Source organism: Chrysemys picta, chromosome 12 (genome assembly GCF_011386835.1).
Source record: "Chrysemys picta bellii isolate R12L10 chromosome 12, ASM1138683v2, whole genome shotgun sequence".
Classification (NCBI taxonomy): Eukaryota; Metazoa; Chordata; order Testudines; family Emydidae; genus Chrysemys; species Chrysemys picta.
Genome location: NC_088802.1, coordinates 25897988 through 26042166, shown reverse-complemented (window position 1 = coordinate 26042166; position 144179 = coordinate 25897988). Strand labels below are relative to the sequence as shown.

General features: G+C 48.9%; 2 protein-coding genes across 5 annotated transcripts; both read right to left on the bottom strand.

Moving 5' to 3' along the window:
• Positions 1-34503: 34503 nt before the first annotated feature.
• On the bottom strand, positions 34504-48843 carry LOC135974461 (erythroid membrane-associated protein-like). Its single transcript, XM_065562653.1, has 3 exons — positions 48270-48843; positions 48139-48165; positions 34504-36205 (listed from the first exon to the last, which is right to left on the bottom strand). Exons 1-3 carry the CDS (start codon positions 48322-48324, stop codon positions 35652-35654), a joined length of 636 nt encoding a protein of 211 aa, XP_065418725.1. The 5' UTR covers positions 48325-48843; the 3' UTR covers positions 34504-35651.
• Positions 48844-50134: 1291 nt separating this feature from the next.
• On the bottom strand, positions 50135-112255 carry LOC101935723 (butyrophilin subfamily 2 member A1-like). Of its 4 annotated transcripts, none has more exons than XM_065562570.1 (9): positions 111707-111844; positions 96350-96466; positions 83678-84025; positions 72850-73131; positions 63230-63346; positions 57921-57953; positions 57584-57616; positions 57463-57495; positions 50143-50513 (listed from the first exon to the last, which is right to left on the bottom strand). In XM_065562570.1, the coding sequence occupies exons 2-9, from the start codon at positions 96453-96455 to the stop codon at positions 50407-50409; spliced, it is 1059 nt and encodes a 352-aa protein (XP_065418642.1). In that variant the 5' UTR covers positions 96456-96466; positions 111707-111844; the 3' UTR covers positions 50143-50406. The 4 variants fall into 4 exon arrangements, with proteins under 4 accessions (XP_065418643.1, XP_065418642.1, XP_042702599.2 ...); XM_065562569.1 differs by lacking the exon at positions 111707-111844 and adding an exon at positions 111911-112253 and having other exon boundaries at positions 50148-50513; XM_065562571.1 differs by lacking the exons at positions 96350-96466; positions 111707-111844 and adding an exon at positions 111911-112255 and having other exon boundaries at positions 50135-50513.
• Between the last annotated feature and the right edge of the window lie 31924 nt (positions 112256-144179).

The following is a 144179-nucleotide window of genomic DNA, read 5'->3' as shown; positions in this document are numbered from 1 at the left end:
ATATGTTCCTCCATATTTCTGGCAAATGTTAGCTCTGTTAGTGTCAAATCCTTGGGGCTCAATTCCTCCATAGAAATAGTCTGTGCATTTACTGAAAGTGGGGCCCACTTCAGCCAGCACCAGCCCAGCCCAGAGCGAGGCAAAGCCCAGCAGTACGAGGGGCCCCATGGCTCACAGAGTGTCAGAGCCAGCCCCTTTGCAGCTGCTACTTATACCATTCCTCCGAGAGCCACCTCCACTACCCATCTTGGGCTGAGGAATCTGTGGGCTTCCTGTGAGGGCCTTCCCAAGGGCTGGGCTGGGCCATGCAGCCACGGCCCTGATCCGGGGCAGTGCAGGGCTCGACAAGGGCTGTGCAAATATTTGGTTCAGTTGAAGGTCCAGCAAACTGGGGAAAATGTTGCAAAATGTTTTTTATTTCATATTGAACAAAATAGTTCATTTCAATGTCATGTTTTTTAAAATATATTTCACTGGTTGTTTAAAAAAGAACATTGACGGGAAATCCAAAACAAAATGTCTTTCCAAAAGAAAAAGTGGAAACAATTAGTTGCGTAAAAATTCCAAAAGAAACTGTTCGGACATTTCCCCACAATTGTTTTCTTTTTTCCTTTTTTTTTTTTTTTTTACTGAAACAATTAGACAAAAGCAGTTCAGAGTCACACATTGTTTTGGTTGACTTGGATCTGCATTTTTCGAGGAAAAGAGGTTTTGCATCACAATCTTCCCACCACAAACCTTCCAGGAGCTGAAGGCCGTGCAAGGAGCAAGCAGCTCATTCCCTCTCTGCAGGTGCAGGTTCTCTGCAATGGCTGACTCCTTTGGTTGGACGTGTGTTCAGTGGAGCCCAGGTCCCCCCATGTATAATGCCCTCACCCACCCCTGGGCCAAATGCTACAGTGTCTGTGCAAAACCACTAAACTGCAACAAACCAGAGTCCTGTGCCCAGTCAGTTCCCCACAGCCATTTAAGGAGTAATCATTCGCTACCCTCACCACTGACCTACACCGATCACCCAGCAGGGAGTGCTATATTCATCCACACAGACATACTCGACCCAGCCAGCCAAACACCCTGGGGGTACATCAGCACAGCAATAAAACCCCTGTGGTCCTGAGGGCTTGTCTACACTGGCAAGTCACAGCGCAGTAACTTGCTTGCTCAGGGGTGTGAAAAATCACACACACGCCCCCGAGCACAGCAAGTTTGAATGCTGTAAACCACCAGTGAAGACAGGCTCAGAGCGCTGGGAGCTGTGCTCGGAGCTAATCCCCTTGAGGAGGTGGAATACATAGAGTGCTGGGAGAGCTCTCTCCCAAGTGTTCGCTGATGACCACACAGGCAGATCAAAGTGCTGCTGCTGGAGTGCTCCTGCGGCAGCGCTTTGCGGTTTGTAGTATAGACTTAGCCTGAGTTTTAGAGTCTTGGTCAACTGACTCTGGCTGTGGGCTTCGGCCGCAAGGCTAGAAACAGCCATGTAGATGTTGGGGCTTTGGCTGGAGCCCAGCCTCTGAGACCTCCCCCCTCACCAGGTTTCAGAGCCTGGGTTCCAACCTGATCCTAAATGTCTACACTGCTATTTTTAGTCCCGGGAGCCCGAGTCAGTTGACCCAGGCTCGGAGACTCAAAGCCACGGGTTTTTTGCTTTTTGCTGTGTAGACGTACCCTGAGAATACAGACAAAGAATGAACACATGGTCACCTGAACAACAGACTCCCAAACTGTCCTAAGCTACTCACCATGAGAACCATGCACCCCATCAACAGAGATCATCACACACAGGCAACTCCCTTCCTACGCCACGGTTCCCAGTGGGCAGCACCGTCGCAGCCAGCCCAGTTCTATGCTCGTGGCGTGAAAATGATGTTCTGGGAACACGGCCTTTTAGAGAGACCACCACCCACATAGCTCATGGCCCCAGGAGGTCCTGGTGTCCTGGAACCCAGTTACTCAGAAATTGTCCAGTCAGACCAGACCAGTGCTCCCCCAGCCCCATCTCTTGTCTCTGATTGTAGCCAGCACCAGCTGCTCCAGAGGAAGGTGCAGTGGGGCTATAGGGGATCACCTGACTTCTGTTTTAACACTTTCAGGGACAACATGGCAGGACAGCAAGGCACACAGGCTGTGCCAAGGAATTTCTTAGGCCTGGGCTACACTAGGATTTTACTTTGGTGTAGCTATGTCTCTCAGGGGTGTGAAAAATCCACCCCCCTGAGCGAAGTAGTTAAACCGACCTGCCCCATGGTCTAGACTGTGCTAGGTCAACAGGAGACTTGTCCTGTCAACCTAGCTACCCCCTCTTGGGGAGCTGAAGCTCCTATGCTGACGGGAGAAGCTCTTCCGTCGGTGTAGGTAGTGTCTATACCGAAGCGCTACAGCTGCAGCAGTGCAGGTGTGCCACTGTACCAGGTAATGGGCAGGTCTACACTGCACAGCATCAGCACAGAAGCACTACTGTAGGGCTTTAGTGAAGATGCTACTATGCCAACAGGAAACCTTCTCCCATCAGTGCAGTTAATCCACCCTCACAAGAGGTGGTAGCTATGTTGACAGGAGAAGCCTTCCCGTCGATATAGTGCTGCCTACACAGGAAGTTAGTTTGATATAATGGCATTGCTCGGGGTGTTGTGTGGATTTTTCATACCTCTGAGTGACGTAGTTATACCAAAATTAATCTGTAGAGTAGACCTGGCCTATGTGTAGACGTAGCCTAAGAAATATTGTAAGGCTTGGCTGGGAGCAAGACTCCCATGATGCTTTGCAGTTAAGAAAACGATTGCTTTAGGAATGGAATTTTACCAAGCAATCACCTTCAGCGTATTTTTTAAAAGTGTTGTTATAGAGAGATTGGAAATCTTCACTGCAAACTGTGTTAGGAAATAACCTAAAATAAGGAGAAGTGTGAAAGGGGAGGAAAAGATTAAAAAAAATAATAAACAAAGGCAATGAAGAGTATAATTACCCTAAGACATTATGAGGAATTAAAACTATCCACAGACTGGCCACAGACTATCAGACAACTACAGGGCAAGTCTTCCAGAGCTGTGGGTAACTGCATGCCTCTCTGTGGAAGTGCTGTCTTTACTAACTGTTGATCAATAATCCAAACAAAACTGACATCTGAGAATTGTTATTATTAAACTAAATAGGCTCGAGAGAACCCTTCTCACTAAACAATAACCACAATAAATGTTTAATCTACCAGTTATTGGTGCTAAGTTAATTATTGACAAATTATTATTTATCAATTATTAGTTATCAGCCACTGTTAAAGCCCTCAAGAGTTACAGATCTTTGGGAACAATGAAATTCCTGAGACACGCACTCCCCTGGCCAATCTCAGCCAGCCAGTGAGCCTGAGGCTTGTCAGCATCTCAGAGCCCTGCCCACCATGTCTCTCCAGCGAGTCCTTCTTACATCATTCCATGTCATCGCAGCATTACACCCCCCCCCCCGCCTCCTGCACAAAGCAGAACCCCACACATAACTAGGCTCTGTGTCTCTGAGCCACATGCTCACATGAGAAACTCCAGCCCCCCGACTTGTACCATGTGAGGAACAGTATTTCCTTTGATCAGTTTGGAATTTGCCTCCTTTCCCATTAATCAAATGCCCCCAGTTCTTGCGTTGTGGGACAGGGAGCTGACCTCCTGCCTCTGTCCCATTCATTGTTTCATGTGCTTTTAGCAAGGCCCCTCTTATTTGCTTCCTGTAAGGGAAACAATCCCAGTCTTTTCTTCCTCTTTCATGTGTCATTCTCCTGGTCCATCTGCAAACCTCTTCTCTTCCTGCTAGATCTGCCTGCCCCTTTGTACACTGTCCCCAAGCACAGCTATTCAGCCAACCCTATATTCCCATTGAGTACTCAAACCTGTGTGAGTGAATGATCCTGGATGATATGGCCCTGGGGAGCTGGTGGCGTAACCTTAATGTCTGCTTCCAAAGTCCTGCATAGTTGGGTTTTATTAAAGTTGCAGAATCATTATAAAGACAGTATCACATGGGCTGAGTCTGCCAGTCGGTCACAAAACTGGGTGACTGGTCAACAAAATAGAAGATGAAATTCAATGCTGATAAGTGCAAAATAATGCACATGGGCAAAAATAATCCCAAGTACACATATACAATGATCGGGTCTAAATTAGCTGTTATCACCCAAGAGTCACCATGGATAGTTCTCTGAAAACTTCTTCTCAATGCCCAGCAGTGGTCAAAAAGGTTAACAGTATGTTAGGAACTGTTAGGAAAGGGATAGAAAATAAAACAGAAAATATCAGACTGCCTCTATAAAATCCATACTCCTACCAGGCTTGAATACAATGTCCAGTTCTGGTCGCTCCATCTCAAAAAGGATATAGTGGAACTGAAAAAAGTTCAGACAAGGGCAACAAAGATGATCCAAAGTATGGAACAGCCAGGGCCGGTGCTACCATTAAGGCGACCTAGGCGGTTGCCTAGGGCACCAAGATTTGGGGGCACCAAAAAGTGGTGCCCCCAATTTCCCCCCTGCGGCAGCTCCCCATCTCCCTGGCCTGGGGAGCTGTGCGGCAGCTCCCCACCCCAGCTCACCTCTGCTCCGCCTCCTCCCCGAGCACGCCGCCCCCACTCTAATTCTCCTCCCCTCCCAGGCTTGCAGTGTCAGACAGCTGATTGGCGCTGCAAGCCTGGGAGGCGGGAGAAGCAGACCGGGGCGGCGTGCTCGGGGAGGAGGCGGAGCAGAGGTGAGCTGGGGTGGGGAGCTGCCGCACGGCTCCCCGGGCGGTGGCGGGGAGCTGCAGCAGGGGGGCGGGTGCTTCATGGCGGGGGGGAAGCTGCCGTGGGGGGGGCCCTCAGGGCTAGGGCGCGAAACTTCCTTGCACTGGCCCTGGGAACAGCTGCCATACGAGGAAAGACTAAAAAGATCAGGGCTGTTCAGTTTAGAAAAGAGACCACTATAGGGTTGCCAACTCTCCTGATGAAACTAACAGGCTGCAGAATTACTATAAGCAAGAGGAAGTACTTTTTCCACACAATGGACAATTAGCCTCTGGAACTCATTGCCACTAGATATTCTTATGGCCAAAAGAATAACTGGTTTTAAAAAGAATTGCAGAAGTTCCTGGAAGATAGGTCCATCAGTGGATATTAGCCAAGATGGTCAGGGATGCAAACCCCTTCTCGGGGTAACCCTAAACCTCTGACGGCCAGAAGCCAGGACTGGAAGACAGGGTGGATCACTCCATAATTGCCCTGTTCTGATCATTCCCCCAGAAGCTCTGGTATGGGCTGCTATGAAAGAAAGGACACAGGGCTAGATGGACCATTGGTCTGACCCAGTATGACCATTCTTATGTTCTCACCATTAGCCCAACCCACGCTGTCGCCACAACAGGCCAGGGACTATTTCACACTCTGCTGCTGCCAGTGGTGTTGATGGAAGCCCTTTCCCCACCGTACTCTGCACCGTGTCCCCTGGCCCTTAGCTGTGATGACTTCCCTCTTGTATGACAGATGCTGCTGTTGGGATACAGTAGCCTGCTCCAGAGGCAAGCACCCAGCTGCCTCCTGGGCTCTGTCTGACCAGGGGAGCCTGGCCCTTGTCCCCCTTCCAGGGGCATTCTCACTTGCAGTGCTGTGGGCTGCCACCTGCCCGGCGCCCAGGTACCGGCATCTCACCGTTCTTCTCTCTCTCAGTTTCCCCAAGGCCGATTGGACAGTGCACTCTGCCTCCCCTCCCCACTGAACTTGCCAGCTCTTTCCATCTCCAGATCAGGTGTCTGTGCTCCATAACCCAGTCCTGTCTCTCCTATGAACTGAGACTTCCTCCTCTGTCTCACTCATCTCTCCTCTGGGGCCCAGGCCTTCCCACTGGCTGCTGTCTCATGCTCCTGGTGGCCCACTCACTGGACTGCAGGCTCCCTTCTGGTCTCTTGCCTCCCACAGTGCAAGAACTGTCTTCAATTTTGCTTCCTTCACTCTCCCCAGGAGATCAGAGCCTCCTCCTCCTGTCCCTAGGGCATCCACTATCACAAGGGCTGCCAGTAGCACCTGGGCTCTGCATGCTCATGGCTGCACCTGGGGATCACTTTTAGCACCCATGGACCATGGCCAGCTTATCCTCTGAGCCTGCATTCCAGGGAGGGGACACCCTGGTAGCTGTTGGCCCCCCTGTCCCCATCCTCATGTGGCCTTGCACCCCCACTGCCATTCAGCCCCTCACTCAGCGCTGTCACCCCACTAATTCCCAAGCCTGTGCCCCAGTCAGTGCCCCCCACTAGCCATTCTGAACCCCAGTCTGTGACCCACCCAGCAGCCCTGTGTGCCATGGCCAGCTTGTCCTCTGAGCCTGCATTCCAGAGAGGGGACACCCTGGTAGCTGTTGGCCTAACCTGGCTGTCCTAACCTGGCTCTGAGGGCAGGGTGCTGTGATGAACTTCTACTCCTGGGGGGATTCTGTGACACTGTGCATGCCCAGAAATTTTTTTTCCTGCAGAAAATACATTCTGTCTGAGAAGTTCTGCAGTTCCACCTTTTTCCCACCAGAAGCTGCTGTGGTCATAGAAAGCCAGCTATTATAGCCTTGCTGCCGGACCACGGTGGCCTCTGGTGGGCAAAAGGCAGAACTGCAGCACTTCTCTGGCAGAATATATTTTCTCTGGGGAGAAAGAAATCTGCACCAGACATGAATTCTGCACATGGGCCGTGAACATTTCAGAACTGCTCCTTATTGTGTAGAGAGCAAAAGACACAACACCTCACTTCCCTTCCAAGAAATTCCTCGAGCTAGGGATGCAGTAACTTGACTTGCCAAGCAGGTCTCCATGAAGGAAAATGGCCACCTTGATCCACTGGAGCAGAGGATTATGAGATTTATCTAAGAACTCCCAGAATTGCAGGTGGTAGGGGCAGGGCTTCATGAAAATTATCCAGGATGCTGTGCATTCTAATGGGATTCACTTTCTTTCTCTCCTTAGGAATCCACTACCTCTCTTTACCATAAGACAGTAAAAAGAAGAACAGGAGTACTTGTGGCACCTTAGAGACTAACAAATTTATTAGAGCATAAGCTTTCGTGGACTACAGCCCACTTCTTTGGATGCATCCGAAGAAGTGGGCTGTAGTCCACGAAAGCTTATGCTCTAATAAATTTGTTAGTCTCTAAGGTGCCACAAGTACTCCTGTTCTTCTTTTTGCGGATACAGACTAACACGGCTGCTACTCTGAAATAAGACAGTAACACACACACTTAATAATTTCAAATGCCTTTTTTATGAATAACACTCCAAAAATAAATTGTTATATCACTGCAGTTACAATGCACCCTAACTAGAGCAACATCCCTAGCAAGTGATTTATTATTTCCCTTTAAAAGGAAGACTATAACACAAGACCTAGACCCAAAATATATATATAATACCTTACAAAATAGATACAAGGATTGGGGCTTTCGACTATCAGATCTTCCGCTTCCACACAGGCTCACCCTGGATATTATATTGACAATTGAATAAAACATTTAGATATATAGTATAACCAGGTGTTTCAGCACCCGTACTACTGAGCACAAACACAGCTTAAAATATATCAAATTTGACAATTGCAGTAGCTGTTAAGCTCATACACTGTGTTGGGTTCAGTGATGAGCCCTTCCCCTGACATCTAGCACTGAGCTGGGCGGAAAGACTTCAGGAACAGACTGCATTTGTATAAACACACCTACTCTGCGTAGGTGCGCACCAGAGGGAACTGCTTCAACAAAGTGATCAATTTTGGCTGGTTTTGGGTTCCAAATCACTTTATTACTGAATGCAGGGGTAGTGAAATGTTATCCTTATTGTTTGAGTAATGGGCAGTGGAACTGTGCTTAGCCTGCCTGAATGAGGGTGTCACTCTCAGCTACCTCACTTGCTAAGCAGGAGTAGGGAGGCCAACTGCTAGTGTAACAGAAAAAAATGGATATAGGTAGGGTCTGTCTGAAGAATTCTTCTAGACATTATTTAACTCTTCCATTTAAAGACAAAGCTGATTGGACTCAGTTGGGAGTCTTTCTTGTGTGAAATGATCACTAGAATTAAAATGACTAATAACTAGGGGTTGAGCCTTAGATAGTTGCAGTGAAAGAGATGGTCCTTTCTATGCTAGTAGTGAGATTCTACACTACTTATAGGGAGCTGCATTAAACGGTAGAAACTCAGGCTTTGTCTACACTGGCAATTGAATGACAAGTGCTTAAAAAAAATCCCCTGAAAGTCAAAAGTTTTGCTGCAGCAAGTGGCAGTGTGAACGGCTCATTGTGGGCAGGAGCACTCTCCTGTCGACAATGGGAACCCCGCTCATAGGTGATGTGTAACAAGGGGTGCTCTGGTGGGACACTACTGAGAGTATCAATTCGGGACAAACTGCTTAGAGCAGGGTAGTCACAGCCCGAGGCTGGGGGTCCTTCACTACTAAGGCACACCAAACCAGTCAAACAGAGCGGACTTCAGTTTCACCCCACTGGCTAACCAGAAGTCCTACCAGCAATTCCCTCAGATACCCCAGTTCCCTTGTATCACCACTAGTAGCAGGGCCAGCTCTAGGCACCAGCAAACCAAGCACGTACTTGGGGTGGCACAATTTCAGGGGCGGCAGTTGTGCTCTTGGGTTTTTGTTTGTTTTGTTTTGGTTTTGCTTGGGGTGGCAAAAAACCTAGAGCCGGCTCTTATTAGTAGTCGTACTCCTTATAGGAACAAATGGTTATGAAAACCAGTGTCCCAATTAAAGGTTCTCCTGATCCCAAAGGACCAAGCCTCAGACCCAGGTCAATATATAACTCAGATTTCACCCACAAATCATGCTGTTGCCAATCCTTTAGAATCTAAAATCTAAAGGTTTATTCATAAAAAGACCTTCTGCATGAAGTTATGCAGCAGGCTGCTGATGAAAATAAAAAAATGTCGGAGTGCCGGGACATGGAGAGGTGGTAAAAGAAGGAGAACGTGGAGCACCACAAAGCAACCACGGAACAGCAAGTGGACTCATTCCAGGAGCTCCTAGCACTGCAGATGGAGCAACTCGACACCCACCCTCCCCTGCAGCCGGTGTCCCATAACTCTTGCCCTTGCACCCCCATATCACTGACAACACAATGTGGCCACCATCCAGTTCCCTGTCACCACCCGCTGCCTCCCATACCTACCCCTGTCCAGCCCAGCCCACTCCCAGCAGTACCCACTGCACTCAACCCCATTCCACTGCAGTTTACCCTTGATGAAGTGCAGCACCCTCTGCACGTCACTACAGATAGCAAGTCTGCATATGATACCTGGACATACTCCAATCTGTTAATGCCCAGGGTGCCTCCCATTCCTCCCCCTCCTCCTTTGCCCCATTGTCCTGCGTGTCTCTCCAGCTGTTGTATTTTTCTAATAAATGATTTTTTCTGGTTTGGAAGAAATCGTTATTATATAACATGTAAGCAAGCATAGCGCAGGAAAGCTACATGTACTGCTAGTCAGTACACCATACGGAGCAAAGTCAAGTCTCCTAATAGCATTACAGCCACTGTATTCTCCCATGCATGGCACCACACATTACTGGTTCTCAGCACTGAATTTCTGCCACAAGGCATCCCGGATCCTCATGGCCCCATGCTGTGCCCCTCTAATAGCCCTGATCTCCGGCTGTTCAAATTCAGCCTCCAGGCACTGAGCCTCTGTGGCCCAGCCCTAAGTGAAGCTTTCACCCTTCCCTTCACAAATATTATGGAGGGCACAGTGTGTGGCTATAAGCATAGGGATGTTGTCATCACCCAGGTCCAGCTTCCCATACAGACATCTCCAGCAGGCCTTTAAATGGCCAAATGCACATTCAACAGTCATTCTGCACCTATTCAACCTGTTGTTGAACCGCTCCTTGCTGCTATCAAGGCTCCCCTTGTATGGCTTCATAAGCCATGGCAACAAGGGGTAGGCGGGGTCTCCTAGGATCACTATGGCCATTTCCACTTCTCCTACAGAGATCTTTTGGACTGGGAAAAAAGTCTCGGCTTGAAGCTTCCTGAACAGGCCTGTGTTCCGAAAGATGCATGCATCATGCACCTTTCCAGACCAGCCTGTGTTCATGTCTGTGAAACACCCACAGTGATCCACAAGCGCTTGAAGAACCATTGAGAAATACCCCTTGCGATTAATGTACTCGGTGGCTAGGTGGTCTTGTGCCAGAATTGGAATTTGCATGCCATCTAACGCCACGCCGCAGTTAGGGAAGCCCATTTGTGCAAAGCCATCCACAATGTCATGCACGTTGCCCAGAGCCACAGTTTTTCTGAGCAGGATGCAATTAATGGCCTTGCACAATTCCATCAACATGAGTCCAATGGTTGATTTGCCCACTCCAAACTGGTTAGCGATAGATCGATAGCTGTTTGGAGTATCCAGCTTCCAGAGTGCAATCACCACATGCTTCTTCATCAGCAGGTCAGCTTTCATTCTCGTGTCCCTGCGCCGCAGGGTGAGGGAGAGTTCAGCACACAGTCCCATGAAAGTGGCTTTTCTCATCCGAAAGTTCTGCAGCCACTGCTCGTCATCCCAGACTTTCATGATGATGTGATCCCACCACTCAGTGCTTGTTTCCCGAGCCCAAAAGCAGCGTTCCACTGTGGTCAGCACGTCCGTGAATGCCACAAATAATCTTGTGTCGTATCTACTACGTGTGTCGACATCATTGTCGGACTCCTCATCCTCACTCTCTTCACTTTGTAGTTTAAGGAGTAACTGGACTGCCATTCGTGATGTGTTAGTGAGACCCATCATCATATTCTTCAACAGTTCAGGATCCATTCCTGCAAACTGAAGAGGCAGAGCACGCAGAACAAAACCTGTTGAAAGATGGTGCCAAATGCAGATGGAAGACAGGGGCTGCCGGCATGTAAAGCGATGCATGAGGAGCAATGTGCCAGGACCTAGGATGCCCTGTGACCCTCCTCCGCCTTCTCACAAGCCTCAGCAGCAGAATAGGAAGAGATGCTCTGTGGGATAGCTGCCCACAGTGCACCGCTCCGAATGCTGCTGCAAGTGCTGCAAGTGTGTTCACGCCATTGTGCTGGCAGTGACAGTGTGAACACACAGCAGCATTTCCCTGCGGCGCTCTCTGAGGGGCGCTGTAATTCCTGATGCTTTACATCTGCAAGTGTAGACATAGCCTTAAATTGGTTTCTAAACCAATTTATTTAAACCTATGTTAAATGCTGTGTAAACACTTATTTCAGTTTGAACCAGGCTTATTTCAGTTCAGCCCAAGTCAATTAGGAATCAGGTTAAACTAAACTGAAGTAAGCTGCTTTTAAAATGAGGCCGTGTCTACACTTGCAAGTTACAGTGCAGTAATTTACTTGCTCAGGGGTGTGAAAAAACACCCTCCCGAGTGCAGCAAGTTTGAGCATTGTAAAGTGCCAGTGAAGACAGGCTCCAAGTGCTGAGAGCCGCGCTCCCAGCACTCTGAGCTATTCCCCTCGTGGAGGCGGATTACATAGAGCACTGAGACACCACTCTCCCAAGCACTCATGAGCAACCACACAGTCATATCAAAGCAGTGCTTTGACATTCAGTGTAGCCATAGCCTGAAATGGAGGAGCATCCACATGGGTGTGACGTTGCACTCCATATACTTTATGGAAATATGCTTCTGAATGTGAATATGATGTAACTGGAATATGCTTTATGCAAAAAGTCTCTTGTATGATATCATTAGAAAGCTTGTAATCTACTGAGTGTGTTCATCCTATTTGTTTGCATGTATTATTTCTATGTCTGGAGTTAGGGAAACAAGATATAAACCACACCAGGTGAGGGCTATCAATGGGGCATTAGCAGGGGTGAAAGTAACTTAAAGGACTTGCCGGTACTCTGGAGTCCTGAGGAGGGGCGTGGCCTCCACCAGAAAAGGAGTGGCCTACACCGGAAGAGGCGGGGCCTTTAAATCCCCAGGCCCTTTAAATCAGGATTTAAAGGGCCTGGGGCTAGGGCTGTGGTAGCAGCAGCTGGGAGCCCCAAGCCCTTTAAATCACCCCCTGAGCTCCCAGCTGCAGAGCCCTGGGGTTTGGGGGCAATTTAAAGGGCCTGGGGTTCTAGCTGCTGCTACTGCAGCAGAGCCCTGGGCCCTTTAAATTGCCGACAGAGCCCCGGGGCTCCAGCAGCAGGGCCCGGGGTTCTGGCTGCCGCTACCCTACAGAGCCCTTTAAATCATCTCCGGAGCCCTGCTGCTGGAGCCCTGGGGTAGCGGCGGCAGATCTCCGGCAGCTATTTAAAGGGCCCAGAGTGGTAGAGGCAGCGGGAGCCCCAAACCCTTTCAATAGCCACCAGAGTCCTGCCACCGCTACCCAAGGCCTCCGGCAGGCTCCGGGGGCTATTTAAAGGGCCCGGGCCCTTTAAATTGTCCCCGAAGCCCTGGGGTAGTGGCAGTGGGGCTCCAGCGGTGATTTAAAGGGCCTGGGGTGGCTCAGGAAGCCTGTCCACCCCGGTATGGCACACCAGCTCTTGCCGGCAGGGGTGGCAGGTTTGTAGAAATTTTGGTGGTGCCCAGAACCTGCCCCTCCCAAACTCTGCCCCCCCCCCACCTGCCCAAGGCTCTGGGAGGGAGTTTGGGTGCAGGAGGAGGTCTGGGGTGAAGGCCCTGGGCTGGGGCAGGGGACTGGGGTGCAGGAGGGGTGCAGGCTCTGGGAGGGAGTTTGGGGATAAGAGGGAGTACGGAGGGAGGGGATGCAGGGGTGAGGGCTGTGGGATGAGGCTGGGGGTGGATTTGGAGTGTGGCTGGGGATAAGGGGTTTGGGGTGTGGGAGGGGACTCAGAGCTGAGACAGAGAGTCAGGGTGCATAGGGATGAGGGCTCTGGCTGGGACTGGAGATGAGGGGTTTGGGGTGTTGGAGAGGTTCAGGGCTAGGACAGAGGGTTGGGTGCGAGGGGATGAGGGCTCTGGCTGGGGGTGTGGGCTCTGGGGTGGGGCAGGGCTGGGGATGAGTTTGGGGTGCAGGCAGGCTGCCCTGGGACTGGAGCCAGAGGGGAGGACTCCCCCTAGCCCTCTCGCTGCCGGCAGCAGCGAGCTCTGGGGTAGTGACCTCCTTCTCCCCCCCGGCAGCACACTCACCCCCCACTGTCACTGAACGTGCTCCTAGGGTCCCTCTCAGGTCCAGGAATCCCCCTTGCCTCCCCTGTGGTGGGTGCCATGCCGGGGGGGCTGCTATCACATGTGCGCCTCCTCCCCTGCTGCTGCCCCTCACTGTAGCCTCACTGGGGGTGGGGGATGGGGCTGCCCCTTGCCCAGCGTGGGGCTAGAGCGGTGACTGTGAGCGTGGGGGGGGTGGCTGTACTGGTGGAGGGTCCGACCGGAAAATGAAAGGGTCTGAGGGGGAAGGGCAGCCTGCTCTGGCAGTAGTGAAGGGTGGGCACTAGGACCCTGCGGCAGCAGTTAATGCAGGCAGGCAGCATGGAGCTTCAGGGGAGAGACAGGAACACTGTGCTCCGGGACTCTCAATATTGCTGGAGCCAGGAGGAGGAGTCAGAGAAGGAGAGAATGCTCCATTTTCTTACCGGTCCTCTGTACCGGCTTACTTTCACCTCTGGGAATTACAAACTTGATGGATCCCATTGACTAGGACAATTGGTTGTAAATGGTTTATTTACCTGCAAGCCTTCCTATGTACGTGTGGGCCAATCCTGGAAGAACGGAGACTAGGGGTTTTATGGTCACATGATACTGGAATTCATCTTAATCCTTGTACTTTTCCCAGGATGAGGGAATGATTAGGGGGCTGGGGCACATGACTTACGAGGACAGGCTGAGGGAACTGGGGTTATTTAGTCTGCAGAAGAGAAGAGTGTGGGGGCGGGAGAGGATTTGATAGCAGCCTCCAACTAACTGAAGGGGGGTTCCAAAGAGGATGGAGCTAGGCCTTTCTCAGTGGTGGTAGATGACAGAACAAGAAGCAAAGGTCTCAAGTTGCAGTGGGGGAGGTCTAGGTTGGACATTAGAAAAAAAAATTTCACTAGGAGGGTGTTGAAGCAGTGGAATGGGTTACCTAAGGAGGTGGTGGAATCGCCATCCTTAGAGGTTTTTAAGGCCCGGCTTGACAAAGCCTTGGCTGGGATGATTTAGTCGGTGTTGGCCCTGCTTTGAACAGGGGATTGGATTATATGACCTCCTGAGGTCTCTTCCAACCCTAATCTTCTATGATTTTAGGGGTGGGGGCAACACAGACAAAAGGTTCCCACCATGTGCCAAAGATATTAAAGGGGGTGAAGCAGGACAAAGGGGGCTGCCAGTCACGAAAAAAACCTGCTTATCACCTGAGATGTTTGCTGGATCTAACAAAGACTGTACGAGGGGAAAGGATTGGACCCAGACTAGGAAGGAGGTTGGTCTGTGATAGAAATTTATTGGAACATCTTTGAGGGTGAGATATTTCCTGTAATCAGTTTCTTAATGTATTAGGCATAGACTTGTGTGTTTTGTTTCATTTGCTCTGTGACTTACTTTGTTCTGTCTGTTATTACTTGAAACCACTTAAATCCTACTTTTTATACTTAATAAATAAACCCAGAGTAAGTAATTGGTAACTGGGGAGCAAACAGTTATGCATCTCTCTCTATCAGTATTATAGAGGGCGAACAATTTATGAATTTACCCTATATAAGCTTTATACAGAGTAAAATTGATTTATTTGGGGTTCAGGCTCCCAGAAAGGCTGAACACTGGGCACTGGGAAAGTCCCTATTAATTGAGAAGCCCCTGGGCTGAGTGAATCTCAGTTTAAGTGAACTGCAGCGGGGCGTGGCCCAACCTCTGGGTCTGTGCTGGAGCTGAACTGGAGTGTCTGGCTCAGCAAGACAAGAGTGGAGGGGCATCTGTTCTGGCAGGATGGTTGTTCTCAGTGGTATCCCAGCACATTGAGTGACAGTCTCAAGGGGTGTCTCTGTGACCAAACCCGTCACAACAGATTCATAGACTTTAAGGTCAGAAGGGACCATTATGATCATCTGGTCTGACCCCCTGCATGCTGCAGGCCATAAAACCGTCCCCGCCCCTTCCCTGGACTCTGCTGCTGAAGTCCCCAATCCTGTTATTAGTGACCTCAATCGGCAGAGACCCTCCTGCTAGAGATCCCTGCCCCATGCTGCGGAGGAAGGCGAAAAACCTCCAGAGGCTCAGCCAATCTGCCCTGGAGGAAAATTCCTTCCCGACCCCAAATATGGCGATCAGTAAGACCCCGAGCATATAGGCAAGAGTCTCCATCCTGACCCCTTTTAACCATTATGCTATTTACTTACCATTGCTTGGTTTTCCTTGACAACTATGTTTTTACCATTAAACCATTCCCTCCATAAACTTATCTAACTTAATCTTAAAGCCAGACAAATCCCTCGCCCCCACCGTTTCCCTCGGAAGGCCGTTCCAATATTTCACCCCTCTAACGGTCAGAAACCTTCGTCTAATTTCAAGCCTGAACTTCCCCACGGCCAGTTTATATCCATTCGTTCTCGTATCCACGTTAGTACTAAGCTGGAATAATTCATCTCCCTCCCTTGTATTAATCCCTCTAATATATTTAAAGATAGCAATCATATCCCCCCTCAGCCTTCGCTTTGTCAGACTAAACAACCCAAGCTCCTCTAGTCTCCTTTCATACGTCAGGTTTTCCATTCCTCTGATCATCCTAGTGGCCCTTCTCTGCACCCGTTCCAGTTTAAGTTCATCTTTTTTAAACATGGGAGACCAGAACTGCACACAGTACTCCAAATGAGGTCTCACCAGCGCCTTGTACAACGGAAGCAGGACCTCCTTATCCCTACTAGATATACCTCGCCTAATGCATCCCAAGACAGCATTGGCTTTTTTCACCGCCACGTCACACTGTCGACTCATAGTCATCCTGCGGTCTACAAGTACCCCTAGATCCTTCTCCTCTTCCGTTACTTCTAACCAATGCGTCCCCATCTTGTAACTAAAATTGTTATTGGTCATCCCCAAATGCATCACCTTACACTTTTCACTATTAAATTTCATCCTATTTCTGACACTCCAATTCACAAGCTCATTCAAGTCTCCCTGCAGGATATCCCTATCCTCTTCCGAATTTACAACGCCTCCCACCTTCGTATCATCCGCAAACTTTACCAGCCTACTCCTGCAATCGGTTCCGAGGTCGGTTATAAATAGATTAAATAAAATGGGTCCCAAAACCGAACCTTGGGGAACTCCACTGGTAACCTCCCTCCAACCTGACAGTTCACCCTTCAATACGACCCGCTGCATTCTCCCCATTAACCAATTCCTTATCCATCTCTGGATTTTCATATCGATCCCCATGTTTTTCAGTTTAACCAATAATTCCTCATGGGGTACAGTATCAAACGCTTTACTGAAATCCAGGTATATTAGGTCCACCGCATTTCCCTTATCTAATAAATCCGTTACTATCTCAAAGAAGGAGATCAGATTCGTTTGGCACGATCTGCCCTTCGTAAAACCATGTTGTAAATTATCGCAATTGCCACTACCCTCCAGGTCCTCAACTAGTTTCTCCTTCAAAATTTTCTCTAACACCTTGCACACTACAGATGTTAAACTAACAGGCCTGTAGTTACCCGGATCACTTTTTTTCCCTTTCTTGAAAATAGGAACCACATTAGCTATTCTCCAGTCTAATGGGACCACCCCCGAGTTTACAGATTCATTAAATATTATCGCTAACGGGCCTGCTATTTCCCGCGCCAATTCCTTCAATATTCTCGGATGAAGATCGTCCGGTCCTCCCGACTTAGCCCCATTAAGGCGTTCAAGTTTTGTTTCTACCTCGGATACGGTAATCCCCCATCCCGAACGCCCCTCTGTAATGGTGCTAGTATCCCTAATCCCTTCATTGGCCTCATTAAACACCGACGCAAAATATTCATTGAGATATTGCGCCATGCCTAGATTGTCTTTAATCTCCTCTCCGGCAATAGTCTTCAGCGGTCCCACTTCTTCTTTCTTTGCTTTCTTCCTGTTTATGTGGCTGTAAAACCTCTTACTATTGCTTTTAATTCCCCTCGCTAGGTCCAATTCTACACGGCCTTTGGCCTTTCTCACTCTATCTCTACATTCTCTGACTTCACTTTGGTACATTTCTTTACTGATCCCTCCCCTCTTCCACTCTTTGTACGCTTTCTGTTTTTTCCTAATCGCCCCTTTGAGTCGGTCGCTCATCCAGCTCGGTCTAAATCTCTTGCTTGGTAATCTTTTTCCCTTTTTGGGAATACAGGCCTCCGACAGCTCATGCATCTTTAACTTAAAGTAATCCCAGGCTTCTTCTGCCTTTAAATCCATTAATACGTTTGCCCAATCCACTTCCCTTACCAGTCCCCTTAATTTGTTAAAATTGGCCTTTTTAAAATTATAAACCCTAGTTTTTGACTTGATTCTGTTACTCCTTCCCTGTATTTTAAACCGAATTAGCTCATGATCACTGGAGCCCAAATTGTCCCCTACTACCACTTCCTCAACGAGGTCCTCACTACTTACCAGAATCAAATCTAAAATGGCCTCCACCCTCGTCGGTTCAGGTTTGCTTTGGTTTAACTAAATTGGTTTAAAAAATAATTTCAGTGAAACTGGTGCAACATTCTGATGTGGACAAGGCCTGAGGCCTTGCCTAGATTCCAAGTTGCACCAGTTTAATTAAACCAGTGTAAACCCCAATGAGGACACACTTATGTTCATCCATAGTGGCTTATTTTGGTTTAGCTTAAGCCAGTGAGAAATCTACTTAAGCTAAATCTATAGAAGCCCCTCTTAGGCCTGGGCTGCACACACTGTTTGTCCCAGTGTAACCATTTTTTTGGTCAAAGGTGTGACTTTCTAACTAAACAGTTCTATCCCCACAGTCCATAGTGCAGTTGCATCGATACCAGTATAAAAGCTACTCCTTCTGGTAGAGCTTATTTATCTCCACATAAGGGAACAGCTGTACTGATATAAACACCTTTGTACAGGTATAACTGCCTCGGTGCTAGTGGGTGGTTAATCAAATTGGTTTAAAAAGACACTTTAGTTAAACAGGTGCTAACACTATGTGGCCAAGCCCCAGCATTTACAGTTGTGGCGATTAATGTATTGATTCACAGTTACTGAACTTGAGTTAAAACAGGCCCCAAAACTCTTCTGGACAAACCAAATGGCAAATCCTTTCCTGTCTCACCATCCAGGGGACTCCAGGTGCAGACTCTGCCCCACTGACTGGCTGTCACAAAGGGGAAACAGCTACTGGGTTTGTGAAGACTACACAGAGAGGACTGGGAGCCATGCGATGGGTTGGCAAAGAGAGCTCAAGCCCTAGGGATCCAGGACATGTATGAAATGGTGATGTGAAATGGGGGTGGGGGGGGTAAGAACTTCAGCTGCAGAGAGACCTGGTCTTTCCTGGATGGCAGAGCAGAGGAATAGAAGGGGTTGGGGAACCTCAATACCTTCCCTGACTGCAGGAAGCCCCCATTGCTGCTGGGGAGCAGGGAGACAGCCACCAGGCAGCTTCAGAGCAGTTATTTGTCTGCCCAGGTCCTCTCCACTTCCCATGCAATGATCCTGCAGCTATGAATACAGGGCATGCCAGGAGTCAGGTACCTGTCTGCCTAGGGACGTAGCAATGGCAATGATAGCCTCTTTGGCCAAGAACACTATCACATATGATAAGTACGCAGCGACATGAAGACAGGAGATAGTAGTGTGGAAAGGGTTCTGAATTGAATAATGAGGTAACAGTTTACATTTGGTGTTATTTTCTCCAGATAGTCAATTACACAATCATGGCCATGTGACAAGGTGCTGTTAGCAGCTACAAACAGAGCCCTTTGGAAGCGAGCAACCTGTTCACTGAGCACACCCAGGAAACCAGGTGCAGTTAGAGGAGAAGGCACTGAGTAGTTTGGGTTTGGAAGGTGTGACGTTATCTAAATGAACTATGACCGTATACATCATTATTGCAACCACTGTCATATAGTTGCAACAAATCTTGTACAAAGATGGTTAAGTAAGATATCTATGAAAAGGTTGTAGTTTGCTGATTGTGATTAAACTACTGGTATGTGTGTAGACTTTATGTATTTGAAGTTATGAGTATTGGCTATGTATCTGTATTTCAATGTGTTTGATTTTAAGTAGCACCAGTAAAGCATTTGCCCAGCTCATTGAGAAGGGAATATTGAGATTAAGTGCCCCATCAAGAAACACTTAACTGACAATGGACCCTCTGAGACTCCAATCCAAATCTGATGAGCCTTCCTGGGAATGTTCAAAGTAGCACGTGAGCAATGGCTGCCACCTGCAAAGAACTGAATCATGCATGGACATGTGACTTGCCCGTGTGACTCCAAACTCCATCTTCTGATGTGATTTTCCACAGTAAGAACAATGGGGATCTTCCACATGGTAGAGGATATAAAAAGGCCCTGGAAGCCCCTCCATTTTGTCTTCAACCCTGCTTCTGATCTCTGGAGGAACTTTGCTACAAACTGAAGCTCCAAACAAAGGACTGAGGGACCCATCCAAATCTGTGGATGTACTCCAGAGACTTGATTTGAGGTAGCAGTTTATTCCATCGCTGCTATAAGCCTGAACCAGGATCATTTCAATTGTTGTATGTATTTGATTCCTTTAACCAATTTTAACTCTTATCTATATTTTTTCTTTTTATGAATAAACTAGTAGTATAAGGGCCCCACCGTCAATCAAACCATAACCCCGCCCATTGACCCCTTAAGCCCCGTCCCTTGACCCCTCCCACCTGTCACCGGAAGTCCCACCCCGTGTGGTATTACTTCCGGGGTCAAGGTGCCACCTGACCGGAAGCAAGGTGTGCCATGTGACCCCTCTAAGAACTCCACCCACCACCCTCTACCAATCAGGAGGGGTTTCGTCCCGACACGACCGCTCCGAGAGGAGATTTTGACCAATCAGGGTGACTTCCGGGGCGGGGGGGTGACCCGTCCGGAAGTGGGTCGTGTGACCCCTCTAAGAACTCCCCCCACCATCCTCTACCAATCAGGAGGGATTTCATCCCAACAGGACCTCCCCGAGAGGAGATTTTGACCAATCAGGGTGATTTCTGGGTTGGGGTGACCCCTCTGGAAGTGAGTCGTGTGACCCCACTAAGAACTCCTCCCAAGGCCCTCCGCCAATCAGAGTGCAGCACCATTACCCCATAAATCCCAGCGCCAGACAGAGGAGGCGGCCATCTCTTACCAAGGACACATGTTTTCGAAATCGCGGAAAGGCTGCTGAGAGGAAACATGGACTCCTTCACCACACCTGTGAGAACTTCGGACTTTGTTTTAGGCCCGAGGGTCTTTGACCATCCGCGGAGAAAACTCTACATTAGCGACAGTTCCGAGGGGAGCCCTTTGGCCCAGCCATTGCTGGATACGCTGGAACCTGACCCCGAAACCCTCGTGAGGCAGCCCGATGAGCATGACGGCCTCTCTTTGTCCACCCCCTCAGAGGTGGAAGGCGATTGTGGCTCGGGGGAGTCACCGGCAGACAAGGCTAACGGAAAAGACGGCGCTCAGGTAAAATGAATGATTAAGAAGCGATGGTCGAGGAGGGGTGGGTAATGGGGTAGGAACCGGGGGTTGCGTGAATTAAAAAACAAGCAGTGAGGGGTGCTTACACATTTTCTTTTCTGAAAATTTCTCAACAGCTTGACGATGCCTTTCTAGAGGACCCGGACAGCGATGCATCAAACAGCGGAGATGAACTGGCCCCACCATGTTTTTGCTCAACGCCAATACAAGTTGTTGAAGAGGACTCTGAGGATGATGGCTATGAGGAGTTTAGGAGGCGGCTTGGCATAGAACTAACCGAGCCAGTGCCATGTCGTGAGCGTAAAAAAGTCATGCGGACTATTGTACGCGTTGCTGTTTATGCTATCCTTAAACACTGCCTTAGGGAAAAGCTTTTTGAAGATTGTGAGGGCTGTGTCATAGATGCACCAGGCCAAAGGCACCATGACTGTGTGACTTGGACTTCAGTGGATATAAACTGCAAGCTCCGGGGCCTGTGTGCTGAGCTGTGTTTGGAAAGCTTATTAAACACTGTTGTTGCCATAGGTTATGGTATGCAATGTCTGTGCCTAACCCAAGAACATTTAGCGCAAGGGGTGACCTTGATAAATGCTGTGCAATTCAGTGCAGATCCTGACCGTGTTCTAAAGAAAATAACCAAACCGGAAGATGCCTGCTTAGAGCGTTCTATTGACCATCTAGTCCGCACAAAGAGTTACAGAACCCTGCTTAAGAAAAAAACTATTTGTAAGAAATCTAAAAGGATTAAGTTAGAGAATGGTGAGGGGACAAACATGCCATATAAAACTTGGTAGCTGTAAATGTTTTTAAAAGGTGGGGTTTGTGACTATCTGTGTTTTGTTAGAAGGCCTTTGGCCCTTAAGTGAGCTAAAAAGTTTTAATGAAGCATCTTGGTTTGTTTTCAAGGAGCTGTATGTTTTTTAAAATAAAAAAATTAATTGTTTGTGAGAATTAGCTCTTGTGGGGTTTTTTTGTGTGTGTATAGCAAAAAGCTGAAATGTCTGTTGTGGGAGGGGGGAAAATCCTAAAAATGTGCTTACAATAAAACAAACAAGGCTAGTTCAGACATGTGTCTGAGTACAATAGAGTTATTACTTATCTCATAGAACTGCCTTTACTAGCAGGGCCAAATATTGATTTTGCCCCAGAGCTCCAAGTAGCCCCCTCAAGGCTTGAACTCATAACCCTGGGCTTAACAGACCAATGCTTAAACCACTGAGCCATCCTTAGTTTGTTAAACTGAATGGGGTTTTAACCACACACACTGAGACAAAATGGTTTCACTACCCCAGATCACAAAAGGGAATGCTTTTGTGGGAGGGATGATTAAATTAACCTGTTAGCAACTATGTTTAAGTTTTGTTTGAAACAATGGGCTAAGAGGGTATAAAAACCTCAGGTATGCTGCAGTTTGTCCTTTTCAACAGAAAACTTTCTTGGATAGCTGCTGGACTGCAAAAAGAGGTAAGACTTGCTGTCTTTAACTCTGAAACTATATATTATATAAGGCCACTCTTTGCCCATGCTGTCTTAGTAAATAATGATGCCTATGTTTTTTGCAGTGTGATCTGTTTAGCATGGAACCAGTAACTTTAAACTGCATTTCACCACCAGGCCAAGGTAAAAACCATTTTAACTATAGTTGTGCTTAATACTGTTGAATTAAAAAAAAAAAAAGGTATTACACAGGCTGTATAGGGATTTGGTGGTAATACTAACTAACATTTTTGCTTGTTCTTGAACCTGAAGGCCCAAGCACACATGAGGGGGAACAGAACAACCATGTGCCTGCAACACTTTATCCCAGAGTGAAAGGTAACTTTATTTTTTATTTATTTATTTATTTTTGCAACAAACTTTTAAATGCATGTGGGTTTTTGAAAAGTATATGGCTGCAAACTTGGTTTGGTGTGTTTTATAAAGCTGCTGTTGTGTGTGTGTGTGTGTGTGTTAGGGGCCTGTGCAAGGCATAGTTTTTTTTGTTTTTTGTTTTTAACTGTGCATAATGTGATGGGTTTTTAAAATGGGGTGGATGCTACTAACTAAACCAAAGGCACATGGCTGGGGGTCAGAACAACCATGCGGCTTTTAAAATACATGTGGGGTTTTTGAAAAGTATATGGCTGCAAACTGTGGGTTTTACACTGGTGGTATGTGTATTTTAAACTAACAAGGGTTTCTCTGCAAAATGGATTTTAAAAGCAGTTTTGGTTTTTATTCTGCAAAAATGAGATGTATTTAAAAACCTGTTTGTTGTACAGCCTGAAATGGATTATTCTGTTGTAAAGCTATGACTCTTTAAATAGAAAAACACCCTAATGAGGGGTGTGTGTGTGTGTGTGAGATATGTATGTTTACAAGACGGTTTCATGTGTTTTATTATAATGTTGTTGTTTGCTCCACAGTACAGTCAAAACATGAGATCCTTAGACCAGAGGGAAAACAAGCTGAAAAGGAAAAGGAAAGAGACCGCTGAAAAGGAAAAGTCACCAGCATCAGTGACTGATGGATGGATGAAGCCCTGTAAATATATTTTGTTTATTGGTTTGGTTGTTCTATGAAGTTTTGTATTTTAAGTAAATACATAGGTGTGGGTGAGAGAGGTGGTAAAGTTCAGTTTTTGTAAAATGTTGTTTTTCCCCGTCACAGGCCTGGGCAACTTTTCTGACAATGCTGTAGTCAGAGATACAAGGACATCTCCTCCAGAACTGCCAACGAACCAGGAATCTGCTTTGAGACCTTTAACAATGCAAAACAGCACAAGAGTGCAGCTGAAACATCCGGGCGGTCCAAACCTCATATACATCAAACCTAAGGACAAAACAAAAGACTCTGGTAAAAAACAACCATGCCACCACAACTCCAGTTCCTCAGTGGCCACCACCACACCAAGCCCTGAGGAAACTGTGAGCAAAAACACCCACATTCACAAACCCAGAGCACGCACTCTAGGGGTTCTGAATGTGTGCAAACCCGGAGCATGTGCTCTAGGGGCTGCGTTTAAAAAACCAAGGACTAAAAGCTTCTGCGATGCTGAGGTATTGCAATCACACAACCAGCACTCTAGTTCCTCAGCGGCCACCACCACACCAAGCCCTGAGGAAACTGTGAGTGAAAATGCCCACATTCACAAACCCGGAGCATGCGCTCTAGGGGTTGTGAATAAAAAACCAAGAACTGACAAACCATTCTCCCAAAACCATAAGCTTGTCCCAGCTCCCCCATATTCTAGTAGTTGGGAAGGGCTTGAGGCTTCCCTCAGAAAAGTGGTAGAGGATGTATCCTCAGGTAGTCTAAAAGAACGGGATTCTAGAAAGAAATGGGAAAAATATGATGCTTGGTTCAGAGCCATGCTGAAAAACATAAGGGCTGGAAAGGGTGGCTCTGAGCAGGCATGACTAGTCGTGAAAAGGGGCCTGGGTAAAAGGGGCACCCTCCAGGGTACACATCAGCTCATGTGTAAACAAAAGGGGGGACAGCGCTTGGGGGATAAACAGATGGCTGCCAAAAAGTTCCAGGCCCAGGTTGTTGTAAAAAATTTAAAAAGGGCTAAAGAGGTAATGAGGAAAAAAACAAAGAGATGCCCCCTACTGGAGGCTCTCAAACTGGCTTGTCTGAAAATGGGGAGGAGGAATCAGACTCTGGTTTAGCAAATTCACCAGAGGGCTCTCTAGACTGGTCCCATTCTACTCCCAGTGACCCTCATGGAGGCGCCTCAGAGTCTGACTCTCAAATAGCATCTGATGTAGAAGATGCTGCTAATGATTCCGTAGAGGAACCCCCAAGTAACCCCGAAAATGCTGAGGTGTATATGGAGAGAGTGAGAAGTTGGCAACATGAAGTATCCAGATTTGGGGGTTCGGTGTATTGTGAGGAATTTCGTTTTGTTAATCTTGAGCAAATAAATTCAGCTCAGCAGGTTGTTGAAGCCATACACCGGGAATAGTTAGTGCTCGATGACATTAATGGTAGGGTAGGCCCTGATGATTACGTTTAGAGAGCCGTAATTTAACTAACTCTTTGTTTTCGGTCAAAAGAACTAGGGATGAGCTGTCTGCTGAGGATTTCTTAAATCAGACCTCAAAACTGCTACAGAGCAATAGAGTTGCATCTCGATGGGACGTTGCGCCTTGTTGTGACAGTTGTAAAAAACAGGGGTGGGGGCGCTCGTAGAGTTTTAAAAACTATCCTTAATAGTCAAGTTAGTCATAAAAAGAGACAGTGTTTAGTAGACCTGACTTACACCGGTACCAATTTGTGTTTTGCGGGTTGGGCTCTTGGCCGTCATGTCCGATCGTAAACCTACGGACGCGAAATTGTTAGCGGAGGCGAGAAAGTTACATGAGAAACTGGGGTGGTCAGATCAAAAAAAGGTTATGCTCAGCAACGTAGCAAAGTTTGAACAGCATTTAGGAGTTAACATACAGGTGGTGCTGTATACGGCGAAAGGCGGCTGGGGCTTTTTTAAAACGGGGGGCACAGTGTACACCAAGACTTATTTTATCCTGTTGCACGATGAGCATTACTATGGGGTTCTGGATGTAAAAAAGTTGTTCAGAGCGAAAAATTTTTGTGAGTTTGCAACATGGTGTACAGCCACGACCACTCTTGCAGGTATCGTTGCCGCCTCTGCTTGAGCAGAACGTGCTCAGAAAGTGTGGGCGTGCAGCAACGGTGTCCTAGCTGTAGACTGTATTGTCGGTCCAAAGAGTGTTTAGACAGACATATCGACTGTGCATCAAAAAACCAAGTTGAATGCCTGTCTAAAACTTTGTGTGAGAAGTGTCAGTCTTACGTGGACAAGTGGCATAGGTGTAAAGGGAGACGGTGTAAGCAGTGTCAGGGTTTGATCGTTGGTGATGTAGACTGTCACCTCTGTTTTATGGACCGCCTTAGAAAGCCTGAATCTTCAGAAAAATATATTTTTTTATGATTTCGAATGCACGCAGGAAACTGGGGTAAACACTCCCAATTATATTTTTGCTATGTCCCTAAAGCCAGAAAAATCCTGGGAATTTAAGGGCGATGAGTGTCTTTCTGTGTTTGTGAAGACCTTTATTGGCAAAGAGTTTCAGGACTACACGTTCCTAACACCTAATTCTAAAGGTTATGATGCATACTTATTGTTAGACAGTTACTCAAGGAAAAGATGGGCCTAGAACTGATCACTCAGGGTAGTAAACTAATGTGTGTGGAAGTCAAGGCCCTGGGCATTCGTTTTATAGACTCTTTAAACTTCTTGCCCATGAAGCTTAGCAAGCTACCGCAGGCGATGGGGTTTGAAGGGTGCAAAGGGTATTTTCCACACTTTTTTTAACACGTTAGAAAATCTTAATTACGTGGGGCCTATGCCCGGTATGGAGCACTATGGTGTAGAAAGCATGATGCCCGGAGAAAAAGCAGAATGTCTCGACTGGTATCGGGACCACAGCTCTGAGGCGTTTGACTTGCAGAAAAAGCTCGTGTATTACTGTCAGCAGCATGTAAAAATTTTGAGACAGGCCTGTATCCTATACAGAAAAGAGATTATGAAAATGACGGAGAAGGGAGATGTAGTAGACAAAGAACCTGGTAAATTCACTGAGATAAAACTGTGTATAGATCCATTCCAGTACATAACACTGGCATCTGTCTGCATGGCTATGTACAGGTTTGTGTTTTTGGAGCCTAACACGGTAGCTCTTCTCCCTCCAGACAACTATCACAGGCAGAAAAAGATATTCGACCCCATCTATTCAGTGGCTGTTGTATACCACTCACAAAAAAAATATACAAATACAGCACTCTTTACTGGGTGGGGAACTACAGGTAGGCCCCTACTTTTTAGACTGTTACACCGATGTTGATGGGGTACGCACAGCCTTTGAGTTTAACGGGTGTTTTTTCCACGGCTGTGTCACCTGTTACTGTGGAAAAAGCACAAAATCCTATGACTGGGACATCTTTTGGGTTTCTTTATTACAAGACGCAGCTCAAGACCGACTATCTGAAACGACTTGGTTTTGTAGTGAGGACTCTTTGGGAGCACCAGTGGGAGGTGATGAAAGAAACAGACAGGGAGCTTGCAGACTTTTTAAACCGAGCCCAGTTACCCCAGCCTCTCGTGCCTAGGGATGCTCTTTTTGGGGGGAGGACAAATGCTATCCGCCTATATTACAAGCCTAACCCCAGGGAAGAAATCCACTATTATGATTTTACCAGCCTGTACCCTTTCGTAAACAAAACCAAAGAATACCCTATGGGACAACCCCGATATAGTCTATGACAAATTTGGGCCCCTTGCAAATTATTTTGGAATTGCAAAAGTTAGTGTACCCCCCATGAGGCCTCTTTTTCCCATTGTTACCTATCAGAGTGGGTGGCAAGCTTATGTTCCCACTATGCCGAACCTATGCAGAAACCGAGCAGCGGGAGACATGCACCCATACTGACGAGGAGTGGGCCATCCTGGGGACTTGGTGCACGGTGGAATTGAACGCGGCCATAGTGAAGGGGTACGTGGTGGCTAAGATCTATGAAATCTGGCATTTTAATGAAAAATCTGAAACTCTTTTCAGAGTACATAAAATTACACCTCCGTCAGAAACAAGAGGCTTCAGGGTATCCCAGTTGGTGCACAGATGAGGAAAAGCAAAATAGGTACATTAGCGATTTCTACCAGAAAGAAGGCGTGCATTTATGCCAACACGAGATTAGATCAAACCCTACTAAACGCCAAATCGCTAACCTGTTGTTTAAATTCTCTGTGGGGTAAATTCGGCCAAAGATCCAACCTACCCAACACCAGCAGCGTGAGAGACCCTGACGAACTCTTGCAGTACCTGTTCTCCCCCAATTATGAGGTTTCATCGTGTGAGTTTATCGATGATGAAACAGCGTGCGTGTCGTGGAAGCATGCAAAAGAACGGTACTGTCTCTGCCAATACCAATGTTTTCATAGCCTGTTTCACCACCACTTATCCCCGCTTAGAATTATACAGCCTCCTAGACGGTTTGCAAGAGCGGTGCCTGTACCATGACACTGACTCGCTGATATTTGTGAAAAGGGAGGGTGACTGGAATCCCCCTCTGGGGGATTATTTAGGGGACCTCACGAGCGAGATCCAGCCAGATCAACACATCACCGAGTTTGGGTCGGCAGGCCCAAAAACCTATGGGTATAAGCTGTTGGGTGGAAAGGCCTGTATGAAAGTCAAAGGTATTACCCTAAACGTAGCAAACTGCGAAAAGATCAACTTCGACAGTTTGAAAGATCTAGTCTTGGACTATTGCATGGGTCTGCAAGAAAACACCTCAAAAAAGATAGAGGTGCAGCAGCCCTCTATCATAAGAAACAAAAACCAGTGGCAAATAGAGACAAAAACCCTTAAAAAGACACAAAGTGGTTTACAACAAGAGGGTCCTAGGAGAAGGTTTTAAAACCCTGCCCTACGGCTTTTGGAAAAAAAAATGGATACGAGGTGGAAACACCCATTTTTCTGCAATTCTCGCGGGGCCTAGCAACTGCGGGAAAAGTTAATTTATAAAAAATGTGTTGGATAATGCCAAACACACACTGTCTGTTATGCCTGAGAATATCGTGTGGTGTTACAGTTGTTGGCAACCTCTGTATAAAGAACTGCTTTGTAAATATCCCTTTATCAATTTTGTGGAGGGTAAGCCTGATGCTTTAGACTATGACAGTTTTTCCTCCTAATAAAGTAAATATGATTATCATAGACAATCTGATGAACTCAGCTTGTGAAAGCGATGAAATCGAGAAAGCCTTTACCAAGTACGTGCATCACAGAAACCTGAGCATTATCTATATAGTTCAAAACGTATTTTGTCAGGGGGAAAAAGTCACACGATTAACCTAAACACAAAGTACATGGTTCTGTTCAAAAACCCCAGGGATAAATTACAAATTGCTACGCTTGCTCGGCAAAGCTCAATTCTTTCTAGAAGCTTTTGAGGATGCTACCAAAAGACCTTATGACCCCCTGGTGGTGGATTTAAATGCTTCCACACCAGAAGCTTATAGACTAAGAACTGGTCTTTTCCCTCCAGACTGGCCGACGGTTTATACTTTGAAAAGAACAACAGCCGGGTATAGAAAGAGATGACTTATCGGCAGGCCCCTTTTTAACAGCCGGGGCTGCTGACCAAAAACATGTCTAGCTGCGTGAAGAGAAACCTGGGCCTTTTAAAATTACTTAGCAAATCGTCCCCACAGCAAAGGAGGGCTATACTGTGTTCGGCCTCTGACGATCTAGTAGCGGCCATCTCAGAAATGGCACTCAATACCTTAAAAGGAAACGTACCTTAACACAGAATCAAGTGCGTGTGCTGAAAAAGAAACGCACGTTTATAAAAACTTTGTGTAATAAAAGGGTTTCACTTAAAAGAAAAAAGCAACTAGTAAAGCAGTCTGGGGGGTTTATCGGACCTCTATTAAGTTTTGCTATCCCTCTGATAACGGGGCTTTTAACTAATCGATAATGGAGTATGCAGAAAAAATGTTCCTGGTGCCCAGCCATCAGTTGGAGCAATTAAGGGTTCCCCCTCCGGCAGAGGAAAATATCAGAACAACCGCAACTCGCTTACTGGATGCTGAAATGAAGTCTGTTCTTCAAGGAACTGACTTGGCTGAATATGAAAAGGCTAAACTTTACAGTGCCGTGCTTCAAAGGTACCTAATGTACGTGAAGCAGAGCGATGCGGATAAAGGGAAAATAAGTCTGTTTCTACTGGAACAGGAACAGAGTATGACTGCCAAACCCCCAGAAACACCAAAGAACTCAGACTCTGTTGCTCAGGAGGTGTTGGATAACATAAATAAGCGTTATAAGAAAAATGCAATAGTATTGCTAAATAAGCTGGGCCAGGATAAAAATCTCTCTTCATGGAACGATACAGGGTCTTTTGTGTACAAAGGCTCTGTGGTTAATGGTTCTAACATGCTCGACTTAGTCAGGGCCGTCACCCAGACTCGCTCTGTTCCTAGCAGACATGTACCTAAAGGTTGGGATGTGTTTATGAATGCCATGGCGGAACTGAACGTACCATCTTCCGTCATGGGCAATGCGGCCAACAGAGATCTTTTGGAACACCTCAAGGCCTCGACTGCTGACACCGGGGTGGATCGAGAAACCGTGACCCTTTTTTGCCATCTAAAAAACGAAAATTGGCTAAAAGAGCCGAATGGCTCAGTGTGTAACATTTTTCACATTCTAATTTTTTTTTAAACTGGTAATGTTTTGCTTTAACTAAAACATTTCTATAATTTAAAAAAAAATCTGTGTACTTTTTCCTCAATTGGTTTTAAAAAAACAAAATAAAAAACCAAAACACACCAAACGTCATATGTCTTTAAACCCCCTCACCTGGGGTGCTTTATTGGGTAACATGGCTATGAAAATCATTGCAAGATACACATGTCTGGGCTTGTTGAAACATGGTTTGAGCAAGGCTAGGCATGCCCAAGAATTTAAATTTACTTTTTACAAAATTCATCACCATCCAGTCATTTTGCACTAAGTCGTTAGAATACAAATTTAAAATCCGATCAAAAGATAAACCCTTGCTATGATGATGTAAGAAAAACACGCAGTGATAGCCGCAGGCGACGGAGCGGGGGTCTTGTAATTGTCTATTGTGAAACACCATGTCTGTAGCATTTTTGTTTAAAAATTTCATAATGCTTTTAGGAAACAACACACTGTTCGGGGGGTGCCCATATGAGTCAAAAAAACTCTCCACGGTTACACTCCACCAGATACAAGGCGAGCCAGTGTTCACCCGGTTGGTTGTGTGGATGCGTGTTCACCACCAAGCCTAGGGGCCTCTGAGACAGCTTGCCTCCTGGGAGCCAATCGCAAGGGAACACATCTAAGAAATTCTTTTTCGTGTAAGGGTCCGTTGATAAGACACGTGAGAGCTGCACGGTGTCCATGTTCACATGTAGTCAAACAGAACGTTTCTCCTCTGATTTATTTCTATGACATTGTCGAAAACCCCATACACAATCATATTGATGGTAACCGTTAAAGCCTTCCCAAAACGTATTTCTGCTCTCAGGTTCCCGGTTTTAATCAGGGAATAGTGATCAGCGCATTCCTGGTCGGGAGACAGGTCAAAGGCAAACAAGATGTAACCCTGTGCAAACTCCTCATGGTCGATTAACAGAGAACGATCTTTCATGTGTTTACCAGCTACTTGTACCAAATTCATGTATTCTCTCACGCAGCGTCCTGCCTCGAAGTCCGGTTGCAGAGGCTTGGTCGGTATCTGTTCACCATCCACATACAAGGCCACAAAATTAATATCATAATGTTTAAAATGAAAGGGATTTTTAGCGTAACTTCCGCTAAAGGCATCGTTATCCACAAACCCTAGGACAAGCATTTTGGGTAACTGTCCCAAGAACAGGTTCTCCTGGTTACTGACCCTGCTGCCCGCGGGGATGCTAAATACTTTCATTCCAACACGGTCCACGGAGTATTTAGCATTAGCGGTAAGCAGGGCCTCCGCGTGCCCCAGACGGACTCCCGGGGCCACCCGTACTTTCTTCACAAAAAGGGACACTGATACAATGCGCAGTTTAAAGCCTTCAGCCACACTGCCCATTAAACAGAAAGCGTCTTTACTGCGCGTCAGTTTAATTTTCACATCCACGCCGTTTAACAAAAGTTTTTCTTGAAAAAACAGGTAAATGACCCAGCAGTTCTACCGTTCTGCTCTCGGCCGTCAGCTTTGCACACCTCACAAACCCTAGGTTCCCTCCATCCAACTCTGTTTCTTCATGTTGTCCAGCAGTGTCTTTGTAAAACAGGCCAGTGGAAAATTGCGTGGCGAGGGTGTCGTCGCTGTAATTGAGCACCGATTCTATAAAGGCCCTGTAAGGGTAGCAGTTGTTGCTTTGGCTTATGAGGCGGTCTCCCAGCATGACATCCAACTGACTGAAAATAGAGGCCATGGGGTAATTCACCAGACCCACTTCAGCATCCACGGCGAGTTCAGTTCCGTCTCCTTTTACAACCTTGCAACACAGGTACAGCAGCATGTTATTTAAATCCATATAATCTATGCTATTCCATGCTATAAAAAAGTCAATGGGAGTAGACTCTGTAATGGCCGATAGAGGCGGCACCTCGAAGTAGATGCTTTTCTCAATGCTGGACTGCGTAGGAGCTATTTGAAACAAGTCTAGTTCGGATTTGGTGCACTCTTCAGACCCGCAGTGAACAAAAGCCATGTTGATTAAAATATGTCTCTTTTACCAGGCAGAGCGCGTCTCCTCTTTCGCCCAGGCTTCCTCTTGGACTTTCGCTTATGGCCAGCCCTGCGTGTCAAAGCCCTTCTTTTAAAGGGTTTCAGGGGACCTGTGCGTTGCGGGTATGACGTATTTCTCTTTCTCTTCCTCCTTTTAATGTATATAAACCCCGATCCTTCCTGTGAAGCTGTATTCCCCACCTTCTCCAGAACAGCACAGGAGACATGACCTACCACATCTTTAGCTATGTTTTGAGCGGCTGTTTTTACGTGGGGTTTAATAGTCTCTAGCCCCCTCCTCAAAAGCGGTATGGCTTTTCGAAAGAGGCTACGAAATATTCCACCCACACCCGCCCCGTACATCACGGGGGTCCCATGATATCCAAGAAGGGAGTATCCAGCCTGGGCTTTGTAATAGTTCCTGTAGATGGTGGGGTCGCCATAATTTTTTGGGATCGCCATAATAGGGTTTTGCTTTTTTAGAAACCTCGCTCTCTCCGCGGCCGCAGATGCAGCTTGACGATCACCTTGCCAAAGCGAAATGAGACATGTCTGTTCTGATCTGTCTTTATTTCAATGGTGATGGTGTCGATGTGGTGTTTACGGACAGGGACGTAATGAGGTTTGTCATAGGTGATGGTAACAAACTTGTTGTTCCTTCCTCGGACAGGGACGCAGCGTAACGGGGAACAGAAAAGTCCCCCACAAACTGGTGTTCTATGATATCCGTGTATACATACAAGGAGTTAAAACCTCCTGTGATGTCTGCCGAGAAGGGGAATTTTTGGACGTTGCATTTGTGGCCCAAACCCAGAATGTTAGCTAGCTCCCCGCCAGTAGAAAACACGTACATAAAATTGGTAGATTTAAGTCTCACTTTTCTACCCACAGGGTCGTAGTTCATGACCACCTCAGGCGGTCTGGGATGACGAGCCACTTTGCTGTTCATATGCTCCAGTAATTCGGGTATGGTCGAGTAATAACCTCGTCGTAGGATGAAATTCCACGTTGTAGCTCCAAAGGTGATTTTGAAAGGGGTGTCTTCGTTGATACAATACCCGCACAGCTGGAATACTATTTCCACTAACCCCACCTCCCAGGCACCCGGGAGATTCAAGGGCTTAATTAGCCGTATTGTAAAGTTCGAGATGGTGTTTTGGGGAAAAACTGCAGAGCTGGCATTGCTGGGCAAAGTAATGTAAAACCCGCCGTCACTCATTTTTCTTTCTCTCTCTCTCTCTCTCTCTGTCCTTGCAGAAGGAATCTTTTTTTGTTTTGTTTTGTTTGTTCGAGTCTAGATGTCACAGAGTTGAGAAGCTTCCACCCAGCTGTTAAACTTATCAGGCCACCCCAACCATTTCACCAGTAGCTGCTTTTTTCTCCCTTTTCCTTTCTCTGCTAGAACTTTTTCAATCCTGTAAATCCTGTCTCGTTTGGGGTTTACTTTTTGTAATTCTTCAGGGTAAAAAGATCCAGTACCTGCCTCACCCTCGTAATCTTTTAAGCGGTATACAGGTCTCTGTCCCCTGGTTAAGGCTTCATCCACTATGAATATCTCATCGGTAAACGTCTGTTCATAACCTTTTTCAAAAGCGCCTTTGGTTTTAGATAGTCTCACGTGGTCACCTTTTCTAAAAGGGGCAACAACTGGTTTTATTTTAAAACCATCTCCGTAAACCGTTTTCCATACCTTCCATACCTCTCAGCAAATTGCCCTTAATTGGTACTCTCAGTGGTATCCCATGAGAGCACGCATTGTTACAGAAGTGTAAAGGGGATCACTTGCACCTGTAGGGAGCCTGGTGAGGTCACTAGCTCAGCACTGAGAAGAAAGCAACAGTATAAAAGGCTGAACCAGGGAGCAGGAAGTGGGCTCCTAGTAACTGCTGCTATGCTGTGATGCACCAGAAAAGATAATAAAGACACATGGTGGAGGGTCCCTGGCAGACTGCAGGCTGCTTAATTCATACAGAGGTCTGCCAGCCAGGGGCTGCTGGAACTGATGGGGGAGCCCATTCATACTTAGACATTTAAAAATGAAAATTGCATGCAATCTCTTCATGACATTTCATGCTGTAAATTGTGAGTGACAACACATTTTTATGTCTTGTCAGATAGGTTAATATACAACATAGTTTTACTATTTGCCAACATATTTTCCCATGTAATAACAAAATGAGATTGGATAAGAAGCCACAGAAATTACACATAATTCAGTGAGAAATAGTGAAAGGAACGCAGATATTTCTGAAGGAAATTTTAAGGAAAAATTATCTATTTTTAGATTAACATTTCCCTGTATTAAAAACTAGGAAAAACACATAGCTTCAGCAGCCCTAGACAGCAGCAGACTGGATAAAAACACAAATGAATCCATCAAAAGATAACTTTAGGGGAGGGGTAGGCAACCGAAGGCGGCACGCATGCTGCTTTTCAGTGGCACTCACACTGCTCGGGTCCTGGCCACCGGTCTGGAGGGCTCTGCATTTTAATTTAATTTTAAATGAAGCTTCTTAAACATTTTAAAAACCTTATTTACTTTACATACAACAATAGTTTAATTATATATTATAGACTTACAGAAAGAGACCTTCTAAAATCGTTAAAATGTATTACTGGCACGCGAAACCTTAAATTAGAGTGAATAAATGAAGACTCAGCACACCACTTCTGAAAGGTTGCCGACCCCTGCTTTAGCGTATTTATTTTCAAATAATCAAGGTAAGTTTAGGGCACACTGACATGAATGGCATATTGTAAATACATTTTCAAAACTAAATTATTACATTGAAAATGTTCATAACGCATCATGTTTAAAACAGAAAGTAGTCCCAGCAATGCCATGTGAGATTGAATCATCAAACTGGAGCATGGGTACATGATTGAGTAAATGGGGTTTGTTTGTCTTGTTTTAACGGTAAATTGATTCTTTTTTATCTGTGCAAGGGAGATGATATGAGAAATCAGACTGTCACCCCTTGTTTGGTTCCCTCATACACTGCTCAGCTAGCTCTTCAAAAAATTAGGTTCAATGGCTAATTTGAAGGAATTAGACCAATCAGTCACTATTTTTACAGAGCATTCCTGAAAGTGGTGGACAGAACCCAGAGGAACTGAGATTAATTTCCTGGAGCAACTTTATTTTCTTTGTACTCTAACCTCACATGACAACAAAATATCACCCTTTCGACTGATTTATGGCCAAGAAGAAAGGTTTCCTAATAAAGCATCACCAAATTTCATGTTATGTATCATCAAATGCCAGCATCTTTAATACAATGAACTTAATTTATGATGATTCAGTAAAGGTATACAATCCCGTCTGTTTCTTTACCAAACTTCATTTGTTGCGTCCTTAGAACCAAGAACATAAAGAGCCCAGCAGTACATTGAAATCAACAGTGGACACTGACACTATTATTTGCAGGCAATGTACTTCTAAAGAAAAATAAACTAAGAAAAGGATATTGTAGAGATTTCTATGTATAGGAAGATAGCATTTGAGGTTCCGGACCATGTTTTCTTAATTGATGTGAGAACAAGAAAGGAAGGATCATATTTCTTACCAGCATCACCCTGTGCCAGGGATGGAGCAAACACAGCGGGAGGGGGGAAAATCTGTCTGGCTCTGTCCAGCAAGTGGGACCCATTCTGGGGTTGCCAGGTCTCCGGTTCTCGATTGGAACCTCCAGTTGAAAAGGGAAACTGGCAGCGTCCAGTCAGCACAAAAAGTCCAGTTACCTGCAGTAACTGGCCCCCACCACTGGGGGCGGGAACAGCAACAGCAGCAGCAGCACTGGGTGGGGCCAGTCTGTGCCATGGGGGTCACTGTCAGGGACAGAGATTCCCTCCGGCCTGAGCTGGGACGGGGCAGATTTTCAGGGGAGCTGCGTTTTTACCCCAAACATAGTAACCAGGACTGAAATAAGGATGGAGCGTCCCAGCGAAGGTGTCAGTGAAAGTGAAGATACGGGACCTGTCAGTCACATTGTAAAACGAGACCTCGCCCGCCTCATAGTCCAGGAAAATCCCCACCCGGCTGGGCCTGATGCTCACGGGGAGGGAGGTCGAGGGGGAGGTGAGGGCCTGGTATACCCTGGCCCTCAGGCACACGACCCAGTACCCATTCACAGGTGTGAGAGTGACCTTCCCCTTCCTGCTCACAGATTCCCTACAAACCCCCAGGTACCAGCCTGTCTTGCCTCCCACCTCCACCTCCCAGTAACGCCTCCCGCCCGTGAACCCCTCAGTGCCCAGGACCCAGATATCATGCTCAAATCCCTCAGACTTGTTGGGCGGATCCCAGGCTGCATGTCGTACATGTTTCTGATCCTCAGACAGGACGAGGTTGGGATGAGCTGTGTCTGGATCCAGAGTCACGCCCACTGGGGAGAGAGTCACAGAGTCAGTGCTGGGGGCAGGGGGTGGTCACTGGCATCAAAGGGAAATTAACCTGCATTCTCATCGCTCCCCGTGGTGCCTGCCCCCTCCCCCTGGCACCGTCCCCTGAGTTCTCCCTCCTGCCCCTCCCGTCACTCTCTGCCCCCTTGACACCAGCACCCCTCACCCCCCCTAGTGTCCTCGTGCCAGCCCCTCCCTTCACTCCTCCTCTGCCCCCCTGAGTTGCATCTCTACCATTGCCCCCATCTGCCTCCATGATGCCTGCCCTTACCTTCCCCCCTTTGAACCCCTGGTGTAAGCCCTTTCCCTCACCCCATCTCTGCCCCACTGGTGCCCACCCCTCCCTTCCCCCTCTCTCTGCCCCCCTGGTGCCCACATCTCCACACCCCTCTCTCTGCCCCCCTGTGCTCACCTGTTTCCTTGCCCCCACTCTGCCCCCTGGTGCCCATCCCCTTTCCTCTCCTTGCACCTGCCCCTCTGGTCAGTCCCCACATTCCTCCTGGTGCCTGCCCCTTTGCTCGCCCTCCTCTGTCTTCCTGGCACCCACCCCTCATGGTTTTCTCCACTTTTATGACTGCCCCTTTCCTTTGCTCCGTTGCCCCTTGGGGTCTGCCCCACCCCTCACCCCCCCATGACCCTCTGGCACCCGCCCTACTCCTCACCCCTCATTCTCCCATTGTCACCTGCACCTTTCCCTGCCCCCTCCTTTTCCCCTGGTGACAGCCCCTCCTTCTACCCCCCCTCTGCCTTCCCAGTGCCTTTCCCTCTGTTCACCCCTTATATCCCCTGGTGCGAGCCCTGTCCCTCTCCCCCCCCTCTGAACCCCAGTGCCCACATCTTCTCCTGCCCCCCTTTGGACCCTCGTGCCCACCCCTCCCCTCATCTCCAGTCCTGCCCCTCACGCATACTCTATGGCCCTGATGCCTGCCCCTCCTTTTCCCCCTTAACTGCCCCCCCCCGTGCCCACCCCTCCCATCACCCCATTATTCCCCTGGCACCTGCCCCTCCTCTCGCTTTCCTCCACCCACTGGTGACTGCCCCTGCCCCAGCCAGCTCCTCTGCCCCCAGGCTTCTGCGTCACTCTGTGCCACAGAATCATAGAAGATTAGGGTTGGAAGAGACATCAGGAGGTCATCTAGTCCAACCCCCTGCTCAAAGCAGGACCAAAACCAACTAAATCATCCCAGCCAGGGCTTTGTCAAGCTGGGCCTTAAAAACCTTTAAGAATGGATATTCCACCACCTCCCTAGGTAACCCGTTCCAGTGCTTCACCACCCTCCTAGTGAAATAGTGTTTCCCAATATCCAGCCTAGATTTCCCCCACTGCAACTTGAGACCATTACTCCTTGTTCTGTCATCTGCTACCACTGAGAACAGCCGAGCTCCATCCTCTTTGGATCCCGCCTTCAGGTTGTTGAAGGCTGCTATCAAATCCCCCCTCACTCTTCTCTTCTGCAAACTAAATAACCCCAGTTCCCTCAGCCTCTTCTTGTAAGTCATGTGCCCCAGCCCCCTAATCATTTTTGTCGCCTTCCGCTGGACTCTCTCCAATTTGTTCACATCCCTGCTGTACTGGGGGGACCAAAACTGGATGCAGTACTCCAGGTGTGGCCTCACCAGTGCTGAATAGAGGGGAATAATCACTTCCCTCCATCTGCTGGCAATGCTCCTACTAATGCAGCCCAATATGCCATTAGCCTTCTTGGCAACGAGGGCACACTGCTGACTCATATCCAGCTTCTCGTCCACTGTAATCCCCAGGTCCTTGTCCCGGGTGCCTGCCCATTCGCTCCCCCACCCCATGGTCCCGGCACTTGCCCCACCCCTCATCCCTTCCACCTCCTGGTGCCCACTCCTTTTGTACCCCATTGCCCTTGTGCCTGCCCCTCCTTTATTCCCCTCCCCCTTCTGCTCCTGTCACTGGCCCCTCTCCTTTCTTCTCCCAGCATCAGCCTGTCCCCTTCCCTGCCACCCCCACTGACACCTTCCCACCCCCACCCCAACTCTCCCTGCCCTTTCCTGGCTCATTGTCTCCTCACAGGCAGATGGGCCCTAACTCCCCTCAGGGGGAGGGTGACCAGACGTCCCTTTTTGAAAGGGACAGTCCCTCCTTCCGGTGTCCCAGCTTTTTCTTAAAAATGGGCAAATTGTCCCGTATTTTCTGTCTCCGCCCCATAAGTACTGACAGACAGGTCCTGCTGCTGTCTGGATCCCTGCTCACCAGATGCCCACCCACCAGCGGTGAGGAGGAGGTGGACAGTGGCTGAAGATGGGGGTAGGTTTGCAAGGCTGGTGGTGGGGCAAAGATGCAGAACGCAGGGCCGGACTCTCCCCCTGCTGGTCCATCAGTGCAGCCCCCACTGTGTGCCAGCTCTCAACCAGCAGGACCCTGCCCCCTGTCCCATTTCCAGCCAGTGCGGGCTGCGCGCTGCGAGCTGTGGTAGCTGGTGCCAGGCAGCAGCTGGTAACACATCACCTCTACTTCCCACCCCTTGGCCCTTTACGTGTTCCCCCTCACGCTGTCCTCTCCCTGCTTTGCCCCTTCCCCCACCCCCAGCCCCACTGCTCCTCCATATCTGCTGCCCCCCAGCGGGGCACATCCTGCTCTCAGCACTGTGTGATGAAGCAGCCCCTGATCCGAGTGCTCAGCAGCTCACCAGAGGCCTGGCCGGCAGGTTCTTTCCTTCCCTCACTACCTCTGGCTGGGCCAGCACTCTGGGAAAGCCCAAGACCCTCTGGCCCAGGGCACTAGCCAGGAGGAGCCGAGCCCTGCATGTGCCAACCTCCCCCACGCCCCCCAGTGCTAGCACAAGGAAGCCTCTCCTCTCCTCAGCTAAGCTCTGGAGTGGTGGTGGTGGGGCGGAGTGATTTCCAGCTTGTTCACGCCCCAAACCTGCAGGCTCCACAGCAGCCCCAGGGGCAGGGTCCTGCTCCCAGGGAGTGTGGAGCTACTCCATCCCCTAGGCATCCTCCCTGCTGAGCCACCTCTCTGGCCCCTGTTCGCTGAAGCCCCTGCAGTCAGGTTCGCTGGGCCCTGGTGCACAATGCATCCTTAGGGCTTAACCCCTTCCTGCCTGCGCTAAAGTCAGAGGAGACTGGCTGGGTTATGTCAGTGTCCATCCCCTGCCGTAACCCCTCCCCTCACTGGGGTTACAGATGAATAGAAGCAAGGGCCAAGTGGTACTGTGAAGTCACAGGCACCTGGGAGGCAGAGGCATATGAGGGATGGGGCAGACCCCAGGGAATCTGTTGCTTTGGAGGGGGGATTTCCTCACTTTCTGCCCCCTCCATCTGGGAGATGATGCATCGGGTGCCAGTCCCAATCCATACCTGCGCAGCGCTTCTGCACAAGGGGTTTGCACCTGGGCAGCTACATCGGTGCAAGGAAACCCCGGCAGACACGACCTGAGACACTGCTGTGCCAGGGGCCGTAACCTCTCCTCTCACGGGGGTTATAGGTTAGTAATTACAGAGTCACAGGAGCAGGGGAGCTGGACTCTGGGCTCCAAGGTAGGGCCCGACCCACTGGGCTGCAGAGTCATTCTCACTCCCATGCTCTGGCCCAGGGCCCATGGCTGTTTAGACACAGGGGGACGTCTTCAGCAGGAGAGATTGAGGGAGCCCCACGTCAGACACCGAGGCTGGAGCGCAGCAGTTCCAGCCCTTACCTGAGGGTGGAGGAGACCCACATTCTAATTCCCACTGCACATCATACAGGGGGCACCTTTTTCTGTTCATTGAAACTAGTCAGCAAACTCAGCATGGATTCAGGACTAGTTTCAATCGAACCAAAAATACAAACTATTTCTCCAAAACATTTCTCCCAGCCCCACTGCAAACCTGTCTGAGCAACTTAAGAGTCCAAACTCCAGAGACTTGCATTGAGTGACTGTCAGCATCCCCAGAAACACAGAGTTACGGGCAGGCCATGCTCAGGGCATCAGCTATGAAACATTCCAGAGCTGCTGTTAAATTTGCCCTTGCTAGAAAAATTCCCCCCTCCAGACCCTGATCTCACCCGACATCAGGCTGAAAATGGAGACTTGGCTCCAGCCTGAACTCTCTGCCCAGAGAGATTTGTCCCATAGACTCTGTGAGTGGCACAAACCCTCTGCAGCTGCACCTGGATGTCTCCTAGAGAGGATAATGGTCACAGAGACCGTCTCAGATCCTCAGGAGCTCAGGTGTGTCCATCTAACGACAGCACCAGCCACCCCCCTTTGTTCTCATTAACCAGCCCTGAGTCAAACACGCTGGGAACCTTCACACCCAGACTCTGGAGACACTTTGGGTTCATCTACACAGACCGCAGCAGCGAGTCCCAGAGCTCAGTCCACAGACTGAGGTTTGTGAGGCTCCTGCTATGGCGCTAAAAAGAGCCGTACAGACCTTCTGGCTCAGTCTGAATTTCAGGCTTTTAAGTCCAGGGAGCAGGGGGGGCTTCAAACCCAAGCTCCAGCCCCACACGCAACATCTACACAGCTGTGTTTAATGCTGTAGCACAAACTGCATGAGCCAAAGTCTGTCACCCCGGCTCTGAGACTTGCCCAGGAGGGCTGACAGAGGAGCACGGCACAGACACCTTCCATGCTGGAGGGACATTCACTCTCCCAAGCTGGTGTCTGGATGGCCAGGAACAGCCAAGGGTGTTCCAGCTCCCATTGCTGGAAGTGCCCAGGCACCCACAGTGATGCACTGAGGAGAGCCAGTGACTGGAAAGATTCACCCTGACCCACCGCAGACAGGGCTAGTTCAATGCTGGCCACAGACTGTGGGCAGGATGGGCACATAAGATGGGGCTGCCTCCAGGAGCAAGGATGGGCAGACTTGCCTGGTTTCCCGGAGCACTCAGGGAACAGGGGAGTCCCAGGTTATCAAAGACGCCCTGCATGGGGAGGTCAAGCCCAGGACTGTGGGAACCCCATTTTGGGCTGGGGAAAGTGACCCTCCCCCAGGGTTAATTTGTTTTGACTGCAGGGAAAGGGGACCGCCCTACAAGAACTTTGGCTTTTGGGCAGAGGGGATGTTGCTATGGGGCAGGAAGAGTTTCTAGTACTGGGTAAAATGGGTTGCTAAGAAAGCAGGCCCTGGGGTATAAGCATCAGAGGGAGAGGCCAGCCATGGGTTACAGATGTCCCTCTGCTTACCAGGGATACCTTAGCCTCACTCCCAGATTGAAAGCTTGGGAATTGGGGGGTGTTTGAACAGCTTCCCCCAAGAACCTGAAAGGACTCCCTTGGAAAATGATCCAACAAGCAGCTCTAGGGGACAGCTGGCTCTCTCGGCCAGGGGAGTTGAGGCAGAAGCTAAACGTGATTCAGCCTTTATGGTGGTCCCAAGAGAGGGGTATTACTAGAGCTCTGAGAGGGCTATTGAACAGCTCTGTAATTTGCAGACCCAGGTGTGGGTTTTCTTACTGAAACTGGCCAAACAACAGGAGCAAACCCAGTGACCAGAGGAGAGGCAGAAGGAGCTACTCGCAGAGCAGGAGAGAAGCCACCGGTTGTGGTTACAGAGAGCAAATGGGTCAATGCACTAAAAAAAGGAACAGGGCATTTGGCAGAAGAAATTCTGCTCTAGCTCCCAAGAAGCCCAGCCATTGGAGATAAAGCTCCAGCACCCATATGAGCCAAGGACTGGTGTGATTATTGATATTCAGAGAAACTCAGAGCTGCTGAATGTACCAAGTGCCAGGCACCATGCCACAGGGAGGAAGCGGCAGTTGGAATCACCAATACCCCTGGTCAAGGAGCCCAGGCCCTAGAGGAGAAGCAGCACCTGGAGACTGGAATAGATCAGCCATTGGAGGAGTAAATCAACAGGGAGATGGGGAACAGTCTCAAGACAGCCAAGCTGCAGGCAGCCAAGGTAGAAAATGAGCCATGAAAGACGAAAGTTACCCAGAAGCCAAAATGGGAAGGGCTTGAACAAGCCCTAGGCCTTGTGAAGGAGCGTCCCAGAAAGGGCTGCAGGATAGTGGTGTGGCTGGGAAACTAAAGCAGGGTTTGCTGGGACACAGGAGCCTGCCTCACCACTTAGAAGGAAGAAAGTTGGAGCAGGTGAAACTGAGGGTGTCTGCATCTGAGCTGGGAGGTGAGATTCGCAGCTCATGTAAACGTACCTGCACTAACTCTGCTCAGGTTAGCACGCCGAAAGTAGCAGTGTAGCCTGGCTAGGAAGGGCAGCTCGGGCCAGCTGCCTGAGTACGCACCAAGGGGGCTGGGTGGGTTTGTACTCAGGCAGTAGCTGAAGCTGCCACCTGTGCTATCCTGGCCACATGGCTATTTTTAGGTGCTAGCTCAGCTACGTCTACATGAGCTGAGAATCACACCTCTTAGCTCCAATGTAGATGTTTCCTAATAGAGAAGGAACAGATTCTGAAACAAGTTAAAGAACTAGAAAGACTAAACCTGAGGGCTCAAGAGAGGGCAGAGGTGCAGGCTGAGGGCTCTGGTGTGTGCAATAAGAGAGAGACCAGCAATAAATCACCAGGAGGCTGAATTTACACAGGGGAATGCAGTGTAAATTGGGGTCTTTGGAGGTTTTTAGGGGAACAAGTGGATCACGCACTGAAGAGCTGGATGTCGACGGGCACAGATACCGAGGTGCTGGCTAAAAGGGAAGCTGCACTAGTTGCCGTGTCCTCTACAGCCACCCAGCAAACCCACCCACTAATGAACTAGAAGAAAAGGTTGCTGCAGCTGAGGGGAGCAGGGCAGAAGGCCTTGCACAGCTGAACACCCTGCCAGCCGAAAGGCTGAGGCCCGGCAGGAGCTAGAGGAGATGCACTGTCCAAGGGACTGGAGCTCAGCCCAAGCCATCTAGCGGGAGCAGGAGCACTGGAAGGAGCCCGTCTCAGCACTGGAAGGCGACCGGGGAACAGCAGTGCTTGTTGCTGCAGAAGCAGCTGACGAATCTCCAGAATCAGCTTAAGATTGAGTGTGGAATGAAGCCTGGCTCTGAGACGCATATGAAGCGGGAGAGCCCAGAGGCCTTGTGGAAAGAGATGAAATTGTGCCAGAGAGAGCAGGCGCGGCTTCTCCAGAAAACAGAGCAGCCGGGCAGCGAGCTATGCCAGACAGCTAGAGACAAGGTCAGCGCTGTGGTGGGTGCATCGGGTGGAAGATGGGCTGTCTGAGGTGGGGATTCCAGTTGCTAAAGGGAAAAGCAACCATGTTAATAACATCAAACACACATGCAAGTAGGGTAACCAGATAGTAAATGTAAAAAATTGGGACAGGGTGGGAGGCAATAGGCATCTATATAAGAAAAGGCCCCAAATATTGGGACTGTCCCTATAAAATCTGGACATCTGGTCACCCTACATCCCAGAGGAAGCTGAAATAAGAAGGGAAGGGACAAGGGACCGCTCCCCCGCAGAGGCCTGGAAGAATAACACAAAGCCTGAACCGGAGCTGGGCTATAAAGAAGTCCATCCGAAAGGAAAAGACGTCCCCCCAGGGAGGAGCAGGAACGTGCTTTTCCAGCTGAGAACATTACACAGAGTCATGTGGGCAGAGGAGGATCCAAAATGGGCTCCCAAAGCTCCTTTGCTGAAGGGTGCAGGAAAAAGGACATGGCCAGTAGCAATTAATGATGCAAAGAAGGAGCTAGTCTGAATGAAAGAGACCTTGGAAGAGACTCGCTGCAGATTTATGTGAATTCAGGGGACATCATTACTTGGTAGTTGTGGATAACTTTTCCAGGTATGTAGAAATAGTGTACTTGGAAGATGTAACACACCACAGTGTTATTGAGCAACTGAAGTGCACTTTTGCTCATTTCAGGGTTCCAGAAGAACTTGTGACAGAGCATGGACCACAATTCACTGCAGCAGAATTTAATTATTCCAAATAAAATATAGCCTTCCTCATATTACTAGCAGCCCATATTACTCACAAGCGAATGGAGAAGCTGAAAGAACTGTACCAAGGAGTCGCATCTTACACGGGGGTTAGGTTCTGAAGTCAGCGTGTAAGGCGAAAATCGTGTATAGTCAAATGCTCATTGAGTGGAATGGTGGGCGGACTCGCCCGCATTACAGGTACAGTATTTAAATTGTTATTTTTCTTTTTTTGTTTTTTGCCGAGTGCGTATAGTTAAAATTGCGTAAGTTAAATGCGCCTATGATGCGACTCCACTATACAGACAGCCAAGAATATCCTACAGCAGAAAGATCCATTCTTTGCTCTCTGAGTTACAGATCAACACCAATAGCAGCTCCTGAATACAGTGTCGCACAACTCCTGATGGGAAGACAACTCAGAACTGCCCTCCCAACGTAGGGAGTAGTCAAGTCAAATAAAAAGGCAAAAAGAGCTTAGGAACACTTTTACAACAGACACCACTCAGAGACCTACCAGGTCTAGAACCTGGTGACGGTGTTTGTGTCAAACTGGATGGAGAAAAAGAATGGAATACTCCAGCTGTCATAAAAAATAATTCAGTGCCCAGGTTGTATGTAGTCGAGACTGACAGAGGAGAGTTCAGCAGAAATTGTCAGTATCTACAGTTTGTTTCTCAGAAAGAACAATCGACAGAGCAAACTCTACAGATGGTGAATGCAGAGCAAGAAGATGACTCAAGGATTCCAGATGGACCACAGTCAGTCATTGCAACTAATGAACACCCAGAGGACCAATCTGTTACATATTTGGGTCATGTAATTAGAAGACCAGTACATTCAGAGACACCTGACAGACTGATCCGTACAGCACTCCAAATACAGTGTGACAGTGTAAATACTGTAAATGGTAGGAATGTAGAATTTAAAGGGGGAGATGTAATGGAATGCTAAACTGTATTATGCTGTTCAGCCACTAGGTGCTGCTGTGTGCTAAATACATTTTTAAACACTCAGTCAGACCTGGCAGAGCATTAACTGCTGGTGTGTATCTGGCTCGGAGGAAAGCGCTGTGGTGTGGCCAGTCCATATCTGGCACAGGAGCATGACACCAGTGGTGAAAGGTCAGTGCTATTGACTACCTCTGCGATGGCCAGAGAGCCTGACTTAGGTTTGGTCTACACTACAGAGTCAGTCTGACGTTGACCTAATTATGTCAGTGTACACACAACAGCCTTGCTCCCACTGATGTAAGTGTTGTACTACACTGACATCATAACTCCACCTGCACAAGATGCATAGGACTAATGTCGGTGTAGTTAGGGTGATGCAGTGTTGGTGCAGGCACTGCCTTGCTTACATCAGTTGTTGGCTGTCGTTAATTTCACTAGAGACAGGAAGCTGCTGAGGAGAAGGGATCCCAGGAGAGCTCACAGAGCAAGGAGCCTGGAGGGGATGCCCCCAGAGAGAGGGGCTCACCTGAGGGAGAAGAGCACCCAGAGGTGACAACGACAGCCCACAGCAGCTACAGCAGGACAGAGCCCTAAAGCTGAGAGCTGCAGGGAATAAAGGTGCAGCCTGATCTGAACCCAGCTCTGGGGGGACCTGATTCCACCTGGGAGATTGAACCAAGCCCGGCTCTGGGAAGAAGGGCTGGGGGCTCCTGATTCTATGAGGAAGACAGGACCAAGCCCAGCTCTGGGAATGGGGGGGCTGACGGACTCCTGACTCGAGGACTTCAGGGCTGGAGCAGAGCAAAGGAAAAGATTTTATTTTGGGGTTTATGTGGACTGAAAACAGACCTCAGCAGGGGACTTTTGTCTCAGACCTTTTGGACTGTGTGGAGTAATGTAAGGAGTAATGAAGAGGGTAAACCGAGGCAGGTGTTTGCAGGGCCACCTTGAGCCAGCTGAGGGAGTGTGGAAGAGGGATGTGAGAAGGGGGTGATGATGGGAGGCTCGGGATCCCTACAGGCTCAGGGACATGAGATGGCCCAGGCCCATCTGTGACCAGGCCCAGTGGATACAGACTGCACTGGACTGGGGGCAGTGAGGGGGGAGAGGAGTGGAGATGGGGAGGGGAGCAGGGATGAAATGAACCAGAGCCTAGGTTGGTGCCTGGAAAGAGCATCTGGCCTTCCTGACTCTTGCCTTGCCCTGCGATTCTGTTCTGATCGTTGCCACCCAACTCCTTCTCCTCACCACCCTGGATGCCTCACACTCACTGCCATCCCCTCCACTCCTTGTCCTCCCCTCCCAGGCTCTGCCCTGCTCCCCCCTCACCCCCTGCTGCTCCCCCACTACTAGCCCCACTCACCCTCATGCTCACTTTGTTCCCTTTTCCCACCAGCTCCCCCTACACCCCGAACAAACTCTTTTCATGGTTAAAGTGCTGTCCTAGGAACCAGCAGATCTAGGCCCAGGTTCAGCACATGCTGCCTGTGTCACCTTGGACAAGTCACTGAGTCTCTCTGTGTTTCAGTTCCCCAGCTGTGAAATGGGGATAATCGTCATGGGCGGTGGGTAAAATAAGCCAGGCTCTGGCCCTGCCCATGTGCCACACTCTTCCCCAAGCCATTGCCCAAGCCGGCAGGAGGTCAGCTTTGCCACTGGCCAGAGGCTAACAACCCGGCACTGGGGGCGGTGCTGAGGCCAGCCAGCAATTGGGCTCTGGGGGCCGGCACTGGGGGCAGTACGGTGCTGGTGTTGACCAGTGGCTCAGGACAGTTTGACCAGGGTTCCTCTGGCCGCTGGGGTGGGGGGCAGGCACATTCAGGGCACTGGTTGACTGGGGGGAGTGGACATTTGGGGCTCCAGCAGATGGGGGTTGGGGTGGATGTGGCCCTGGGCAGAAGGGGCTGGGCTGTGTGGTTAGCTTCCCCAAAGGGGGGGCTCACATGCTACCCATGATAATCATCCTCCCTTCCCCCACCCTGTGTCCGTCTGGTCTATTCAGACTGGAAGCTTTTTGGGGCAGAGATGGTCTGTTCTGTGTTTTACAGCTCCCAGCACCAGAGCCCTGAGCGTGGCTGGAAACTCCAGGCCGTCCTGCACTGCAAATAATATCAGTGTGTTTAGGGTCAGATTGTGCCACACTGACTCACGCTGGGCAGCCCCTCGAGTTCCATCGCGCCAGGGTGGCAGAATCCGGCCTTTAACTCAATAAGAAATTCTATTTGTTTTATGCGGTCCTCAGATTTCCCAGGTGCTGCAGATGTTCCTGTTGAAGCCTGCACCTGGGGTGTGGAGTTGTCATGGGGGAGCTGGAGTGTGGACAGCCGAGCAAGGGACAGTCAGGGCTTGTGGTCCAGGGGAGAGGAGGGGAGGGGATGCTTCTCCTCTTTCCCTTGGAAGTAACTTTAAGGGTTTGTCTACACAGGGAAAAGCCCTGAGTGGCTAGTGCAGAACAGCTAGTCAGACTGCCTGCCTGTGCGGACACTCTGATTCCACGCTAAGAGTGCCCTTGTCTGCTTTGGGTTAATCCACATTGGAACTGAGTGCCCTGACCCCCTGCTGCAGGCTGAGTGCAGAATAATAGTGTCCACACGGGGAGTTAGTGCAGAATAGCTTTAAATTCTCACCCTCACTATTATGGTGCAGAACAGCGATTCCACACTAGCCATGCTGGGCTCTTCTCCATGAATTCCCCACACCACAAGCCCTCAGTGTGGGGAGAGGAGGCTTAAATTCCTTGTTCCCCACCCCAGCAACCCTTCTAGAGCCACCAGCTGCCCCTCTGCCCTCCATCCACACTCTGCCACTGCATCCAGCAGGGTTGGATAAGCTCATCGGCTGGATGTTTCTGCCAAAAAATGGTGAGCAGCGAAATAAATAATTAATTGACTAGAGGCTATAACATAGCAACAGAGAGCAGTTAAACAATTGCCTGTGGCACCAGCTTCCCCCTCACAGCAGGGTGTGGGTGTGTGTTCTCTCTCTCTCTAACTTTCACATGGACAATGACATTTTGCCCCACCCCTTAGTTACTGTGAGAGCTGTGAGAGAACTGCGCAGGGATCGAGTATCCCAGGGGAATGGGACTGAGAGGGACTGCGGCAGTATCAGTGTTAGTTACCTGCGTATCCTCGGGCTCTGGCGAGTCCTGAAATAATCAGAAACGAGAATTTACACAAACGAAATGCAGCCTCAGCAAGTCACAGACTCAACAAGTCACACACTGTGAAAAACAAATGACACGGCGCTTACCCAGTTCTGCCAGAGGGTCCATGGGAATGAGAGGAGAGAAGGGAAAAAAGAACATACATGAATCAATAGGAGAGATTCTCAGTAACAAAAGTGCCCAGTTCTAAACCCACATTACATTGGCCTCAGTGGAAATTTTGCCTGAGTAAGGACAGCAGGATTGGGCTCCTAATCAGTAGTTAGGGCTTCTTCTTTATCGCACCTGATCCCACAAAACCTCCCCGCAGAAATCAATGGGGCTGCACCTGTGGGGATCACTCATGTGAATCAGGGGGGCAGATAAAGGGCCCGGTTCTCTCCCTGCTCCGGTCACTGTGTGCTGGGATGGTGCAGACTGGCTGGGACCAGTCCCTGGACACCAGAGAATTCCCCTGGTGTAGGGAGAGCCCAGCTGGGCTAAAACAGCGTAACTGGCTCCTGTGCCAATTGCCCCCCTCATCCTGGTGTTGGGGGCATGTCAGGGCTGGGACTGAGGGGCTGGGAGGAGATGTGCTGGGGCAGGGCAGGGCACATCACCAATTCTCAGGGACCCGACAGCCAGCTGGAATCAGAGCAGCCCCTGGGGTAGCTTGAGAACCAGGGAGCCATAACCAGCTCCTGCCCTGCCCCCGCCCCCCACCTCAAGCAAGTCCTGGCTCTGCAGAGAACCTGGGCCTGCAGCTCAAAGAACTCTTCCTTCATAAGTGTCTCCATCATCTGGGTGATGCTGGTGACCCAAAGGGGTGCTGAGCTCCTACAACTCCTGCCAGCTTCAGTGTGATCAGACCCATGTGCCTGAGCCTACAGCTGCTGTGTGTGGTGTGTGGAAATCAATAGGGCTCAGAGGGCCCAATCCTGCTCCAAGGAAACCTATGTGTGCGGGAGAACATCCATGGAGAGTTCTCAGGGTGGGCACTATTCAAGTAAACTAATTATTGTTCTCGTTACAGGGTGTCTCTGGTGTCAGTAAGTGAAGTGTGTTTGTTTGTGTTTAAGACTGTATTTCCAAGGGTCAATGTGAAAAATAAAACTATTAATATTAGGGTTGCCAGGTGTCTGGTTTTTGACTGGAACACCTGGTCGAAAAGGGACCCTGGCGGCTCTGGTCAGCACTGCTGACTGCGCCGTTAAAAGTCCAGTCAGTGGTGCAGTGGGGCTAAGGCAGGCTCCCTGCCTGCCTTGGCTCTGTGTGACTCCTGGAAGCAGCCAGCGTGTCCCTGCGGCCCCTAGGCACAGGGGTGATCAGGGAAGCTCTGCGCACTGCCTCTACCCTGAGTGGCGGCTCCATAGCTCCCATTAGCTGGGAACCAGGGCCAATTTGAGCTGCGGGGGCAGTGCCTGCGGGTGCTGAGGCACCTGCCTGCCCCTGCCCCTAGGAGCCGGACATGCTGGCTGCTTCCAGGAGCTACGCAGAGTCAGGACAGGCAGGGAGATGCCTGAGGTAAGTGCCGCCAGGTTGGAGCCCGTACCCCAAACCCTCTCCAGCACCCCAACCCCCGGCCCCAGGTCAGAACCCTCTCCTGCACCCTAACTCCCTCCCAGAGCCCACACCCCAAACCCCTGCCCCAGACCTGAGCTCCTACCAGCACCCAAACTCCCTCCTGGTGCCCACACCCCCTCCCACACCCCAAACCCCTGCTCCCGCCTTGAGCCCGCTTCCACACTTCAAACCCCTCGGCTCCAACCCCGACCCCCTCCTGAACCCCAAACGCCTCATCCCTGGCCCCATCCCAGAGTCCGCACCCCCAGGTGGAGCCTTCATCCCCTCCTGCACCCCTGCCCCAGCCCAGAGCCCCCTCCCACACCTTGAACCCCTCATTTCTGGTCCCACCCCAAAGCCCGCACCCACAGCCAGAGCCATCACCCCCTCCTGCACCCCAACCCCTTGCCCCAGCCCAGTGAAAATGAGTGACAATGTGGGAGAGCGAGCAACGGAGGGAGGGGAGATGGAGTGAGTGGGGGCGGGGCCTCAGAGAAGGCGCAGGGCCTAGGGGGTAGAGGTGGGGCAGAGGGTGGGGCAAGAGTGTATGGTATTGTGCCATTGGCAACTGTAGTTAATATTCATATTTCAATACCACAAATTTTCCATTCATTATTTCTGGGTAATATCTGGATTTCCCATTGTCATGTACGTTACCTGTAACAGTAACACATTCATTTTTTACACTAACATTTCTTTGCACACACAGCTCTGAGTGTTCCTTTTCCAATTTAAAGCATAATCAAAATTAGTAAAAACACACTTACCTTTCACTGCCTCGTATTCCCCTGGAAAGTAAAAGACATCCTGAGTTAACGTTGAGTCTCAAAACATAATGGGAAATAGTCAAGTGAAAAGCAACGTCTCCCTCACTGGTGATACAAATGTTTTGCAAGATTTGTCCATAAGATGCTAGGCAGAGCACAGCACAGGAGCCGGCTTCTTATGGCGGCAGGGACCCAAGCTGTCCTGCCCCAGCTGTTACATATACTTGTTATACACTTCAGACACTGCACAGGTAAACCTGGGCCAGAGAGTAGGGCTTCCTGGCTCCACCTCACTACTCTCTGTCCCTCCCATATTGATCCCTGAAACTCTCCCCACCCGCTCCTCTTCATCCCCTGTCCTCTGCACAGACATGCACACCTTTAAGTAGGGTTACCAATTTTGGTTGGATGTATTCCTGGAGATGTCATCACATGACATAATCTTTAATTGAAGATTAATCTTTAATTCCTGGAGACTCCAGGGGAATCCTGGAGGGTTGGCAACCCTACCTTTAAGCCCGCACCTGATGTCATACCTCCATATCCCATGGCCAGTCTCCTGCCCTTCTCCACATTGTTATTTGCATTCCAGTTGCATCTAGAGGTCACACTCAGAGCTGGGCCTCACTGCGCTAGGTCCTGCACGCACACACTCAGGGCTGGACCCCGCTGCCAGGGCTGTATTAACTCTCTTGGGGGCCTGGGGCTAGTTGATTTTGTGGGGCCCCCTATGCTCTGGGTTGGGCCAAAAATGAGGGGTTCAGTGTGTGGGAGGGGGCTTCCGGGGAGTGGGCTGGGGCAGGGGTCTGGGCGGGAGGTAGGGTGCAGGAGAAAGCTGGGGCTGGGGGGTCTGGAAGAGAGGAAGAGTGCAGGAACAGGGTGGGGGTGTGGGGTCTGGGAGGGAGGAAGGGATGTAGGGTGCTGGAGCAGGCTGGGGGGTGGGAGTGCGGGGTCTGGGAGGGTGCAGGAGCAGGCTGTGCGGGTCTGGGAGGGAGGGTACAGGAGCGGGCTGGGGGTGGGAGTACAGGGTCTGAGGGAGGGTGCAGGAGTAGGCTGGGGGGGTCTGGGAGCGGGTGGAGGTGGGGGGTCTGGGAGGGAGGGGGTGAGAAGGGGTGGAGGTGGGGGGTCTGGGAGGGAGGTAGGGTGTAGGAGTAGGCTAGGGGTGGGGGGCAGGGTCTGGGAGGGAGGGTGCGGGAGCAGGCTGGGGGTGGGAATGTGGGGTCTGGGAGGGTGTAGGAGGGGGCTGGCGTGCGGGGCACTTACCTGGCGTTCCCACTTGGTGTGGGGGAGGGACACCTGCAGGCACCGCCCCCACAGCTCCCATTCGCCCCGATTCCCAGCCAATGGGAGCGGCAGGGGCGGAGCGAGCGAAGCAGTGGGAGAGGGAGCTCCCCTGCACTAGTGGTGACGCGACTCCAGCCCGCTTCCCCCCCACCCCCCGCCAGGCAGAGCTGGCCAAGAATGCACCACGGAGGGGCTTTAGTGGCTGCAGCCCGGGCCCCCACGCTTAGTCCATGGCCCTGGGCTACAGCCCCCAAAGTCCCTTTCTTAATCCAGCTCTGCCCACAGCACTAGGACCTGTACACACACACTCCAGACTGTAAGAGACACAATCCCTATTCCAAAGAGTTTACAGTCTTGGGGTCTGACCCTGAAAATATTTATGCCCCGGTCTAACTTTATCTTTCCCGACCCACCCCTCTAACTGCTGCCCCATCTCCCTCCTCCCTTTTGTCTCTGAACTCAGTGAACCCAGTCTGCAAACAATGCTTGTGTCTCCAGCTGTCCTAGATCCCTTCCAGTCTGACGTCCCTCCTTCCCACTCCACTCAGACCGCTTTCACTGGGGTCCCTACTGATCACTCTGGACAAATCTCAGTGCCCACAACCTTATGGTTATTTTTGGTTCCTCCCTCTGCACACCCAGGCCATTTCCAAACACTGCTGCTGCTTCTTGAGTGTTATCTCCAGTATCTGCCCTTTTCTCTCCATCCTTGCAGCACAATCCCTCTCTCAGGCCCTCATTATATCCTGCCACTATTAATGCAACATCCTCTTCTATGGCTCCCATATGCACCCACTGTCCCCCTTCTGTCCACAAAAGCCGCATCTAACAAAGCGACAGTCCCTGGCCCAGGGAGCTCACCCTCTGCATGGCAGACCGGGTACAACCGGGGATGAAATAGACAACTGGGGTGAAGGGGTTGGGAGGGGGAGGTAACGATAAAAACAAAGGAAAGCCCAGATCAGCAGGTGCCCAATGCCAGACGAGAGAGATTCCAGGGGCCACAGCACAGCTGGGTTTGGAGAAGTGATTGAAGAGAGAAGGAGGCAGCTTCACAAATACTGAGGGGGTGTTTTTCTGTACACGGAGAGGGAAGGGGAGAAAACACTGAGGTGTTTAAGGGAGAAGCAGACAGGTGGGTGACCCAAGCTGAGGGTGACCAAACACCCCAATATTAGGGACTTTGTCTTATATATGCAACTATACACCCTACCGCAAAAAAAAAAAAAAAAAGCCCAGCAGCAATACGGTGCTGAGGGTGACAACCCTGTGCGCCCACCCCTAGAACTGGCCCTGCAGGCTGCCATCGCTAGCAGAGGGACGGTGGCGCCAATCGCTCAGACAGGGTGGGACTAACTGGTGAGGGACCTAAAGGCAATGACAAGGAGCTTGTGTTGGAGCGGTGCTGGAGGGGGCCTCAGTGGAACTAAGTGGTGGATGTGGCAGGAGAGACGAGCCTGAGGGCTGAGCCTAGCAGCCGTGCTTTGGATGGAGCTGAGGGGACAAAGCGGCTGGCATCAAGGCCGGGCAGGAGGAGATCACAGCAGTGGAGGTGTGTGGTGATGAGGTGAACGAGAGCCTGGGCTGTCGGGACAGACACAAGAGGCTATATCTGTGACGTGTTATACAGGCAGGAGCAGGGAGACTGGGGTGAGGTCAGGACGTGAGGGCCCAGCGAGAGGCTGAGTCAGAGACGATGCCCAGATTTCTGGCCTGAGTGACTGGGCGGATGGAGGTGTTGTTAGGTTGGCCAACACTGTATTTCAAAAATACAGGACAGTTTTTTCTGTCCCACCCAACTCCCAACCCAGACCAACATCATAGAGTGATTCTCCCAGCCAGGGCAGGGGAAATAGCCTTGGTCCCCTCCCATAAGGAGCCACCTCGAGCAAGCTCAGACCCCAGGCCTCCGACTCTGCTCTGGGCTCCCTGCAGTCAGCTCAGGCCTCACACCCCAGCTCAGGGCTACAATGTCTGGACCACAGGAGGGGCAGAGATCCTGGTACCTAGTTCAGGGGCAACCCACTGTTTGGGATGGGAGGCAGGGAGGAGGGAGAGCAGCCACAGCCCCCTGTCTCTGGGAGGGCTCATGGTGTTATCCAAAGAGATGAAGAAACTAGGAAGTGAGGAGGGCTCTGAGGGGTGCAGAAGAGATTAAACACTCAGCTGTTGAACCTAAGTTGCCCTCTGGACATTGATGAGGAGACGTCAGACTGGCTGAGATGTGGGAACAGTCTTTAGTGGAGAAAGAGTTTGAGAAACATTGGCGTAGAGGTGGTATCTGATGCCATGCGTGTAGGTAAGAGCTACTAGAGGCAGGGTGTGGAGAGAGAAGAGCAGGGGGCCAAGCACTGGGTTCTGGGGGGTGTTCTCTGAAAGAGGGAGACAGGAAGAGACCAACTCAACAAAACAGACACCAAAGAAGTGATTAGAAAGGCAGGAGGAGAACTGGGAGAGGAGGGAGATGTGAAAGCCAAGGATTTAATGGAGACGAGTGGTCTGGTCAATGGTGTCAGAAGGAGGAGCATGAAGCTAGAGCAAGGAGAATGAGGATCACACAGAAGCCATAGGATCTGTCCAGGAAGGTCATTAGAGACTTTGGCGAGAGTGGTTTCAGGGGAGTGCAGGGGACAGAAGCTGGATTGGAGCGGGTTTGGATGGAATTGGAGGAGAGGAACTCCAGATAGCAATTGTAGACAGAGCGTTCGCTGAGCTTAGAGATGGAAGGCAGAAGGGGCAATAAGTAGACAGGGAACTGGGGTCAGGGATGGAAAGTGTGAAGATGAGTGAGACTACGTGTCACAGGGTGTCTGGTCTTTTAAGGGGAGTTGGGTCCAGCCCCACCCTGTGACTAATCAGCTGATATTGAGGCTAGGGATCAGGTGACGGCTTAAAGATCTCCTTGTCCTCAGAAAAGCCTGGCTAGGAAGTCCCTCAGCTAAGGAGAGCTTCGGGGAGCAGGAAGACACCTGCAGGACACCCTAGGACAGGGAAAAGAGCCCTGTGCATGTCTGATTGTAACAAAAACATGAAAACAAAGTTTTAACAAGGTTTCAAACAGGAATTTGGACGGGCATCCAAATTTCTGAGGCAGCTTCGAAAACCTCAGCCTCATTGTGTGAAAGGCTGGAAATTCGTAACTCCATTCCCTGCACCAGCCTTCTCGCAGCCACTGTGAGTAGAACTGACCAATGGGTGAGAAATACCTTGTCAGACAGGATAGTGCCCTGCTAACAAGTATAGGCTATAGATTGTGTTTCTTATACCTGTAATGTTGTTTCCAAACCTACACTTGCTTTTATTTGAGTCTCTGTCTCAGGCTCCATTAATTAAACTTCAGTTTGGTTTTACTGTAGACGTGTCTAAGTGCCTGGTGCAAAGGAGTGTGTTGAACCAAGGTGAAGCCACTAAGCGGGGGTGCACTGCTTCCACTGAGGCAGCAGATTGTGCATTGCTGGTGTCCAGGAGGAGACGGGGACTGGGCACTCAAGTGTGACAAAGCTGGGGTATGAATTGTAGCCTGCAGAGAGACACAGTGGGGCTCATGGAGCCCGGAGCACAGCGTTTCATGTTGCCTTTAGCCAGTAGCTTTGGGAGAGTTTCCCCGGTGAGCACAGACAAGGCTCTCACACTGTGAGCAGGTTGCAGCGATTTACCCTGGAGAACTCGTGTAACCCCAAAGGCATCTCAGAGCTCCCGATACAATGAATGGGGGCCTTAGAATGGAATCCACAGAACCCAGTGTGCGAGGAGCCATGTAAGCCAGCCAATAGGAGAGGCCGACAAGAGGGGTTTGTGCTAAGCCCCGCCCCTCTCCTGACATTGGTGCCTCTCTCTGCTAGTGATCCATAGCCAGGAGCCCCTCTTCTAGAGCCAGGCAGTGTGTCTGTGAGACAGAGGAAGGCACTGGCCACGCTCCACACAAGATGACCGAAGGGCAGAGGGGTGTTATAGAGTGATTCTGAGTTAATATTTAATTGAAGTGTAACAACTTGAACAAAAGAGACAGAGGGATCCTCACATCAGAATGTCCCATAGCCCAGTGGTTAGAGCATTGTCCTGAGAGGTAGAAGATCCTTTTTTAAATGCCTTCTCCTCATCTGGCAGAGATGGGGGACTTGAACCAGAGTCTGCCATAGCCCAGGTGGGTACCCTAACCCCTGAGTTAAATGTTACAAGGGAGGCTCCTTGCTTCTCCATCTCCCACCTCATTCTGTATGCTGTTGGGTGGCCTCTGAGCACATTTACTGGATCAGGCCCCACAAGTGAGCTAGATGCTCCTCCCTCAGTTTATGTGTCTCCAGGGGCACAGGTGGGAGATAGGTGCCCAGATGTCTATAGCAAGGCAGCCGTGTGCTCCACGTGCCCAGAGGCAGAAACTTAGACACTGAGAGAACTTTCACACCAGAGATTAATGCCCCGAGTGAGTTTAGGTGCCTACAGGGTTGGGTTTCAACCAAGTGGGGTTTTGTGGACCATGGTGCCTAAAACTGGGATTGAGAGGCTTATTTCTGGGGTTTCTTTGTAGATCCGGGCCATAATGCACAATGCAATTCCAGATAAAAACTACATTAATGTGGAGTTAAGGCTGAGGGGACGTACATGTAACTTAAGGGTAAAACACATTACAGAGGGAATCTTTTAATTATTCCCAAACCAAGTGTTATATACCCCGGAAATACAAATTATGGTCAAATTATAAAAGAAATCTATGGTCTAGAAATGCAGCTAAGGCACCTAAACAACCTTAACTCTGCCCTGTAGTAAGATCATGAGGGGAAAACTGAAAAACATTGTGTGCCTTTAAAAATCAGTTTCATTTAATGTAGAACTACACACACTGCTCTGCACTGATCAGACCATGTATGGTTATTGTATGGAGTCACTGCAGGGTGGAGCTGAGGTTGTGGGTGTGCGTGGTCACTGAGGGTGAAATCCCTCCCCCCCATATTACATGGGCATGGAAGGGTCAGAAAACAGGAGGTTCCCAGGTGAGGGATCCTGTCAAACACTGGATAAGTCTGTCCGGGTTCATCTACATTGCAAAAAACCTTATGTCAGTGGGTCTGAGCCTGGGGCAACTGACTCAGGCTTGCAGATCTCACACTACAGGGCTAAAAATAGCAGTATATAAGTTTCTGCTCGGGTTGGCACCTGAGTTCTGAAACCCAGCGATGGGGGAGGGTCTCAGAGCCTGGGCTCCAGCCCGAGTGGGAACGGCTACACTGCTAGATTTAGCCTTGCAGCACAAGCCCCAGTCAGTTGACCCAGGCTCTGAGACTCGCAGCCACAGGTGAGTTTTTGCACTGTACACGTACCCACAGTCTCCAGCAATGAGGCTAACCAAGCTGGGCTGGTGTATTCAGGGCCCTGGGCTCAAGGTGCCATTTCTGTAATTCTCATGGGGTTTATTAGGACAAATGGGCCCTTCGCCCTTCAGAGCCTGTCTGTGTCAGTGTGAGAAGCCCTGAGCTCCCTGCTTGGGGCTCTGGTGCCAATACGGAGACATTCCTTGTCACTCATTCAAACATGTAACTCCACTTGCTAAAATTGAGCTAAATATGTTAAACAGTGACTCCACTGGCAGTAAATGTGGCTTTCAATTGAGTTAAGTTGGCTTGACTGAGCTGACTTGACTGACTTGACACGAAATCTTCAACGCATCCCATTGGTCCCAGACACTGACCTTTCTGCCTCTTCATTGCAGCTTGCAGGGTCTCTTGGGGGAGAAAAGAGGGAGAGGTGAGACTTCCCCCTGTTGGGTTTATGGGGATAATGTTAATTTTGTAACTGGCCCAGACACTGACCTTTCTCTCGTTCCCGTTCAGACAGCAGGGTCTCTAGAGAGAGAACAGAGCGAGAGGTGATGCATTAATTCATAGATTCCAGGCCAGAAGGGACCACTGTGATCACCTAGTCTGACCCCTGCAAAACACAAGCCCGGGGACTTCCCCACAATAATTCCTACAGCAGATCACTTAGAAAAACACCCAATCTGGATTTACAAATTGCCAGTGCTGGAGAATCCACCATGGCCCTTGGGAAATTGTTCCAATCATTAATTAATAATGGCAAGATTTCACCCTATTTTATTTATGGGGATAACTCTACTGTCAGCTAGTGTAATGGGATCCAAACACTGACCTTTCTCGCTCTCCATCTCAGATCGCAGAATCTCTAGAGGGAGAAAAGGGCGAGAGGGGAGATTTCACCATTGTGTTTATGGTGCAGTTTCAGATATTAATATAATTGTGCTGTAACTATGAAAGTGAGGCAGACAGACTGACAAACAGGACACACAGACAGATCTGTCTCAACATCCCTGCACTGACCATCTCTCACTTCCCTCCCCCACCAACCATCACTTCTAGGAGCTGCTCTAAATGTCTCCCCCAGGAGTCATCCCCGCTTTCTGGGACCTGTCACACTCCTGTCTGATCTGGCTGTTGTGGAGGAGAGGAGAGAAGTTCTCTTTTTTTTATCCAGTTCCCTGTCTGCTCCCCCCTGTGACCATCCCCTGAAAAGCCCCAGCTCTCCCCAGCTCCTGACTGTGGGGATGGGGAAGGGAAGTGAAGGATGGGAATGGGGCATTGACCTGAGCTGGATAAGGGACAGGGTCTGATTGGCTCCATCATAGGTCAACTCCTGGCCATGTATCATTAGGGTCATGCCCATTCCCTGATCCTAGTGATATCTGGGAACAGCTCCTTCTAGGGCCTGGGTAGATGGGGTGTCCCAGCTAAGAATGGGGTGGAGGGGTCTTTCTTTAGCTGGATGCTTGGGTCAGCATGAGCCAGGGAGGGGTGTGTGGATGGGCCCCTACAGGCATCACCTCTAAGATCAGCTCTTTCCTACTTGGAGCTCATCCACTTGGTGCATCAACCCCGAGGTACCAACACAGCTGGAAATGGAGGAAGAATCATATCTGCCAGTCACTGCTGAGCACAGACTGAGTGAGACCATCTTGTGACCCAGTGTGAGCAGCATCTCAGAACAGCTGTTCAAGTCCTGAGTGTGTTTGTGTTATTACAGCATTCTAGCTACACAGCTCACCAGTGCAGCTAGTGTGGAGAATTCTCTGAAAGGCCCAGGGAACAAGACAGAGACAGTTCATTTTTCTGATTTTTTTAGTGCTTGGAAATAAATCATAGAATCATAGAATATCAGGGTTGGAAGGGACCTCAGGAGGTCATCTAGTCCAACTCCTGCTCAAAGGAGGACCAATCCCCAACTAAATCATCCCAGCCAGGGCTTTGTCAAGTCTGACCTTAAAAACCTCAAAGGAAGGAGATTCCACCACCTCCCTACGTAACCCATTCCAGTGCTTCACCACCCTCCTAGTGAAAAAGTTTTTCCTAATATCCAATCTAAACCTCCCCCACTGCAACTTGAGACCATTACTCCTTGTTCTGTCATCTGGTACCACTGAGAACAGTCTAGATCCATCCTCTTTGGAACCCCCTTTCAGGTAGTTGAAAGCAGCTATCAAATCCCCCCTCATTCTTCTCTTCTGCAGACTAAACAATCCCAGTTCTCTCAGCCTCTCCTCATAATTCATGTGTTCCAGTCCCCTAATCATTTTTGTTGCCCTCCTCTGAATGCTTTCCAATTTGTCCACATCCTTCTTGTAGTGTGGGTCCCAAAACTGGACACAGTACTCCAGATGAGGCCTCACCAATGTCAAATAGAGGGGAATGATCACGTCCCTCGATCTGCTGGCAATGCCCCTACTTATACAGCTCAAAATGCCGTTAGCCTTCTTGGCAACAAGGGCACACTGTCGACTCATATCCAGCTTCTCGTTCACCCCTAGGTCCTTTTCTGCAGAACTGCTGCCTAGCCATTCGGTCCCTAGTCTGTAGCAATGCATGGGATTCTTCCGTCCTAAGAGCAGGACTCTGCACTTGTCTTTGTTGAACTTCATCAGATTCCTTTTGGCCCAATCCTCTAATTTGTCTAGGTCCCTCTGTATCCTATCCCTACCCTCCAGCATATCTACCAGTCCTCCCAGTTTAGTGTCATCTGCAAACTTGCTGAGGGTGCAGATGAGCCCAACATAGCTCTCTCTGGACACATAGACAAATTTTACATATGACTGAAAATGAGTGAATCCCTGTGTGATGGGGCGTATCTACCCTGCACTGGTCCAACAAGGGTTGAACACAGTCTCTGGGTGCAAGAGGCCATGCTTCCTCGCCCCTCCTGGACATGCTCCAACTGGATGCTGGATATACAAGGGATCAGTTCAGTCCAGTCTGGGCTGACAGAGGAAGAGAGCGTACGCACACTCTGAGCTCCTGCCAGGAAGCTGCTAGAGCTGCAGATTGTGGTAGCTGAACACACCGAGTCCACGGCAGGACCCCGGTTGACCACAGAGACAGAGGAAGACAGATGGCTGTTGCTGGTGGAGGAAATGCCATCACTGGAATCATGGGTGGGAAGCAGCCCAGGAAGATTATTTGTTGAGGTTGGAACCTGAATCTGAAACCAGGGCTACTGGTTTCATAGGGCCCTGGGTTGGGACCCAGTGGATCAGGGTGGGTCTGGATCCCCCTATCCCTTCCTGCACCTACCACTGGGTGCAGGGGCCACCCCAGGGATTGGGTGATTATGCCTGAGATGGTGACTATTGGGCACTGCTACTGGAGGCTAGAGCCACTGGTTGTTAAAGCCCCTGGTTGATTGACTTTCACTGCTAGGCCTTGCTGTCCTGAGGATAGGGGCAGCCATATTGACTCTGGCCATTGGGCCTCCGAGGGTGAGAGCAAGGACAGCCCCATATATTCTGGTCATAGGGCCTCTCTTCCCTCCACACCCACCCTGCCTAGGTGCTCACTATGATGGGATTGCTTGCCCAAATTATCACTTTTGGCTGACTGATTTAGTTGGGGATTGGTCCTGCTTTGAGCAGGGGGTTGGACTAGATGACCTCCTGAGGTCCCTTCCAACCCTGAGATTCTATTATTCTATGTGGGATCCCCCATCTCCTTGTTATTGGGGCAGGAGGAACAAAGGGTTGTTATCCTTGGTGTCGTGGGTGAATGCCCACTTCATCAGACTTGCGTCTGATGAAGTGGGCATTCACCCACGAAAGCTTATGCTCCAATACTTCTGTTAGTCTTAAAGGTGCCACAGCTCTGTTGCTTTTTACAGATTCAGACTAACACGGCTACCTCTCTGATACTATCCTTGGTGTGTGAATCAAGGGCAGCAGAACTGTACTTGGCCTAACTGATTGAAGGACTCACCTTCAACTAAATGGCACTCGCTAGGCAGGGGACATGGGCTCCAAAGCCTAGTGAGGTTGGCCAGCCAGCCAGCCAGATATTTGATCCTCTAGCTCTGCTGTGTAATAACAAAGTTAATTTGGACTCAATTGAGAGTTTTGTTATACACCCCAGAGCTGAAATCACTGATATCTAGCTCTAAGTGTTAGATCTGCTTTGGGACAGTGTCTCTGATATAAGAGACTTCCTAGTGTGCACCAGCCAGTGAGGCTCCCACACTCTAACGCTGAAATCATGACAGCTGTGTTAAGTGGGGGCGACCTGATAACATCCTGTGGATTGGGGTAGCAATTGGCCAGCAGGGTGGCTGGGGAAGAGAAGCAGAGTGCCAACGGTCTGGCCGGGTAGCTGGTGAAGAGGCACAGTGATTGGCCAGCACGGTGGCTGGGGAAGAGGAGTGGCAAGCAATTGCCTGGGCAGCAGAGCTACTAATGTGCCTGCTTACCCCCTCTCCACCCAGGGTGGGAGGTGAACTCTGCAGATGCACCTCTGGACTCTGGGTCTGCACTGACCCAGAACAACAACTGTGAGTGGGGTGCAGAGAAGGGATGGGCATGTTAAAGGGACATTTGGTTGCTGGACTTAAGAACCTGAGGGGAAAAGGACACTGCCTGAGTCTTTGGCTCATTGTTTATGTTTATGAACCCTGTTTGTGGTGTTTTCCCAAATTAATGCTCGGTTATTTCCCTCCTTTCATTAAAAGTTTCTTTCTACACTGAGACTTTGTGCTTGCAAGAAGGAAAGTATTGCCTCCTAGAGACACCCAGAGGGTGGTATATAATTGTCCGAGGTTACTGGGTGGGGGCTCAAGCTGGATTTGTGTTGCATTGTTGAAGATAAACCCCTAGATATTGCACCTGGCCCTTGTTGCTGCCAGTTCCAACAGGCAGAAGGTTTACAGGTGACAGTTCTAAAGGTACAACACCCAGTTCCAGCTTTCACAAGTACAAAGCACAGCTCCTTTCTGTTTCTCTGAATTACCTGCTTCTGTCTTCACTGGGAAATTGTTGGAACAGACATTTCCCCTGCCCAGTTCTTCAGATACTTGTAAATTCCCACACAGCACTTCAGGCGAGAAAGCCCTGGCTGGGACTTTCACAGCTGCCTTGGGGGTTTGCACACTTGGTGCCCATCAATTTAAACAAAAATTGAGTATTCAGATCCCTTAGGCAGCTTTGAAAACCCCAGCATGGCTAGAAATGGCCAGATCACTAAAGGCCAATTTCTGCCCCTTGTGATCAGAGGAAAACCTACAGCTGAGCACTTGTACTGCAATAGAGAGTTTATTGCCCTGTCCCTGTAGCAGGATCTCAGGGCTTATCTACACCTACAGCACTGCAGCTGCACCAGTGCAGATGCGCCGCTGGAGCGTTTAGTGGAGACGCTACCTACTCCGACAGGGGAGCCTCTCCCATTGGGGTAGGTACTCCACCTCCCCAAGAGCTAGGTCAGTATCATTGAGTTGCTCACGGGTGAGGATTCCCCACACCCCCAAGCGAGGAATGTAGTTCTACTGACGGAAGCGTGCAGTGTAGATCCACTCTCAGGCTGAGCGCAGCAAGTTTCAGCGCAGTAACTTGCCAGTGTAGACAGGCTCCCAGCACTGGGAGCTACGCCCCTCGTGGAGTGGTTTTCCTAGAGCGCAGGGAGAGCTCTCTCTGAGCGCTGGCGCATGACCACACTGTAGATAAGGTAATTGCTAACCTCTCCATTATCACTACTTTCCCATTCGCAGCTCCTACTCATCTAGACAGGGCGGGGGAGGGGCATGCACAGACTGGCGGGGGGGGGGGGAGCAGAACTGGAACTGAAGAAATCCCCTCTCTCCTCCTACTTTCTTAGTGTTTTCTTGCCAAATTACACATGTCAGCGCTCCAAGCCCAGCTCACTGAGCCCCACCCGGGTGTTTCAATGTAAGCAGGGCTGATCCCTGTGGAATGGTTCAGAGTCACATTCGACTGGGATCCTTTAGTGAGCGTTGAAGGGGTGAAGCCATTTGACACTTCTCAGCTCAAATGTGAAGTCATCGTTCACCCTCCTCCTGAATCCCATTGCCTGAAATTCTTCTGAACATGGAATCAAAGCCCCTTAATCCCGGTATCTTTACTTTTGTTTTTCATTTTTCTCTCTCCCTCCACACCAAATTCCCCCCTCTCGTTACTTCACCTGTTGCTCTGTGTCGCCCCCAGAAGCAGTAACCGGCCAGGGCCATGAGAACAGCCAGAAGAGCCAGGATCACCCCCAGAGCCACCATCCAGGGATTGACCCTTGGGAAAAACAGCTCTGCAAGAGAAAGTGCCATTGACTTGGGAGCAAACAAGCGCAGAATGAAGGCAGAACACTACGACAGTGGTGACACCGTGATTAGTTAAAAGTTTTTTTGCCTCTGTCTTAACAAACAAGGTCAACTCCCAGACTGCTGGACTGGGCAGCACAGTATGGGGAGGAGGTGACCAGCCCTCCGTGGAGAAAGAAGTGGTTCGGGACTATTTAGAAAAACTGGATGAGCACAAATCCATGGGGCCGGATGCGCTGCATCCGAGGGTGCTAATGGAGTTGGTGGATGTGATTGCGGAGCCATTAGCCATCATCTTTGAAAACTCATGGCGATCGGGGGAGGTCCCGGATGACTGGAAAAAGGCTAATGTAGTGCCCATCTTTAAAAAAGGAAAGGAGGAGGATCCGGGGAACTACAGGCCAGTCAGCCTCACCTCAGTCCCTCGAAAAATCATGGAGCAGGTCCTCAAGGAATCAATTCTGAAGCACTTAGAGGAGAGGAAAGTGATCAGGAACAGTCAGCATGGATTCACCAAGGGGAAGTCGTGCCTGACTAACCTAATTGCCTTCTATGATGAGATAACTGGCTCTGTGGATGAGGGGAAAGCAGTGGATGTGTTATTCCTTGACTTTAGCAAAGCTTTTGATACGGTCTCCCACAGTATTCTTGCCAGCAAGTTAAAGAAGTATGGGCTGGATGAACGGACTGTAAGTTGGATACAAAGCTGGCTAGATCATCGGGCTCAACGGGTAGTGATCAACGGCTCCATGTCTAGTTGGCAGCAGGTATCAAGCAGAGTGCCCCAAGGGTCGGTCCTGGGGCCCGTTTTGTTCAATATCTTAATTAATGATCTGGAGGATGGCGTGGACTGCACTCTCAGCAAGTTTGCAGATGACACTAAACTGGGAGGCGTGGTAGATACGCTGGAGGGTAGGGATCAGATACAGAGGGACCTAGACAAATTAGAGGATTGGGCCAAAAAAAAACCTGATGAGGTTCAACAAGGACAAGTGCAGAGTCCTGCACTTAGGACGGAAGAATCCATGCACTGCTACAGACTAGGGACCAGATGGCTAGGTAGCAGTTCTGCAGAAAAGGATCTAGGGGTCACAGTGGATGAGAAGCTGGATATGAGTCAACAGTGTGCTGTTGCCAAGAAGGCTAATGGCATTTTGGGCTGTATAAGTAGGGGCACTGCCAGCAGATCGAGGAATGTGATCGTTCCCCTTTATTCGACATTGGTGAGGCCTCATCTGGAGTACTGTGTCCAGTTTTGGGCCCCACACTACAAGAACGATGTGGAAATATTGGAAAGAGTCCAGCGGAGGGCAACAAAAATGATTAGGGGTCTGGAGCACATGACTTATGAGGAGAGGCTGAGGGAACTGGGATTGTTTAGTCTCCAGAAGAGAAGAATGAGGGGGGATTTGATAGCTGCTTTCAACTACCTGAGGGGGGTTCCAAAGAGGATGGAGCTCGGTTGTTCTCAGTGGTGGCAGATGACAGAACAAGGAGCAATGGTCTCAAGTTGCAGTGGGGGAGGTCTAGGTTGGATATTAGGAAACACTGGAATGCTTTACCTAGGGAGGTGGTGGAATCTCCTTCCTTGGAGGTTTTTAAGGCCCGGCTTGACAAAGCGCTGGCTGAGATGATTTAGTTGGGAATTGGTCCTGCTTTGAGCAGGGGATTGGACTAGATGACCTCCTGAGGTCCCTTCCAACCCTGATATTCTATGATTCTATGAAAAGAATCTCACAGGGAAATACACCGTGAGATGTGGCTCCTTTGTGCTTTATTATTGAGTTAATGAAAGTCCAGGCTTCATTCTTCTTACTGATCACGGTTCGTTAGTGGGAGGGGGCGTGTTGGAGGCAGGGAGGGGACAGGGACAGAGTGGAGCTCTGCTGTGTTACATCAATCCCCCACTGGCATCAATTCAGGTATTCCCTAGGCTGCTCTAACTGATCCCCAACCTGCAGCCAGTGCAGACTGGCCCTCAGAATCAGAGTTGTGACCAGCTCCCTGACACCCCCACCTCCCCTGTGCTCAGAGGGGCTCAGCCACATGAGAGAGTCTGGCCCAAAATATGTTATTGGAGGATTTCAATACAAACAAAACTTGAGCCTGGAGAGTCAGATTAAAAATTCCTCCAGATTCTTCTTCCCTGGGCCCTGGGGCGATGCTGATGACAGGGTCCTTGCTCTGTGATTAGTGCGGTATATTGAAAACTGTGTAGAAATCACAAATTGTCACTCTGAATCCTGAGGGGTTTTCTGATACTGCTTGCAGGCTAGGGGGCTCTGTAAGGAGCATGCAGTGTGGGGCCTCTGCAGTCACTCTGCACAGAGCCAAGTGGGCTATGTTCTGCCTCTGTGCCTCAGGGAGCAGCCTGCTTTGTCTCTCTCTATATTTGACTGTTGTGTGTTAGAGTTCTGGATTCTTGGGAATAAAACAGCGTTACATTGCAACCTTCCAGGAAGAATACTTGTTTTGTTTCTAACTCTCTGTGGGTATGCTGTGAACACAACAATCATGTGATACCGGGCATACCATAAGCTTATCAGCAGTGCAGCACTATGAGATCTCAGATGAATAGTGATTAACATATGCAACATTGTTATTATAGTGATGAACTACTCATTCTGTATTAACAAAGTTATTTGGTAGATAATAACACAGAAAAATATGAACCTTTTTCTAAAAATTAAGATGCTTTTAGCTAAAACTTTGTTTTTGCATGTGTTAGGCCTGATCCTTTATTGTTAGCACTGCCAAAACTCTCATCAGCCTGGTTATGCGGGGAAGGTAGGATCTGTCCCACTGTGTGACTGTGAAATAAAAAAACACAATGTACATTCATGGGTGATGCTGGCTGTGGAGCTCTGTGATTACTGCCTTCTGTGTAATTAAGCACAAGTTACCACCTGATCCTCAGTTATGACTTGGGCAAAACTCTCATTTAAGAAGATTGGAGTTTTGCCAGAGTCTGAACTGCAGGACGGGGCCCAGAGTGCAGCTTTTATACTGATGTGGTATTTTCTGATATAATCTAAGTAGCAATGCTCAGACCATATCCAGGGCTCTCTTGTGCTAGTCAGGAAAAATGACTTAATTGGCTAGATTTTCATAAATACAGAGCACCCAGCAGCTCTCAGTGAGAAGAAAGGAGAATTCCCTCCCTCCCCACACTGAGAACTGTGATTCTCACAGCACACACAGAGAGATTAGATACAAACATAAATACTCTGGCTAGAAGGTTGCAGCGTAACATGACTGTGTCCCTCAGAATCCAGAACCTTAACCCACAAGAACCCCACAATGGAGTCCCTAAGACATCGGGCACAACTCATCGCACCGTGCTTTACATAACACTGTGACACACTGTGTCCCATATAAAGCAAACATCTGCTTTTTACAGATTCAGACTAACACGGCTACCCCTCTGATACTTGTGTCCCATATAACACCCTGAACCCCCATGTTCACCACGGTTCTATGGTTATGATATATTTTGTACAAAGTATGCCTTGTGAGGTATCATTTGAAAATTCATAATTCAATGAACATCATTGTTCTGTTAAAATGTGTATGTTAACATTGTATGTGGAGCTATGAGATTTTACTATGTTTGTTAGTAAAATATATTGTAAATCTGGGGAATGTCCACAGACTAGCTCCTCGGAGACAACAAAGAACTGACGACAGGTGATGGAAAGCTATTAACTGCTGAGGCAACCATTAGCCATCAGGGGGACTATAAACAAAGGATTTGCATATCATCCCCAGTGACATCTCAAATATTACATACATGGCTGGTGCAAACAAGAAATTTACAGTTCTCCTGATAGACTCTTCAAATCTCACATACACAGAGGACTGTTTTGTCTACACCCCAGTGGGGAGTCATGTGTGAAGAGAGGAGGAGGGTATAAAATAATAGACTGTGATCGTCACATTACCTCTCCTCCCCAATCTCTACTCACAAATATAAGATTGCTTGAAAGTCAGTAGGAGAATTGCCATACACTATCAAAGAAACCGAGGAACCACCTGATCAGCATCCTATACAGCAAACAGAAAAACATCAAGAAAGAGCTCTCCAACCTGGAGACTTTCATAAGTAACCAACCCTCTATACAAATGGACTTTACTAAAATAAGACAGGAGATCTACATTACACACTTCACCTCTCTACAAAGGAAAAAGGACCGTAAGCTGTCTAAAATCCTACCTGACACATGGGGCCACAACAGAGGTACCCCTAACTCACCCAGCAATATCATCAATTTATCCAGCTACACACTCAACCCAGCAGAATAGTCTGTCCTATCTCGGGGACTCTCTTTTTGCCCCAGCACCCCCACGAACATGATACAGTTCTGCGGTGATCTGGAAGCCTACTTTCGCCGCCTCCGACTCAAAGAATACTTTCAAGATGACGCTGAACAGCGCACTGATACACAGATACCCTCCCACCAACAACACAGGAAGAAGAACTCCACATGGACTCATCCTGAGGGTCGAAATGACAATCTGGACCTATACATAGAATGCTTCCACCGATGTGCACAGGCAGAAATTGTGGAAAAACGACATCGCTTGCCTCATAACCTAAGTTGTGCAGAACACAATGCCATCCACAGCCTCAGAAACCACCCTGATATTATCATCAAAGAGGCTGATAAAGGAGGTGCTGTTGTCATCATGAACAGGTCTGACTACCAGAAGGAGGCTGCCAGACAACTCTCCAATACCAAATTCTACAGGCCACTTTTCTCAGATTCCACTGAGGAATACACTAAGAAACTGCACCATCTACTCAAGACACTCCCTACACTAACACAGGAACTAATCAACATACCCTTAGAGCCCCGACCGGGGTTATTCTATCTACTACCCAAGATCCATAAACCTGGAAATCCTGGACGCCCCATCATCTTGGCATTGGCACTCTCACTGAAGGACTGTCTGGATATGTGGACTCCCTACTCAGACCCTACGCCACCAGCACTCCCAGCTATCTCCGTGACACCACTGATTTCCTGAGAAAAGTACAATGCATTGGTGACCTCCCAGAAAACACCATCCTAGCCACCATGGATGTAGAGGCTCTCTACACAAACATCCCACACACAGATGGAATACAAGCTGTCAGGAACAGTATCCCTGATGATGACACAGCACAACTTGTTGCTGAGCTCTGTGACTTTATCCTCACGCACAATTATTTCAAATTTGGTGACAATATATACCTCCAGACTAGTGGCACCGCCATGGGCACCCGCATGGCCCCACAATATGCCAACATTTTTATGGCTGACCTGGAACAACGCTTCCTCAGCTCTCGTCCACTCACGCCCCTTCTCTACCTATGCTACATTGATGACATCTTCATCATCTGGACCCATGGGAAGGAGACCCTGGAAGAATTCCACCATGATTTCAACAGCTTCCACCCCACCATCAACCTCAGCCTGGAACAATCTACATGGGAGGTCCACTTCCTAGACACCACAGTACAAATAAGCGATGGCCACGTTAACACCACCCTATACCAAAAACCCACCGACCGCTATACCTACCTTCATGCCTCCAGCTTCCACCCTGGACACACCACACAATTCATCGTCTACAGCCAAGCGCTGAGGTACAACCGCATCTGCTCCAACCCGTCAGACAGAGACCAACACCTACAAGACCTTCACCAAGCATTCTCAAAACTACGATACCCACACAAGGAAATAAAGAAACAAATCAACAGAGCCAGACGTGTACCCAGAAGCCTCCTGCTACAAGACAGGCCCAAAAAAGAAACCAACAGAACTCCACTGGCCATCACCTACAGTCCTCAGCTTAAACCTCTCCAACGCATCATCAGTGATCTACAACCCATCCTGGACAATGATCCCTCACTTTCACAGACCTTGGGAGGCAGGCCAATCCTCGCCCACAGACAACCCGCCAACCTTAAGCATATTCTCAACGGCAACCATGCACCACACCATAACAACTCTAACTCAGGAACCAACCCATGCAACAGACCTCAATGCCAACTCTGCCCACATATCTATACCAGCAACACCATCACAGGACCTAACCAGATCAGCTATAACATCACCGGCTCATTCACCTGCACGTCCACCAATGTTATATATGCCATCATGTGCCAGCAATGCCCCTCTGCTATGTACATTGGCCAAACTGGACAGTCACTACACAAGAGGATAAATGAACACAAGTCAGATATCAGGAATGGCAATATACAAAAACCTGTAGGAGAACACTTCAACCTCCCTGGCCACACAATAGCAGATGTAAAGGTAGCCATCTTACAGCAAAAAGACTTCAGAACCAGACTCCAAAGAGAAACTGCTGAGCTCCAGTTCAGTTGCAAATTTGACACCATCAGATCAGGATTAAACAAAGATTGTGAATGGCTATCCAACTACAGAAGCAGTTTCTCCTCCCTTGGTGTTCACACCTCAACTGCTGGCAGAGCACCTCACCCTCCCTGATTGAACTAACCTCGTTATCTCCATACTGATTTATACCTGCCTCTGGAAATTTCCATTACTTGCATCTGAAGAAGTGAGGTTCTTACCCACAAAAGCTTATGCTCCCAATACTTCTGTTAGTCTTAAAGATGCCTCAGGACCCTCTGTTGCTTTTTACAGATTCAGACTAACACAGCTACCCCTCTGATATTGAACTGTGTTTGTGTTTGGGCAGGGCGGGGCAGGAGAGAAAAGTTGGTTCTAGCTGGAAGGCTTTCCAGTTAGTTTGGGCTTCAGTAAGTTTTTGGGTGTGAGAAACCTTTTTGCTTTCAAATCTGATTTAGCTTGGTAAAGTTTAAGAATTAGTTTTTGGTTTTATTTTTTATTTCTTTTGTAACCTATTCTGACCTTTATGCCTTATCCCTTATTATCACTTAAAATCTACCATTCTCTAGTTACTAAACTTATTTTATTGTTTTACCTTAACAAGTGTGTTTTGGTTGAAGTGTTTGGGAAATCTCTACTCAGGTTAAACACCTCAGCAGAATCATTTCCTTTGATGAAATGACTGACTATTAAAGATTGTTCAGTAGTGTGCTGGACACTACAGGATGCACATTTCCGGGTACAAGGCTGGGGAATTTGCGAGTGTCACCCTGTATGTTCTGTAGTTCATAAGTGGCTGGGAAAGCATTCATGTCACTTTGCTGGGAGTGACTTTACATGCTAATGGCTGTGTGTGAACAAAGCCCGGATAGGCTGCTTTTCACTGGCAAAGCCGTGTAACAGGCATCCTGGGCTGGAGAGTTAAAGGGACACAGCAGTTCAACAGTCCAGACTGTACCCTAGGGCATGTCACAAACAGGACTTTACTTCTTAGAATCCAGAACCATAACACACAAGAACCCAAACCAGAGAGGGGAGGCTGCTCCCTAAGGCATTGAGCACCTTGCTTTACGTTGGCTTGTCTATAGGAACAGTTAGGGCATGGCAGGCTGGGGTGTAAATCCACCGTGCACTAGCCTGCTGTGTGCACCCTGCTGCCGTGCACTGAAAGTTTCCTGGTGTACGTAGATCTGTTCCCATTTCAAAGCAGGGCAGATCAAAGCACACTACGGAATTGTTAGTGCATGTAGCAGGGGCTACACAGACAGTTAGTGCGTGCCAAATTTTCACCCCAGCTTGCCACAAACTAACTGTGCCTGTAGACAAGCTCTGATTCTGCTTTTTTACAGAGCCCTCTGTTCTGCAGACAGCACCTGGCAAACACCCCTCTCTTAAAGTGACAACTTGCAATTCCAACACAGTCCTCACTACACCACAAGAACAAAGAAGAATTCCCTCCCTGACCCCTACTAAGAATGATGATTGCTGGTATGATGTTAAACTCCATATTCTTTATGAAAATATGCTTATGATATGGATATGACATAACTGAGATATACTTTATGCAAGTAAGGTATCATTTGAAAGGTTGTTATTTACTGAATGTGATTATCCTATTTGTATCCATGCATCATTTTTGTATGTGAATTTAGGAATATTGATTATGTATCTGTATTCCAACTATACTACTTTGGGTGACACCCACTGCTAACACTTCAGGTACAACAATGGAAAAGCCAGACAGGGCCAATGGCCCATCAGTGAGGACAATAGACTGTGAAAACGCTTGGCCTTCCTGCGGACCCGCCATACTTCCACTAACTCATGGACGCTGTGATGCTACAGAGTCAAGTGACCTGGTCACCTGATATTAACCTCCATTTTGGACTGCTGAACTTTTCCACTGGGAGTTGGGGGAATCAAACAAAGGATTCCTGCCCTATCAAAATCCTATATAAGCTGGGGGATGGAAATAATCAAGGTCTTCAGTTCATTTCTCCTCTGCCTCCCCACCCAAAGAGACACTGAAAAACATCTGGAAACAAGAACTGCTTGACTCAGGCTGGAAAGATATCTGGCCTGTGAAGGAATCTACCTAATACCAACCTCTATAGAGGGTGAGGAATTGCTATATGTAACCAATTTCTTTAGTGAATCTAGCTTAGTTTGTGTGCTTTGTTTTATTTTCTTAGTAATCTGCTTTGTTCTGTTTGCTACCTCTTTAGCCTCTTAAAATCCATCTTTTGTAATTAGTAAACATATTTCTTGTTCATAATATAATCCAGTTATGTAATTTCTAACTGGGGGGTGGGGAGTTGTGCATACCTTCCTCCACATTGAGGGAAGGGGCAAATTTCATATAAGTTTGTGTTTGTACTCCAAGGGAGGTGAACACCTGGGGCTGTGGCAAGTCCCTTAAGCTGAGTCTTCCCAGAGTTGATCTCAGTGTCTGTATCATTCTGCAGCAGGACGTGGCCCTGCCTGTGTGCTTGGCTGGAAGAGGCTTGTGAGCCTGGCTCAGCAAGACCAGGTAAAGGGGACCCAAGCCGGTAGAATAGACTGACTCAGTGGCATCCCAACACATCAGGTGGCATCCCAAGGGGGTCCCACCCATCACAGCTGGGTACTGAGCTATTATGAAAATGTGGCCAATGGTGTCCCAGCCTGCAAGGTGCTAAACACCCTTAGCTCCTACTGGAGTCAAAGGGTACATCTATATTGCAATTAGACACCTGCAGCTGGCCCGTGCCAACTAACTCAGGTGTGCTGGGCTCAGGCTAAGGGGCTGTTTAATGGCAGCGTAGATGGGCTTAGGCTGAAGCTCGAACTCTGGGACCATCATGGGGTCCTAGAGCCTGGGCTCCAGCCCAAGCCTGAACGTCTACACTGCCATTTAACAGCCCCTTAGTCCGAGCCCCTTAGCCTGAGCCAGCAGGCACAGGCCACCAGCAGGTGTCTCACTGCAGTGTAGACATCTCCAAAGAGAACTGAGGTTGTTCAGGGCTTTCCAAGACGTGCTCAGCACCTTGAAGGTCCAGGCCAATACATAGGAGACACAATGATAAATACTCTCCGCTCATGTCTGCAGTATCTCAGTCTATACAGGTGCAGCACGGACGGGCACTAACCTGCTATTGAAATCGCTGACTCTCTCTTTTGGTTGAGTCGGAGGTTCGTGACACAGCAGGACACTTTCTGGTTGGACTCTTCTGTTAGAACAATGGCAATTTCTGTTTGAAACAGGCTATCGGCCTCTGGGGTTATTTCTTTAGAGGCTGATGGTAAGATCTTCCCCTGGAGATCTCTCCACTGAGCCTCCGGCTCTGGGTACCATCTAGATGATCGACACACCACCCGGATCCCTCCATCCTGATGTCCCTCCACAGAGATGACAGGATCAGAGCCCAAACCTACAGAAGAAATAAATTAACTTGTGATAATCCTGCAGTGCCCAGTAACAAGTCAAAAGTTTTATTACACTGTTATCAAAAGCCATTTCCTATTAAACTAATAATGAAATGTGAGTGTGGCTGGTCAGTTAATCTGGTCAGATTCATATTTGATAGACAGTAAAATTAATATTAATGTCAGGGCTGTTCTATGCACAAATTTGTTCCAGTTTAGTTAAACTCTGTTAGTGAATCAAGTGCAAATCCCTGTGTGGACACTCTTAGGGTATGTCTACACTACGAAATTAGGTCAAATTTATAGAAGTCGGTTGTTTAGAAATCTTTTTATACAGTCGATTGTGTGTGTCCCAACACAAAATGCTCTATGTGCATTAAGTCAGCGGACTGTGTCCACAGTACAGAGGCTCGCATTGACTTCTAGAGCGTTGCACTGTGGGTAGCTGTGGGTCACTATCCCACAGTTCCCGCAGTCTCCGCCACCAATTGGAATTCTGGATTGAGATCCCAATGCCTGATGGGGCAAAAACAGTGTCACGGATGATTCTGGGTACATGTCATCAGACCTCCACTCCCTCCTTCCCTCTCTCCCTCCCTCCGTGAAAGCAATGGCAGACAATCATTTTGCACCTTTTTTCAGCCCAGACGCCATAGCACTGGGATCATGGAGCCTGCTCAGATCACCGCGGCAATTATGAGCACTATAACCAACACGTGCATTATCCTGGAGTATATGCAGAACCAAAACCTGACAAAGCAAAACCAGGAGAGGAGGCAACAGCAGCACGGTGACGAGAATGATGAGGAAATAGACTTGGACATAGACTTCTCACAAAGCACAGGCCCCGGCAATGTGCACAGCATGGTGTTAATGGGGCAGGTTCATGCTGTGGAACGCTGATTCTGGGCCCGGGAAACAAGCACAGACTGGTGGGAACGCATAGTGTTGCAGGTCTGGGACGATTCCCAGTGGCTGCGAAACTTTCACATGTGTAAGGGCACATTCATGGAACTTTGTGACTTCCTTTCCCCTGCCCTGAAGTGCCAAAATACCAAGATGAGAGCAGCCCTCACTGTTGAGAAGTGAGTGGCGATAGCCCTGTGAAAGCTTGCAACGCCAGACAGCTACTGGGCAGTCGGGAATCAATTTGGAGTGGTTAAATCTACTGTGAGGGCTGCTGTGATCCAAGTAGCCAACGCAATCAAAGAGCTGCTGCTATCAAGGGTAGTGACTCTGGGAAATGTGCAGGTCATAGTGGATGGCTTTGCTGCAATGGGATTCCCTAACTGTGGTGGGGCGATAGACGGAACCCATATCCTTATCTTGGCACCGGAGCACTAAGCCAGTGAGTACATAAACCGAAAGGGTACTTTTCAATAGTGCTGCAAGCACTGGTGGATCACAAGGGATGTTTCACCAACATCAACGTGGGATGGCCGGGAAAGGTACATGACGCTCGCATCTTCAGGAACTCTGGTATGTTTCAAAAGCTGCAGGAAGGGACTTTCTTCCCCGACCAGAAAATAACCGTTGGGGATGTTGAAATGCCTATAGTTATCCTTGGGGACCCAGCCTACCCCTTAATGCCATGGCTCATGAAGCCATACACAGAAAACCTGGACAGTAGTCAGGACCTGTTCAACTATAGGCTGAGCAAGAGCAGAATGTGCATTTGGCCGTTTAAAAGTGCGCTGGCACAGTTTACTGACTCGGATAGACCTCAGCAAAACCAATATTCCCATTGTTATTACTGCTTGCTGTGCACTCCACAATATCTGTGAGAGTAAGGGGGAGACATTTATGGCAGGGTGGGAGGTTGAGGGAAATCGCTTGGCCGCTGATTACGCACAGCCAGACACCAGGGCGGTTAGAAAAGCACAGCAGGGCGCGGTGCGCATCAGAGAAGCTTTGAAAACCAGTTTCATGACTGGCCAGGCTACAGTGTGAAAGTTCTGTTTGTTTCTCCTTGATGAAACCCTCCCCACCCCAGTTCACTCTACTTCCCTGTAAGCTAGCCACCCTCCCCTCCTCCCTTCAATCACTGCTTGCAGAGGCAAAAAAGTCATTGTTACTTCACATTCATGCATTCTTTATTAATTCATCGCACAAGTAGGGGGATAACTGCCAAGGTAGCCTGGAAGGGGTGGGGGAGGAGGGAAGCGCCGGGTGGGGTGAGGGAGGAGGGAAGGACAAGGACACACTGCACTTTAAAACTTTAAAATTTATTGAAGGCCAGCCTTCTGTTGCTTGGGCAATCATCTGGGGTGGAGTGTCTGGGTGGCCGGAGGCCCCCCCACCGCGTTCTTGGGCGTCTGGGTGAGGAGGCTATGGAACTTGGGGAGGAGGGCTGTTGGTTACATAGGGGCTGTAGCGGCGGTCTGTGCTCCTGCTGCCTTTCCTGCAGCTCAACCATATGCTGGAGCATATCAGTTTGATGCTCCAGCAGTCGAAGCATCGACTCTTGCCTTTTGTCAAGAATCTGACAGCACCTATCCTCTTCAAGTCGCCACTTACTCTCTTCAGCTCGCCACCTCTCCTTGCGTTCATATTGTGCTTTCCTGCACTCTGACATTGTCTGCCTCCACGCATTCTGCTGTGCTCTGTCAGCGTGGGAGGACATCAGGAGCTCCGAAAACATGTCATCCCGAGTGCGCTTTTTTTGCCTTCTAATCTTCGCTAGCCTCTGTGAAGGAGAAACATTTGCAGCTGATGGGGGAAAAGGGAGATTGGTAGTTAAAAAGCCACATTTTAGAGAACAATAGGATCACTCTTTCCCATTAAACCTTGCTGTTCACATTACACAGCACATGTGCTTTCATTACAAGGTCGAATTTTGCCTCTTGTTTATACTGAGGGCCTGCCAGTTTGGTGTGAGAGATCACTCATGCAGTGCCAGGCAACAGAATTGAGCTTGCCAGCAGCCATGGTAAGCCACAGTCTTTTGGCTTCTTTAACCTTCATAACATGTGGGAATGGTTTCAAACAGCAGCACCCTCATTTCCCATATCAAGCAGCCGTTGGGTTGGCCATTTAAAATGGGTTGGCAATTTAAAAGGAGGGGCTGCGGTTTGCGGGTTAGCATGCAGCACAAACCCAAATAACCCTCCCCCCCCACACACACACATAATTCAATTCTGTGGGATGATTACTTAGCCATGCAGTGGGGGGGAGGAGTGAACAGAGGGGAACATTTCTGTTCAGCCGCACAGCCAAACAGCCGAGCAGGAACGGACACCTCTGAATGTCCCCTTAATAAAAACACCCTATTTCAACCAGGTGACCATGAATGATATCACTCTCCTGAGGATAACACAGAGAGATAAGGAATGGATGTTGTCTGAATGCCAGCAAACACGGGGACCATACGCTGCCATGCTTTGTTATGGAATGATTCCAGACTACGTGCTACTGGCCTGGCATGGTAAAGTGTCCTACCATGGTGGACGGAATAAGGCTGCCCTCCCCAGAAACCTTTTGCAAAGGCTTTGGGAGTACATGAAGGAGAGCTTTCTGGAGATGTCCCTGGAGGATTTCCTCTCCATCCCCAGACACGTTAACAGACTTTTCCAGTAGCTGTACTGGCCGCAAATGCCAAGGCAAATTAATCATTAAACATGCTTTCTTTTAAACCATGTCCAATATTTACAAAGGTACACTCACCAGAGGTCCCTTGTGTGCCCTCAGGGTCCAGGAGCACGCCTTGGATGGGTTCGTGGGTTACTGGCTCCAGGTCCAGGGTGAAAAACGTATCCTGGCTGTTGGGGAAACCGGTTTCTCCGCTTCCTTGCTGTGAGCTCTCTCTTCATCATCATCATCTTCCTCGTCCCCAAAACCCACTTCCGTGTTGCATGATTCTCCATTGATGGAGTCAAAGCACAGGGTTGGGGTAGTGGTGGCTGCACCCCCTAGCATGGCATGCAGCTCCGCATAGAAGCGGCATGTCTGCGGCTCTGCCCCGGACCTTCTGTTTGCCTCTCTGGTTTTGGGGTAGGCTTGCCTTAGCTTCTTAATTTTCACGTGGCACTGCTGTGCGTCCCTGTTATGGCATCTGTCCTTCATGCCCTTTGAGACTTTCTAATGTTTTGGCATTTCGTTTACTGCAATGGAGTTCATCTAGCATGGATTCATCTCCCCATATGGCGAGCAGATCCCGTACCTCCCATTCGGTCCATGCTGGAGCTCTTTTGCGATCCTGGGACTCCATCATGGTCACCTCTGCTGATGAGATCTGCACTCACCTGCACCTTGCCACGCTGGCCAACAGGAAATGAGATTCAAAAGTTTGCGGGCCTTTTCCTGTCTACCTGGCCAGTGCACCTGAATTGAGAGCGCTGTCCAGAGTGGTCACAATGGAGCACTCTGGGATAGCTCCCGGAGGCCAATACCATCAAATTGCATCCACATTACCCCAAATTCGACCCGGCAAGGCCAATTTCAGCGCTAATCCCCTCGTCGGAGGTGGAGTAAAGAAATCGATTTAAAGAGCCCTTTAAGTAAAAAAAAGGGCTTCGTCGTGTGGACGGGTCCAGGCTTAAATCGAGGTAACGCTGCTAAATTTGACCTAAAATCGTAGTGTAGACCAGGTCTTAAATCAAGAAGCAATTGACTCAAGCTAATCAATATAAGCCATTTCCAAACTCTTTTAGGAGTGTCCACACAGAGCTTTGCACTAGTTCATCAAAACCAGTGCCCATGTATGAGTAGACAAACATTAAATTAATTCACAAATAAAAAACCCTTGTGATAGGGGAGTTTGGGTTGCTTGGCAGTGCCTTATAGCCTTCCAGAATAAATAAGTGAACAGCAGAAAACTGATACAACTGAAAGCCAGGAAATACACTCAACAAAACAGAAACACAAACACTCAACAAGGAAATGTAGGGTTAAGGTAACACTTCTCACACCAGATCACACTTGGGGGGGGGGTTATTATTGATGAGCTAAACTGAAATAAAATCTTAATTGAAACAAATTGTACCTAATCAAAAGTGTGAATTCAAACAGATTTCATTATTGCAGGGTCAGTGTGTGTGTGCAGAGAGGTCCTTAGGCTGTTTTGAAATTTCACACAACCATCCTAGAAAGGAAAACGACCTACAAAGAGAGACAAAGAAGCTCCGAGTGTCTCGAGCCTTCCCCATATAGGATTATTGACTAGAAGAGCATAGGCTGTGGAGTGCTCTCCCAGCAGGGGTGTGACTCACAAGGCTTTGGTCTGACAGACTCATAAGAAATGCCCAAGAGCCGCAGACAAGAATTGAGGTTAAAAGGCCTGATGTGAAAATTCTATGTAACCCCCCCATGCTTCTGTTGCTGTACCTTCTAAACAGCCCACTGACTGCAGCTAGCTGGGGACTCACAGGTAAACAAAGGAAAAAGTTCATGAATCCCTGCAGCATGCTCAGTAGGGCATCTCCAAGGGTGGGGGCTAATTCCACTCCCAAATACAGTAAAAGCTGTTTAATCTGGCATGTTGGCGGGGGGATGAGGGGTACCGGTGAGTGAAAAATGACAGTTAACTAAGGGAGAGAGTTTGGGTGCAGGAGAGGGTGCAGGGCTGGGGGTTGGGGCGCAGGAGGGGGTGTGGAGCACAGGCTCTGGGAGGGAGTTTGGGTGATGGAGGGGGTATGGGGAAGGGGTTTGGGGAGCAGAAAGGGGGGCGGGTGCCGGATCCTGGGGCACTTACCTCAGGCGACTCCCCGCAAGTGGCGACCTGTCCTGGCTGCTCCTAGATGGATGCATGGCAGGTGGCTCCATGCGCTGCCCCCACCCCTCACTGAGGGAACCACAACCAGTGGGAGCTGTGGGCGGAGGTAGCATGCAGATCCTCCTGGCCACCTCTCTGCCTAGCAGCAGCTGGGACAAGTCACTGCTTGCAGGGAGCCACCCAAGGGGAGCATCCACCAAATCTGGCACCCTGCATCCCCTCCCACCCCGCAACCCCCTGCCTTGAGCTCCCTCCCAAACCCAAATTCCCTCCCAGAGCCTGTGCCCCAGCTCTACTCCCCCAACCCCCAGCCCTGCACCGCCTCCCGTACCCAAACTCCCTCCCAGAGCCCACACTCCATAACCCCTTCTGTGCTCCAACCCCCTGCCAGCACTGTGCCAAGTGGATTATAAACTGGAATGTCAATGATGATCAGAAATGCCGGTTTATAGAGCTTTCTGGTTGGTGAAGTGCCAGATAAAACAGCGTTTACTGTATGAAGAAAAAAGTTGCCAAAATTGTAAGTTAGTTTAGCCATACCCAGAAGGTATCAGCCATACCAGATCTCCACCCTGATCACTGATAATCACAGGCCTGTTTTACTAATTGCAGCAAGAAGATAGCCACAATGACAAGGTGTCATAGGTTTCACCCCCACTCTGAACATTAGGGTACAGATGTGGGGACCTGCATGAGAACCCATAAACTTAATTACCAGCTTAGATCTGGTTGCTGCCACCACCCAAATAGTTTAAAACAGCTGTTTATGAGTCATTTGGGAAACTCTGTCTTCCCCCCGAAAATCTCTCCCTCCCAAGTACTGTAACCCTTCTCTGGGTAACCTTGAAAGACTTTTCCACCAATTTTCTGGTGAACACCGATCCAAACCCCTTGGATCTTAAAACAAGGAAAAAATCAATTAGGTTCTTAAAAAGAAGGCTTTTAAATAGAGAAAAGGAGTAAAAGAAATACCTCTGCGAGATTAGCATACAAGCTACTCTCACAGACAACAGATTCAAAACACAGAGGATGTTCCTCTGGGCAAAAACCTTAGTTACACAAAAGAAAACCCAATTTGATTATCCCTTTAATGTAAAAAGACAAAGTCACAAAAGGAAATAAACATAAGCTAATTCATTCCTTCTCTAATACTCCCTACCCTGGGTGATTTCTTGATCTTTTTACTCCGGCACAGAACTTAATGAACAGACTGAACAAAGGACTCTTCCCTCCTTTCTGGGTGAAACATTTTGTCCCCCCATTGGTTCCTCTGGTCAGGTGTCAGCTAGGCTAGGTGAACTTCTTAACCCTTAACTGTCTGTTTATGACACAAGGATATCAGCATATTGGAAGTTTTTGGAAGGGTGCTTGCTGCTTGTTCAGCTCATGGCAGTGTGGTGATATTAATGCCATGTCAGTAATTATGTTTTAAATGCATAGGATTTGGGGTCTGTGAACCATTTGGTAGTGAAGAAATCTGCATGTTTGATGCTAATTTCATTGTTGTTCTTTGCAAAGTGTTTGGATATAATGATAAGATTGTGTCTAGATTTATGAGGAGTCTCAGTTAACCCTCAGCTTGTCCTCTTATGACCCTAATGATTGTTTTAGTTTGAGCGCTTTACTCCATTGTGGTGTCTTGCTCCAGTCGGGAAGAAATTCAGGCTATGAGCATCCATGACTCTCCAAATGTACATATTTAATCTCATGTGTTATTATGCCCCCTCTGTTCCAGCAGTAAATTGGAATTATAGTGGGTACTTGTGTAACCAAAGTTTGGTGGGTTACATGTACATTACACAAGGGAATTCCTTGTGGTTATAAAGTAATATCCAGTCATGGCCATGATTGGCAGCTTAGGTTACCCACAGTTGACAGTTATTGTGCTGTGGATGGCAGTGAGTGGCTGGAAGGGTTTTAAGTAGAATGTAACATTGTCAGTGCATTAAAATGATGAGATACACAAATTACAAGTGTATTGGAATTATTGGCTATGATTGTCTGTCATACAGCAGCAAATAGAAGCCCCAGGCTGGGGCATAGGTGCCAACTTTTCCTGGCAACAGTGGGTGCTCGAGCCCCCCTCCCACCCCTGCCCTGCCCCCATTCCAACCCCTTCCCCAAAGTCCCCACCCCAACTCTGCCCCCTCCCTGCCCCTATTGGATCCCTTCCCCAAATCCCGGCCCCGCCTCTTCCCCAAGCGTGCTGCATTCCTCCTCCTCCTCCACCCTCCCAGCGCTTGCTGTGCGAAACAGCTGTTTCATGGTGAAAGCGCTGGGAGCTAGGGGGAGAAGTGGGACACGGCACGCTCAGGGGAGGAGGCAGAGGTGCAGTGGAGGTGAGATGGGGCACCCAATTTTTCCCCGTGGGTGCTCCAGCCTCGAAGCACCCACGGAGTCGGTGCCTATGATCTGGGGCCCTGGTGTGTTGGGCACTGCACACACATCACAGGAGACAGTCTGTAGCCCGAAGAGTTTAAAGTCTAAACAGGCAAGATGGACAAAGTGTGAGAGAGGAAACAGAGGCACAGAGACTTACTCAAGTTCATGCACAGCTCAGTGGTAAAGGCAGGAATAGAACCCCTGTCCCTTGACTCTCAGTCCACTGCGCTATCCACCAGCTAACCCTGCCTCTCATTTAGTGGTGTTCTGGCTTATGTGCACATGCTTCATATTGCCTACCAATCTGAGGGAGCTGCTACATAATCCTGCAGTTTCCTGAGCAGGAACAAGAGACTGTTTCTTCCTTTAATGAACACAAACACCACCTCTTAGCAGGGACAAAGGGTTGGATCAGAAGAGCCATTGGAAGGAGCTGTGCACTGCTTAACTGATGGGCAGGGAGGCTAAAGTCTTCCACTACTTCCACTTAGTTACAAAGATAATTTTACAAACATTTGTGACCCCCCCCCTTGGGCAGAGGAAGTGCTGGGTGTTCCAGGAGAAGGAGAATGGAGAAAGGGAGAGCAAGAGGGCGTGTGTGTCTGTACCTCCTGACAAGAGGCCTACAGTGAGTGGGACCTCACCTAGTGAAGCAGCTGAGAACCTGCTGAAAGTCCAGGAGGGACAAAGTGGCTGGCTGTGGACACCCCAGGACAAGAGCCAGGAAGAGCACTGTGCCAGGGAGGAATCTCCTGAGGACAAACCAGAGCCAGACCCAGTTTTGCTGTCACCCAGAGCTGTATGGGGCTGTGAGTGCTTTGCATTGGGATTAAGGTGGGAGGCTGTTAGCTAGCTAAGTGGAGAGGTTGTTGCTCTGTGGGGCTTTGCAGAGAGCGGCAGAAGAGGGCACCGGAGGGGTTTGCTGTGGAAAATTCATTGGTGTCAAAGATGACCAGGAGCACCCAAGACTCACTGCTGCATGGGAACTCGACCCAGGACTCCTGAACTCTGAGTGTAGATACAGAGCTCGGTGTCTGCCCTGTGACACTGTGCTTGGCATCTCCCATTTTTTATTGTGGTACCACTGGGCCCATGAGGCCTTGGGTTGACTGTAACCTGTTTTACCGGCGCTCCCATATTTCCCCCTGTTGTTTTTCTACCTTCATCCCTCTGTAAATAAATATTTCCCTTTCCTATACTCACTGATCTATTCTGGGGTGTGTGCATTTACACAGGGGGGGTCAGAACAGGTGCCCCTAGGGTGGAAGCAGTTACCCCACTGTGCTCCAGTGCGCGCCTGAGCCACTCTGCAGAGCAGACTCCATTTTGGCCATGAGGGCTCTATAGTTGCATATTAATTCCCACAAAGTACTTCCCAATGCAGAATTACAGTCTCCCAGCAGGGCCTGGTGCCTTTCCAAATGCAGAGAGCAGCTAAACTTACATTCCTGAAACCCAAGAGATACAAAGTAACGGCACACAGCGCCCCAGCCCTGCAACCTTAACTCTGCCTCCTGGGACTGGCATTAGGCGCGGGGAGCGGTTCAGTGCGCATGGTGCCATAATACACAGGCATGAGGAAGGTGCCATTGCTGGTGTTGTGTTTCTCAGATTTGGATGCCAGCATCTATCTGCCTGCACTCCCACTGCCTTCCCAGTGTTCGGAGTTGCTGTAGTGACTGGGGGAGGGGTTAGTTAGAGCAGGCTGGCAGAGCTGTCACTCAGGTCACTGTGATATGATGAGAGGGATCACGTATGTGTCTCACTGGACTGCCGAGGTCTGTACGATGTGTCAGCAGAAGTGCAGCGGCTCTTAACCTTTCTGGAGTCTGATTTGTCTTGTGTACCCCCAAAGTTTCACCTCCCTTAAAAACTACTTGCTTACAAAATCAGACATAAAAATACAAGTGTCACAGCCACTATTACTGAAAAATTGCTGACTTCTCATTTTTACCACATAATTATAAAATAAATCAATTGGTATATAAATATTGAACTTACATTTCAGTGTATAGCGTATAGAGCAGTATAAACAAGTCATTGTCTGTATGAAATTTTAGTTCAGACTGACTTCACTGGTGCCTTTTATGTATACTGTTGTAAAACTAGGCAAATATCTGGATGAGTTCATGTACCCTCTGGGAGATCTCTGCGTACCCCCCAGAGTACATGTACCCCTGGTTGAGAACCATTGCTCTAATGACCTCAAATTTAGACCACTAACCGTACCCCAGGCTCCAATGAGTCACAGAAATGTTCAAGACAATCTGAGTATGAGTGTGAATTTTAGAGCCCTTAAGAAAAAAGCAGCTGTTAAACTGTGAACTAGAACAAACCTTAACCAGACAGAGCTACTGACCCACTATAATGAGAAATGTCAACCGTCATCTCACAATGAACCCTCAGCCTCCACTTATTACCCTGTTGAAGACGTCAAAGTATCAGAAGAAATTACTGACCTGCCACCTGCAGTTCCATAAATGCTTCTTCATAAGAGACACTGGACTCAAAATAACACGTGTATTGCCCATTGTCGGAGGGTCGGATATTGTGTATTCTCAGGGAAACTCTCCCATTGGTGATATCGTCTTTCAAGAGCTCAGTTCTTCCTTGATATTCCAGCATGTGCTCTCCGTACTGATCCTGCCCATCACGGTACAGGTGCACGACTTCAAAGTACTTGGATCGGAACCATCTCACCTCCATGTTCTCAGCGCTCATCCTGGGGGAGAGGTGGCAGGACAGAATGGCCTCCCCACCTAGGGAGGCAATGACTGGATCGTCAGGTCCAGTCACTGTGAATTGTGCTGTGAAATGTACAAAGGAAAATGGAAATTAAATCGGTGAGTGGCTGGGGGTGGCATTACCTTAGCAGTAAGACTCATAGTAAGAGAGCACCCTGGGTTAGAAGTGAACACCATGTCCCCATGCAGTGCCCTAGGCGAGTCACAGGCTTGGGGTAACTGCACCTCTGACCCCTCTGTGTTCTGCTCAAGGAATGTCTCCTTAGGTCTCAGGCCTCCAGCCTTCACCTCTCTCTGAACAGGGACCCATGGCCCTCTCACTCCACACTGGGGTTTCATGCCCCTCTCTCATAACTATAAAGGGAAGGGTAACAGCTCTCCTGTGTACAGTACTATAAAATCCCTCCTGGCCAGAGACTCCAAAATCCTTTTACCTGTAAAGGGTTAAGAAGCTCAGGTAACCTGGCTGACACCTGACCCAAAGGACCAATAAGGGGACAAGATACTTTCAAATCTTGGGGGGGGGGGGAGGCTTTTGTTTGTGCTCTTTGTTTTGGGGGTTGTTCGCTCTTGGGACTGAGAGGGACCAGACATCAATCCATGCTTCCAAATCTTTCTGAACAAGTCTCTCATATTTCCAACTTGTAAGTAAACAGCCAGGCAAGGCGTGTTAGTTTTTATCTTTGTTTTCTCAACTTGTAAATGTACCTTTTTGCTAGAGTGTTTATCTCTGTTTGCTGTAACTTTGAACCTAAGGCTAGAGGGGATTCCTCTGGGCTCTTTAAGTTTGATTACCCTGTAAAGTTATTTTCCCTCCTGATTTTACAGAGATGATTTTTACCTTTTTCTTTAATTAAAAGCCTTCTTTTTAAAAACCTGATTGATTTTTCCTTGTTTTTAGATCCAAGGGGGTTGGATCTTGATCCACCGGGAGTTGGTGGGAGAAAGGAGGGGGGATGGTTAATTTCTCCTTGTTTTAAGATCCAAGGGGTTTGGATCTGTATTCACGAAAAAATTGGTGAAGAGTCTCTCAAGGCTACCCAGGGAAGGGAATTAGCTTTGGGAGTGGTGGCAGCGGACCAGATCTAAGCTGGTAGTTAAGCTTAGAAGTTTTCATGCAGGCCCCCGCATTTGTACCCTAAAGTTCAGAGTGGGGAAGCAGCCTTGACATGGTGGCAGCGGTGGGATAATTTTAAACCAAAAGCCAGTAAGATTTTTTTTCTCCTTTCTAGCTGCTTGGAAAGCAGAGCTGTAGGTAGATGCATATCTTATCTCTCCTTGCCTGAAGGCAGAGGTGTTAAGTTTTTTTTAACAAGGGTCTTTGTTAAGAGAAGGAGTCAAGCAGTGAGCAAACAGCTGGCAAAAAGAAATTACAAGCTGAATTGGTGTTTTTTTCTTTCTATCTCTCGGGGATAGCTAGTTAGAAAGTCTCTGTTGCCTGAGCTGAGTGCATCCCAGTTTCAGTCAACTGCAGAGGGGTGTGGCCCAGCACAAGAAAATAGGAAAATGACTACCAAAGAAGTAGCTAACAAACTAGAACTGGCCAGACTAGAAGCAGAAGAAAATGAAAAAAAACATCAGAGACTGCTTCAATTAAAAAAACTCGAGAAAGAAGCTGAAGAGAAAGCCAAAGAGGAGGCCCACAAGAGAGCTATGGAGCTTAAAGAAAAAGAGATGGAGGAGAGGGAAAAAGAGAGGAAGCATGAACTGGAATTAGCAAGGGCTAGGCCCGATATACCAGCCAATCCTAGCAACCCCTCTCCAGGTACCACTTCCCATCCCAGAAAATTCCCCACCTACAAGGCAGGCGATGATACTGAGGCCTTCTTAGAAAATTTTGAAAGGGCCTGCCTTGGGTACAGCATCACTACCGACCAGTACATGGTAGAGCTGAGGCTGCAGCTCAGTGGACCCTTAGCAGAGGTGGTGGCTGAAATGCCTAAGGAACACATGAACAGTTATGAACTTTTTAAAAACAAGGCCAGAATCCGAATGGGGCTAACACCCGAGCATTCCCGTTGCCGGTTCAGAGCCCCAAGGTGGAAACCAGACGTGTCATTTACCTGACATGCCTACCACATTGACAAAAATTGTGATGCCTGGGTATCAGGAGCAAATGTTAAATCTCTGGAAAATCTGGTTTTCCTAGTAAAAATGGAGCAGTTTTTAGAGGGTGTTCCTGAGAAAATAGAAAGGTACATCCTAGATGGGAAGCCCAAAACTGTAACCAAGGCGGGGGAGATTGGAGCCAAATGGGAGGAGGTGGCAGAAAAGAAAAAAACTAGTAGCAGTTGGAGCGAATATCAGAAGGGGCAACCCGAAACAAAACCTTACCACCGGGGACAACCCAAGGCCCCACCCACATTCCAAGGGAAACCCCAGACGCCTTCTCACCCCACCACACCAGTCTCCACTAACCAACAGCGCCCCGATGATACCTTATCAGGGCGATGTTTTAATGTACTGAACTGGGACATATAAAGGCCCACTGCCCCAGGAACCCCAACCGATTACAGTTCATTACACCACACTCACACCAAAGATCCCCAGGCCCAGATGCCTCTCTCATACCCTCGGAGCGAAGGGAAACCTTGAGAGTGGGCGGAAAGAAGGTTATTGCTTGGAGGGACACTGGGGCACAAGTGTCGACTATCCACCAATCCCTAGTGGACCCCAAACTCATCAACCCGGAGGCTCCAGTGACAATTCAACCCTTCGTGTCACAGTCTGTAACCTTGCCTACAGCCAAGTTGCATGTCCAGTACAAGGGCTGGTCAGGAATGTGGACTTTTTCAGTCTATGACAATTATCCCATCCCCATGCTGCTGGGGGAAGACTTGGCCAACCATGTGAAACTAGCCAAGAGGGTGGGAATGGTCACCCGCAGCCAGGCTAAGCAAGCTTTCACCCCCATCCCTGTTCCTGAGCCGTCCACCAGGGCCCCGTCTGTGTTACCAGAGACCCAGACAAAGGTGGTGGAACCGGATCCCCTGCCAACGACTGCAACAGCCGTAGTGGATCCAATCCCAGAGACCCAGCCAAAGCCAGTCCCAGAACCGGAACTGGCAACACAACCAGCGCCAGAACCAGCAACACTACCAGCGCCAGAACCATTGCCAGCACTGAGTACAGCGTTTGCAAACCCATCTACAACTCCAACGCCAGGGGGCACCAGCGAGCCTGAACTGGCAGAAGCAGCAGATAACCATACCCATGAGGCTCAGCCAGAGCCTGAAATACAACATAGTGCACCAGCGGACAGCGGTTCACAGTCAACCGAAACAGCCCCAGCACCTGCATTGCTTCCAGAGGGACCGAGCCCAAGTCCACAGTCCAAGGAGGAACTGATGTCTCCAGCATCAAGGGAACAGTTCCAGGCCGAGCAGGAAGCAGATGACAGCCTTCAGAAAGCTTGGGCGGCGGCACGGAGCACCCCACCACCTCTCAGCTCTTCTAACCGATCCCGGTTTGTTGTAGAACAAGGACTTTTATACAAGAAGACTCTTTCTGGTGGGCACCAGGAGGACTGGCATCCTCAAAGACAGTTGGTAGTTCCCACTAAGTATCGGGTAAAGCTCTTGAGCTTAGCCCATAATCATCCCAGTGGCCATTCTGGGGTGAACAGAACCAAAGACCGGTTGGGGAAATCCTTCCACTGGGAGGAAATGGGCAAGGACGTTGCTAATTATGTCCGGTCTTGTAAGTTGTGCCAACGAGTGGGAAAGCCCCAAGACCAGGTCAAAGCCCCTCTCCAGCCACTACCCATAATTGAGGTCCCATTTCAGCGAGTAGCTGTAGATTTTCTGGGTCCTTTCCCAAAGAAGACACCCAGAGGAAAGCAAAAAGAAGAACAGGAGTACTTGTGGCACCTTAGAGACTAACAAATTTATTAGAGCATAAGCTTTCGTGGACTACAGCCCACTTTCCAGAGGAAAGCAGTACATACTGACTTTCATGGATTTTACTACCCGATGGCCGGAAGCAGTACCGTTAAGCAACACCAGGGCTAAAACTGTGTACCAGGCATTAGCAGACATTTTCACCAGGGTAGGTTGGCCCTCCGACATCCTTACAGATTCGGGAACTAATTTCCTGGCAGGGACCATGAAAAACCTGTGGGAAGCTCATGGGGTGAATCACTTGGTTGCCACCCCTTACCACCATGAAACCAATGGCCTGGTGGAGAGGTTTAATGGAACTTTGGGGGCCATGATACGTAAATTCGTAAATGAACACTCCAATGATTGGGACCTAGTATTGCAGCAGTTGCTTTTTGCCTACAGGGCCGTACCACATCCCAGTTTAGGGTTTTCACCATTTGAACTTGTCTATGGCCACGAGGTTAAGGGGCCATTACAGTTGGTGAAGCAGCAATGGGAGGGGTTTACGCCTTCTCCAGAAACTAACATTCTAGACTTTGTAAGCAACCTACAGAGCACCCTCCGACACTCTTTAGCCCTTGCTAAAGAAAACCTAAAGGATGCTCAAAAAGAGCAAAAGGCCTGGTATGATAAACATTCCAGAAAACGGTCCTTCAAAGTAGGAGACCAAGTCATGGTCTTAAAGGTGCTCCAGGCCCATAAAATGGAAGTGTCGTGGGAAGGACCATTCACGGTCCAGGAGCGCCTAGGAGCTGTTAACTATCTCATAGCCTCCCCCACCTCCAACATAAAGCCTAAGGTATACCATGTTAATTCTCTTAAGCCCTTTTATTCCAGAGAATTAAACATTTGCCAGTTTACAGCCCAGAAAACAGATGACGTGAAGTGGCCTAAAGGTGTCTACTACAAAGAAAAAAGTAATGGTGACGTGAAAAAGGTGAACCTCTCCACGACCCTTGGACGTCTGCAGCAACAGCAGATCAAGGAGCTGTGCACAAGCTTTGCACCAATTTTCTCAGCCACTCCAGGATGGACCGAATGGGCATACCACTCCATTGACACAGGTAATGATCACCCAATTAGAACCCCACCCTACCGGGAATCACCTCATGCCCAAACTGCTATACAAAGGAAGATCCAGGACATGCTATAGATGGGTATAATCCGCCCCTCTAACAGTGCATGGGCATCTCCAGTGGTTCTAGTTCCCAAACCAGATGGGAAAATACCCTTTTGCGTGGACTACCGTAAGCTAAATGCTGTAACTCGTCCTAACAACTAGCCAATGCCACGCACAGATGAGCTATTGGAGAAATTGGGACATGCCTAATTCATCTCTACTTTAGACTTAACCAAAGGGTACTGGCAAGTACCACTAGATAAACCCGCTAAGGAAAGGTCAGCCTTCGTCACCCAGGCAGGGGTGTATAAATTCAATGTACTCCCTTTCGGGTTGCAAAATGCACCCGCCACCTTCCAAAAACTTGTAAATGGACTCCTAGCGGAATTGGAAAAATCTGCAGTTGCCTACCTCGATGATGTGGCCATTTTTTCTAATTCATAAACAGAACACCTGGAGCACCTGGAAAAAGTCTTCAAGCACATCCGGCAGGCAAAACTAACTGTTAAGGCTAAAAAGTATCAAATAGGCCAAAACAAAGTGACTTACCTGGAGCACCAGGTGGGTCAAGGAACTATAAATCCCCTACAGGCCAAAGTGGATGCTATCCAAAAGTGGCCGGTTCCAAAGTCAAAGAAACAGGTCCAATCCTTCTTAGGCTTGGCCGGATATTAGAGGCGATTTGTACCACACTACAGCCAAATCGCCGCCCCGCTAACAGACCTAACCAGAAAGAAACAGCCAAATGCAGTTCAGTGAACTGATAAGTGTCAAAAGGCCTTTAACCAGCTTAAGGCGACACTCATGTCTGACCCTGTGCTAAGGGCCCCAGACTTTAACAAACCGTTCCTAGTAACCACAAATGCGTCTGAGCGGGGCGTGGGAGCAGTTTTAATGCAGGAAGGACCGAATCAAAAATTCCATCCTGTCGTGTTTCTCAGCAAAAAACTGTCTGAGAGGGAAAGCCACTGGTCAATCAGCAAAAAGAAATGCTACGCCATTGTGTACGTGCTGGAAAAGCTACGCCCATATGTTTGGGGATGGCGTTTCCAACTACAAACAGACCATGCTGCGCTACAGTGGCTTCATACCGCCAAGGAAAATAACAAAAAACTTCTTCGGTGAAGTTTAGCTCTCCAAAATTTTAATTTTAAAATACAACACATTTCAAGGGCTTCTAACAAAGTGGCTAATGCACTCTCCCGGAAAAGTTTCCCAAAATCAACTGGTTAAAAATTGTTCTTAAAATGTAGAACATATTGTTAGTTTTTATATAATCAGTAGTATGTCTAAAGGTGCATGTGTCTTATTAACTCTGTTTTCTCCTAAAGCTCCAGGAAAAAATCACAGCCAGTGTGGAACCGGCTGTCCAGCACTATCTGTGATTTGGGGGGCGTGTCATAACTATAAAGGAAAGGGTAACAGCTCTCCTGTGTACAGTACTATAAAATCCCTCCTGGCCAGAAACTCCAAAATCCTTTTACCTGTAAAGGGTTAAGAAGCTCAGGTAACCTGGCTGACACCTGACCCAAAGGACCAATAAGGGGACAAAATACTTTCAAATCTTGGGCGGGGGGAAGGCTTTTGTTTGTGCTCTTTGTTTTGGGGGTTGTTCGCTCTTGGGACTGAGAGGGACCAGACATCAATCCAGGCTCTCCAAATCTTTCTAAACAAGTATCTCATATTTCCAACTTGTAAGTAAACAGCCAGGCAAGGCGTGTTAGTTTTTATCTTTGTTTTCTCAACTTGTAAATGTACCTTTTTGCTAGAGTGTTTATCTCTGTTTGCTGTAACTTTAAACCTAAGGCTAGAGGGGATTCCTCTGGGCTCTTTAAGTTTGATTACCCTGTAAAGTTATTTTCCCTCCTGATTTTACAGAGATATTTTTTACCTTTTTCTTTAATTAAAAGCCTTCTTTTTAAAAACCTAATTGATTTGTCCTTGTTTTTAGATCCAAGGTGGTTGGATCTTGATCCACCAGAAGTTGGTGGGAAAAAAAGGGGGGGATGGTTAATTTCTCCTTGTTTTAAGATCCAAGGGGTTTGAATCTGTATTCACGAAAAAATTGGTGAAGAGTCTCTCAAGGCTACCCAGGGAAGGAAATTAGCTTTAAAGTGGTGGCAGCAAACCAAATCTAAGCTGGTAGTTAAGCTTAAAAGTTTTCATGCAGGCCCCCACATTTGTACCCTAAAGTTCAAAGTGGGGAAGCAGCCTTAACACCCTCAATTCACAGTGGTTTTCCCAGCAGGCCTGATCAAAGACCAGCATTTGGGCTTTGCTTTCTCTCTCAGGACTATGAACAGCATGTGCCAGCGGCTACCAAAAACCAATTAGCTCTTCCAAAGCAGAGAACATTTAAGGACAAAAGCCTGACAGAGAAAAGTTACCATAAACCCATCAAAGGTCTGAACACATTACACTTGTCCCAAAGGATTCTCATCTGGCACATGGGACTCACTGGTAGGGTTCAAAGTCTTTCAAACCTTTCTCTAAAGGTTGGCCCCTTGGTTAACAGGTCATGTCATTTTGTAGCCCAAGATCTTGGGTTTCTGGACAGTTCAAATCCAGCTTTTAAACCAAAAATCTTTGTTCTCTTAGACTTCTGGACCTGGTCTCAGGGCCAGCCTTAGGGAAAATGGTGCCCTAGGCAAACTTGTATTTTGGTCCCTCCCCCATCACCTTTGGCACCCACAGTCTTCCCACTTCCCCATCACCTCCTTGCCCCACTGCCTCCCCCAAATGCTTAATTTATATTGAAAGAGGTGCTAGAGCTCAGCCCCGGCACTGGTACGGTGGCCTGATAGCGGTGGCTGCTGGTCAGGCACCCAGTTCTGAAGGCAACAGCACCACCAGCAGCAGCATAGATGTAAGGGTGGCATGGTATATGGTATAATGCTACCCTGACTGCTGCTGTGAGTTAGTGTACAGCCTACTAGGCACCACACTATCACACAGGGGCTGCATCTTGCCAGAGCCCGCAGCCCCTTGGGCCACTCCTGGCTCACTGAGGTGCCATTTCTGATTTTGGGGAGTGGGGGAAACTAACTGTGATTCCAGGGGCTACTTAGATACCTGAAAACTCTAGGGTTTGGGTTTTTTTAGATAACTTAGTAATTAGCTAACAGGAGCACTGTATCTAATTCCTACATGTAAACAGGGTCTGAATGAACTCTCCCCTGACAGCTAGCTGAGAGGGGGAGAGACTTCAGGAGCAAACTGTATTTACATGAACACACCTACCCTGCGTAAATATCTAGCAGACAGAGCTGTGTATCTCCAAATGATCAACTGTGGCTGGTGCTGGGTTACAAATCACTTTTGTACTGAATGCAGGGGTAGTGAAATACTGTTATCAATGTTGTTTTTATTGTCTGAATAGAAAGGAGCAGAACTGTGCTTAACTTGTCCCAAATTAGGGGTCACCCTGAGTTGAAAGGACTTCGCTAAGCCAGGGGCTAGAATGCCAGACCTTCCTATGAAAACAAAGTGGGTGGGGATAAGTGTTTTAGCCAGGAGGTGTGATGATCCTTAAGGGTCCCTGTCTGGTTTAACTTGTTCTTTTCTACCATTTAAAGACAGTGCTAAATAGGCTCCATTAGGAGCCTTTTGTTATTTAGTGTTTAAAAGAGCTGATAATCATTTCTGATGGGACAGTATCTCTACCCAGCCTCAGAGCTGACAATCAGTAAGAGCTGGATAGAACCTCAAGAGACTGACCTGCCAAGGTCACAGCAGACACAGGTAGCAGAAGGTGATCAGTGAGAGGAAGGGGGGCTTGTGGGGTAACTAGCCAGAGCAAGTGCTCAGATAGTAGATCAACCAACATGCTTTCTTCCCCGGGAGGGAGGTGAATTCACACAGATGCACCTCTGATCCCTGGTTCCTCACTGACCAAAGACAACAACTGTCAGTGGAGGGGGATGGGGTGAGGGAGCAGAGAGGGGCACAGAAAAGGAACTTTTGGTTGTAGAACTCAAGAACATCAGGCAGAAGACACTTCCCTACACACTCTGGGATGGGTGTCCTGCTCACAGTTTTATGATTAGGAATCCTGCTTGTGGCAATTTTCCTAATTAATGTCAGCTGACTTCAGTTCTGGAGCTTTAACACAGATATAAGAAACACAAGTGTGATACTTTGTACTCTATCTTTAGTAAAGATAAATAAAAATAAATAAAATCTGCTTACTTTTGCTAACAGACACAATCTCTTTTACTGCCATTATCTACTCTATTCTAGTCAATTGTTTTTCACTCCACTAAAGAAGTATTTACTTAATTTTTAAAAAAGTTTTTTTTTTCTCTTTTATTACCAACTGGAATTTATTTTTCTAATTACTTTGGTATTCATGTTTACCTATCACAATCATGTATGTGACTCACTAACATTTGACTCCATCATTATTATTAGTATCAGACTTGGACTGTGCATTTATTTTCAAATGAATTTTAAGTTATTTTACAGATATAACTAAAAATGCTATTTGAAAATACGTGACCTTCTGCACAATGTCTAAAGTTATGTGTTTAGCTTTTGTTGTTGTTGTTGTTAAAACAGCACTACTAAGGTGAGTACAAGCTAAATTTATGTTCTAGAAGGATACTATTATTTGATTGTATATGATTGGCACCGCAAGCCTGGGAGGCAGGAGAAGTGTAGTGGCAACCGTGCCCTCGGGGAGGGGGCGTAGCAGAGATGAGCTGGGGTGGGGAGCTGCCGCACGGCTCCCCGGGCCGGAGCAGTGAGGAGCTGCCACGGTGGGGGGGTGCCTCAGGGCAGGGGGGGGAGCTGCCAGAGGGCTCCCCACCCCAGCTCATCTCTGCTATGCCCCCTCCCTGAGCACGCCGCCCCCACCGGGCAATGACAATAATTGCATGGAGCGGCCGCTGCGCTGGGAAAGGGAGTCTGAGCCGTACGTGTCAGCGCGCAGCTGGCAGCCCAGCCCAGGAACGCTGTAAAAAATATTGGGGGCACTGCTTTTTGGCACCCCAAAATCTTGGCGCCCTAGGCAACCGCCTAGTTTGCCTTAATGGTAGCACCGGCCCTGCCCATACACACTAGCTCACACTCCCTCTGTCTCTCACACTCCCCCCACACACTCTCTCACACACACACTCTCTCTCACTCTGTCTCTCTCTCACACTCTCTCTCACACTCCCCCCCCCACACATTCTGTCTCTCTCACACAGTTTCTCACACTCCCTCCACACACTCTGTCTCTCTCTCCCATAGACACTGTCTCTAACACTCCCCCCCCCCCCACACTCTCTCTCTCTCACACACACCCCCAAGACACACTCTGGCTCTCTCACACACTCTCTCTCACACACACTCCCCCCCCACACACACTCTCTATCTCTCAAACACTCTGTCCCTCCCACTCTCCCCACACACTCAGTTTCTCTCTCACACACACACTGTCTATCACACTCCCCTACACACTCTCTCTCACACACCGTCTCACACTCCCCCACACATCTCTCTCTCTCACACACACAGTCTCTCAGACTCCCCCCATACACACACTCCCCCCCCACAGTCTCTCTCACAAACTCCCCCGCACACTCCCCCCCACACTCCTCCCACACACGCTGTGTCTCTCTCTCTCTCTCTCTCACACACACACACACTGTCTATCACACTCCCCTGCACACTCTGTCTCTCTCTCTCAAACACACACACACACTGTCTCACACTCCCCCACACACATGCTGTCTCTCACACAGTCTCACACTCCCCCCCCACACACGCTGTCTCTCTCACACAGTCTCACACTCCCACACACACTGTCTCTCTCACACACACACTATCACACTCCCTCCACACTCTCTCACACTGTCTCTCTCTCACACACACAGTCTCTCAAGTCCCCCCCCACACACACACTCTGTCTCTCCCTCACACACACTGTCTCACACACTCCCTCACACACACTGTCTCACACACACACTCTCCTTCCCTCCCTCCCCCCACTGTGCACAACAGACAAGAGGTTCCCAGGAGCGGTTTGGCCAGGGGCACCTCCAACAAGGAGTGGCAGTGGCTGCAGATGGACGCAGAGCAGCAGTGGGAGGAGAGACAGGACACTCCTGCTTTAGAGGCATCCCCTCAGCAAGACGCCTTGGGTGGTAACCCAGCTCGCCCACCCCTAATGTCAGCCCTGCCTTGTCTAACCCAGTTTATGCAACTCTCCCTAGGGATGGTACTTCTCTGGAGCTGCTACTTGTCCCACAAGTAATTACTCCCCTGGTGTGTAGCTCCTGTAGAAGGTGGGGTAACCCTCCCCCATGCCTAGATTACAGTCCCCAGCCCACAAAGGTACATACAATATGTATAGAGGCCATGGATAAAAGGGACACACAAATACACAGAACATTCATAAAGTGAATTCAATAGTTCCCAAAACGTCACATGTGGCTGCAATATCTGCCACGCAGAGTTCACATGTGAGTGTTAGATGCTCTCTCTATTATCTCTGAATGGGGCTCAATGTGTGTCATGGGCGCCCTGGGTATAATGGTGCTGGCGGCCTGGCTCTCTGATATACCAAGGCCTTTTCTTGCTGCTCCAGCAAAGGGGCCTCCTCATCTGCAGGAGGGGTGGTGTAAAAGCCAGCAAGGTGTAAAGAGATGAAAACAGATCATCACTACACTGGCGATGGCTTCAAAGGTAAAGTCAGAGACCAGATAATGGAGGGGAGAAGGAGGCAGATAAAAAAAGTGAAGGAAACAGAGAACCAGTCATTGTGGAACTGCACAGGATGGGGTGGAAGGGGAGGGGGTGTCTCAGCATTCTCAGAAAGCCGGTTAAATTAGCAGGATGGAAACCACAGGAGGAGGGAACCGAAATGACCGAGTGGCTGTGGAGGCAACCCTGGGGGTGGAGGGGGTCACTATAAGGGGTTCACGGAAGGCACAGAATGAAAAAGCCAGCAAATATCCTCACTGTGAGATGAGGTCTAGCTCTGAGTCCTAGTCAGATGTGCATGAATGACACGTGGGAGAGTCTGGGATTCAGGACTCCTTCGTCACTGAAGAGTCTGATTTGTGATGTATACGGTCTGGCAGTGCAGTGTCTAGCAATTGGAAGTGTCTTTTAAATAGGTTGTGAGCCCTGTAGTGGTGCTCACTGTGTTCCATGTTTTTGAAGCTGCCAGAAATCAGCCAGAGCAGTAGGATGGATGTAGCGTCAAGGCCTGACATGATGATGTATAGATAGTAACCATGGTTACTGGGGACCCAGCTGTGCCCTGTGCTTTCTCCATGTTGCTGGTTGTTGGCAGGCTGAGCAGATGTGGTTTGTAAGACAGGGCAGTGATGCGAGATGGCCGCTGATGACCAGCAATACCAACAGCAGCAAACCCAGTGAGGAGGCCGGAGCTCCTACCTGACACCAGCCTGTGAACCTGTAGAGTGAGGCAGAGAGCGACGTAGCCGGGCAGAGCGGAGCTCACTGTGGAGCTGGGGGAGAACGAGGGAACCTTCCCCATCATCGAAGCTTGGTCTGGGGAACAGGAGAAATAACAAATCAGACTGTCAGTGAGTGGGATGCAGTGACAGTGCCACGGTTGTCGGACTTTCATAGCCCTGGTCCATGGATCAGTTATGTTTACATTAACGCACTTCTCAATATTCATAGACTAAGGTCAGAGGGGCCATTAGATCATTTCGTCTGATCTGTGCCATGGGCCAAACGCTCTCACCCATTTACCCCTGTACTCAGCCCAAACTTGTGTTTGACTAAAGCATCTTCCAGAAAGTCACCAACCCTTGATCTGAAGACAGCAAGAGACAGACAATTCACCACTTCCCTGGGTAGTTTGTTCCAATGATTAATCACCCTCAGTGTTACAATTCTGTGCCTTATTTTTAATTTTAATTTGTCCAATTTTAACTTCCAGCCATTGGGTCTTGTTATGCCTTTCTACCCTATATTAAAGAGAACTTTAGTACCCTGTATTTTCTCCATGAAGGTGTGACAGATGGGGAACTTTACTGAAATATTTTTATGAACTATCAGTAGGACTCTCTACCATTCCCCTTGGCATCGCTACTGCTTTGGGGGACAGAATTGCTTCTCTCGCTGGGACTAGGCTGAACAGGCCAGATATCTGAGATGTAGAGCCACTCAGAGTGTCTGGGCTGGAATCAACACACATCAATGGAAACAACGAGGAGTCCTGTGGCACTTTAAAGACTAACAAATGTATTTATGCATAAGCTTTCATGGGCTGGAGCCCACTTCTCAGATTCATGAAGTGGAAACTTCAGTGGGCAGATATATATACCCATGCAGAGATGGGTGTGTTATATTACTATGGCCTTGGCTACACTTGCAGATGTACAGCGCTGTGAGTTAAACCTGACTTCGTGCAGCTGAGTAGGGAAAGCGCTGCAGTCTGTCCACACTGACAGCTGCCCAGCGCACTGTCGTGGCCACATTTGCGGCAATTGCAGTGCTATTGGGAGCGGTGCATTATGGGCAGCTATCCCACAGAGCACCTCTTCCCATTCTGGCGCCGTAGGTTGTGGGAAGGGGGCATGGGTGCGGGGGATTCTGGGTCCTGTCCCAATGCCCAATGCCAGTGATGCTTCGCTTCGCATCCCAGAAATCCCTTTGTTTCTGTCCACCTTTGGCGCCATCTTTCAACGGTTTCTGTGCAGCGCGATCTGTCTGAGGGAAATGGAGTCCGAACTGCTAAGGCATATGCTGACGAGTCTCACCAGCACGTCACGTTTGGCTGTCAAACTATTTCTTAAGATCCAAAGTGACAGTGAGGGTGAGGAGTCCGACGATGCTATCAAGCCACATAATGCGTACGACACGAAATTGCTTGTGGCATTCACGGACATGCTCATCACCATGGAACGCCACTTTTGGGCTCGGGAAACAAGCACTGAGTGGTGGGATCACATCATCATGGAAGTCTGGGATGACGAGCAGTGGCTGCAGAACTTTCGGATGAGAAAAGCCACTTTCATGGGACTGTGTGAGGAGCTCTCCCCCACCCTGTGGCGCAAGGACACGAGATTAAGAGCTGCCCTGCCAGTGGAGAAGCGGGTGGCTATTGCAATCTGGAAGCTGGCAACTCCAGACAGCTACCGGTTGGTCGCAAACCACTTTGGAGTGGGAAAGTCGACCGTTGGAATCGTGTTGATGCAAGTTTGCAAGGCCATTAATCACATCCTACTCAGAAAAACCGTGACTCTGGGTAATGTGCAGGAAATAGTGGATGGCTTTGCACAAATGGGGTTCCCTAACTGCAGAGGGGCGATAGATGGGACGCACATTCCTATTCTGGCACCAACCCACCTAGGATCCAAGTACGTTAATCGGAAGGGGTATTTCTCTATGGTTCTCCAGGTGCTTGTGGATCACCGTGGGCTTTTCATTGACATTAACACAGGCTGGGCCGGAAAGGTGCATGACGCACGCATCTTTCGGAACACTTGGCTGTTCAGGAAGATGCAGGCCGGGACCTTTTCCCCAGAGCGGAAGATCACGGTAGGGGAAGTTGAAATGCCCCTTGTGATCCTTGGAGATCCCGCTTACCCGTTAATGCCGTGACTCATGAAACCCTACACAGGGAGCCTTGACAGCAGCAAGGAACGGTTCAACTACAGGCTGAGCCGGTGCCGAATGACTGTGGAGTGTGCCTTTGGCCGTTTAAAGGCCCGCTGGCGATCTCTGTATGGGAAGCTGGACTTGGCTGAAAACAGCATCCCCGCGGTTATATCCGCGTGCTGTGCCCTCCATAATATTTGTGAAGGGAAGGGTGAAAGCTTCACTCAGGCATGGACCTCCGAGGTTCAACATCTGGAGGCTGAATTTGTACAGCTAGAGAGCAGGGCTATTACAGGGGCCCAGCGCGGGGCTGCAAGGATTAGGGATGCCTTGAGGGAGCAATTTGAGACTGAAAACCAGCAGTGATATCTGGTGCCCTGCACGGCAGTGAAGTGCAGTAGTTCCAATCTTTAGGAATCAGTGTCTGCTTAGCAGACAAGCAGACTTGCAGTGCCTGTTTATTTCCTGGGCTAAGGAGTCTTTTACTTTATGCAATAATAAAGAATGTTTTCAAAGCCAAAGAATCCATTTATTGAAAAGAAACAAGGGGGTGGAGTGGGGAACGGTACAATCACAGATTCACGTATGTCCTGTCTGGTGTGCTGTGCAGTGAATGCTGCACTTCAGGATAGCTATACTGCATGGTGATGGGGGTTGAGTGCAGAGGGTAAGGGTTGTGGTTTTCAGGGTTGGGTGGTGAAGATACTGGTGTTGGAGGCAGCAGGTGGCGTGAAGAACATGGAAGTTGGGGAAAGTGGGTTGGAGGTGACAGTGGGGCACAACGGAAAGAGTTTTGGGACAAGGGCTGTGGGGGGGTGGCGTTTGCGTTTTCGGTACTGCTCCTCTTTCTGCATGGCTACCAGCTCCTGGATAGCATCTGCTTGGCGCTCCAGGATGCTTATGAGCCTATCAGTGCTTTGCTGCTGGTGCGCGGTGCTTTGCCGCTGGTGCGCTGCGTTTTCCTGGCAGATCCTGCTTTCTCGCTCCCTCCAGTCCTGTGCTTTCTCATTCTCTTTAATAGATTGCCGCATCACTTCTTGCGGCATGTCTTCTTTGCTTTTTCGCGGTCTCTTCCTGAGTCTTTGCAATCTCTGAGCAGGCGATAAGAGGGACAGCTGAGGTCTCAAGGTTGATGCAGCTGTATAGGCAAAATGCAACATTTAACAGAGGCAGCATTGTTTATACCAGAGTAATGATTCCCCCCGCACTTAAGGAGTAGAAAACACACAGGGTCTACACAATAGCATAATTTTCCCGTCCGAAACACAGCACACATATCCCACGGGAGCCTCAAAATGGTGAGTAAGGGGGACTGATTGTTTCAGAGCTGCACTGTCCTCTGGGTTTCTGTGCCTTGGCGAGAGCCAGCAGCTTCAGGGGGCACCTACACTGAACACTGTCCCAACATTTTCCACAGGTGTTCGTCCTGGACGATATCTCGCTGCTGAGGGTGACCTGGGAAGCAAGGGAGGGTCTTTTACTGCAATGCGGCTTCCGCCCTGGCCCATATGCAGCTTGCCTGTGTGCAGCAATGGTCCCCTCGCCTCTCGCGGCACAGTGGCACGGACACGTTAGCCTGGCTGGGACAAGGACCACGGTGGTGGCTCTCCCGATAAACCTGCACAAGCAAATTGCACACGTTCTGGATGAGACATTCGAGGACATTACCGAGGCCGATTACCGCGATGTGATAAACCACATCAATGCACTATTCTGCATCTAGGCATGCATGCCTAACCCTCCTCTCCCAAAGAGCCCGCACCGAAAAAATTCTTTCCCGAAAAAAAAAACCGCTTACCAGGAACCTGCTTTTCTGTTTGTCCTCCACCAAGTACCGGCCGCTGCGACTGGCTACCTTCCTCCTAGCTCGAGAAGAGCTCCTGGCTGCATGGCTCCAGGGATTCCGGGGTGTCTCCATCCGGCCCACCACCATCACTCCCGTTTTCCTTCTCCTCCTCCCCCCCCCCCCCCCACTGGCTCTGAAGTGTCCATGGTGGTGCTCGGAGTGGAGGTGGGGTTAACCCCAAGTATCGCATCCAGCTCTTTGTAGAATTGGCAGGTCGTGGGGGGAGCACCCGAGCGGCTGTTTGTGTCACGGGCTTTGTGGTAGGCACTCCGCAGCTCCTTCACTTTAATCCTGCACTGCAGGGCGTCCCGGTCATGGCCCCTTTCCATCATGTCCTTTGATACCTTCGGGAAGGTATCGTAATTCCTACGGCTGGTGCTCAGCTGGGACCGTACAGCTTCCTCCCCCCAAACACTGATGAGGTCCAGCAACTCGCCATTGCTCCATGCTGGGGCTCGCTTGGTGCGTGGAGGCATGGTCACCTGGAAAGATTCGCTGATAGCACTCCACACGACGCCGCCGGGCTGAGCAAATAGGAAGGGGATTTTTAAAATTCCCGGGGAATGTAAAGGGTCGGTCACATGGTTGGTTACCTGAGGCCAGGGCAATAGAGTTTGAACTGATGACCAGAGTGGCTAGAACAGGCATTGTGGGATACTGCCGAATAATTCTGGAGGCCATTCACAGCGCATTGGGCGGCCACACTGGCACCGCAGCGCTAGCGCAATACTTGCTATTCCTCTCGGAGAGGTGGAGTACATGCAGCGCTGCAACCACGGAGATACAGCGCTGCAAATGCCTTGCCAGTGTGGACGGGGAGTGAGTTACAGCGATGGGGGAGCCTTTATAGTGCTGTAACTTGCAAGTGTAGCCAAGGCCTATGTGAAGGACCACTGCTAACAAGGTCAATTCAATCAGGGCGGATGTGGTCGACTCCCAACAGTTGATGAGAAGGTGAGAACACATTATAATAAAGGAGGCTGACAAAGGAGGTGCTGTAGTCATCATGAATAGGTCAGATTATGAATGGGAGGCTGCCAGGCAACTCTCCAACACCACATTCTACAGGCCACTATCCTCTGATCCCACTGCGGAATACCAAAGGAAACTACACCATCTGCTCAATAAACTCCCTGAAGCACAGGAACAAATCTACACAGACACACCCCTAGAGCCCCGACCAGGGGTATTCTATCTACTACTCAAAATCCATAAACCTGGGAATCCTGGATGCCCCATCATCTCAGGCATTGGCACTCTTAAAGCAGGATTGTCTGGCTATTTGGACTCTCTCTTCAGGTCCTATGCTACAAGCACTCTTAGCTATCTTTGAGACACCACTGACTTCCTGAGGAAACTACAATCCATTGCTGATCTTCCAGAAAACACCATCCTGGTCACTATGGATGTAGAAGCTCTCTACACCAACATTCCACACAAAGATGGACTACAAGCCATCAGGAACAGTATCCCTGATAATGTTACGGCAAACCTGGTGGCTGAGCTTTGTGACTGTGTCCTCACCCACAACCATGTCAGATTTGGGGACGATTTATACCTTCAAGTCAGCGGCACTGCAATGGGTACCCGCATGTCCCCACAGTATGCCAACATTTTTATGGCTGACTTGGAACAACACTTCCTCAGTTCTCAACCCCAAGTGCTCCTCCTCTACCTATGCTACATTGATGACATCTTCAGCATCTGGACCCACGGGAAGGAAGCTGTGAGGGTTTATGCCCCTCGTTACAGGGCAGCACAGCCTGAGTCCATAGAATAAGCCCTTGTCACAGGGCAGCATGGCCTAGTGGACAGAGTCCATAGCACTGCTCCTTGTTACAGGGCAGTAGGACCTTACTGCTGGTTCAGTGGGGGGTTTCCTACCGAAACATGCTGAGGCTTATCGGGGGCAAGGTACCAGTCCAAGGTACTGCCCCCCCGGGTCGCTTCCTACCAGCTTGGGAGTTGGGGTCTCCCACAAATCCCAGGGTTCTCCGCAGGTCTCCGGGTCCGTCGCCTCCCCTGGTTCCTCCCCCGGTAGGGGTTCGTGCTGGCCTGTAGAAGCCTCCGTTCCCAGCAGCTTTGAGCGCGTCGGCTGGTCCTCTGCAGGAGCTTCCCGGTTAGGTCTGTTGGTATCACTAGGCATAGCTACCAGGTAACTCAGGGGAGTGGAAGGCCATAAGTGCCGATGAAGCTCTCCTGCTCTAGGTCTAAGTGAGCCACAGTAACTCCATCTTGTGAACTTTCACCTACCTCCATGCTAACTACATGCTGTAGCAGAAATGTAATGGTCAGCTTTTCTAGCAGACAGCTGCAGTTTTGCTCACAAACACAGTAAAGATAAGGACGGGGGAAGAGGGAGGGAGAAGCCTCTATGTCTTAGCCTGCGAAGGCCGAAGATAAGCAGACGAATGGGAACTGTTCTAATAAGCCACAATGTGTGTCTGCTGTAACTGCTCGAGGAGGGAGGGGTAAGAGGGAGTAACAGAACAAAGGCTTACACACACACACAAACAGCTTGGAATATAAAAGGAAAAACTTGCTTGTATGTGCTGCACTTGATTTGAGACATGCTGGTCTCTTAGTGCCTATTCAGAGCTCTTGAATACATTTGGTTTGCTTCTCCACCCCTCGTGTGTTCATTGATGCGAAGCACACCGGGCAACAAACCCTGTTGCCCCCTCGGGGCCTATCTGGGCCGGCAACAGTTTTGGCGCCCAACGTGTGGGGCTTGAGGCTGAAATTTAGCCTTGCCCGGATCCCTCCTGGTGGCCGACGGATTACGGCGACAACTGACACCCAGCGCGCACCGGTGACTTCATCGGGGGCCTCGGTTGAGACGTGGTGTGATCCACCCCGGAGGGCACAACGGTGCAACGCGCTTGAGTAGTGGAGAAGCAGTTGGGGGCGATGGTGAGGAACCGGACCCTTGGATAAGGTACGAACAGTCCAGTGGGGACTTTACCTGTTTTGACCTGGGGACGCCCAGTGTCTCCCTAGAGTATGGGGCAGGGACAGAGTACAGCCAGCAGGGTACACTGTACACCCTTAGAATGCATTCTGGTGAACTGGAAAGTGTTTGGATCGGACCAGTTGATTAAAAGTAAATTAAAAAGATTCTGTACAGTAGACTGGCCTCAATATCAGCTAGAGTGCCAGGAAAGGTGGCCACCAGAAGGATCACTTAATTACAACACGATCCTTCAGTTATTTTTGTTTTGTCAGTGAACAGGTAAATGGAATGAACATCTCTATGCGTATACGTTTATGGTGTTAAGAAATAGGACTGATACTTTGCACAAGTGCCATTTGACTCCGACAGACTCGGTAGTAACTGCTGCTAAACCCCAGAACCCTCCCACAGTTGTAATGGCAGAATCGGTGTCCCCTTCGGCTCCAGCATCCCCACAGGCTCTAGAGAGTACCCCCTCAGTGGGATTGTATCCATTGATTACTGAGAATGTGGTAGCCCGTCCAGGAATACAGGAGCGTGCAGCCCAGATTGTGCCAGTGTTCTCTCATGTTCCTTTTAACCCAGTGCACCTAGCTGCCTTTAAGGCAGAGGCAGGGGAATTCTCCACGAATCCAAGCAAGTTCATTTCAATCTTTGAAGGGTATCTAGCAAGCCATAAGCCTGACTGGGATGATTGCAATATACTGATGAGAACCTTGTTATCTGAAGTGGAGCGGAATCAGGTTATAGCCAAGGCTAGGGAAGAGGCACAGAAAAGGCATAATGAGGACAGAGAAGGCATTTAAGGTTTAAAAAGGAAAGCTATTAGACACCAGAGGTTGTACCGAGTGGAATCCTCAAAAGTGAGTGTGCTCGTCCTGGTTTGTTGCTTCAAAGCTCTGTATAGAAGTTATTTTACCGGAAGGATGTATAATGGCAATGTGTATGTGTTCATTGTTGGGAAGAGGTGTATGAGTGAAGAGTGGAAGGTTCCTGTGTAAGTTAAAAGAAGCCAAGAAAGGGAGAAGGAAAAAGAACAAAACGAGTTAACTGGAAAATAGAGCTAGCAAGCTCAGTCCAGAGATAAGATGCTGGCTCCATCCAAGGACATTGTTCACAGCTAAGACTTGGTTGACAACCAAGAAAAGGGGGGCTGAATGTGCCCAAGCAACTATGAGATCTGCAAAATACTGCCAGGTATAATGAGGACAAATGAAGGGTTAAAAAGCAGCTTTGCTGGACAGTATTGGCCCAGGGATTAAAAAATTCCTCCACTCTGTTCAGCCAGGCTCTGGCCAGAGACTTGGAGGAGTGGGACAATGAAGACAAAGTTCTCCTCCTGCAATATGTAGACGATTTGCTAATTGCTGCTGTGGGTCTAATCCCTTGTCTCAAAGCTACTGTGAGTCTCCTGAACTTTATTGGACTCCAAGGATACAGGGTAACTCAAAGCAAAGCTCAAATTGCACTCTGAAGTTCGGTATCTGGGATTTCACATCAGGCAGGGAGAGAGGCAGCTCTGAAATGACAGAAAGGAAGCTATCTGCCAAGTTCCTATCCCTAGCAACCATAAACAGCTCAGAGCATTTTTGGGCATGGCAGGCTTTTGCAGAATTTGGATTCCAGAATTTGGACTGTGGGCTAAACCTCTGTATGAATGTGTTAAGGGAGCGGATCATGACCCCTTTCACTGGCCCCCAGAAGCGGACAGGGCATTTAAAATCTTGAAAAGGAAGCTGATGGAAGCCCCAGCCCTAGGTCTGCCAGATCTCTCTAAGCCATTCCAACTGTATGTGCATGAAAGGAGAGGGATGGCCCTGGGAGTGCTTACTCAGTTATTAGGTGCCTGGAAACGTCCCGTGGCATATTTCCTCTAAACAACTGGATCAAGTTGCAAGGGGGTGGCCAGCATGCTTGAGGGAGGTTGCAGCCACTGCCCTAGTGCTTGGGGAAGCTGAAAAACTGACACTGGGAGGAACTGTGCAAGTGTATATTCCCCAGATGGTCCAAGCTCTGCTGGATACTAAGGGTGGTCTCTGGCTCACCCAGGCTCGGATTGCTCAGTACCAGGCAAAACTGTTAGTGAACCCTGAAGTCACCCTGCAGATCTGTCCCTCCCTTAATCCAGCTACCCTGCTACCAGAAACAGAAGACAGGTACATGACTGTCTGGAAATCATAGATGCCCACTACTCCAGCCGCCCAGATTTAAAAGGTCAACCACTCCCAAATGCTGACTAGGAATGGTATACCGATGGCAGTAGTACTGTTGTGGATGGGCAAAGGAGGGTGGGTTATGCTGTTGTGTCTCTCCCTGATACCATGGAAGCTGAGAGTTTACCTGCTGGGACATCTGCCCAGCTTGCTGAACTAGTGACCCTGACTCATGCACTCGAGCTGGCAAAAGACAAACGGGTTAATATCTTTACTGACTCAAAGTATGCTTTTGGGGTATTGCATGCCCACGCTGGTCTGTGGAAGCAAAGAGGGATGCTAACAGTCCAAGGCTCTCCGGTTAAGCATGGGTCTCAAATTCTCCGGCTGTTAGAAGCGGTACAACTCCCCTCAGCAGTAGCAGTGGTGCATTGCAAAGCCCATCAAAGGGAAGATCAAGATGTAACCAAGGGCAATGCCAGAGCAGACAGGGAAGCCAAGCGCGCTGCTACCCTAAAATCACCAACAGAGGAGAATGCTCAAATGCATGCCCTCATCCCATCAGTAGGTGAACTTGCAGCTCCTCAGTACTCCCATGATGACAGAAATCTGGCTGACAGGCTCGGTCTCCAGGAAAAGGAGGGATGGCTTTATTCCACAGAGGGAAAAATCCTCCTGCCCAAGGGCTTGATCCGACCAGTGTTGCAAAAACTGCATCAAACCACCCACGCAGGCAGAGAGGCTCTTACCCAGCTTATGAATAAATATTTTCTAACCTCTGGACTTAAACCCCTAGCATCATAGGTACAGGCTGAATGTTTAATCTGCCAAAAGAACAACCCTCGACCAGGAGTAGCAGTGTTGCCAGCCACTCTGGAACCTACCCCAGGCCCAGGATTGGTGTGGCAAATAGACTTTACTGAGTTTCCCAGGACCCAAGGGTACAGATACCCCCTCGTCCTGGTGGATCGATTCAGTGGATGGCCTGAGGCCTTCCCATGTCGTAACAACACTGCCAAAACAGTGGCTCTTGTTTCCTTGACAAACTTCATTCCTCTCTTCGGACTCCCCCAGTGGATGGAATCTGATAACGGAACACACTCACATCTCAAGTTGTTCAAAAGATATCAAGTGCTCTGTAAATCCCCTGGAAGCACCACACACCATGGTGACCACAAGCCAGTGGAGTAGTGGAACGCACAAATCAGACACTTAAGCGACACCTCTCGAAGGTCTGTCAGGAGGCCTCTCTTAAGTGGCCTGATGCTTTACCCCTTGTGTTACTCCGCATTTGTGCTCTCCCCAATGGCAGGTTAGGGCTTAGTCCCTTTGAGATTATGTTTGGAAGGGCATGGCCTCTGAACGGTACACGGGTTCTGGCAGGGGAGTGGGAAATGGGGTGTGGTTTCTTGTCTCAGTACATGTGCTCTCTGTCTGCTGTTCTTTCTTCTCTTCACAGATACACCAAAGATTCACAGCCTCTTCTGCTGGATACCCCGGTCCACTCCCTGCAACCTGGTGATTCCGTTGTCGTTCGGACCGGGAAGGACGAACCTCTCCAAGAGAAGTGGAAGGGACCCCACACCATCCTGCTAGTCTCCCGCACGGCGGCAAAGGTCGAAGGACACAAGAACTGGATTCATCACTCTTGACTGAAAGCAGTAACCACTCCTGAACAGTGGACTGTCAAGCCTGCAGAGAAGACTGCCAGCGATGATTTGGGATTTAAGCTGTTATTCAAAAGACAGTAAGGGTCACTTTGAATGCCTGGTGATTTCTCTGAACAGCCACAGCACACTCCCTGCGAGAACCCTGAGCATTGGTTCTATCTATTCACAGAAGGCCGACCTAGACTATGGTCCTGGTCCTTTTATTTTTTGATTTGTTTGGTGTCAATAATTCTTATCTTCTGGGCATCTGGGTTGTTGTAATTACGATATGGGTTTAGGTTTAGGGTCTCTCACAATATTCCTTTTTGTCACAGAAGCACTCCTTCTGTTACCTACTGTTTCACCCACATCGCATGCAGGATCGGGAGCCATCCCTGCAGATATGGCTACCAATACCTATGAGGCCCTGCAAATTGCCTTTGCCCGTGAGTTTAATCTCTCCCACTGTTGGATATGTGCCCAGACTCCCCACCATTCGGCTGGATTGCCCTAAAGAGTAGTTCCCCAAAATTGGTCAGACTTTTGTCAAAGGTGGATGGTTACCAGCAGTAGCACCTCTGACAATTTGAGTTTGCGATCTAACTGTACTGCGGAAGCTCCTTATGGCACACACAATGGCTCTTGGAATTCCCACTATAGTAGCACTCTTAAGCCCCAGCCTATTTGTTTACGCTCTCCACCAACTGGTCTCATATGTTATCAGCAAGCCAGTACAAGTAATCATACCTGGTTGGCAAGCCGGCACTGCATTTTTTGCCCTTTCCCCACAAGCCACCCTACGAGACCTACAAGGTAACAATGGAAAGGCTAGTTATGGTGAAGCATTCTGGGTTTGTGGTAATAGTGCCTACAAATGGCTTCCTAATGGTTGGCATGGTAGCTGTTACAAAGGCTATCTCACTCCTCCCCTCCGTGTTCTCACCCAGGCTCCCTCAGGTCGCCCTAGGTACTATCGGTCCTTGAGAGCTACCATTGAACCCATCGGAGAAGGAGACAGGTTTGGGATGATATTTCTCCCTACCTATGGGGTGGGACGGCTAGCCCAACTCTACAGAAGACTGTCTAAATTTCTCACTCAGTTTGCCAATGATACCCTGGCCATAGAGAAAAGCATAAGCTCTGAGCTGTACCAGCTTCGACTGCTGGCACTGCAAAACCACCAGGCCCTAGATTATGTGTTAGCCTCACGGGGCGGGGTCTGTGCCCTGATTGGAGAAGAATGATGTACCTATGTCCCAGAGTTTTCACAGGATATTAACAAGCATATCTTGTCAGCCAAACAGGCCTTGAACCAGTGGAAGGCCCAGGAAGGGGAACCCACTATTTTTGATTCCCTTTGGGGTTGGTTACCTGGTCTAAGGGGACTAGGGGTAAGCATTGTTCGCATCTTGGTCACAAGTGTTGTGATATGTTTTGTCCTTTTCCTTTTGCTCGCTTGCTGTAAAGTGCTCATACGTAAGATTTGTACCTCCCATTCCCCAGAGGTTCCTTTATATTCTCCCATTGATGATCCCAATTGCATGGAGCTTAATCGCATTTTGTCTTTAGAGTATGAGAAAACTCTGCCAAAGGTTTGTTGAGTGTTCTCAAAGGAGGGATTGTTGGTGTCACTAGGCATAGCTACCAGGTAACTCAGGGGAGTGGAAGGTCATAAGTGCCGATGAAGCTCTCCTGCTCTGGGTCTAAGTGAGTCACAGTAACTCCATCTTGTGAACTGTCACCTACCTCCATGCTAACTACATGCTGTAGCAGAAATGTAATGGTCAGCTTTTCTAGCAGACAGCTGCAGTTTTGCTCACAAACACAGTAAAGATAAGGACGGGGGAAAGGGGAGGGAGAAGCCTCTACGTCTTAGCCTGCGAAAGCCGAAGATAAGCAGACGAATGGGAACTGTTCTAATAAGCCACAATGTATGTCTGCTGTAACTGCTCGAGGAGGGAGGGGTAAGAGGGAGTAACAGAACAAAGGCTTACACACACACACACACACACACAAACAGCTTGAAATATAAAAGGGAAACTTGCTTGTATGTGCTGCGCTTGATTTGAGACATGCTGGTCTCCTAATGCCTATTCAGAGCTCTTGAATAAATTTGGTTTGCTTCTCCACCCCTGGTGTGTTCATTGATGCGAAGCACACCGGGCAACGAACCCTGTTGCCCCCTCGGGGCCTATCTGGGCCGGCAAAAGGTCCTTCCTCTGCGGCCGCCAGCCCAGATTGAGCTGAATTCCCTCCCTTTATACTCCCTGAGCACTTGGAGCATGCCCAGTGTGCACGGGGCCGGACTTCCTCCATCAGACCTACTGGTCTGACATCACTGGGTCTAGTGCGGGGCAGGACTGCCCCGTCACAGAGGTCCTTGAAGAATTCCACTGGAACTTAAACAATTTCCACCCCAACATCAACCTCAGCATGGACCAGTCCACACAAGAGATTCGTTTCCTGGATACTACAGTGCAAATGGTCACATAAACACCACCCTGTACCGGAAACCTACTGACCGCTATACTTACCTACATGCATCCAGAACACATCACATGATCCATTTTCTATAGCCAAGCCCTAAGGTACAACCAAATTTGCTCCAATCCCTCAGACAGAGACAAACACCTACAGGATCTTTATCAAGCATTCTTAAAACTACAATACCCACCAGGGGAAGTGAAGAAACAGACTGACAGAGCCAGATGGGTATCCAGAAGTCACCTACTACAGGACAAGGCCCTACAAGGAAAGTAACAGCACCACTGGCCATCACCTACAGCCCCCAGCTAAAGTCTCTCCAGCACATCATCAAGGATATACAACCTATCCTGAAAGATAATCCCTCACTCACAGACCTTGGGTGGCAGACCAGTCCTCGCTTACAGACAGCCCCCCAACCTGAAGCAAATACTCACCAGCAACTACACACCACACAACAGAAACACTAAACCAGGAACCAATCCCTGCAACAAACCCCATTGCCAACTCTGTCCGCACATCTATTCAAGTGACAGCATCATAGGTCCTAACCACATCAGCCACATCATCAGGGGCTTGTTCACCTGCACATCTACTAATGTGATAGATGGCATGTGCCAGCAATGCCCCTCTGCCATGTACATTGGCCAAACTGGACTGTCTCTATGCAAAAGAATAAATGGACACAAATCAGAAATCAAGAATGGTAACATTCAAAAACCTGTTGGAGAGCACTTCAATCTTCCTGGACACTCAGTAACAGACTTGAAAGTTGCCATACTTCAGCAAAAAAAAAAAAAAAAACAAAAAAAACTTCAAAAACAGACTTCAGCGTGAAACTGCAGAGCTGGAGTTCATATGCACTATCAAACTGGGTCTGAATAGAGACTGGGAGTGGCTGGCTCACTACAAGAAGAAATTTTCCCTCTTTTGGTATTCTCACCTTTTCATCAACGGTTGGGAGTGGACCACATCCACCCTGATCGAATTGACCTCGTTAGCACTGGTCCTCCTCATAGTAATGTGGAATTGTGTGGATTGTGGGGTCTAGCACAATAAAAGGTCACTCCCAAGGAACTGGCTGAAGGCCAGAGCATAGATTAGCCCTTGGGAATCCATGACAGAAAGTCACTTCTCAATCTTCTCTTTGCTAAAATGACCAGATTGATCTCCTTCAGTCTCCTACTGTGGGGCATTTGCTCCAGCCCCTAAATCATTTTTGGTGACCTGTTTCTGCAGTGTCTGTGATATTTCGGGGTGCAATCCAGACTGTAAAGGGTTGTGTCACCACCTGCCCACCCAACTGCGACTGCTCAGAGCCCCAGAAACCTGCCCTGTCACACAGGGGGCAGTTCAGAGCTGAGCTCTTTTGGAAATGTGGCCCTAGGCCTCTCTGGCCCCCAGCACCTGCAAGAGGCTGAGTTGCTGTAAAGGGCAGTAGGCTTCCACATGGGGCTCACACCATGTTACACCAATGGAAGCTCTGGCTGGGTCTGGACTGTAGTGAAGTGGCTGTAACCTGCCTTAGGCCAGGATGGCTGCAGGGGCTGGCACGACCCAATGAGCAACCACACTGGGGAGAAAGTAGGTGAGAGCAGGGTTGGTGGGTCACAGTGTGTGTCACTCACTGGGCACCTGCATTCGGTGGCAGCTGCTGATAGAGCACCTGTGAGAGGTAAAGCTGCCCCCACCCTGCCAGAAACCCCCCTAAGGGCAGCAGCAGCCTCACCTGCCTCCCTGGGGGTGAGGGGCCCCCAGGATGCCAAGGACCTCGTGGGCACAGACAAGTGCAATTGACACTCGGAGGGGGAGATTTTTACAAACACAGAGGAGTTAGGGTCAACAGGGAATGGGATTATGCTCCCAAATCCCTTAGGAGCTTTAGAAAAATCTCCCCTTTGGGTGCAAGTGGTGCAGCAATCTGGCCCCAGGTGTTTCCCTTCCATCTTTCACCCTCTTGCTCTGGAGCCTCACGGCAGTGAGCTGATGATGGAAACACCCACACACTCCCAACAGTGCCCCACGGGAACATTACACCGGTGATCGGTTCCTACCCCTGTCAGTAAATAGAGCAAACAGCAAACAAATGCAAACCTGGCAGTGGAGAAGGGACTGGGCAGGTCTCTGAATCTGTGTGGGTATTTCTACAGCCACAGCTGCGTTCCCAGTAGGAAAGTGACAGTTTATCCCCCAAATCCCATAAACGAGGCCTGTTGATAGCAGCAGCTTGTCTGACTAATCATCCTGGAACTATCCAGGGGAGCAGTTCAGCTGGGGTTGCAGTGAGTGACCCCCTACCTGCGGTGTCCTGTGGAGTCGTTTCTGAGCCGTTCCAGTCTCTCTACGGGGCTCCCAGCTTCGCTAGCACCCAGAGCCATTCTCTAGGCAGAGCTCCTGCTCCAAGTGGCTGGTTCCCTTTCCCCGGCTGTAAAATCCATCCCGCCGGAGGGGTCAGGGAGCCGCAGGGGTTAACTCCAGCCTGCCCCTGAGCTTTTCATTCAGTTAATGCATTTTATATTGAATGGAAGCCCCGTCCTCTCTTGGCACATCCATCAGCTTCAAAAGTGAAAGAAGGATCGAGGCTGGAACATGACTGTGACTGGATCCGCCCCACAGGATGGTTATGGCACAAAGATCAAATTCCTCTGACACACCCACAGGGTTAGGGAGAGGGCAGCTTCGGTGCCAGCAGCCTCAGCTCTCCAAGTTGCCTGGTGACGGCCAGTTCTGCAGGCTGTTTGTCCCCTGCTCTACGAATCTCTGTAATTACTTCAGCCCTGTGTAAAGAATGGGACCAAATCCTGCTGCAGCAGCCCCTAGACTCAGTGGCCATGTTAATTCATTCCAGTTCCCTGATGTAACATTAACCAGTGATGATTTGGGGGACAGGGTTTTGCTCTATGCTCTCCAGTGGGCCAGCCCTACTCCCTGGGCCTCCACTCCTGCAGTGTTATTCAGACAGCCTGGCCCAGATCCTCTTTCCTGGGCCCTGGCTGCTCTGCTCTTGCCCTAGAAACAAGTCCCAGCAGGGCAGGGAGACAAAAAATAAGATAGTGCCTGGCTGAGCATAACAAACCTCCTGAATTCTGTGGGATCTTGGAAAATGCTGAATTCCCTCACTGGGGAATGTTGTGATAATTGGGCCATACATCTACCCAATGTGAGAAGTGAGAGAAAGTTGATAAAATATCACAATAGCAATAAATGCTGATAGGAAAAGCTGCAAACAGAGCCAGTGATACCCCATTGGGGGCCCTAAGAGAGACAGTGTGTGAGGGAGGGGCAGGGTGGCCTTTACCCACCCCTGTGAATTCTAACTGCATTATTTCCAAAAATCAGGCCCCCTGAACTGCTCAGGGCTCTAAGCAACTGCTTAGTCTGCTTACGCCGAGCGCCGGCTCTGGTGGGAGAGAGGCTGACTGAATCAATCCCCACAGACAGACTCCTGGTTTAACTCCAGAACTGTTATCAGATCATGCCTGGTAAACATGAGGAGGGTGGGATGGGAAATCAATGAAGCACAATGGATGTGTCTGAATTTAGGCCTAGCTGGTGAACAAAATAATGAGAGGACGTGTTATTCCACCCACCAATCCCCTTGGGGACTTCTAAAAGAGAACCTGGGTGGGGGGGAAATTAGCTGATGCTGGCTGACTGGGAGCCAGGTGGGCCGGAAAGAACGAGCTTCACCATCATGGCTGCCACCCCCACAGTCTCTTGGGACCTCAGAATCCACCATTACACTGTTGGGCCTTCATAGCCCCGATCCAGGGAGATGCACTGATCAGACCGAGCCAGGGAGGGTCCCCCGTGACATCACCACCTCCACCAACTCTGGCTACATCCCTGGGATAAGAGACTTTCACTCACACACACCCCTACCTACCTCTGTGTGTCCTTTTCCTTCTCTACCTTATTTTTATTCCGTCCAGTCCCTCTCCTTTTGCCTTCTGCATATTTTGTAAAATAGCTGTAAGCCTGTGGCCAAAAAGAGGCACTAAAAGCAATGACCTAAACAGCTGGATGCTGGTACAAGTTTGCTCCATCCTCGCAGTGGCTGACCAGACCGTGTGCTGTGATTCTGCAGCTGTAAGTCAGAGTCAGACCCCCAGACAGAAGCTGCATTTTCTCTCTCTGCTGTTCTTTTCTCTCCCCTCCATGGGACTGTGACAGGTTGGATCACAGAACCCCCCTTGGGAGCTGCCACCTGATGTGCCAAGACTACTTCTATCCCTGCCAGCTCAGGACTCCAGCACCCTGTCTTGCTGAGCCAGACACTCCCGTCTGCTCCAACACAGACCCAGGGTTGGAATTACTTGCCCCAAAGCTGCAGGTTTACCTGAAAGCATCTAACAGAAGTGTTCCTGTCTTTAACACTCAGATGCCCAACTTCCAATGGGGTCTAAACCCAAATAAATTCATTTTACCCTGTGTAGAGGATCAGACTCACCCAGCAGCAGCTCCTGCTGGTCTCTCAGGGAATTAGCTCATTTCAGCTCCTGGAGCACCCTCTGCAGGCCAGTGATCTGCCTGTCCTCTGGCCCCAAGTCCCTCCCAGGACCCAGGGTGCTGCCCCCTAGCAGTAACCCCTCAGATCTGGGTCTCCCCTCCCTGGGGAACCCCCACCCACTATCCCCACCTCACCTCAGGATAAGGCCACTGCTAGTCACCAACTAGCCCCCACTCCCTGGGGCAGACTGCAGTATAGGCCACTCATCATTGGCAAGGTTGGGTTTGGACCTGCTGCCTTGGCCTAGCCCTGGGCTGCCCTCTGCAACCCCCAGTACCTGTTGGCCTTCTCCTAGACCACAGCCTGGAGCTCCCCAGCCCTGCTCCATGCAAGTACCCTGTATCTAGCTCCCTGCAGCCAGGCCCTTCTCTCTCTCTAAAGCAGAGAGAGACTCTGTTTGGCCTCTGGCTCCCAGCCTTTTTATACAGGCCAGCTGTAGCCTGATTGGCGCGTGGCCCAGCTGCGGCTGCTTCCCCAATCAGCCCAGCTTTTAGAGCTGCAGCTCTCCTCCAGGGCTATTTTAAACCCCTCAGGGCAGGAGCGGGGTAGCCACCCCCCTACCCCCTCTATAAAGCTTATACAGGGTAAACTCATAAATTGTTCACCCTCTATAACACTGATAGAGAGATATGCACAGTTGTTTGCTCCCCCAGGTATTAATACATACTCTGAGTTAATTAATAAGTAAAAGTGACTTTATTAAATACAGAAAGTAGGATTTAAGTGGTTCCAAGTAGTTACAGACAGAACCAAGTAAGTCACCAAGCAAAATAAAATAAAATGCACAAATCTATGTCTAATCAAACTGAATACAGATAAGATCCTCACCAGTTACAGAATGCCCCTTTTTACAGACTAATCTCCTTTTAGCCTGGGTCCAGCAATCACTCACACCCCTTGCAGTCACTGCCCTTTGTTCCAGTTTCATAGAATCATAGAATATCAGGGTTGGAAGGGACCTCAAGAGGTCATCTAGTCCAATCCCCTGCTCAAAGCAGGACCAATTCCCAACTAAATCATCCCAGCCAGGGCTTTGTCAAGCCGGGCCTTAAAAACCTCCAAGGAAGGAGACTCCACCACCTCCCAAGTATCCTGGGGGTTGGAGAGGCTCTCTCGTTAGTCAGCTCAAGACCACTATGGAGGGGTCTCCCAGGAGTTTAAATAGACTTTCTCTTGTGGGTGGAGACCCCCTCCTCACCCCTATGCAAAGTCCAGCTCCAAGATGGAGTTTAGGAGTCACTTGGGCAAGTCACATGTCCATGCATGACTCACAATTTTTACAGGTAGCATCCATTGTTCACATGCTACCTTGAAAGTCCTCAAGTAGACTTCTTATGTGGATTGGAGCATTCCAAGATTCATTGTCCTTTAAGTGTTTCTTGATTAGGTACTTAATTTCAACATTCCTTTCTCCAGGAACTGACCAAATGCTCTACTAAGGTTATTTAGAAAGCAAGCCAGAACACAGCCAACATTCATAACATTCATAACGTCGAATACAAAAATGATACATGCATGCAAATAGGATTAACACATTCAGTAGATCATAACCTTTGAGATATGTTACATGGCATATGTAGCATAAAACACATTCTGAGCATATTTCCATAAAGCCATATGGGATGGCGTCACAGGGACCTTAGCTCAGATGTCTGGGGCAGTTCACTCCTCTCAGAGCCTGTTCACATTCTCAAGGTTATTGCTTAAAAGTCTTTAAATCATGACTTGAGAACTTCAGTAACTCAGGCAGCAGCTATGGGTCTATTACAGGAGTGGGTGGGTGAGGTTCTGTAGCCTGTGATGTGCAGGAGGTCAGACTAGATGATCACAATGGTCCCTTCTGCCCTTGAAGTCGATGAGTAAATGAATTGGGTGCCCAAATCCCATTAATTTCAAATGGGAGCTGGGCATCCAAATCTTCTGTGGGGCTTTGAAAATCCCACCCATGATTATTGAAGATGCAGATGGAGATTCTGGAGCCCATTTCTGCAGCAAGAGGTGAATTCTGCAGCCTGAGAATTGAGGAATTCACTGGCTCCAGGTGTAATTAAGGAAATAATGTTTATGTAACACCCACCTGCCCAGGCTTCCTGCTGCACTAGAGAGAAACCCTGACACAGGTCTGGTTGTGAGGAGTGTGACAAGGGCCGGCAGCCTGGCAGGAGCTCAGCAGCTGCCCAAGATAATCAGACAAAACCCTCTCCACAGTGTCAGTTTCATTCATAGATTTCCTGGTGCAATTAAATAAAACGATTTAGCAGAGTCTGTGGCCAGTTCCCTTCATGCAGCTGCACAGGCTGAGACCCCCTGAGCAGGTCCCCTCTAGGGATCTGAGTCAGCCACTCTCCCTGTCCAAAAAGACCAAGGAGTCCTTGTGGCACATTAGAGACTAACAAATTTATTTGGGCATAAGCTTTTGTGGGATATAACCCACTTCACCAGATGCATGGAGTGAAAAGTACAGTAGCAGGTATAAATATACAGCACATGAAAAGATGGCAGTTGCCTTACCAAGTGGGGGGGTCAGTGCTAACAAGGCTAATACAGTTCAATCCCTCAGACAGAGACAAATACCTACAGGATCTTTATCAAGCATTCTTAAAACTACAATACCCACCCGGGGAAGTGAAGAAACAGATTGACAGAGCCAGACGGGTACCCAGGAGTTACCGCCTACAAGACAGGCCCAACAAAGAAAGTAACAGAACACCACTGGCCATGACCTACGGCCCCCAACTAAAACCTCTCCAGTGCATCATCAAGGATCTACAACCTATCCTGGAGGATGATCCCTCACTCTCACAGACCTTGGGAGATAGGCCAGTCGTCGCTTACAGGCAGCCCCCCAACCTGAAGCAAATACTCACCAGCAACTACACTCCAAACAACAGAAACACTAAACCAGGAACCTATCTCTGCAACAAACCCCGTTGCCAACTCTGCCCACATATCTATTCAAGGGATACCATCATAGGACCTAACCACATCAGCCACACCATCAGGGGCTCATTCATCTGCACATCTACCAACATGATATATGCCATCATGTGCCAGCAATGCCCCTCTGCCATGTACATTGGCCAAACCGGACAGTCTCTTCGCAAAAGAATAAATGGACACAAATCAGACATCAAAAATTGTAACATTCAAAACCAGTAGGAGAACACTTCAATTTCCCTGGACACTCCCTAACAGACCTAAAAGTAGCCATTCTTCAACAAAAAAAACTTCAAAAACAGATTTCAATGAGAAACTGCAGAGCTGGACTTAATTTGCAAACTTGACACCATTAAATTAGGCCTGAATAAAGGCTGGGAGTGGCTGGGCCATTATAACTAGTAATTTCCCCCCTGCTGATATTCACACCTTCTTGTCAACTGTTGGGAATGGGCCACATCCACCCTGACTGTATTAGTCTTGTTAGTACTGACCCCCCAACTTGGTACGGCAATGCCCATCTTTTCATGTGCTGTATATTTATACCTGCCTACTGTACTTTTCACTCCATGCATCTGATGAAGTGGGTCATAACCCACGAAAGCTTATGCCCAAATAAATTTGTTAGTCTGTAAGGTGCCACAAGGACTCCTCCAGTAGCGTAGCTAGAGGGGTGCAGGGGAAGCAGCCGCTTCCCCTCAGCACATTTTGCAAAAGCGACGCCTTTCCAGGCAGCCAGCACTGGGCTCCGGACTCAAAGTCCAGAGCCGGGTTTTGAGTGCAGCCGCCGGCTGGCTCTGGGCTCCGCACCGCGCTCCTGCATCCCCAGCCCAGTTCGCTCGCTCCGGGGCTGCAGCGTCGGCTGGTTGCTGGGCTCCCCGGGGATGAGGAGGAGGAGGCTCCCTAAGCTGGGGTGGGCTCTGCTGGGAGGGGAAGGGGCGGCAGCGCAGCTCCCCAGCGTGGCGGGGGGGCTGAGGAGCAGCAGCCCCGTTGGTCTCTGGTGTGCTACTTACAGCATACTGAGCATGCTCAGTACAGCTGCTGAAGCCACTGCCCTTCACCCTGCCCTTATACCCGTAGGATTCTGCTGACTGCTTTTGACAGGGCTTAAAAAGTGGCAAAGGGGGCAAATCGGGGGGGGGCAGGGTCTGAGCAGGGGGTGGAAATTGACTGGTCAGGGGGATCAGGCAGCTGGAGGCAAGGTTAGGAGAGGGGCTAAAGGGCAAAATCAGGGCTGGGGGGGATAGGAGCAGGAATTAAGTTCGGGGTGAGGTGCTGGCAGAGGGTGACCAAGGGCAAAACCCAGCACAGTCGGGGCAGAGGGGGTAGCAATTACCCCAGTGTGACTGAGACACCAGTGTTTGCAAAAATGGTGGGGGGGGCAGAGGGGCTTTTTTATTTCCCCTCTCACAGACAGCACCTCTCAGTATCGGCTTCCCAGGGCTGGGTTCTTAAAGGCACAGGCACATCAATACAGCTCCTCTTTGTCTGATCTAACCTACTGAGGCTATGTCTACCCTACAAATTTCAAAGTGCTGTACTCCTGATAATCCACCTCAACGAGGGGATTAGCTCTGAGCACTGGGAGATGAACTTGTCCACACTAGCGCTTTAAAGTGCTCCAACTTGCTGCACTGGGGAGGGGGTGATTTTTCACACCCCTGAGCCAGCAAGTTATAGCACTTTCACTTGCCAGTGTAGATAATCCCTGAAACTTAATTCAGTGAAACATTTTACACGTATCCCCTCAGAAACAAAAGAATCCCTTATCACTGTTTATGAATGCATAGAGTCTCCAAGCAGTTTCCCAAGTTGTCTTATCTGCTGCTGGGATTCCCTGAATTTTTTATTCTAATTTTTTCTTCTCATTTTTAATGCAGATGTTTATTCTGTTGGATCAATTCTGGTGTGCTCAATATTCATCTCAGATAGATACTATATGCAGAAGCACAACTCTGTATATGGAGGGGGGGGGAATTATTGACCTTGTGCATATGTAATGGTGTTTGGTGTTTGTAAGACAAGGTATAATAATCACACTTCCAAATTGCAATGAACTGTGAAAAAGTTCCTGTTTGGTGTGAGAGATGTTACTTATACCTAGATGCACTACCCTTCCCCACCCCCAGCCCTACGCATGCTGTCTTGGGAATATCACTGCGGTAGTGTCAGCTTTTAAGAGAGCTTCACATGCACCACTTCTAGTATTACGGTAAATTAAAACAAGCTACATTACATTGGGACATTAATACTCTATTACAGTGTTTGCATTAGCATATTAAAAGCAATAACACTTAACAGACCAGTATATCCAGGACATTACTAGCACACTTTTCCCCCACCGATACCGAATAGTTGCACTGTTATCTCCCATAGCTACTTATATCACAGCTTTTTTTGTTAAAACTAAATTGGGAAGAAAGACTACTGATTCAGAACTTGTTTAATGGTAATGTTATTGCTAAAGAGTGTAGTGGGGTGTAGGCTTGGAGGGAGGAAGGTTTCTATGATGTAGGCAAGATCGGGTGTTTTATCCAAAACCAGAATATGAATGGTGTTGGTCTTCTTAGTGGCTGGCTGACCTTGAATTATTGTCAAAAGTTAGAGGTTTCAGAGTAGCAGCCGTGTTAGTCTGTATCCGCAAAAAGAACAGGAGTACTTGTGGCACCTTAGAGACTAACAAATTTATTAGAGCATAAGCTTTCGTGGGCTATAGCCCACTTCTTTGGATGTTAGTCTCTAAGGTGCCACAAGTACTCCTGATTTTTTTTAAAGTTAGAGGGTGTACTCTTCTCCTTCCTCATATTTTGGTTGAGGATTCCATTGATAAAGGGATTAGCCTCAAATACCTGGTTGTAGGACTCTTCCATGGTGTAGTTTTCATCTTGGGTGGCCTGGTCCTAATTATATTAAAGCAGGTACTTTAGTCTTTTTAACTATCTGTTATAACTCTGTAGCTTTTTATGAAGGCAGGAATAAAATAAAAGTAGCTGCACTAGTTCCACAGTTAACTAAAACTGAAAATTTACATATTTTAAATCAGACTCCTAATCTTAATTTTTGCTTAATAAATAAGTCCATAAGAAAACTCTGTTGGGAAATTGCTACAGTTAACTAGGAAAGTGCACTTCTCCTATATAGATCATAAGGATCCTATCTGTCTGAATACTGGCTGCTCTTTTTTTCTTTGATCTGCAGAGTGACTGATGCTTTTCAGATATCAGTTGTGGGTACAGGATTATTTCATTGCATCTTCTCTCTTGGCCCCAGCTACTGTTCTCCCTTCTTGTTGCATTGATAGTGGGTGGGTGTGTCTCGCCTTTTTTTAAAAAATCATATATGCTAGGGACGGTCTTGTCCTCTTCTCCTCTCCTGATGTCAGTGTAGATGCAGGCAGTGCAAAATGTACTACAGTCATATAGTATCTCAAATGCAAAGCTGCATTTCACTGATCTGAGGTTTGAAGAACAATGTGGAACTAGCTATTTTATGGGATGTCTAGATTTCATTCCTGTAGTAACAGAACTGGTGATAGGAAAGCAGGAAGAGGTTTGTTTTTTGTTGTTGGTCGGATGTGTGTGTGTGTGTGTACACACAGCTTAAATTCGTTAAAAACCCTAACCTTCAGTACTCAGTTTTTCAAAAATGTTAGACTGCCAACCTGTGTCGTAGAGATGTCTTTTGTTTAAAAAAAGACCCCATGAATAAAGCTACTTTAAGGGAAATTACTGCTTTGTCCAACCCCGAAGAGCTATGAGATCTTTGCTCACCAATTCTCATAAAACTTGTATTTGTCATGCCTTTTTGGGTGACTTTAGTATTATGATCTATTATAAATAAAATGCATTTCATTGATTGATTTTAAAATGAAATTACTAACTAGAATGGACAGTATTTTTTTAAACCTGTGACAATTATAAACTATATATATATTTCTGGGTTTGATACCTCAATATCTCTCCTGCATTTCCCTAGAATCTTTTGTACGAATTATTGCTGGGAACATTTGTATTCTACTTTTCGATAAGGTTGATATCTTTTTCTTTTTTAAACACTTCCAGAATTAATGAAAGACTAAATATATAAATGATAAGGTTGCAGAGTGCACAGGGATGAGTGCACTATAAGAACCTGACTAGAGCAGGAGGGATCACACCCCTGCTGTGGTAACACCTGCCGGAGGGGTTGCAGCTGCAGGATGTCTCCATGGGGCTTCCATACAGGAATACCCTTCACACAGCTCTGTCAGTGGGTGGGGACTGCTCTCCCACAGACAGAGCCAGAGACTTGCCCCAAAACTGGCCGGTGACAGGACCAGCAGGAAGTCAGGGGGCCTTAAGCCCCAGGCAGTGCCCATGGCCAGCCCTGGGAACCACAGCACCTAGGGAGCAGCACTAGCAGGAAGTCCCCTGTAATCACAGCTGCCCCTGGGGATGGGGATCCCCATAAAGGGGGATCCCCACCATGAATGGGAAGGTGCCGAAAATATCATACAGCCCCAGGTGATATTGCCTTTTCCAATGAATCTCCACTAGGCTGAGGGAGGGATGATGGGTGTCCCCAGCTCTGGCCCATCCATTCCTCTCACCATCTGCTATAGGATCCATGGAGCACACTCTGCATGGGGGGCAGTGCCACAGAGACCTCTGAGCCCCATTCACATGGGAGCAGGGGACCCTGGTGCAGAGGTTTCCTGCGAGAGCAGATCAGGGCAGGGGGACATGAGTCACCTCTGTATTTGGTAACTTTTCTTCACACCAGTTTGTGCTGAAAGGCTCCTTGTCTCTGGAGGCAGGAATTGTTGTAACCTTCAGACTTTACAGCAATAAATAATACGGGTAGCACCATAAAACGTTCCCTTATCAGGTCAACGGTTGCTTGATGGCCAGGGAGACATTCACTGTCTGGCTCTTGGGAAGTTTCATTCTTAAAAAGAGAAGGAAGAGAAGTTAGAAAACTTCATCTAACATTGAACAATGTAACACTAGCAGCAGATACTGGCTCATACAGGGGACAGGATAAGAGTACAGAACCCCTCATGGGGCAAGCTCTCACCCTGCCTCAATCGCCCCCTCTCCTGCTGCCACCCCCCACCCCTTCTGCTCGCTCCCAGTGTCCCACCCTTCTCTTATCTTAGCCTGTTCCTTTCTGTCCTTGGCAGATCCAGCCTCATGATCACCCCACATGGTCTGTCTGTTCCTGAGGCTGGGAGGGGGAATCAATGCTCCTCAGCTCGATGCTTCAAACCTGTGAGCCCCCATCCCGCTCCCATTGGGTGAATGGTTAAAATCCCCACTGATGTCAATGGGGGCTGCAGCCGGGCCCCATGTGGGGACCTCCCATGTGATTGCCAGTGGCTCAGTATCACACATGGCAGCAGAGAGATGTAAGGGCAAAATCCAGTGAACTCAGCCTGTTTGCCCCCAAAATCCAGTCACCTTAGCCTACTCTCCTCCCTCTACAAGGGCAGAAACAGGCTTTTAAACCTGGTGATTACATGGGGATGTCCCCTCCACACTGTGTTTACACCATGTTAGCAGCTCAGCGACACCCAGGTTACTCCCTAGCATGAAAATACCCTGATTGCCAAGCAGGAGGACATGAGACCTTCACTGGCTGCTATTTCTCCCAGCGCCTGGTAAATAATTTGCCTGGCTGATCTGACCCCACCCAGTCTCCCCACCCAGTGCAAAGAAACACTCAGACTGAACTTTCCCATCATCCTGTGTCATTTGTGACCCAATTACAATCTGTGATCCTGTTTAACAGCAGGAGAGAGGAGCAGGTGGCGAAGGAAGGAGGGCGGACAATGAGTAGAGAGGTGTAAAAGCTGAATATACCCTGTGGCTTGGGACCAGAGGCGGATGAATAGTTCACATTCACCAGTGAGTTAAAAGTGCACTGAGAAGATTTTTCTGCTTCTTCAGGAGAGGCAGGAATATCACATAGCTGATGTAGGCAGTCAGGGCTATGGACATTTTGGAAATTTCTGCCATTGTAAATGCTGCAGAACACTAAGGATTCAAAGCCCCTCCCATTTCCAACCTCCCTTTGCTTTCTAGGGCAAGCATTGGCCACGTTCTTCTGGCCTTTAGACAGTGTAAAGTGGAGAACATTTAGTCCCCGAACTGTCCTTGCATGCAGTGAAGGGACTCTGCAGACCGGCAATACAGACAGACTTGCACAACTTATACTAAATTCCATGTTGGAAAAGTCAAGCAGATTTTGCTACCAGTAGCAGTTGCTGACTTCCATGGTGTGCTGTCACAATTTGCTACACCTCCCTCCTTTCTAATTGCTCTAGGGTTAGTACATTATAACAAATGGGGGTACACCTCTCACAAATTTTTACCATTCCCATCGTCTGGTCCCATAGTAGCAAATTGTGACAGGGCCTCAACCATCTGTCACAATTTGCTATATCTCATCTCTGTTGTCCTCTGGTCCAGGGTAGCTAATTGTGACGGATTAGGTCAGGCAGCTCCAGTTCACATGGAGGATGGTCCTCTGGGCTGCTGACTCCTTCATTGGCCTGCCTGCCCTGTCAATCAGGTTGACCTGGAGCCTTGACCTTTCTCCATTGGCCCTGGAGACTGCCAGTCTTAGGATCTTAATTTATCTTCAGCCTTTCCCCTTTCTTTCGGGAGAGTGCCAAACCTCCACTAAGTTTCAATACGGGGCCAACAACCCCCATACATTGCCCCTTTCTGCCACATCCAGAATGTCCACATCCGAACATCCAGGTCCCACATTAACAACATTTACAAGCATTTTATATATATAAACATTTAACATGTTTAACATTCTATGTCCACTTCTTTATCTTATACTAGTTAACATTCACTAATACAATGCACAAAACCAATAACATAATCATCTGTAAATTTAATGGGTGGTTCACCTTTCTTAGTTCCCTGATACCATCTTAACACTCGTGGTTTATTACCCATATTTTCTATTTCCCCGTCCCCGAGTAACACCGTGTCAATTTGAGGGATCTGGCCATTTTCAATAGGGTTTGGGTTTGCTCTACTCTGTTCCCCTTAGGACTCAGTTTATGTGACTAGAACCACACTCACACTCCTTGGGGCATGCTGATCTGTGTGTCCTATGGTCCCTAATCAGACTAAGAGTGCAATGTTTTAGCTGGTCCCTAGGCACTACTCTCTCAGGACCTCCTCATTCAGGCTGGATGGTGTAAACTGGCAGCTTGGGGTTGTTGTGAATAAGTACAATGTGGAGATTTGACTCCCACTTGTCCTGTATTTTATTACATCCCCATTGTCTATGGTTATGCACTAGGACACGGTCAGCAGGTCTGACAAGAGCCCCACTGGTCTTGTGATCAGAAGTCCTCTTCCTACTTTGGGCTGTGTCTTGAGTTGTGCTGGAAGCAACTTCACAGGTTGTCTTCAGCCTGTCATGGTGACCTTTGATCCAGTCCTCCAAATTGTTGAGCTCATCCTTAGAAAAGATTTTTTGATGCTTCTCTAGCAACATGCTTAAGGGCTAGTCCAGACTAGAAGCGCTACATCTAGTAAAGAAACTCTATGCCAATGGGAGAGAGCTCTCAGGTAGGCATAAAACTCCACCTCTATGAGAGGCTGTAGCTACGTCAGTGGGAAAAGCTCTCCCACCAATATAGTGCTGTCTACACTGGTGCTTAGATCGAAGTAACATCAGTCAGGGTGGTGGCTTATTGACACCCCTGAGCGACGTAAATTATACCAAAGTAAGTGGTAGTGTAGACAAGCCCTAAGCTAACCATCTGTGACAGGAATCAACCCTTGGAGCTCTGCTTGAACTGCAACTGGCAATTTGTTCTTCATTCTCTCTTCTTGTCACCCGCAGCTCATCTTCATGCTTTTCAAAGGTCATCTCCACCTGAGGCACCACGTCCTCAGGCCGGTGTCCCTCAGCAACTCTAATTCAAGGATACAACCTCTCAGCCTTTGCACTTGAGTTTAGAAGACTCACTGGTATTCTTCCTTTCATGGCATTTGTCAGTATATTGGAACCCATTAGGTAGGCTTGCCCAAGATGCAGGCTCTACAAGCACTTGATATCCATCCGTACTTCCTGGTACCCAGCAGCATTCATCAAGGATCTTCCCTCTCCAGGGAGGAATAGCCACCTTCTGTCTTCCAGCCACTTTCACATTTCCAATCTGCCCCAACAGACCCAGGGAATGGCTGTTTCTCTGGCTCAAGCCAGTACCCCACTCTGCACAGCATTCTTCTTCAAGTGCCTGTGACAGTTCATCCTCCTGGTTTCTTCTCCTGGCAACAGTAGCTCCTTCAGCGCACTAATGATGTGCATCCCTAGAATCCCTGGGACTCCATCTCCCATATGATTTCCTTCAGAGACCTTGTCTTTCCGGATGAAGATGCATTTTCCTGGCAGTGTCTGACCCAAATACTCTATATCTCTTTCAAGACACCCTACCACTGGGATTGCCATTCCATTAGCTGCTGTTAGATGTGCATGGTCAGCTCCTTGTCCTTCAAATATTTTTTAAAATGTGACTCAGTAATGGTGGTGACTTCTGAGCCAGTATCTAACAAACATCTGGTCTTCCCCCTGCTATAAGTACTTCAGCAGTTGAACAGTCCCCAAATGCTTGCTCACAGAAGTCACTAGATATGCTGGCACTGTTCGTGTTTCTTTTAGCACTGTCTGCAGAGTGATTTTCCACCAAGGACAGGCCTAGGAATCCTTCTGCCACTGCTTGGCCTTCTACTGTAGATGGGGCACCAGGAATGAGTTTTGGTTTTGAGTGCCTGGCACTCTGGGCTCCTCCTCAGTGAACATTCTCAGCTAGTATGCCCTGGTCCTTCAGAAGCGTACCATAACGCAGCTTATGTCGCCCTAACTATGAAGGGCCATATAAAAAGGAGCAGCAGATCAGGGTAGAGGGTTGTTGGGTTGAGCTGCTACTGGGAGCTGGAGGAGAAAGGACCACATGCCAATACATCCCAGAATGGTGCTCACTTTGTTTTGCAATAATATTACTTTGTTGACTCATATTTAGTGTATGATTCACTCTAACCCCCAGATTATTTTCTGCAGTACTCCTGTCAAAAAACTCTCCACAGTTACGGTCGGCCAGATACAAGGCGAGCCAGTGTTCACCCGGTTGGTTGTGTGGATGCGTGTTCACCACCAAGCCTAGGGGTCTCTGAGACAGCTTGCCTCCTGGGAGCCAATCGCAAGGGAACACATCTAAGAAATTCTTTTTCGTATAAGGTTCTGTTGATAAGACACGTGAGAGCTGCACGGTGTCCATGTTCACATGTAGTCAAACAGAACGTTTCTCCTCTGATTTATTTCTATGACATTGTCAAAAACCCCATACACAATCATATTGACGGTAACCATTAAAGCCTTCCCAAAACATATTTCTGCTCTCAGGTTCCCGGTTTTAATCAGGAAATAGTGATCAGCGCATTCCTGGTCGGGAGACAGGTCAAAGGCAAACAAGGTGTAACCCTGTGCAAACTCCTCATGGTCGATTAACAGAGAACGATCTTTCATGTGTTTACCAGCTGTCTGTACCAAATTCATGTATTCTCTCACGCAGCGTCCTGCCTCGAAGTCCGGTTGCAGAGGCTTGGTCGGTATCTGTTCACCATCCACATACAAGGCCACAAAAATAATATCGTACTGACCCTGCTGCCTGCGGGGATGCTAAACACTTTCATTCCCACACGGTCCACGGGGTATTTAGCATTAGCGGTAAGCAGGGCCTCCGCATGCCCCAGATGGACTCCCGGGGCCACCCGTACTTTCTTCACAAAAAGGGACGCTGATAAAATGCGCAGTTTAAAGCCTTCAGCCGGACTGCCCATTAAACAGAAAGCGTCTTTACTGCGCGTCAGTTTAATTTTCACATCCACTCCGTTTAACAAAAGTTTTTCTTGAAAAAAACAGGTCGCTGTGTAAATGGCCCAGCAGCTCTACCGTTCTGCTCTGGGCCATCAGCTTTGCACGCCTCACAAACCCTAGATTACCTCCATCCAACTGTTTCTTTATGTTGTCCAGCAGTGTCTTTGTAAAACAGGCCGGCGGAAAATTGCGTGGTGAGGGTGTCGTCGCTGTAATTGAGCACCGATTCTATAAAGACCCTGTAAGGGTAACAGTTGTTGCTTTGGCTTATGAGGCGGTCTCCCAGCGTGACATCCAACTGACTGAAAATAGAGGCTACGGGGTAATTCACCAGACCCACTTCGGCGTCCATGGCGAGTTCAGTTCCGTCTCCTTTTACAATCTTGCAACATAGGTACAGCAGCGTGTTGTTTAAATCCATATAATCTATGCCATTCCCTGCTATAAAAAAGTCAATGGGGGCAGACTCCGTAATGGCCGATAGAGGCGGCACCTCGATGTAGATGCTTTTCTCGATGCTGGTCTGCTTAGGGGCTATTTGAAACAAGTGTCGTTTGGATTTGGTGCACTCTTCAGACCCGCAGTGAACAAAAGCCATGTTGATTAAAATATGTCTCTTTTACCAGGCAGAGCACGTCTCCTCTTTCGCCCAGGCTTCCTCTTGGACTTTCGCTTTTTTTAGAAACCTTGCTCTCTCCGCGGCCGCAGATGCAGCTTGATGATCACCTTTCCGAAGCGAAATGAGACATGTCTGTTCTGATCTGTCTTTATTTCAATGGTGATGGTGTCGATGTGGTGTTTACTGACAGGGACGTAATGAGGTTTGTCGTAGGTGATGGTAACAAACTCATTGTTCCTTCCTCGGACAGGGACACAGCGTAACAGGGGAACAGAAAAGTCCCCCACAAACTGGTGTTCTATGATATCCGTGTATAGATACAAGGAGTTAAAACCTCCTGTGATGTCTGCTGAGAAGGGGAATTTTTGGACGTTGCATTTGTGGCCCAAACCCAGAATGTTAGCTAGCTCCCCGTTTGTAGAAAACACATACATAAAATCGGTAGATTTAAGTCTCACTTTTCTACCCACAGGGTCGTAGTTCATGACCACCTCAGGCGGTCCAGGATGACGAACCACGTTGCTGTTCATATGCTCCAGTAATTCGGGTATGGTCGAGTAATACCCTTGTCGTAGGATGAAATTCCATGTTGTAGCTCCAAATGTGATTTCGAAAGGGGTGTCTTCGTTGATAGTATTCCAGCTGTGCGGGTATTGTATTTCCACTAACCCCACCTCCCAGGCACCCGGGAGATCCAAGGGCTTAATTAGCTGTATTGTAAAGTTCGAGATGGTGTTTTGGGGAAAAACTGCAGAGCTGGCAGGGGACACATTCATATTGACACATTTAAATAAGTTTTATTAATCGCCTGGTTTAACATGACCTTTTACAGCCGCCTGTAAAAATGGATGCCATGACCCCTACCATAAGGGAGTCTCAGATGGTTCATTCTTCCATTTTGTCCTTTTCGGCTTGAGATCTGTGTCTCAGACATGAGCAAAAACAGTTGACGCACGATATATTTACTCCCATCAGGCTTCCAATGTGTAAGTTCTTAAAGGCCTCTAAAAAGGCATCGTCGACCTGTTGAGAGATTTTCAGAAAAGAAACCGTGTAAGCACCCCCACTGCTTGTTTTTTAATTTATACACCCCCCGGTACCTACCCCATTACCCACCCCTCCTCGACCGCCTCTTCTTAATCATTCATTTTACCTGAGCGCCGTCTTTTCCATTCGCTTTGTCCGCCGGTGCCTCCCCCGAACCGTGATTGCCTTCCACCTCTGAGGTGGTGGACAAAGAGAGGCCGTCACACTCATCGAGCTGCCTCACGAGGGTTTCGGGGTCGGGTTCCGACATATTCATCAACGGCTGGGTCAAAGGGTCCTCCTTGGAACCATTACTGATGTAGCACTTTCTCCACACAAGTCCAAAGGTGGTCGGGCCTAAAACAAAGTCCGAAATTCTCACGGGGGTGGTGAAGGAGTCCATGTTTCCTCTCAGCAGCCTTTCCGCAATTTCAAAAACACGTGTCCTTGGTAAGAGATGGCTGCCTCCCCTGTCTGGTGCTGGGACTTATGGGGTAATGGTGCTGCACTCTGATTGGCGGAGCCCTTGGGAGGAGTTTTTTGTGGGGTCACACGACTCACTTCCGGAGGGGTCACCCCAACCTGGAAGTCACCCTGATTGGTGAAAATCTCCTCTCGGGGAGGTCCTGTCGGGACGAAACCCCTCCTGACTGGTAGAGGGTGGTGGGGGGAGTTCTTAGAGGGGTCACATGACACACCTTGCTTTCGGTCAGGTGGCACCTTGACCCCGGAAGTAATACCCCCACGGGATGGGACTTCCGGTGTCAGGTGGACGGGGCTTAAGGGGTCAAGGGGCGGGGCTTCAGGGATGAAGGGGCGAAGCTTAAGGGGGTCAAGGGGCGGGGTTAGGGTTTGATTGACGGTGGGGCCCTTATACTACTGTTGTGCACCCACCTTACCGTAATTTAATCTAGATCGCATTTCCCTAGTTTGCTTATCAGAATGTCATGTGGTGACTGGTCATGTGCCTTACTAAAATCAAGACATATCTTTTCTGCTCCTTCTCCCCATTCACAAGGCCAGTAACTCTGTCAAAGAAGGAAACATAGATTGGTTTGACATGATTTGTTCTTGACAAATCCATGTTGACTGTTACTTATCAACTTGTTTTCTTCTAGGTGCTTACAAATTAATTGATTATTTACTCCATTATCTTTCTGGGTACTAAAGTTACCTGGGTTGTCCTTGTTCCCCTTTTTAAAGATAGATATGATGTTTGGCCTTCTCCAGTTCTCTGGGACCCCAGCCATCCTCCATATGTTCTTGAAGATAATTGTTAATTGTTCAGAGATCAATTCAGCTAGTTCCTTAAGTAATTTAAGGCTATGTTTACACTTGCAGCTGTAGGGCGCCTGGAGTTAAACCTGCCCTCAGAGACAGCAGTAGGGAAAGTGCTGCTGTCTGTTCACACTATCAGCTCCAACCGCAGTGGAGTGGCCACACTTGCAGCACTTGCAGCGGCTTTTGGAGTGGTGCATTATGGGCATCTATCCCTTAGAGCACCTCTTCCCATTCTGATGCTGAGGCAGATGGGAAGGGGGAGAGGGGTCGTGGGGCATCCTGGGTCCTGTCCCAATGCCCGTTGTGCATCGCTTCGCATCCCAGCAGTCCATTCACTTCCTTTTGCATTTGGCACCATCTTTCAACATTTTTTGTACAACGTGCTTTGGATTGGAACGGATCCTGAACTGTTCAGGAATATGCTGATGGGTCTCGCCAGCACGTCATGAATGGCAGTCAAGTTATTCCTTAAACTACAAAGTGACAGTGATGAGTCCAACTAAGAGGTCAACACGCATAACACATACAAGACGAGATTGCTTGTGGTATTCACGAACATGCTGATCGCCGTGGAAAGCTGCTTTTAGGCTCGGGAAAGAAGCACCAAGTGGTGGGATCACATCGTCATGCAAGTCTGGAATGAAGAGCAGTGGCTGCAGAACTTTCGGATGAGGAAAGCCACTTTTATGGGACTGTGTGCTGAGCTCATCCCCCCCCAGCAGCGCAAGGACACGAGATTGAGAGCTCCCTGCTGGTGGAGAAGCGTGTGGCAATCGCAATCTGGAAACTGGCTACTCCAGATCGGTCGCTAACCAGTTTGGAGTGGGCAAGTCTACTGTTGGAGTCATGTTGATGCAAGTGTGCAGGGCCATTAATCATATCCTGCACAGAAGAACTGTGACTCTGGGCAATGTGTGTGACATTGTGGATGGGTTTGCACAAATGGACTTCACTAATTGCGGAGGGACTATAGATGGCACGCATATTCCAATTCTGGCACCAGACCACCTCGCCTTCGAGTACATTAATCGGAAGTGGTATTTCTTGATGGTTCTCCAGGCGCTCGTGGATTACCATGGGCATTTCATGGACATTAAAGCAAGATGATCCGGAAAGGTGCATGATGCATGTATCTTTCAGAACATGGGACTGTTCAGGAAGCTGTAAGATGGGACTTTCTTCCTGGACCAGAAGATGACTGTAGGGGAAGTCTAAATGTCCATTGTGATCCTTGGAGACCCAGCCTACCCTTTAATGCCACGGCTCATGAAACCATACACAGGGAGCCTTGACAGCAGCAAGGAGCTGTTCAACAACAGGTTGAGTTGGTGCAGAATGACTGTTGAGTGTGATTTTGACTGTTTAAAGGCCCGCTGGTGATGTCTATATGGGAAGCTGGATCTGGCCAATGACAACATCCCTATGGTTATCACCGCGTGCTGTACCCTCCATAACACTCATGAAGGGAAGGGTGAAAGCTTCACTCTGGCATGGACCGCTGAGGTTCAGCGCCTGGCGACTGAATTTGAACATAGAATCATAGAATATCAGCATTGGAAGAGACCTCAGGAGGTCATCTAGTCCAACCCCTTGCTCAAAGCAGGACCTAATCCCAACTAAATCATCCCAGCCAGGGCTTTGTCAAGCCTGACCTTAAAAACCTCTAAGGAAGGAGATTCCACCACCTCCCTAGGTAACCCATTCCAGTGCTTCACCACCCTCCTAGTGAAAAAGGTTTTCCTAATATCCAATCTAAACCTCCCCCACTGCAACTTGAGACCATTACTCCTTGTTCTGTCATCTGGTACCACTGAGAACAGTCTAGATCCATCCTCTTTGGAACCCCCTTTCAGGTAGTTGAAAGCAGCTATCAAATCCCCCCTCATTCTTCTCTTCTGCAGACTAAACAATTCTAGTTCCCTCAGCCTCTCCTCATAAGTCATGTGCTCCAGCCCCCTAATCATTTTTCTTGCCCTCTGCTGGACTCTTTCCAGTTTTTCCACATCCTTCTTGTAGTGTGGGGCCCAAAACTGGACACAGTACTCCAGGTGAGGCCTCACCAATGTCGAAAAGAGGGGAATGATCACGTCCCTCGATCTCCTGGCAATGCCCCTACTTATACAGCCCAAAATGCCTTTAGCCTTCTTGGCAACAGGGGCACACTGTTGACTCATATCCAGCTTCTCGTCCACCATAACCCCTAGGTCCTTTTCTGCAGAACTGCTGCCTAGCCACTCGGTCCCTAGTCTGTAACAGTGAATGGGATTCTTCCGTCCTAAGTGCAGGACTCTGCACTTGTTCTTGTTGAACCTCATCAGGTTTCTTTTGGCCCAATCCTCTAATTTGTCTAGGTCCCTCTGTATCCTGTCCCTACCCTCCAGCATATCTACCACTCCTCCCAGTTTAGTGTCATCTGCAAACTTGCTGAGAGTGCACTCCACGCCATCCTCCAAATCATTAATGAAGATATTGAACAAAACCGGCCCCAGGACCGACCCTTGGGGCACTTCGCTTGAAACCAGCTGCCAACTAGACATGGAGCCATTGATCACTATCCGTTGAGCCCGACGATCTAGCCAGCTTTCTATCCACCTTATAGTTATTCATCCAGCCCAAACTTCTTTAACTTGCTGGCAAGAATACTGTGGGAGACCGTATCAAAAGCTTTGCTAAAGTCAAGGAATAACACATCCACTGCTTTCCCCTCATCCACAGAGTCAGTTATCTCCTCATAGAAGGCAATTAGGTTAGTCAGGCATGACTTGCCCTTGGTGAATCCATGCTGACTGTTCCTGATCACTTTCCTCTCCTCTAAGTGCTTCAGAATTGATTCCTTGAGGACCTGCTCCATAATTTTTCCAGGGACTGAGGTGAGGCTGACTGGCCTGTAGTTCCCCGGATCCTCCTTCTTCCCTTTTTTAAAGATGGGCACTACATTAGCTTTTTTCCAGTCATCTGGGACCTCCCCCGATCGCCATGAGTTTTCAAAGATAATGGCCAAAGGCTCTGCAATCACATCTGCCAACTCCTTTAGCACCCTCGGATGCAGCGCATCCGGCCCCATTGACTTGTGCTCGTCCAGTTTTTCTAAATGGTCCCAAACCACTTCTTTCTCCACAGAGGGCTGGTCACTTTCTCCCCATACTGTGCTGCCCAGTGCAGCAGTCTGGGAGCTGACCTTGTTCGTGAAGACAGAGGCAAAAAAATCATTGAGTACATTAGCTTTTTCCACATCCTCGGTCATTAGGTTGCCTCCATCATTCAGTAAGGGGCCCACACTTTCCTTGACTTTCTTCTTGTTGCTAACATACCTGAAGAAACCCTTCTTGTTACTCTTAACATCTCTTGCTAGCTGCAACTCCAAGTGTGATTTGGCCTTCCTGATTTCACTCCTGCATGCCTGAGCAATATTTTTATACTTCTCCCTGGTCATTTGTCCAATCTTCCACTTCTTGTAAGCTTCTTTTTTGCGTTTAAGATCAGCAAGGATTTCACTGTTTAGCCAAGCTGGTCGCCTGCCATATTTACTATTCTTTCTACACATCGGGATGGTTTTTTCCTGCAATCTCAATAAGGATTCTTTAAAATACAGCCAGCTCTCCTGTACTCCTTTCCCCCTCATGTTATTCTCCCGGGGGATCCTGCCCATCAGTTCCCTGAGGGAGTCAAAGTCTGCTTTTCTGAAGTCCAGGGTCCGTATTCTGCTGCTCTCCTTTCTTCCTTGTGTAAGGATTCTGAACTTGACCATCTCATGGTCACTGCCTCCCAGGTTCCCATCCACTTTTGCTTCCCCTACTAATTCTTCCCTGTTTGTGAGCAGCAGGTCAAGAAAAGCTCTGCCCCTAGTTGGTTCCTCCAGCACTTGCACCAGGAAATTGTCCCCTACACTTTCCAAAAACTTCCTGGATTGTCTGTGCACTGCTGTATTGCTCTCCCAGCAGATATCAGGGTGATTAAAGTCTCCCATGAGAACCAGGGCCTGCGATCTAGTAACTTGTGCTTGTTGCCGGAAGAAAGCCTCGTCCACCTCATCCCCCTGGTCTGGTGGTCTATAGCAGACTCCCAACACGACATGACCCTTGTTGCTCACACTTCTCAACTTAATCCAGAGAGTCTCAGGTTTTTCTGCAATTTCATACCAGAGCTCTGAGCAGTCATACTCCTCTCTTACATACAGTGCAACTCCCCTACCTTTTCTGCCCTGCCTGTCCTTCCTGAACAGTTTATATCCATCCATGACAGTACTCCAGTCATGTGAGTTATCCCACCAAGTCTCTGTTATTCTAATGACATCTGTGACGTTATGAGTGTAAAATAATATTTCATTGCAAGATGACAGGGCAAGAAAGAGTTAATTAACTCAGACTGACCTGACCCATGGGTGAATTGTAGAAACTGGTTAGGAAGATATGTAAATCAACAGAGCTTTGAAATGCAAGTCCGCATTGTTAGAGATCTCAAGGGTGGATGTTTGCTCAGGTCTTGTGATGTAAGCAAACAAATCTTGTCTATTGCTGTAACTTTAATTCAAAGATCAAAAAGGAATATTAACATTTATGATGATACTTGAGTAAAATAGTATTATTGTCGATATGTCTCTTTGAAAGTTTTGGTAACCTGTATCTGAAATGTTTAATGGATAGATTACCCTGTGATAATTGCCAGGATGTTTGAGAGAAGGAGAATTAAGCCTATTGTTTTCTCAGGCCGAAAGGCTGCTGGAAATGTATAATAACCCTGGGACATGATGCTATTTCATCTCACATCTGCTTTGGGTTTCAAGAGGGGGAAATCTTAAGCCACAAGGATTGAGATCCCCAGTCACTGACTGGAGTCACCCTGAATATGGACATTGGACTATAACCTATGGACTATTTCTAAAAGGACTTTTGGCAACTACAAGCTCACCTCTGCTATGAATCTGAACCTCAAGAATTGAATTCAAGACTGTATGTATATTAATCTTTTAACCAGCACTCTCTCTTTTTTGCTTTTTTAATAAATTTTAGCTTAGTTAATAAGAATTGACTATAGTGTGTATTTTGGGTAAGATCTAAATTATAATTTGACCTGGGTATGTGGCTAATCGTTTGGGATTGGAAGAACCTTTTATTTTATATGATGAAGTAAGACTTTCATTAATCATCATCATATCTGACAGGTGTGTCTGGACGGAGGCCTGAGTCTGGGTACTTTACGGGAACTGCGTTGTTTGGACTTCTAAGTAATCAGTGAGGTACTATAGAAGCTGTTTTGTGCTGCCTTGGTAAATCTAAGTATTGGATTATCCACCAGCATTTGGGGTTTGTCTGCCCCATTTTGTTTGCAGTTCACCCTGATTGAGTGACCTCAGCTGGTTCCCACGGGCAGCACTGTCACAACATCATAGTTCCTTGACTGTGCCAGGACTTCCAGTTCTCCCTGCTTGTTTCCCAGGCTTCTTGCATTTGTGTATAGGCACTTAAGATAACTCGCTGATTGTCCCGCTTTCTCAGTCTGAGACAGGAGTCCTCCCCTCTTGCACTCTCCAGTTCGTGCTTCCTCCTGGTATCCCATTTCCCCACTTACCTCAGGGCCTTGGTCTCCTTCCCCCAGTGAACCTAGTTTAAAGCCCTCCTCACTAGGTTAGCCAGCCTGCTTGCGAAGATGTTCTTCCCTCTCTTCGTTAGGTGGAGCCTGTCTCTGCCTAGCACTCCTCCTTCTTGGAATACCATCCCATGGTCGAAGAATCCAAAGCCTTCTCTCCAACACCACCTGCGTACCCATTCATTGACTTCCATGATTCGACGGTCTCTACCCAAGCCTTTTCCCTGCACAGGGAGGATGAACGAGAACACCACTTGTGCCTCAAACTCTTTTATCCTTCTTCCCAGAGCCACGTAGTCTGCATTGATCCGCTCAAGGTCATTCTTGGCAGTATCATTGGTGCCCATGTGGAGAAGCAGGAAGGGGTAGCGATCCGAGGGCTTGATGAGTCCGTCACATCGTGAATCCTAGCTCCTGGCAAGCAGCAGACCTCTTGGTTTTCTCGGTCGGGGCGGCAGATAGATGACTCAGTCCCCCTGAGGAGGGAGTCCTCGACCACCACCATCTTCCTCCTTCTCTTGGGAGCGGTGGTCGTGGAACCCCCATCCCTAGGACAGTGCATCTCATGCCTTCCAATCGGTGGAGTCTCCTTCTGCTCCTTTCCCTCAGATGTATCATCTACTCCACTCTCCACATTAGTACCTGTGGAGAGAACATGAAAACGGTTGCTCACCTGTATCTCCATTGCTGGTACTTGGACGCTCCTCTTTCTTCTTCTGGAGGTCACATGCTGCCAATTTTCTTCACCGTCCCTCAGTCCCCTCTGCGTAACATGCTCCGATTCTTCAGAACGTTGTGCCTGTAGAAGCATATCCTGACGTCTGTCCAGGAAATCTTCATTTTCTCATATGCAACGCAGAGTCGATACTTGTTTCTCCAGACCTCAACCCTTCTCTTCCAATATGGAGACCAGCTTGCACTTTGTACAGACAAAGTCACTTCTGTCCTGTGGAAGAAAGACAAACATGGCACAACCTGTGCAGGTTACAACAACTGAACACTCACCTTCCATATCACCTTCCTTCTAAGAGCTTCCTCAGCTGCTGCAGCAACTCACAGAAGCCCGTGAGCTGTAAGCCTCAGTGGACTCTCCGCGAACTCCCAGGAAAACTCCCTCTGTTAGCCTCCGCTGTTCGCCGCTCAGCTGGTTCGCTGCTGACTGCCTTTTTATAACAGTCAGGCCCACTCAAGGCCCACCTGGAACAAAGCACTTCCAATTCACAATTCAATTTGGTTTATAGGTTTTAAGGGGAATAAAGGGAAAATAGATAGAATCGGCAAGGGACCCTCGCCCCCTTCCCCCTCCCTTCCCAAACTCCCTTGCGAAACTCCCTGTTATCAGCCCCTGTTCGCAAAAGGTCGCTTGTGCGTTGCTTTATAAAGCCCTGGCCTGTGTGAATGCCCTGCCCACTAATTAAGGTTCAGCCAATTACCAGAGGCTTCTAGCTTTCAGACCTTCCTTTGAAGCTCACAGCTTCCAACTGCCAGCCACAGCACACGGTCCTTCAAACAAACAAACAAACAAACAAACAAACAAACAAACAAACAAACAAACACAAGCTCAGCACACAGCAAGTAACCCCCAAACACAAACAAACACATACTACAGACAGTCACTTACCCCAAGGGTCTTGTATTTGCTCCTCCTTCACCTGGAGAACTCCCTTGCGAAACTCCCTGTTAGCAGCCCCTATTCGCAAAAAAGCAAGACTCCAGGACTATTAGAGGGGCACAGCGCGGGGCCGCAAGGATTAGGGATGCCTTGAAGCAGCAATTCAATGCTGAAAGCGAGTAATGTTTGGTGCCCTGCACAGGAGTGCAGTGGTTCCAATGCTAGTAGGCATCTGTGTTTGCTACGTATGATGCACTGACTAGCAGTGCCTGTTGCTTTCCTGGGCTATGCTTGCTTTTAATTAATGCAATAAAGAATGTTTCAAAAACCAAAAAAATAATTTATTGAAAAGAAACACAACTGCTGGAGAAACAAACATGGCATGACACATCTGTACAGTGTGGGAGGAGGGAAGGCCGCAGGGTGGGAACGGAACAATCACAGATTTGTGTATGTCCTGGTATCATGTTCAGCCTTCCTGTCTGTGTGGTGCACTTCAGGCTGGCTAAACTACATGTGGATGGGGGTTGAGTGCAGTGGGTAAGGGTTGGAGTTTGAATGAGTGGATGGTGAAGGTAAAGGTGATGGAGGCAGCTGGTGGAGATAAGAAACCGGATGTTGTAGAAAGTGGATTGGTGGTGATATGGGTGCACAAGGGAAAGAGTTATGGGACAGGGGCTGGCGGGGGGGAAGGCGGGTGCGGATCTACTCCATATGCAGTGCTACGAGTGCCTGCATTGAGTCCGCTTGGTGCTCCATGATGCTTAGGAGCCGCTCTGTGGCTTGTTGCTGGCGATCTGCATTCTCCTGCCAGACCCTCCTTTCGGTCTCCCGCCACTCCTGTACTTTCAGTAAGGGACTGATGCATGATTTCATGCAGAAGGTCCTCCTTGTTTCTTCGTGGCCGCTTCCTGAGGTTGTGCGGCCGTTCGGCCGTTGATAACAAGGATGGCTGGGATCTCAAGGTTGCATTTGTAAAGCCAAAATGCAACATTTTACAGAGGCAGCGTTGTTAACACTAGACAGAGCAATGATTTGGCTGAACTTAAAAACAAGCACAGCTCACACAATAGCACAAACTGCCTGTCCCAAGACGAGCGCACATAACCCACAAAAACCCTGAAATGGTGAGTAACCACAGGGGCATGGGGGACTGATTGTTCCAGGGCCATACTGTCCTCTAGTGTCCTGTTTCTTGGGGAGAGCCAACAGCTGCAGGGGGCCCCTATACTCAACACTGTCCCCACATTTTCCACAGGCTGGGATCATCCCGGAAGATATCTCGCTGCTGAGGGTGACCTGGGAAGCAAGGGACGGTCTTCTGCAACAATGAGGCTTCTGCCCTGGCCCTTATGTGGCTTGTCTGTGTGCAGCAATGGTCCCACCACCACTCACAGCACAGTGGCGTGGGTATGTTACCCTTACTGGGACAAGGAGCACGGTTGCTCTGCCAAGGAACCTGCGCAAGCGCATTGCCCAGCTTCTGCATGAGACCTTCGATGAGATCACCGAGTCTGATTACCGCGATGTGAGAGAGCACATCAATGCCCTATTCCGCATCTAGGCATGAATGCAGCCTCAAGCCTTCTTTCTGCAACCCTCCTCGGCACAACAGCCCTCACCCAACAACTCCTTTCTCAAAATAAAAGCCACTTACTGGGTGCCTCTGTTACTGTTTGTTCTTCCCCAAGCACCGTCTGCTCTGACTGGCTATCTTCCTCCGGGCTTGAAAACAACTCCTGGCTGCATGCATCTAGGGATGCTGGGCTGTCCCCTGGCTCTGGGCCCCCCTCCTCCTCAGCACCCTTGCTCCCACTTTCCTCCTCCTGGCTTGTTGCACTCTGGGCTGGCACAGCCTCTGAAGTGTCCATGGTGGTCTCCAGAGTGGAGGTGGGGTCGCCCCCAAGTATTATGTCCAGCTCTGTGTAGAACTGGCAGGTTGTGGGGGCAGCACCGGAGCAGCGGTTTGCCTCCCGTGCCTTGTGGTACACATTCTGCAGCTCCTTCACTTTAACCCTGCACTGCAGTGCATCCCAGTCATGGCCCCTTTCAATAATGACACTTGATATCTGCCCATAGGTATTGTAATTCCTACTTCTGGAGTGCAGCTGGGACTGGACAGCCTCCTCTCCCAAAATGCTGATGAGGTCCAGCACCTCACCATTGCTCATACTGGGGATCGCCTGGCACATGGAGGCATAGTCACCTGGAAAGATGTGCATAGAGAACTCCACACCTGGCTGAGCAAACAGGAAGAAGACTTTCAAAATTCCCAGAAAATTTGAAGGGCGGATCTGACAGTTGGTCACCTGAGGGCAGAGCAGTAGAGTTCAAACTGATGACCAGAGTGGTTTGAAGAGGCATTGTGGGACAAGTACCGGAGCCGGTCACAGCGCACTAATAGACCAGGGCATCCACACTGTCGCCGCAGCACTCCAGCTGAGGAGCAGCAAGCTTCTCATGGAGGTGGATTCAGGGCCGCCCGGGGGGGGGGGGCAAATGGGGCAATTTGCCCCAGGCCCCGCAGGGGCCCCCACGAGAATATAGTATTCTATAGTATTGCAACTTTTTTTTATGGAAGGGGTCCCCAAAATTGCTTTGCCCCAGGCCCCCTGAATCTTCTGGGTGGCCCTGGGTGGATTACCAGAAGCGCTCCAGCTGTGGAGTCTAGGCACTCTACATGCCTTGCCAGTGTGGACACCTCATGAGTTACGGCGCCCAGGGATGATTTAGTGCGCTCCAACTTGCAAGTGTAGACAAGGCCTAAGGTTAATTTTGTCAGGCCCTGCCTACTTGAATACATCTAAATCATCTAAATATTCTTTAACCTGTTCTTTCCCTATTTTGGCTGGCCTGGGACTCAGACAGTCTGTTGTATTTTGGTTGCACAAGAAAACTCATCAATTATCCTAGGTCTCTAGCTGAGAATCTGTGCAGTGCCCAGCCCTGCCACACCCCTAACAAGCAGGTAAGTGTGAAACTTCCTTTCCCTCACCCACAGGAGACAGAATCCTTGGAGGACGGTGCCTTTACATGCAATTTCTTTTTATTTTACTGAGGCCTGGTCTACACTAGGCGTTTATGTCGAAGTTAGCGCCGTTACATCGAATTAACCCTGCACCCGTCCACACTGCGATGCTATTTAGTTCGACATAGAGGTCTCTTTAATTCGACTTCTGTACTCCTCCCCGACGAGGGGAGTAGCGCTAAATTCGACATGGCCATGTCGAATTAGGCTAGGTGTGGATGGAAATCGACGCTAATAGCTCCGGGAGCTATCCCACAGTGCACCACTCTGTTGACGCTCTGGACAGCAGTACGAGCTCAGATGCTCTGACCAGCCACACAGGAAAAGCCCCGGGAAAATTTGAATTTGAATTCCTTTTCCTGTCTGGTCAGTTTGAATCTCATTTCCTGTCTGGACATCGTGGAGATCACTGCAGCACTGGCAACGATGCAGAGCTCTCCAGCAGTGATGGCCGTGCAGTCTGTGAATAGAAAGAGGGCCCCAGCATGGACTGATCGGGAAGTCTTGGATCTCATCGCTGTGAGGGGCGATGAGTCCGTGCTTTCTGAGCTGCACTCCAAGAAACGGAATGCAAAGATCTATGAGAAGATCTCTAAAGACATGTCAGAGAGAGGATACAGCCGGGATGCAACGCAGTGCCGCGTGAAAATCAAGGAGCTGAGACAAGGCTACCAGAAGACCAAAGAGGCAAATGGACGCTCCGGATCCCATCCCCAGACATCCCGTTTCTACGAGGCACTGCATTCCATCCTCGGTGCGGCCGCCACCACTACCCCACCAGTGACCGTGGACTCTGAGGATGGGATAGTGTCCACGGCCGGTTCCTCGGACATGTTAGGGGACGGGGAAGATGAGGAAGGAGATGAGGAGGGCGAGGCAGTCGGCAGCGCTCACAACGCTGATTTCCCCGACAGCCAGGATCTCTTCATCACCCTTACAGAGATCCCCTACCAAGCAACCCAGCCGTTACCACGGACACAGAATCTGGGGAAGGATCAGCCAGTAAGTGTTGTAAACATCTAAACATTTATTTTTAACAGAACAGGAATATTAACAATTAAAAGAATGGGTTGTTCATGATTACTTTGCCCTAGGCGCTTAACGGTTCAGTCATGGGCAGTGCAAGTTTTGAAAAAAAATCTAGCAATGTCCGGTTTTCCGTGATTGTCCTGCCCAAGCCGCTCTACTGTTTAGTCCCTGCTACTGCAGCTACAGTAAAATGCGGTCTATATGTCCGGGGATAGAGCAGTAATCCTCCTGGGACATCTCGATGAAGCTCTCCTGGAGGTAATTGGAAAGCCGTTGCATGAGGTTCCTGGGGAGAGCGGCCTTATTGGGTCCTCCGAAGTATGACACGTTGCCGCGCCACGAGACTATCAAGTACTCGGGAATCATTGCTCTGCACAGCAGGGCGGCATACGGCCCTGGTCTTTGGAGGCTTTCCCGGAGCATTCTCTCTCTCTCGCTCTCAGAGATCCTCATCAGGGTGATGTCGCCCATGGTGACCTGCTTTGAATTAGGTAGGGGAATGTTAGTGTTGGGACTGCTTGCCCGTTCCTTTACAGAACTGTAACCGCTGGTTTGCAGCCACGCGGTGGAGGCGGGAGAGGGGCAGCTGAAAGGGATCGTTCCCGGGGACAGCCGTGAGGGGTTGGGACAGGGGCAGAGTTCCCGCTTGCCGGATTGCTGGCAGCAGGGACTGACATTGCTTTAAATGTGAAATGAGGCCAGTGGTAATATAAAAGTTTTACACTGCCACAAGTCTACGGCTTACCATGTCTGCCTGCAACAGAAATTCCGTTGTGCTGCCCCGCTTCTCAAATGTGCTGTGCAAGACCCCAGGCACTGAATGCGAAGGCCGAGAATTCGACCTTGTGCTGAATGCGCATGTGATAGGTGCTGTGCATGGTCTTGTTCACAGAGAAAGACTATGTTCTTTGTTCACAACTACATTTATCTTTCTGAGGAATTCACTCCCTTTTTCCCATTTCCACAGCCCCATCTGCGACTGTCTCACAACCTAGCCTGGCATCACACTCCCAGAGGCTAGCGCAGATTAGGCGTAGGAAGAAGAGGACACGGGAGGACATGTTCTCGGAGCTTATGGCCTGTTCCCGAGCCCAGGCAGCACAGCAGACCCAGTGGCGGGAGAACTTGACCCAAATTCACCAAGCCAACATGGATCGGGAGGAGAGGTGGCGGCAGGAAGACCAGCAGGCGACTCAAACGCTGCTTGGACTACTGAGGGAGCAAACGGACACTCTCCGGCGCCTTGTGGATGTTCTGCAGGAACGGAGGCAGGAGGACAGAGCCCCGCTGCAGTCTATCTCTAACCGCCCTCCCCCGCCACCAAGTCCCATACCCACCTCACCCAAAGTGCAAAGAAGGAGAGGCGGCAGAGTCCATGCTAACTCTCACTCCACCACTGCAGAGAGCTCTAGTAGCAGAAGGCTCTCATTCCCCAAAATTTGAAAAGTTCTTTCCTTCCCGCCTGACACAAGCCCCCGTCCAAGTTTCACCTCCCAGTTCCATGTGTAGTTGATAATAAAAAATACGTTTCTGTTAACTACTGTTTCAATCATGTTCTTTTAGAGGAGGAGGGGAAAGGGGGTTGGTAATTGGACAGGACAGTCACCTTTGGCAGGGTACATAGGCGGGGGCAGGTTCAGCAGCAGGGCACACACACAGTGCAGTGATGCAGTGACTAGTTACCCTGGTTAGTCTGGGAGGTGGTTTTCATGTTATGTGGTGGGGGGTGGGTTGCTCTGTGACTTTGTGGCGGGGGAGGGCAGTTACAGATCTTAAGCGGCGGTCCTTATGCAGAATCACAGAGCCACGCAGCAGGGGATCTGTAACCGTCCTCCCCCTGCCACAAAGTCACATAGCCCCCCCATACACACAGTCCCGATCAGGAGGGGTGACAGGCTCCGTTGAAACAACCATCCCACCGCAGCGGAGCCTGTCAATCCTTGAGTTTATAAGCTTCATTCGCGTCACTACACTACACCCGCTCCGCACCACAGTCTGCGTCCCAGTTTTAAAAAATTCCCACGAAAACAGTATTAAAGAAAACGGTGTGCATTAACAAAGTAGAACTATTTTTATTTCGAAACGTGTGTTGGAAGAGGGGTGAAGGGGGTATGTAACTGGATAGGATAGTCAACATTAACTGGGTAAAGAAACGGGGGCAGGTTCAGCTTCTCTGTACACAAACTTTAAAGTCACAGGTTACCCTGCTCACTCAGGAACTTAGCTTTCAAAGCCTCCCGGATGCACAGCGCTTCCCACTGGTCTCTTCTAATCGCCCGGCTGTCTGGCTATGCGTAATCAGCAGCCAGGCTATTTTCCTCAACCTCCCACCCCGCCATAAAGGTCTCCCCCTTGCTCTCACAGAGATTGTGGAGCACACAGCAAGCTGCTATAACAATGGGGATATTGGTTTCGCTGAGATCACAGCGAGTCAGTAAGCTTCTCCATCTCCCCTTGAGACGGCCAAAAGCACACTCCACCACCATTCTGTACTTGCTCAGCCGGTAGTTGAAGAGTTCTTTTTCAGTGTCCAGGGCGCCTGTATAGGGCTTCATGAGCCAGGGCATTAGCGGGTAGGCTGGGTCCCCGAGGATCACTATAGGCATCTCCACATCCCCAACAGTTATTTTGTGGTCCGGGAAGTAAATACCTTGCTGCAGCCGTCTAAACAGACCAGAGTTCCTGAAAACACGAGCGTCATGAACCTTGCCCGGCCATCCCACGTAGATGTTGGTAAAACGTCCCCTGTGGTCCACCAGTGCTTGCAGCACCATGGAAAAGTAGCCCTTTCGGTTAATGTACTGGGTGGCCTGGTGGTCCGGTGCCAGGATAGGGATGTGAGTTCCATCTATGGCCCCACCGCAGTTTGGGAATCCCATCGCTGCGAAGCCATCTATGATCGCCTCCACGTTTCCCAGGGTCACTACCTTTGGCAGCAGTACATCAACGATTGCCTTCGCTACTTGCATCACAACAACCCCCACGGTAGATTTGCCCACCCCAAACTGGTTTGACACTGACCGGTAGCTGTCTGGCGTTGCAAGCTTCCAGAGG

Excerpts from the sequence above, each read along its gene's own strand:
- LOC135974461 (XM_065562653.1), bottom strand. The coding sequence starts at position 48,324 with ATGTTCTTTTTTCCCTTCTCTCCTCTCATTCCCATGGACCCTCTGGCA. Across the intron at positions 48,166-48,269 it reads GGACCCTCTGGCAGAACTGG|GACTCGCCAGAGCCCGAGGA; the intron begins GTAAGCGCCGTG and ends TGATTATTTCAG. Across the intron at positions 36,206-48,138 it reads CAGAGCCCGAGGATACGCAG|TGGGCGTGACTCTGGATCCA; the intron begins GTAACTAACACT and ends CTCTCTCCCCAG.
- LOC101935723 (XM_065562569.1), bottom strand. The coding sequence starts at position 96,455 with ATGATGGGGAAGGTTCCCTCGTTCTCCCCCAGCTCCACAGTGAGCTCC. Across the intron at positions 57,954-63,229 it reads GGGGCGACACAGAGCAACAG|AGATTCTGCGATCTGAGATG; the intron begins GTGAAGTAACGA and ends TTCTCCCTCTAG. Across the intron at positions 50,514-57,462 it reads TGCAATGAAGAGGCAGAAAG|GGGAATACGAGGCAGTGAAA; the intron begins GTCAGTGTCTGG and ends TTTACTTTCCAG.